Genomic DNA, 144,179 nt, shown 5'->3' on the forward strand with positions numbered 1-144,179 from the left:
AATTGGCAAAACAAGAGATGAGGTGGGTGTTCAAATTAAAATCGTTGTTCCCTAGGGGTTTGAATGGGGAATTTGAAGTTTGTCATTTTTTATAAAGCAATTATCCTTTATAATTTGATTTCTGCATTCCCCCCCCCCCCCCCCCTTTTTTTAATCTGCTTTGTAATCTTTCTCCTTTTTGAGCAGGTTTCTCAGATAAATATATATTGAATAAGAACTAAAAAATTCTATATTGTCTACTTTTTGGGTTTATCACAACAGTGAATGGAGTAAATGCTATCCCTTTAAATTTAGGAGCAACTCACTTTATTTAACCCTATACGACATTCATTTGGTATGTGAATTTGTAGTTTACCTTGCTCTGTGAGGTAACCATCTTTTATGAATTGATCTCTGTATCTCTCCCTTTAAATTATATTCTAAATTATTTTGCAATTTTTCTCCTGTCTTGAAGCAGGTTTCAAAGATAGATGTGTGCTTAATAAGAACTGAAAGATCTATATCAGTCGGTTTAAATACTATTGTAATAGCAAATGAAGAGGATGCTATTCTTTTTATGTTTTTGTTTATGTTTAAGAGTAACTGTTCCTGTGCAAATATTTATTTAAATCTGATTAAGTTCATAAGATACTCACTGTGTATAGGAGCATATTGATGAATAATAGTATGGTACTCTAATAATCAGATGTTGCTTTTTGACTGTGTGTTTAAATATAATCAACCCCCTTTTTTTCGGTTGATAAAAAGAGTTCAGCTAGTTAGAATAATTCAAGTCCACATATGTAAAATTGATTGCCCAGTGAACACGACCGAAATTCACGCCCCCTGGCCAATGGGAGGAGAAGAGGGAGGCTCTATGGACTTAAAAGACTGTCTGGAACTCTCTGACGTCGTCGGAGGAAGCCTGTGGAGGCGGGTGAAACGCGTCACACGAACGTCACTGGAGGGGCGGACCCGGAAGCGGTCACGTGATCGGACTGATCGGACTGCAATCAGGAAGCGTTTTTACAATATTTGTTCATGCTTTTATGTGGGTGACTCTGTGAGTCTATACCTACCACATCCCAAGTAAGGGTTTTAACTTTTTTATGTAATAAACTTACCTAAGATACTATTCAATTGGAGGTCCTCCCCTTCTGTTTTTACACACAGCACAACAAGGATCAGCAGTGAACATATCCTTTGGAGTATTCAGAAGTGTGGGGATATCCCCTCTCCAAAAGAGCCTTACAAACCCAGAGCCAGGGGTGATAGGGCTCTGGGACATGTGAGTTTTTTTCCTAAGATTTCTCTAAGTGTATAGGAGTGTATTCAGACAGTCTGCACTATTATTTGTGTTTTATATTTGCAGATTATTTTAGCGCGCTGTTTTGGTAATTAATGTTTAGGATATTTGTTCAGTTCCTGGTTTAGTAAATAAACCCTTCTTTCTTGGTTATGTGTTGGAAGCAGGAGATAAAAAGGGAAACTGGGTTTCCCCCTGTTATGCAATGATGTAATCAACAAAACAATAACCACAAAAGCAAAACAAGCAAAATATTTGTATCTGGCAATGGAAACAAAGCTATAGACCAATAGCTGATTGTTAATTCTACAGTTGCTGGCAAGATGACATTTTCAGCATTATTATCTCTATGCTTCATTTTCCTATATCTATATGCGAACACTGTTTTTGTTTTTTGTTTTTTATATAGCCGTATAACTCAATAAAACATGGGCCTTTTAAAATATATATATATATATATAATGTGCAGTGTAACAAATCCTAAGCTTCATGTGTACTTGATTAAAACCGACCTGTTCATTTGACTACAACAGTACTTTGACTGCAGCAAAGATGCATCTTTTTTGCAGAAGGGGCTAGTGATGTCAGAGGGCGAGGCTTGGCCCTTCTGTGGGTTCTCCTACACTGCCTAAAATGGACCAATCATCTGGGGGTGTGAAAGGGGAGTGCTTGCTGCTGCTCTAGTAGTCAGTACTATCTGCTGTGAGGAAGCGTCAAAGTAGGAGGAGGACCTATACATTTTTTTTCTACTTATCACTGGGATGGAAGCAGCTGGCTGGGTGTGTGTGCTGTGCCTGCACTGAATGGGAGAAAACCCAGCAATTTATCCTGTTGCATGAAAAGGGGCACTGCATTGAGCTGAGCCCCCTGGCACAGTCTCCATAGAAGGGCTGCCCCAGGGTGAGCTATGCTGCATGCCTTGCTGCATTGGCCCAGAACTCCCTGCACTCACCATGAAACAGATTGCAAGCTCCTCAACCCAGATGGCATGCTGCTCCCAGCCAGGACTCCAGGGGGAGTGACACTGACAGCCTGAGGAGATCCCCCATCCTTCTCTGAATCCCCCCCATCAGCTCCTTCTCAGGATCCCCCATCAGCTCCTTCATTGGATCCCCCCCATTACTCCTTCCCCCAGCATAGCTGGCAGTGTGTGTCAGTGGATGAAGATGCTGCAGGTTTCCTGGCTCTGACTGCTCCCATTATTATCATCCATTACTAGCTCTCATACATCGCTGATTGCGGCTGCTATTGATTAGCTCTGGGCTGGCTAGAAACCACAATGGCGAGCTCCCGGAGCATCGAGCTGGAGCACTTCGAGGAGAGGAGCAGGAAGCCCCGGCAGTCCAGGCGGACCGGTCCGGGGAGCAGCTCGGGCTCAATGCACCGGGGCGGCAATAATAACAATGGTCTGATCCCCAGCCCCGCACACAGCGCCCACTGCAGCTACTACCGCACCCGCACCCTGCAGGCGCTCAGCTCGGAGCGCAAAGCCAAGAAGGTCCGCTTCTACCGCAACGGCGACCGATATTTCAAGGGGCTGCCGTACGCCGTGTCCTCTGAGAGATTCCGATCGTTCGACGCTCTGCTCATGGAACTCACCCGATCCCTTTCCGACAATGTCAGCCTGCCCCAGGGGGTGCGCTGCATCTACACCCTGGATGGCGGCAGGAAGATCTGCAGCCTGGAGGAGCTACAGGAAGGTAATACTGGCACTCCGTGAGCCGCAGGTGTACCGGGGCTGTGCTGGCTTTACACCGGTGGGGGGGGGGGGGGGGGTAAAATTAACCTACTCACACAGCCACCCACCATCATGGTTATAATGGCCATTACATTGAACCTGGCACATGGGTGGTGGCAGTGCGGTGTGTGCCATGGGCAGGGATGGATGGCGTGGAATGGTACCCTACTTTATTCTGCACTGTGTTATTATGGCATTGCTTCCGCTGCATTAATAACCATTACGTGTAATGGATTAAATACAGTGGTTGTAGTGCAGATGGCCCGTTCAATCATTGTACATGTTTATACACAGTGTGACATATTCCAGTGTCACCTGTAAATGGTGATGGAGGCCCAGTTCATATTGTCATACCCTGAGTGAAAATACATATAATACACATTTTAATTCAACTGCTTGATGTGCAGGACTTATTTATAGCAATACAACATTTTTCTGTGAGTGGGGGCATTCTCATAATTTCGTGTGTGTGTGTGTGTGTGTGTGTGTGTATATATATATATATATATATATATATATATATATATATATATATATATATATATATAAATGATCAACATTGCCAGTTCATTGTAAAACAGCCACATTTTGTTAATGCTTCAATGAGGCTTTCCATTTCACTTTGTTAAAGCACCTCTTTTATAGAATTACTTCTAAAAATATTACATTTTTAATCGCTTTTTGAAATATTTTTGTTTCCCAGTATTCAAGGTTATTGTCGTGTAGATGTACAGGTTACTAAAGGTTTTCTGTATTATGGGTATATCTTCTGGCAGCTGTGTTAGAATGCTAAATGAGTACCTGCTTTGTGTGTAGTTTTACATTTGACAGCTGGGGTCAGCCAACAGTCAAGCTTCGCATAAAAGGGTTGCTAGGAAATGTAAAACATCTTAAATGGTTATTTCAAGCACCATAACTACTTAATTTATTTGAAGTGGTCATGGTACCTGGACTCTATACATGCAGCTTTTTGCTTTGAAACGCTGCAAATACAGAAATTAACATCTTGGCTTTTGGAGCTGTAAGAAATTCCGGGCTGGCTACTGCCAATTCTGTGCAAAATTGATGTTGGACACTAGCAAACACAGCATGCTGGCACCACACAGCCAATAGCGGTATTCCCTCCGTCAATGCCTCTGCTGCCCTCCCATCAGGCAAGGAGGATCAAGCTGCAGAGAGAACTTTGAACTTAAACCGTAAAAAGGGTTTTTAAAACGTACCTGAAATCCTGCACAGGTTGAACTTTCCAGTGCTTCTCCCCCATTCATCATCACGGAAGCCCGTTGGGTGGTCCAGTCAGCTATGATTGGAGCGTTTCACTTCACAAAGAGGGAGGGATGTTTCTTTAAAACATATTCAAAAAAGGCTGTTTGTTTAGTGCACAGAGGCTTTTTGGCCTTGTCATCGAGGTGTAACTGTCACACCTCTAGGCACAGTGAGCACGGGGTCCACTTCTGATTAACCCTTTTAATTCAGGGAGAGACTAAGTAAATGTATTTCACCAAAAAGAGATTAAGAGAAGAAGCCTTCGAGCTGTTGTCCGTTCTCAGTATTCTCTGTGTTTGTCTGTTTTTGTTTTTGTTTTTTTCTTTTAATGGGGGGTGGGAGAAGCAAATCATTGGCTTGAACAAAGTTTGTAACTTAGTCACTTGTTTGCTTGGGCTTTCAAAAAAGATGCATTTAGAAGAAAATAAAACAATACATAGTTACATTCTGATAGAAAACAAATATGTTAAACCAAAGCATGGCAATGCACTTTACACAATTCAGCACATAGATGAGAAATTCATTGGGTTTCTAAAGAATTGTATTGGATATTATTATTCTATTGAAAGGCCACTCAGTAATATAAAAATCAATACTGGGGAAGCCTGAGGAATACTCTTGTTTTATGCAGAGAGGATACACTAAACCTCACAGGCAATTAAAGAGACCTCCGGGAGTTAGCAGAGTTTAAACAAATCCATGCAAAGAACTTGCATATATTTTTTTTTTTTTTTTTTTATTATTTTTAGTTATAATTGAGCCATCTTGCCTTACTATTTTGCGTAGCACATACCAATCTTCAAATTAAATTAACGCTCTTAATTTTAAGTCACACAATCATTTCTCAGTTGCATCTTCATACAAACCTTTTCAAATCCTATACTTGGATATACACACATCAGAGGTCTACAAATACTGGTTAATTTCCACATAGTTTGCGACGCAATAAAACTGCCATTGGGAATAATAACCGATCTTAAAGGGGAACTATAGTGCCAGGAAAACAAAAATTGATCAAACGTTGCCGGACGGCCCAGAAGTCCCTCTAGTGGCTTTCACTAGAGGTATATTTTCTTAAAAACTGCAATAATGAGCTTTGCAGGGTTAAGGGACCTGGGGCAGTGCATCTAGACCACTTCAGTGAGCTGTAGTGGTCTGGGTGCCTATAGTGTCCCTTTAAGCCTTTTAGATGCCCTGTGCGAAAAATGTTCGGTGTCCCTCCCTGGCCACACTCTCTCATCCAATACCTCCCACCGTTAAAAAAAAAAAAAAAAAAAAAAAAAAAAAAAAATGAGAATTCCCAGGAATTAAAAGTAAATTTTCAATTGAAAGACGAAATAGTCAAAATGAACATTTCAGCGAAGTGACAGTTCCTCGTTGCCAGCAAACACTATTGCAGCATTTGCTGAGGTGTATAATGTGCAGGGGAGGAAAGTTTTAAAAAATAAAATAAAAATACTCCTAGTGTGCTTTTATGTTGGCAATTTTCCCATTCCATGATGAATCCGGCATCTAACGAGAATTTATATATACATACATACATACATACATACATACATACATACATACATACATACATACATACATACATACATACACAGGGGCGGGCTGGGCCGGGGGGCAGGGAGGCAATTGCCCCCCAGGCCGCCCGAAATTATTTTAGGACCGGCCGCGGCGGGCCGGCCCTTTAAATGCTGCAGCCGCCGAGCGCTCTGTAAAGAGCGCTCAGACGGCTGCAGCAGCTTCTCCCCTCCCTCCCCTCCCCTGTAGCGGGGCCGAGCCGGTCTCCGGTCCGCGGTCCCGGCCGGAGTGATGGGAAGGTGCACACTGAGTGTGCACTTCCTGTCAGTCCGGCCGGGTACAGGAAACAGAAACTCCTGTTCCGCGCGGAACAGGAGTTTCTGTTTCCTGTACCCGGCCGGACTGACAGGAAGGTGCACACTGAGCACCTTCCTTTCACTCCGGCCGGGACCGCGGACAGGAGTGCAGCTCGGCCACCTACAGGGGAGGGGGTAAGAAGAAGGGGGGGGGGGAGGAGAGTAAAAAGAGGGGAGGGGGGGAGAGTAAGAAGAGGGGAGGGGGGAGAGTAAAAAGAGGGGAGGGGGGGAGAGTAAGAAGAGGGGAGGGGGGAGAGTAAGAAGAGGGGAGGGGGGAGAGTAAGAAGAGGGGAGGGGGGAGAGTAAGAAGAGGGGAGGGGGGGAGAGTAAAAAGAGGGGAGGGGGGAGAGTAAAAAGAGGGGAGGGGGGGAGAGTAAGAAGAGGGGGGGAGAGTTAGAAGAGGGGAGGGGGGAGAGTGAGGGGAGGGGGGGAGAGTAAGAAGAGGGGAGGGGGGAGAGTGAGGGGAGGGGGGGAGAGTAAGAAGAGGGGAGGGGGGAGAGTAAGAAAAGGGGAGGGGGAGAGTAAGAAGAGGGGATGGGGAGAGTAAAAAGAGGGGAGGGGGGAGAGTAAGAAGAGGGGAGGGGGGGAGAGTAAGAAGAGGGGAGGGGGGGAGTAAGAAGAGGGAAGGGGGGAGTAAGAAGAGGGGAGGGGGGGAGAGTAAAAAGAGGGGAGGGGGGAGAGTAAAAAGAGGGGAGGGGGGGAGAGTAAGAAGAGGGGGGGAGAGTTAGAAGAGGGGAGGGGGGAGAGTGAGGGGAGGGGGGGAGAGTAAGAAGAGGGGAGGGGGGAGAGTAAGAAAAGGGGAGGGGGAGAGTAAGAAGAGGGGATGGGGAGAGTAAAAAGAGGGGAGGGGGGAGAGTAAGAAGAGGGGAGGGGGGGAGAGTAAGAAGAGGGGAGGGGGGGAGTAAGAAGAGGGAAGGGGGGAGTAAGAAGAGGGGAGGGGGGGAGAGTAAGAAGAGGGGAGGGGGGAGAGTAAAAAGAGGGGAGGGGGAGAGTAAAAAGAGGGGGGAGAGTATGAAGAGGGGAGGGGGGAGAGTAAGAAGAGGGGAGGGGGGAGAGTAAGAAGAGGGGAGGGGGGAGAGTAAGAAGAGGGGAGGGGGGGAGTAAGAAGAGGGAAGGGGGGAGTAAGAAGAGGGGAGGGGGGGAGAGTAAAAAGAGGGGAGGTGGAGAGTAAAAAGAGGGGGGAGAGTAAGAAGAGGGGAGGGGGGAGAGTAAGAAGAGGGGAGGGGGGAGAGTAAGAAGAGGGGAGGGGGGAGAGTAAGAAGAGGGGAGGGGGGGAGTAAGAAGAGGGAAGGGGGGAGTAAGAAGAGGGGAGGGGGGGAGAGTAAGAAGAGGGGAGGGGGGGAGAGTAAGAAGAGGGGAGGGGGGAGAGTAAAAAGAGGGGAGGTGGAGAGTAAAAAGAGGGGGGAGAGTATGAAGAGGGGAGGGGGGAGAGTAAGAAGAGGGGAGGGGGGAGAGTAAAAAGAGGGGAGGGGGAGAGTAAAAAGAGGGGAGGGGGAGAGTAAGAGAAGGGGGAAGTAAGAAGGAGGGGAGATAAGAAAAAGAGGGGGGTAAGAAGAAGAAGGGGGTAAGAAGAAGAGGGGGAGTAAGAAGAAGAAGGGGGTAAGAAGAAGAAGGGGGGGGGGTAAGAAGAAGGAAGGGGTAAGAAAAAGAAGGAGGGGGTAAGAAGAAGTAGGAGGGTTAAGAAGAAGAAGGGGGGTAAGAAGAAGGGGGGAGTAATAAGAAGAACAAGGGGGGGAGTAAGAAGAACACAGGGAGGAGGGGGGTAAGAAGAACACAGGGGGGGTGAGAACACACAGAGGGAGGAGTGAGAAGAACACAGGGAGGGTGGAGGGGGGATGAGAAGAGCACAGGGAGGGTGGGTGAGTGTGAGAAGAGGCCGCTAGGGGAGGTATGGGGGAGAGGAGAGACCACTAAGGGGCAGGGGAGAGCTCTAAGGGACAGAAGGGACAGCTCTATAGGACAGGGGGCAAGACAGGGAGCTCTTTAACACTACGCGCACACACACACACACACAATGCATCCCTATACATACACAGAAACACACAATGCACCCCTATACATACACAGAAACACACAATGCACCCCTATACATACACAGAAACACACAATGCATCCCTATACATACACAGAAACAGAACATGCTTCACTTACACACAGAGAAACACACAATGCATCCATTACACACACACACAATGCAACCCTTACACACAAAGACAATGCATCATTTGCACACATACACAGAAACATACAATGCAAACCCTTACACACACATGCAAACACACACACTGTTTTTCTTACATACACACAGAAACACAATGCATCTCTTACACTCAATGCACACACATACAGACACACACCTTGCATCCCTTATGCATACAAACACAGATTCACACAATGCATCCCTCACACACAACCAGAAACACATAATACATCCCTTATACACAAATACACACTGCTTCCACTACACACAAACACACTGCATCACCTGCACAAACTGGTATCCATATACACTACATACCATAAGCACACATATGAGATCACATAACACATCCCCTACACACTCCACTCCCTGTGAGCGAGCTCATGGGTGGGTGGAACATATAAGTGGACTTATGAGTGGGCCTTATGGGCATACTCACCGTCAGGCACTGGGGCCCAGACCTTGAGCTGTGTAAGAGGCCCCCAAAAAATGGAGCTGCTTCCAATTCTCCCAGAACGTTGAATGTTGTGACCATAGTTGCAAACAGCCTCCAGAGGTCCTGTTCTACACCAGACGAGTGGAGCCAAACTGCAGCCCATCATCATCCTCATCTAATTGTAAGTAGGCAATCTAGTATATTATTAGTGACACTAATCTATAATTTACCTCACATTAAAGGGACACTATAGCTTAATGAAGTGGTTCTGGTGTCTAAAGCTGGTCCCTGCAGGCTTTTTAATGTAAACACACACTGTGTGCAGCACTGGCGTTAGTTCATATGGCAGATCATATGGGTGGGGCATTGTGATGTCACATGGGGGGGCGGCAAATGTATATTTTGTCTAGGGCGGCAAAAATCCTTGCACCGGCTCTGATCCTGGGCAGGTGCACCAGTCTACTGGTGACCCACAGGAGGGGAGTGCACTGATTGCACTGCACTCTCCTCCTGCCCAGACCCGTCTTGACCGCAGTGCAAGTGCCCTCTGCCCCTAATTTACAGTGGCTCACACTCACAACAAGCAGTGCCTAGAGCCCTTTGCAGAGACGGAAACAAAGAGGTTCTGCGGCAGCTGGCCGTCCTGCAAGCATTACATTAAACAGCTGTTCCCCAGCAGCCACAGGTGGCGTTGTGCTGGGAGACTGTGATTACTCTTCACTTCCTCCCAGCCTACAGAGAGGAGGAGGCATGATTTAATCTTGAATAAATCCTCTAAGCAAACCTTTATAAATTTGGGGGGATCAGCTCTGTTTCCACAGTTTATTGGTGTTTACTCTGATGTCTGTATTAATATTGAGGGATGTCTAAGGAGTAACGTCAGTGTGTGTCAGCAGGGCCAGCCGTTAGGGTGGGCAAGCTGTGCGGTCACGCAGGGTGCCATGACAACAGAGGCGCCCGGCGGCCAACACAGCTCACAAGTTGGGTACACCAGCATATTTAATTTAAACGATTCGCTGGTGGTCCACTGGTGCGCACCAGCAGTAGGTGCAGTCAGATCAAATCCTCTCCCTCGTGGTTCCGGCGCTCAGTTAGTGAGTCAGAGCACAGGCTCAGAGATTCTCAGCCTGTGCTCTGACAACATTGAAAGTCAGAGCCGTGAAGGAGCGGGTATGGCAAAGAGCTACTGATTAGCATAACATCAATAACATCCGTTATAAAACCAGAAAAAGGTGGGCATGGATGGTGAACTGATTTGGTGGCGCAATGGGCCACTTGACTGGTTTTGCCCCCCAGGCCTAAGGCTGCCAGCCCTCCCCTGTACATACATACATACATACATACATACATACATACATACATACATACATACATACATACATACATACATACATACATACATACATACATACATACATACATACATACATACATACATACATACATGTATGTATATATGTATATGTATATATGTATGTATGTATGTATGTATGTATGTACGATCACATACTTGGACATACAAACTTGCACAGTTTACGGTATACCATGATAGGTGGGGAGGACGAGGAAAAGAGCAGCCAGAATTAAATTACCAGGTGTCTAATGGTGGGGAAGCAGGGACTCCTTCCTGCTTCCCCACTATGGACATTGCAGTTTCCAGGCACCTGCTGATGTAACATCCCAAATGCCATTGGATGTTGGCAGGCCCATTTGGTCCTGTGACACCCCAACAATCCTCTGAATCCCCTTTGCTACACTACTGTGTCTGCATGCTACACAGCACAATGTATGCCTTTACACCACTGTGACTGCATGCTAACCCTCTTCGTTTCCTTTGGTTAGCTGAGCACATGCCCAGGTGACCAAAGATGGCAAACTCCATTGGCAGCAGTGGCTAACTTCATGTTAGTGGGGGCAGGCTGTTCTGAGGGTCCCTGCACCCAGGGGCTCACTGGGCAAGGCATCAGTTATCTCCCCGCTTTGGGCCCTTGGTCTATGACTGAGTACCCAACTGCTCAGTCTGCCCTTGCTACAAGCGAAGGCAAAGCTGGACACAGGTGTGTGAACTCTGTGTCCTCCTGGCACTCCTGTTGCCATGGGACCCCATGTGGCTTTACAGCTTACACGTATGTCTTCTCCTTTTTAAACTATAACTGTGGGCTGCAAACATTCTCTACTAGCGATTCCTGGGGCAATATGCACACTTTGCAATACGTTCCATAACATTACTTCAAGTCGATAGCATTTAAGATGAATACTGGAGATCATGAATGCTTTACGCAGTTCTCTGATTTTCTAAAATTTTAGAAATCTACTTACATGTACACTGCATAAGAACTGGGTGTATACCTTTGTATGAAAGGTGGATGGCCTAGTGCCTACTCTCACAGTTTTTCTAAATTCTAAAATCTTATTTACTTTTTTGTATGCCCTGATATAAATTAATACATGCACTCATGCTGAATCAGGGTTTGTACAGTCCAACTCTGCATCAAATCCATATTTGTGGACCGAACCGAACCCTTGATTGCCCTGTTGGAGTGCTTGATTGGTTGATTGGAGCGTTCTCGATTTCCCCTATCTAAACTGTCATCTTTGAGTTATTAAATATACATTCTATGTGCAGGGCCGGCCTTAGGCCTTTGGGTGCCCTGTGCGAAAAATATTCACAGCGCCCCCCCCTTCCATCTCCTCCTTCCCACACACCCTGTCATACACGCACGCACGCACGCACACACACACACACACAGGCAGACATAGAAACATAGAATGTGACGCCAGATAAGAACCATTCGGCCCATCTAGTCTGCCGAGACAGTCACACACGCAGACAGTCATACATACACACACACACACGGGCAGACAGCCACTCAGGCAGACAATCACACATAGTTACCTCTGTTCATTGTGGAGGCAAACAGGCAGTGCAGCTCCTGGATTCTGGTTGTTGGGGGAAGCAGAGACTCCTTCCTGCTTCCCCTGCAGCAGTTACGGCACTTTTAGCTCCGCCCCACCCCCGCCGCAATTTTTTTTTTTTTTTTTTTTTATCTTGGCCGGTCATGTGGGAGCTGTGTTGGCCGCACGGCCCCCTCTGCTCCATTGTGCCCTGTGCGGCTGCAAACCTCGCACACCCCTAAGGCCGGCCCTGTCTATCTGGCTTGACAGGGTATTGAAATGTTCACTTCTACACTTTGTCTCCACAGGCAGCACCCCTTCTGTCTTTCCTTGGCTTGACTAGCCAGACCTGATAGGAAATGGCTGTTGGAAGTGTAACAATAAACCTAATTTAGCTGTTTCTGATTCATACTAATTTCCTAGTTCCCCTCACGTTGTCAGCTGTTTCTGTTCAACATGATGAATTTTCCTAGAATAGCATTATCACCTGTTGTCTGATTTTATTTACTTTCTGGAGTAAGATTCATATAGTAGACTTATATTTCTTATGTGGGTAGTAGAAAATGTGACCTTTCTCTTAAAAATGTTAAAGGGGAAACCATTACCAGGATTTTTTATAATGTATATCAAATATAGTAAACAAATATCTACTTTGGCAGGTTGGAAAGACCAAATGTAAATGTAGCAATCCAAACCTATTCCTCTTTTTCTCCTGAAACCGGGCAACTCCTTATTGGCTCCCTGTCAATCATTTGTTGTATACCTTCTTTTTTTTCTTTTTTTTTTTTTTTAAATGAAATATCCTATGGTGTAATTTCCGAGAAGTAACGGTTAACCTTTAAAGAGAATGTCACTCATAAACTGAATCTTCCAACCACCTACTCTCCCTTGGCTGCTCACAGTATTTGGTCAAAACACAGTGCTTCAAGCTAGCCGTAAATAGAGCCGGGAGAATGTGAGGAGTAGTACATCTACCCAGCCACCTGTAGTTACTGGCTAACTAACCTGGTTACAGATCTCTATTCTCTCTATAAGGGGAGCACGCAGTGGACAAAAAACGTTCTGCAAAGTAGTATATTGGATGTAGGCATGCATACCTTTTACTACTGATTTTTTTGGTCTGTACTGCATAGAAGAGAAAGGATTTAAAAAAAAAAAAAAAAAAAAAAAACAATTAAAATTGGATAACGGTTACTTAGCGAGGGAAAAATAGATCATTGTAAATACTATTTTTCACAGAAACAAAACATTTAAACTATGTGGGATACGTGCATTTTCTATGTGAAGTAAATTTGCCTGATTGTTGAAAACAACATTTTTATAAGTATGGTTTGCTTGCTGTTAATCAATTAGTTTCCACTTTTTTTTGGGGGGGAGGAGGTTGGTAATGTGTATCACGTGTAATTAATACCCTTTTAGTGACAAAATCAGTCAGCAAAGTCAATAATTGTTCCTCATTTTAGTGGAATAAACCACTACAAAATTTAACAAAAATGAAAACCTCAATTATTTGAATGCACTATATAACCATAACCACTCCTACCATAGAAAAAATATGTTTAAAAATGGATACATAATTCCAGCCTTAGCTGTACTAAGATTATTCCTTTTAAGTTGCATGTAAAAAAAAAAGAAAAATGCAAATGTCCAATGCTACAAATATTAATATTTTTATTGTATAGCCAAACTGCACTGACTTTAGAGGGCCATTATAACTATTTAGCTCAAATTCTAGTTTTATTTTATTGGATAACATGACTTTGTTTGTTTGTTTGTTTATAAATGGAGAAACTAGAAAATCTTAAAAATAAATAGTATAATGTATTAAAAACACAACCTAATTAACTTACTCACAACTTGAACCTTCCTGTTTTATTATTATTTATTTATTATTGCCATTTATATAGCGCCAACAGATTCCGTAGCGCTTTACAATATTATGAGAGGGGGATTTAACTATAAATAGGACAATTACAAATAAACTTACAGGAACAATAGGTTGAAGAGGACCCTGCTCAAACGAGCTTACATTCTATAGGAGGTGGGGTGTAAAACACATTAGGACAGGAATTTACAATGTCTTTAATGTCCAATATTGTAGTGACTTTGAAAGGACACTTTTAATTAAACTCACCTGTTCCCTGAAAAGACCTACTTGTTACTAGTGTGCTTATTTTAGCTTTAAATACTTGTTGATTTAAGTCTATAGTAAAATTGTCCTGTATTTGTTGTAAATGTGACATGTGTAACCACTGTCTTATTACTTCTTAAAGACAAATATGAAATAACAAATTGTAAACTCAAACACAGGTTTGTATTCACAAATGTTTTCTCATTGATTTCAGGTGAAAGCTATGTGTGTGCTTCGAATGAAGCTTTTCGCAAAGTGGACTACAACAGAAATTGTAGTCCAAGCTGGTCTGTGAATGTAAGGACTGGTTCTGCTCGGTCCCTTTCGTCTTTAACCACCTTGAAGAATGAGATGAAGGAAAGTAAAGATTTCATCAAGCCCAAACTAGTGACTGTTATACGGAGTGGAGTGAAGCCACGAAAGGCAGTGAGGATCCTTCTAAATAAAAAAACAGCCCATTCCTTTGAACAAGTCTTGACAGATATTACGGATGCTATTAAGTTGGATTCAGGCATTGTGAAGAGATTATGCACACTGGATGGAAAGCAGGTGAGACATGTGGCTTCACGCTGGTAGTTACGACAAATAAGATCTTGAATAAATAGTGGGTTAAAGAGCATCATTGCGACAATGCTTTTTGTTTTGGTTTTGTACATTTCACTCGTTTGGATTCAGAATTCTCCACTTACAGTTGTATCTACTTTTTATTGTTTGAAGATCTTTGTTCTTGTGTATGCTGCATTCACATTTGTAAACGTAAGGCAGGAGCTGCTTTTAATATAGGTGTAACTGAAAAACCTAAATCTGCTCCTTGCCAGTGCAAATTCAAAGCGGTCATAGAGTGATGTCAGCAGGGTTGACCAACATTATTAGCCTTGCAGTCTCCTGTCCCGCTTGTTGTCTCCCCTGTTTTATTAGCTGATGCTGTTCTTTATGTACCAACTGTTCCTCTAGTAATTGTCATTTTTAACTGCAGTATCCCCCTGCGTGTTTGAGTATAATGTAGTGCAAATTAAAAATAATGAAGAGCATGATCTTAGACTTAACTAAATCTGTAATTGCTCTGTTACCATTAACTATTTCAGTAGTACTCCATGGGTAGAGGGTTTGGTTCATGTGTGTATAAAAGCTATAAATGTGTAAACAAATACAGCAATAATGTGTTTGATGGAGGCAAATGTGTGTGTTGGGATCCTAATACTACCCTTTGCAATTGGTAATAACTTAAATACCTTATGTTTTGTTTTGTTTTTTTATAAAAGGGTTTTGTTTTGTTTTGGTTTTTATTTGGTTTTTAATGTAGGGAAGTCATTATGAGATCTCATTGCTGCTGTGAGCAGTGTTTCTGATTATTTACTTGGCAAGATGTGCTGTTATAACAATATTCTGGGCAATATCCTGTGTTCTCTTCCTTTTATCCAGCCAGTCTTGTTGCAGAAAAACTACCAAAGATACAATAAACCGTAAAAATTTCTACAGGGCTAATAATGTTCATTAGCCATTGACGAGTGAAAATGTAGCCCTGGAGAGTAGAAACTCACCCCTGGTTCATATGCTATGGCATGCTGTAGTGTGTAACCACTTTTTTTTTTTTTTTTTTAAGGCCTGGCTAGTAGCATCGGACTTCACATTTTAATCTCTTTATGATAATAAATAAGCTAAATCAATTGCACTTGATTTGTGTTTACATAGTTCTTTGTCGGTTTCTGAGATCTGAGCCCCCGGTCAGGAACCAGCTTATAGCTTATAACTCAATGTGCCTCAGGAATATAAAAAAAAAATAATGTATTGTTTAAACTACTTAAACACTTGAAGAGATAATTGGTCTGTGACTCATGGATTGCTTGACACATTTAAAGTGTAACCAGCATTAATTTGTTTGTCAAATTAAAACTAATAATAGGGTTTGCTTGTGGCCTCCTTTTATTCTCTCTGCTTACTTTGTAGCATATTGGTAGCATATCAAATTGATATTCATCAAGTAAATTTACCTTTTAATAACAAATATGTGCAAAAGTACCGAAAGGATGGATCTATCGTGTATTTTTTGAATGTATATATTGGAAACCTGCTTTTCTGCAATATATGTACAATATCTGTTTTGTTTTGGTTTGTTTGCATGTTCTGAGTCCATGTAATTCTTAATTAACTTGGAAGCTTTAGAGAGGACTTTACCAAAGACAATCTCAAATGAATCAAAATATATATATATTTTTGTATTTTTTTTTTTTTTTTAATCCAGCAAGCAAACAAAAAAATGGAACACAAGTGATGCTTGTCCCTTTTAAGAAAGCATTATGTCAGTTTTAAGTTCGTAGAGGATGTTTAGAATTGATCTAGACTTTTTTTTTTATTTTTAACCCCTTAAATCCGGACGGCGTACCATTACGCCCTGCAGGAGCTGGCTCTAAACGCCGGCGGGCGTAATAGTACGCCCTCGCTATAATGGCCGCCTACGTGGCCGGCGCTAATCGCCAGCTGCAGATCGCAGTCAGGGGGGGATGACTGGCCCCCCAGGCAACCCCCCCCTGTGGCCGGTGACCGCGATCTGCAGTCTCTGATCGCAGTGACAGGCTGTCACTGCGATCAGTATTTTCCGTGTGTCAGCCGATTTCAAATCGGCTGACACACGTGGCCGGCGGCTCTCCCTTTGTGCAGATCGCGGTCGGGGGACTTACCTGGCCCCCCAGGCAGTCCCCCTGGGGTCAGTGACCGCGATCTGCACTGTCTGAGATCGCAGTGACAAGCTGTCACTGCGCTCTGATCGCAGTGACAGCCTGTCACTGCGATCAGTGTTACATGTGTCAGCCTAATGGCAGATGCATGTAACAGGCGCAATGATCCCCCTGCAGATTGGTAGGGGGGAGTGCTTGTACCACCCAGGCACTCCCCCCTTGTGGTCAATTGCCCAATCTGCAGGAGGTGATCACAGAAACAAGCAGTCACTGTGATCACTGATCCTGTGTGTCAGCCAGTGATGTGAAATCACTGGCTGACACCGTCTCTGCCCCCTCTCCTGTAATAAAAATAAAATATTAGTTAAAAAAAAATAATAAAAAAATTAGTTACAAATAAAACACTTGGATTATATAGATTATATATACACACATTTACACATACACAAAGTGTATTTAAATATTAATATATATCAAAATATACGTAAAAAAAATTAAAATATATATGTAATTTCATTCTAACTGTATTTTGATATATATATATATATATATATTGATATCAAAATACACGTAGAACGAAATAATATATATATCTATATACATAAGTATATATGTATATATCACTATATATATGTGTGTGTGTTTATTAATTACAATTAGCGGGACCTGCATGACAACCCATGCTGAAAGTAAAGGGAATTAAATTTTCTAGCACTATATTTAACCCTATAACTTTCCATGACACCATAAAACCTGTACATGGGTGGTACTGTTTTACTCGGGAGACATCGCTGAACACAAATATTTGTGTTTTCAAAACCGTAAAATGTATTACAATGATGATATCGTCAGTAAAATGACGTTTTATGCATTTTTCACACATACACGGCACTTACACTGACAATCTTATTGCTCGAATACTTTTTACTGTTTTGAAACACAAATATTTGTGTTCAGCAAAGTCTCCCGAGTACAACAGTACCCCTCATGTACATGTTTTATGGTGTTTTCAAAAATTACAGCGTCAAATATAAGGATTGTGTTTCAGTTTTTTCACAATGAAATTCGCTAGATTGGTTATGTTACCTTTGAGACCATATGGTAGCCCAGGAATAAGCATTACCCCCATGATGGCATACCATTTGTAAAAGTAGACAACCCAAGGTATTGCAAATGGGGTATGTTCAGTCTTTTTTAGTAGCCACTTAGTCACAAACACTGGCCAAAATTGGCGTTCATTCAAATTAGTTCTTTGCATTTTTCACACACACACAAATATTAACGTTAACTTTGGCTAGTGTTTGTGACCAAGTGGCTACTAAAACAGACTGGACATACCCCATTTGCAATACCTTGGGTTGTCTACTATTGCAAATGGTATGCCATCATGGGGGTAATTCTCATTCCTGGGCTACCATACAGTCTCAAATGTAACGTAACCAATCTGGCAAATTTCAATGTGAAAAAACTGAAAAGTGTAACATGCTATATTTGACCCTGTAACTTTCCAAAACACTATAAAACCTATATATAGGGGTTACTGTTTTACGCGTGAGACATCGCTGAATACAAATATGTGTATTTTATTGCAGTATAAGCAAACAGTATTTTGACAGTCACAGTTAGAATTTCACGTAGAACTAAACATTTTTTAAAAATTCTTATTTTTTTCAATATTTTATTCCTATTAAATTGTGTTTTATACCTAAATATTTGATGTGAAATGAAAGCCCTGTTTCCCCTGAATAAAATTATATATAATAAGGGGGGGTGCATTTAGTATGAAAGAGGTGAATTACGGTTGGACAGACATATAGTGCAAATGCCAGGTTTTGTTTACGTTTTGTTCTGTTCACAACTTGTACATTTGGCTGCGGTCTTAAGGGGGTTAAACTTGGTTCCAGATAAAACAACGTTACCAGCTCTTTTAGAATGCTAAATGAGTACCTGCTTTGTGTAGTTTTAAATTGGACAGCTGGGATCAGCCAACAGTCAAGCTGCACATAGAGGGTTGTAAGGAAATGTTAAACGCCATAAAAGTTTACTCCAAGCACCATTACTACTTCATTATTTTGAAGTGGTCATGGTGCCTGGACTCTATGTCCAGTGTTTCTTTTTGATTTGGTTTGAACGGATGATGGGTATACTTAGACATTTTATGTATTGCCTTTTGCATAACAATAATATGACCACAGTAGAAGTAATGGAAGCATTTGAAACTCCCCATTTCTGAGTTTGTACCTAGCTCGCTACCAGTGATATTCAGTCTTATTTCATGTGTTAGACATGCTAATTGGGCTACTAAATTCTGATTGTGTAAAATCACAGAGTGGAGTGAGTGTTTTGGTATTTTTACCAGCTCTGCCATGCATGATTATAGTATTGTAGTGAGGGGTGTTGGCCATGTGTCATTACTGCATGTATGAATAATTCCCATGGTACAGTTTCATGTGAATGTTTTGGTGTTTTAATGTGAAGAACAAATATTTCAGTCTACATTCAATATATCTTGGTGTTCTCTTACAAATAGTTTGTAATATGTTGTTTGTAGGATAATTATCAACTTTGAGGATTGAACAACCTTACGTGACATGGTAAATGGCAGGCAATAATTTTAATATGATCTCCGCACAAACATAGGAATATCAGATGCGCCCGATACTCCCCTTTTTTCACTTGACACGGTTCACAAAGGACATTGTAAAGCCTTGACATGTTTTGAAACTAATTGTCCTTTTAACAAGACATGCCACTAACTCACGGTAAGGACATCTCCGGAACTTGTATAATCTCTTTTCATAAAAGGATTTTCTCAGGCATGATGAGAAACACCAATTTGAAACTTTATGCAGTTTAACCATTCTTAACACAACCCTTATGTATGGTAATGACATTATGTATGGCTGAAAAGTACAATATTTTTTTGTGAAGGGGGGACAAAAAAAAGTCTGTACTAAGCAACCTGTCCGGATTTTTTATTTATTATTTTTTTTTTTATATATATATATTTTGTTGATTTTGTGTTTTACAAGATAGGTGGGAAACATACATGATCTCCTATTTAATTGTTTGGCTTTTTGTTTTATTTTATTTGTTGGTACTTTTTTGTTTTAATCTAATTCAGAAAATCAGACTGTAGTAAGTGAAGTTCCTAATCAGTATCAATCTTTACAACTTTGAACTTTTTTTAGATACAAAAACTATTTAGATGGTAAAAAAAAAACCACCAGAGCACAGACCCACCAATATTCTATAACAATCTGTTAACCTGGTGGAAATGGGAGCTAAAACGCAAGTAGATTGCCCTTATTTTGTGTGTGTAAAAAATAAATAAATGTATTAATTTAAAAAATTATTATATATATATTTTTTAACTTCTAAAGTCATCTGAAGGATAGGATTAAATTTCCCCAACCATATGGGGGTATTACTGGAAAAGGAATATATTCAGTTTTAACCACAGGAGACCTGTGACAAGCTTGTAAAGGATGAAATTCGGCAGATGGTGACAGGCTATCTGGAAAGTGGCCAATTGTTTCCTACTTAATGTAACATTTTTAGTACTATGTAAAATTTGGAAGAAACAGACAGTAATTTTAGTGTGTGTATCTCATGGAAAATTGTTTTTTTAAATGTAAATTTTAGTTAGTGTTGGGTGCTTGACAATACATTTATGTTGGGTATTGGGCTTATGTCTTGACAAGATTAGTTTCATTTGTGATTTTAAAAGTAGTGACATTTTTTTTTAACACATCAGGTGTTCCACGTTTGTTTTAAACCTTTTTCTCTGACAATGTTGTAGTATACTTCATTCTAATTTGGTTCCAGATAGGAGGATAACAAGGATATATAATACCATTCATGCAACTAAGCTCATATTTAGGTTTATATATAAAAAAAAAAAAAAAATGTATGGAGACCTGAGTGGGAGAGGTAACTCTTGATTGCTTGTGAAGCTCATTCAGATTTCTCTTTTCTTCCTCATGCAGAAATCTCTGAATTCAACTGTGTGTGTGTGTGTGTGTGTGTGTGATATAGACATAGGCGTGCGCAGCCTATTGCATTAGGGTGTGCACCCTCAAGCACAAGCACACGCGGCGTGTGTGTATATATATATATATATATATATATATATATATATATATATATATATATATATATATATATATATATATATATATATACACACACACACACACAAAGCTGTGTGTGTGTGCTGTGTAAGGGTGCTGTTAGTGTGATGTGTGTGTGTGCTGGTAGTGTACTATGTGGGTGAGGGTGTTTGTGTGTGCGTGCTTGTGAGGGTGCTGTGAATGTACTGTGTGTCAGGGTGCTGTTTGTGTGTGTGTGTGTGCACTTGTGAGGGTGCTGTAAATGTACTGTTTGTGAGGGTGCTGTGTGGGTGTGCTGTGTATGTGTGTGTGGGTGTGCTGTGTATGTGTGTGTGGGTGTGCTGTGTATGTCTGTGGGTGTGCTGTGTATGTGTGTGTGGGTGTGCTGTGTATGTGTGTGTGGGTGTGCTGTGTGTGTGTGTGTGTGTGGTGGAGGTGGGGGTACATTACTTAATATCCCCCCCTCCCTTCTTACTTTATGTGGGGAGGGGGGATTCTTGTTCCTTGTCCCTGGTGGTCCAGTGGAGGTGGGGGCAGATCAGTTATCCCCCCTCCCTTCTTACCTTATGCCTGGGAGGGGGGGATCCTGCTGCTGCCATCCATCCCTGGTGGTCCAGTGGAGAGTGAACTCTAGCCCTGCAGGGCTAGAGTTCACTCACGTGAGATCTGAGCGTTGCCGCAGCAACGCTCAGATCTCGCGAGAGGAGCCCGGCGGAGCTGCTGGCAATAGCTCCGCCGGTCCTCTCCTGCCTCCCTCACTGCCTGTGAGCCGGTGAGGGGAGGCTGAGAGCAGAGCCGGCGCTCGGATAGCGCCGGCTCTGCATGAGCCGGCAGGGGAGATCCTGAGATCTCCCCTGCCGGTCTCAATGCATAGGCGTGCCGCGGGGATTAGGGTGTGCCCAGGCACACCCTGCACACCCCGTGCGCACGCCTATGGATATAGATATATATGGATATATATATATATATAATATATATATATACACACACACACACGTAACAATGTCAGCTTGGTGTTTGATTACTATGAGTAATCCAAACTCTTAAATACTCATTTATTTTGTAGGCCTATTCATAGCTTAATTACATGATTTTGCTATTACATGACGAAAAGTCATGATTTTATGAAAGACACGGAGGCGAGTATTGCTTAACCCTTTCTTTACTGTCCACCAATAGCAGCAAAGAATATAAACAGTAACCATAGTGATAGACCACTCCCACACCAAGTCCCAGTATAATAGGCAGTACCTCCCCACACAATTCCTCTTTCTTTGGAGATGCAACACCGAACCAGTCAACAGGAACTGGAGAACAGTCCAGAACAGCGAAGGGTAAAACGTCCTGAAGTCCAGCCGGATACTGTCAGGAACCATCTGCGAACTGGAACTAAACCAACGATAAGTGACGAATTGTCAACGATAGGGAGTCCATCACAGCACCAACCAAAGATCTCCAGCCAACATGGTGAAGTCTTGGGAAGAAGTGAGGATCTCTGAACAGCGTCAAAAGCGCAGAATCAACCTGTGAAAACATAAGAACAGGAGCCCAAACGTTATATCGGTACTTAAACCAATTGCGCATGCCAAGATACGAGACATTGGAAATCAAAGACAACATAGTGTTCGTAATGCCAGATTAAGAACCCCTGAGGCATACATAACAGAAGTAGTACATATGCACATAGCAGGTCATTAAATGCGGAGCACAATGCAATACTCACTGACCAGGTATATAACAACAGGGGGGGGGGGGGGAAACAAAGATAGAAAAAACAATGTAGAGGGTGGGACAATACTCGTGTCTTTCATAAAATCATGACTTTTCGTCATGTAATAGCAAAATCATGTAATTTTATGTCAAGACACGGAGGCTCATATTGCTAGTTTAAAGCTGAGCAATAACCGAAGAGAAAACATGAGGCGGAGACCTAAAGTACAATTCCCTGAAGGTGGATTCTCTGGACCAGTCCGCCATCCTCATCAGGTCTTCCAAGCGCGCTCCTGAAGATGCCATAGATGTGGCTGATGCCCCACGCGTGGAGTGAGCGCAAAAGATGGATGTATCCACACCAGCCAGGGACATTATTCATTTCACCCAACGAGCCAAGGTAGTGCTTGATACCAGGGCGAAGGGTCGACGAATCGAGAGAGTTGAGGGCACGATGCCGACCGATGGGCCTTCGTCCGAAGTTCGTATTCTTTCAGACAGGCCACCGGGCATAACAGCGGGGTAGTTGGAAAGCTCGGATACAAGACTGAGCGTATAGCTGTCTTAGTCCGTCTGGAGATGTTAAATGTCACACCGTCCGGGGTGAAAGACCTGGCATCGTAGTCCAGGGCCCGTACGTCCGAGACCCGTTTGCACGAAATGAGGCAGAACAGGGAAACCAATTTGGCCGACAGCTGTCGCAGGGTGAGTTCCGAATTAGGAGGCCAGGAAATAAACCTTGACAGGACGCAGGAGGCGTCCCATGTAGCCGTGTAACGGGGTCTGGGGGGACGTGACAGGCGTGAACCCTTAAGTAAGCGGCACACCAAATGGTGTTGGCCTGCCGGACAGCCGTCGAAACCATGGTGAGCCGAAGAGATGGCTGATCTATACAGATTAATCGTGCGATATGCCCGAACCGCTTCGAATAGTGATGTGAGGAACTGGAGAATCGCCGTCACAGGAGCTGATACGGGATCAAAGTCCCGAGCCAGGCACCAGCCAGTCCAAGCTCTCCAAGCGGTCCCATATGATCGTCTAGTGCCGGGAGCCCATGCATCTGCCAGGAGGCGTCGAGTTGCGTCCGAAACGCCTTGTATTTCCCAGGGGATCCCGAAATCCACCATGCGAGTAGTCGCAACGAACCGTCCAGTAGGAGGGGGTGTCGTTGGCCCGATGGGTCCAGCAGAAGGTCCCGGCAGGGAGGTAGAAGTCTGGGAACATCTATCGCCAATTCCAGGAGTTGTGGGAACCATAACTGGGTGTCCCAAAATCTGGCGACGTACTTGGAGTAGAACCCGAGGGATCATGGCAAATAGAGGGAAGGCGTACCGCGGTGAGCCGGACCAGTCTTGCAGGAAGGCATCCACTGCTTCCGCGGCCGGGTCCGGGCGCCAGCTGTAGAACCGGGGCAGCTAGACGTTGAGCCTGGAGGCGAAGAGGTCGATGGCAAAAGGACCCAAGAGGGATGAGAGAGTGAAGAACGCCCCTACATCCAATTTCCAGTCGCTGCTGTCTGACAGATAGCGAGAGCTCCAGTCCGCATTGGTATTGTGGAGACCGGGGAGGTATTCCGCCTGGACCATCAGATCCCTGGCCAAACAATAGGCCCAGAAGTCCTTCGCCAAACGGGCCAGCATAGCTGATCGCGTGCCGCCCATGTGGTTGACATAGCGAACTGCTTAGATGTTGTCCATGCGCAGATGCACGCACTGGCGGTCCCGTTCGCAAAGCTCCGGATCGCGAAGGAGCCGGCCAGGAGTTCCAGGGCATTGATGTGGAGCCGGGATTCGGCTTCTGACCAGCGTCCTCCGGTAGTCACACCGTTGTATTGGGCACCAAAGCCATGGAGACTTGCGTCCGAATCCACCGTGAATTCCGGTTGTGAACCGAAGATGGCCTTGCCATTCCAAGCGGACAGGTTGTGGATCCACCAGGTCAATTCGTCTCGGGTTTCCGAATCCAGGGAAACCAAGTCTGCATATGAAGCCCCGTTGCGAAGATGTGCTATCTTCAGGCGTTGGAGGACATGATAATGGAGAGGGGCTGGGAACACCGCCTGGATTGAGGAGGCCAGTAGGCCGATAAGTCGTGCCAGGTGCCGCAGCGACAGCTGGGGGCGCGCAAGGGCACGGCGTAGTTCCTTGCGGATGGAGCGTATTTTGGCCGGAGGGAGGCTGGGGGATTCCGCTTCAGAGTCCACCGTGAACCCGAGGAACTCCATGCGTCGGGAAGGGAGTAGATCCATTGTCCACTGTAGGTGTTTCAGGAGGACCACACGGTCCTGTGCCATGAGGAGGATGTCGTCCAAATAGACTGTCGTACTCCTCGGCTGGGCAGCCAAGCCATGGCAGGGCACATCAATTTGGTGAAGCACCAGGGAGCTGACGAGAGCCCGAAGGGGAGGCATGTGAATCGCCAAGTGTCGCCTTTCCAGAGGAAGCGTAGTAAGTCCCTGGATGCTTCGGTCACTGGGACCGTTAAGTAAGCATCTTTGAGGTCTAATTTCGCCATCCAGTCTCCCTGTAGGAGTAAGTCCCGCAGGAGATGAATGCCCTCCATCTTGAAGTGGCGGTAGCGTACTAGGGTGTTTAGGGCCCGAAGGTTGATAACTGGGCGCATCTGGACGCCTTTCTTCTCCACAAGGAAGATGTTGCTGAGAACACCTGTGGGGGACATCGGGGCCCGTTCTATCGCTCCCTTTGTGAGGAGGGCCGATAGCTCCTTGTCTATTAAGGCGCGGTCCGACCTTGACAGTATAATAGGGTGAGGGGGAGTAATATGACACTGGGTGTCTACCAGTTCTATGTGAAACCCCCTCACTGTGGATAGAACCCAGGCGTCTAAGGTGATGTCTGACCAGGCATGGAAAAAATGTCGGAGTCTGCCCCCTACACAGATATTGGAAAAAGGCTGAGGTAGATGTAAGCTTACCGTAAGGGCTTCTGGAACCGGGGTTCCCTCGGAAGCCTCTGGAGCGCCATGGTCTTCCGCGAGAGGGGAAGAAAGGGGACTGGTGTCTCATCTCCTGATAGGGTGGTCTCTGGTTGTAGGAGCCCCGTCCCGATCCACGGGCGTGGTAGTTTGACCGGCCAGACAGACGGCCCCTGAATCTGCCGGCCCTGGTAGAGACCCGTCCCTGAAATACCCTCTTCATAGAGGATTGGGCCTTGTCCAGGGCTGTGAAAGCACCCACAAAGCACCCCAGATCCTTAATGAAGGATTCTCTGAATAACTGGCCCTGGGCATCTTTGCCCGCCTCCGTGAGGGCGAAGTTAGCCAATTTGGGCTCAATTTTAAAGAGGATGGCTTTACGCCTCTGCTATGCAGATGGCCCTCTGTACCCAGCTGGGGAGTTTCTCCGGGTCAACCTGCCTGTTGTCAGCTCTGGCTAGTTCAGCCAGGTCAAATAATTTAGCCAAAGGACCAAAAATGTCAAGGTGTTTGTCCTGACAGGACTTGAATGCGGAATCCAATCCCTTGCGGCGATTCCAACCCATTTTGGAAAGAAACTGTGTAATTTTAATGTCAACAATGGGGGTCTCACAGACTTTACTGGGAATCAGGGGTCTAGGACATTCTGCCCTGAGTTTGTTGCATGCCGCCTTACTAAGGGGGCGCCGTACCCGGTTCTTGAGGTACTTTGCTATATGGGCTGCTGGGAGCCATCCTGCCGACCTCGGATGATGGAGAGCATCCAGGTCAAACATAGGTTCCCCAGACGGATCCATGAGGGTGGAACCCGTGGTAGCGGGGGAGTCGCTGCGAGAGCCACTCATTACTAACCCTGATAGGGCAGGGGCAAAGGGGGGTCAGTGTCCTGCCCACCAGTTTCATCATTGGAATCATCTACAGACTCAGCTTCAGCCTCCTCACAAGACCCGATTTCTGAGTCGGAGTCGCTCTCTGCATGTGCTCTGGCACATTTCCAGTGCCGCGCCTGTTCTGCCTGGCGCTGAAAGGCTCTCTTGCGTGACATAGGCACGCTGTCATGGGTGGGTATATTCACAACAGTCATAACGATTCTGGAGGCAAGGGGGCTTAAGTGTCTGAATTTGGCCGTAGCCTTTCTAGGAATGTCACCTGTAGGGCTTAGAGCAGAACGCGCTAAGCGCGTTGGCGTGGCCTATTCCTCTGCGGGCAAAGGGCGTGCCAGTAAGGCCTGAGAGTCTGGGAAAGGTCCGAGGACATGGATCCCACGGCGGCCATAATGGCGTCCGTAACGGAGCGTTGCAGTCAGTGGCGTACACACAACCCATGGGGCCCCGGTGCGAAAACTGATCTGTGGGCCCCCCCCCCACCCCCCGCTTACTCTGCGCGGGCTGGGGCCGCAACACATTGCGGGCGGGCACCTGGTCGCAGGGCTGCGACCCGTGCGACCGCGGTATGTACGCCAGTGCATGCATAAACACATACACTTAAAGGACCACTACAGACACCCAGATCAAATCAGCTCAATGAAGTGGTCTGGGTGCCAGGTCTCTCTAGTTTTAACCCTGCAGCTGAAAACAGCAGTTTCAGAGAAACTGCTATGTTTCACTGAGGGTTAATCCATCTCTAGTGGCTGTCTCATTGACAGCCGCTAGAGGATTTTCTGCGATTCTCACTGTGAAAATCACAGTGAGAAGACGCTGAACGTCCATAGGAAAGCATTGAGTAATGCTTTCCTATATGGGCGGTTTGAATGCGCGCGTGGCTCTTGCCACGCATGTGCATTCGGAGCTGAGAGGCGGATCGGGACGGAGAGATCCCCAGCGCCAAGGGAGCCCGGCGCTGGAGAAAGGTAAGTGCTTTAGACACACACACACACACTCTCATGAACAGACGCACACATTTACTGACAGACACACACTCAGTGACAGACGCACACAAACATACTCAGTAACAGACACACACACTAACACTAACACACTCTAAAACTAACACACTCACTAACACAATCACTCACACTAACACTCACTAACACACACTCACTAACACTCACTCACTAACACACACACAAACTAACACTAACACACTCACTAACACACTCACTAACACACTCACTAACACACTCACTAACACACTCACTAACACACTCACTAACACACTCACTAACACACTCACTAACACACTCACTAACACACTCACTAACACACTCACTAACACACTCACTAACACACTCACTAACACACTCACTAACACACTCACTAACACACTCACTAACACACTCACTAACACACTCACACTAACACACTCACTCACACTAACACACTCACACTAACACACTCACACTAACACACTCACACTAACACACTCACACTAACACACTCACACTAACACACTCACACTAACACACTCACACTAACACACTCACACTAACACACTCTCACTAACACACTCTCACTAACACACTCTCACTAACACACTCTCACTAACACACTCTCACTAACACACTCTCACTAACACACTCTCACTAACACACTCTCACTAACACACTCTCACTAACACACTCTCACTAACACACTCTCACTAACACACTCTCACTAACACACTCTCACTAACACACTCACTAACACACTCACTAACACTAACACACTCACTAACACTAACACACTCACTAACACTAACACACTCACTAACACTAACACACTCACTAACACTAACACACTCACTAACACTAACACACTCACTAACACTAACACACTCACATTAACACACTCACTAACACACTCACTACCACTCTCACTAACACACTCACTACCACTCTCACTAACACACTCACTAACACACACACACTCACTAACACTAACACACTCTCACACACACTCACTAACACACACACACACACACACACACGTTTTTTCAGTTTTTTTTTTTTTATTATTTAATCCCCCCAGCCTCCTTACCTGTGGGAGAGCTGAGGGGATTCCCTGGGGTCCAGTGGTGTTGCTGGTCACCCGGCTGGCGGGCGGGCGCGCGAGGGAGCACTGTCCCCTGGGTGCTCCCTCTTCAGCTCCCTCGCGCCGCGTACTGATACCGGAGCCGGAAGATGACGTCATCTTCCGGCTCCTGTTTCAGTGCGGTGCGCGAGGGAGCTGAAGAGGGAGCACCCAGGGGACAGTGCTCCCTCGCGCGCCCGCCAGCCGGGTGACAGCAGGGCCAGCCTCGGGGGGCCCGGAGGTGGCCGGCTCCTGGGCCCCCCAGCAGAAGAGGCTGGCCCTGTGGGTACATACCGGGTCGCAGGGGCGGCCGGGCCCCCTGGTGGGCCGGGCCCGGTCGCAGCCGCGACCCCTGCGACCCTGGTATGTACGCCACTGGTTGCAGTGCTAGAGCTTGGGCATCATTAGGTACCGACATAGGGTCACCTGCAGAGGAAGGGGGGACAGAACTGGCCGAGTTGGGGTTATCCAGCACATGGGGTACATCCATCTCCCCAGGGGAGAGTGGGGTGGCAGACCCTTTAGATTTGGGCATAATAAAAGCTGTGAGAATAATCCCAATGACACAAATGTAAACAAAAGGTATAATATATAAATATATATGCTGCTGAAATGAATGATTAAGTTAAAACTGACATAGCAACAACTAGCAGGAGTTAATCACCCCAGGCTAGCTATACTTATAGGAGGGTAAAGTTAGGGAGCTCACCAGGGTCCAGACCGGCAGACAAGAAGAGGACATGAGGAATAGCAAAAGACAGTGAAAACAGCATGTTAGAAAATGGCCGCCGTCAATCTCGCGAGATTCGCGGCAAAATTCTAACAATTTGACGAATAACGGGTCGAACGTTCGGCAGAAAGAAGCGAATTTGAGTGATAAATGGATGAAAAATCATAGAACGCTGGCCGTTCGCATGAAAAATCTAACGCGGCAATAGGCGTATTAGGTAGTGCATGAGGAAAACAAACAAATAGTATGTGATTCGTGAGAATAGCCGAACGGCAAGGCACATTCATGAAGAAAAGGGCGCCAAAGAGACAGGGAATGAGTAATGGAGGCAAACACAGCCTGAGAGAAGTAAGTGGAAACGGAGGAGTTTCAGTAATTGGTGAAAGTAGAAAAATAATGCCAAAAGGGGTCTGGAACCCTGGGCTCAAGGATAACATATACAATAAATTCCACAATAGGAAGAAACATAATATATGGAAAGATAAATAAGTAAACCATGAAGTAACAGCAATAAGACAATTGAATGGTATGAGAAAACAACTGAGATGATGTCAAAATGCAAATAAAACAGTATACATAACCATAAGGCAATAGTAAAATGGAAGAAAATTACGATTATACTCTAAAGGGACACTAAAGTCACCAGAACAACTACAGCTTATTATAGTTCTGGTGAGTATTGGAAAAGAAAAGGCAGTGCCTACATTACAGCCTAGGAACATCTATAGTGGCCACTCCTCAGATGTGCAGCACTGACGCTCTGCATGGGGATGCTGAACTTTCCACATAGAGATGCAGTGATCTTTTATTCAGGTATATGGAATTACAAGGGAGCCATAATGGATGCCTGCAGTAGAAAAGAAAAGTACAGAGCACATGTATACAGGAAGGGAAAAGTGGCAGTCTGGAGCGGTATATATGTGCCATAGTAATTAGAGGCAAAAAAAAAAAAAAGATAAGGTAGGAGAAAATGTGAAGAGAACGTTCTGGATGCTGAGTGCTTTGAAAAGGATACTGACTGGGAGACCAAGTATGAGATAACCGTTACACTTGGCTGCATATGATGATTTTAAATATTAATAGATGGGCTGGCAAATTTTACTATAGTACCTTACTTAGAACTCCTGTAATGTCAGGCTACCCATGTAACCAAACTCACTGTAATTTGAGTGCCAAGATCTTCTTTCATCTGAAACTTATTAAAATGGTAAATTAGTTCTTTGAGAACTTCTCCTACGTTTTTACAAAGGGGAGAAAGTGGCAAAAAAATGTATCTACAGGTTTATACTTCTAAGGTTGCGAGTATAATTTTGTTTTCTCTAAAACAATACCCTTCTTTTGCACGCTGATTTCCCACTGTTATGTCTCATGGTAACCACTCTAATGGTCACAATTGTCAAATAGTGGCTCAGTTTTCTATACACCTATATATTTAAAGGAGGGTGGGGTTGTGGTATACTCAAATTTTTTTTTCTTATCTTACCATTGTTTTAAAAAGCAAGCTTATTTACATTTAAAGAGATGTATCCGTTGTATACCCCATGTCTTATACCGTCTGTCACTTTAAAGCCACATCACAGAGTTTCTGTGTTTAATGCTGTGCATATACATTGTATCTCCCTGAGCTTTCTGTTATTAACAACTAATTAGTCTGGTAGAACCTCCGTTCTTCCTACAGCTGCCATATGTCACAAACGTTTTGTCTGCATGAACCCTAATCCCATCAAGTGATTATAAATTGACCTTTACTAGAACTTGTTCAGAGTAGTTTTTATTTTCCTGGTTTTATTGAGAACTCCCATTAGGCAATCATATGTAATTGTTCTGACAATGAAATAAATTATTAACTGGACATTGCAGACCAAAGACCATCTAAAAAAAACATATCTGATAACTGCATATGTGTGCATATTCCTACTTCTAATGTATTTTGTTTTGAACCTGTGATTGTATGCAGCTGTGTAAATGCATCTCTTAACAATAATGTTAGATTTGGTTAGGGTAAAGGACTGGGTTAAGGAGTTAGATTACACTGGGTGTGCTAGAGAGGGGTTAAAGTTGTAGTACAAGGGCTGTTTAGGATAAGTGGGGTTAAATTGATCATTTGCATTTGTTTTATGATTATTGCGTTTAGGGTAAGTGTTCTGTTAAATTTAGTTTGGGGGCACATGAGGTGTTAAACATAGGATTAAAGGAACACTATGGTGTTCAAGTATTAAGGTCCCCAACATGGGTAAGGAGATTTTACTCACATTTTCTCCCACGCCAATTTTGCCAATATATTCTATGCAGTAGTGTGGCCGCAGGTACTTTTCAAAAAAGTTTTGACTGAGAAGACTCCTTGTTACAAATTTTAATTGTAACTTTTAACACTAGGAAGTTGCTAATAAAGCACCAGTTAAGAAATAAATAAATAAACAAATGAATGTGTGTGTCTGCATTTTTTTGGAGCGCTTTTGGAAATTGATTACAAGTTTGCTCCTGGCAGGGGTCCTTGCATCTGCAACAGTAAAGAAAGCTGGCACACCATAATAGTCTCTCAATTGTTATGCTTTTTGAAGAGGGATTATCGAAAATGTACCAGCGATGTATAAAAGTGCCAGTCTATGCACCATAAATACTTCAGTCTGATTTTCTAAAGTTGACACTTGCCTGGGTTTCCATAGGCGTCTCAGGTCCAGATTCCATATATGGTAGATTTGTGATCTGTTGTGGAAGGGAAACTTCAAATATATCAATTTCGTCCATATATGTACAGAAAATAAATTCAATGCAAACTAACAGAATTCATATGACTGATGCAGAAATAGGAACATCCTTCGTGCTATTACAGAAGGAGGCTGGACAAGAAGAATATAAGTACCAAAATGTTATAACATTTTGACTACTTATTTTGAGATGGCACCAGGGGCTTCTTGGCATCATAAACCATTACAGTGGGCAGAAGTGGTTATTGTACCTACACTATCCATGACGTACAGGGGGGCCGGGGGGGTGTATATGTATGTGTGTAAGTGTACATACCTTTTATGAACAAAGTAAAACTTGTACACTTATTCGGGGTTTTTCACCAAGGTTCAAATTTGGTCCAAACTGACACATTTGAAAAAATGTACAAACTCTAATACTTAATAAAATCAAATACAGATGCAATCTTATAATATGCATTTAGGAAACTGAACGTTTATTTTCTAGTTCTTAGTGTATGATGTACCATTCTATGGAGTAAACCCTTCCTCCCAAGAAGTTGGTTATTAAAATCATACTAATGACAGATTGGAGTAAATGGAGTGCACATTTCTGGTAGGATATTTGTGATTGCAAACCTGATTCATCCAAATAATGTAATTTCAAATTGTGTTTCTTTGGATTATTTGATTCTGCTAAATTTTGGCACGTATTTTAGATTGCTTCACAGAAGGCAGAAATCGTGGATACATTTTAATCTAATTCAGAGGATGTATGTCAAAATCTGAACACGGATACGTTTTGAGACCAATGTCTAGATTTTGCGGTCCGAGTGTCCCAGGAATGTAACAAATAATTTGTTTGTGTTTTTTTTTTTTTTTTTTTTTTTTTTAATCATTGATTTTTATCCACCCTGGTTTGTAAATTTGTGTCAGTATCTATATTAGTATACAGTTCTAGATTGTATTAAAATATAAAAAAAAGTTGTGCCCTGTGCATATTATACTTGTGTTGCTATAACAACCTCTTATAGAATGTTTTATATTCAAGTCCTTGTTCTTCAAATCCAAGTAGCGTGGGTGAGTGAGTGAAACATATGTAATACCATTGTGTTTTCATTTTTATTTTTTTACCCAAACAGCTATAATTTTAGGTGGTATGGAACCAGATGTCCTGAAAAAATGCTGCACATTTTTTTTTATTTTTTTTTTTAACAGTAAAATGTCAGCATTTTATTAATATTGGACATGAATGTTTAAAGATTTAAGTTTAGGTACTGTAAACTCTACAGAATGTTGTAGTGCTTATGAGGCCAGGAGTAAGTAGTCAAACGATTTTCTTTAGGAACTGTGGCCCGGCTCTCTTCTTTGCTATATGTAAAGTGGAAATTTTTGTTCCACAGTGGTATTCATTTCAGTTTGTTTTAGTTAACCCCGAAGAAAGAGGCCTAACTGGATGCCCCTAGATCAGGGGTGGGGAACCTTCGGCTCTCCAGATGTTTTGGACTACACCTCCCATGATGCTTTGCCAGCATTATGTGTGTAAGAGCATTATGGGGGATGTAGTCCACAACATCTGGAGAGCCGAAGGTTGCCTATCCCTGCCCTAGATGAACAGTAATTGTAAAACCATCAACTGACTACTTACTTTGGGACATTGCAAGAGGACTCTTGGAATAACCACTAAAGCTTATTGATGTAGTTATGGTGCCGAGATTGACTCTTTTTAATGTAAAGGTCGAAATGTCTGGGTTTGACCAGCAGTGGTAGAATTGGCTGCAGTTTCCACAAAGACAAATTCAAACCACACTTACTAAAAATTTACGTTTATGATGGAATGCGACACTTCATAGTCTGATACCAACTGAGACTTTACAAACGTGTATTCTTAACACTAAAGTGTTAAAATAACTGTTTAGGTGTCCACACCTACCTCTCTGGAGTTAAAAGATGAGTTAACTTACCTTTTTCTCCCTTGCTGCAGCTGGTTCCGCCTCCGTGGCTGAGATTTTGATGATCTCAGCCAATCCAATGCTTTCCCATAAAGCATTTGGAGGCTATTGAGCATGTGTGGCAAAACGCTGTGCTGAGCCAATCCGTATCTCCTCATAGATACATCCATTCAGAATGTGTAATGTGATATGTAGTTAGGTAGCACCTCTAGTGGCCACCTGAGTCATTGCCACTAGAGGTGTCAGCGGGCAGCAATGTAAACACTGCCCTCTGTCTCTGAAAAGGCAGCATTTACATTGAAACGTCTGCAGAGAGAGGTTACAGATACCAGAACCACTACATTAAGCTGTAGTGGTTCTGGTGACTATAGTGTCCCTTTAAAATGATAGTTACTCTATTGAATTAACAAATGACAAAAAAATACAAAACAAGTTTACATAAATAATAAAATCTACACATACCCTAGTCTAGTGACTACCTATTATTTATATTGGATCTAGTCTTGGAACTTTCCTGGAGTATATTCCAGAGCTTTGATAAAAAAAATAAGATTTTAAGCTAAACTCTAAAGAACCTAGGATATTCTTTGTGTTTTGGTTGGAGATGAATTTGCAGATGCACACCTTTTTATTGTGTGAATACCTTGATCTTGATGTTTAACCCTTTTAAGACCGGAGGGCGTACTATTACGCCCTATTTTAAGCGGCTCTAAACGGCGCCGGGCGTAATAGTACGCCCTCCTTTTTTTTTTACTTACCACGCTGGCGATCGCGGTTGGGGGGACTACCAGGGAGCCCCCCGCAGCACGTCCGTCCTCCTGGGGGCCCCCTTGGCCATGTGAGAGTGAGGTCCTTGCGAGGACCTCACAATCACATGGCCGGGTTAGCTGGCTGAGGCATTGCCAGCAGGGGGACTAACTGTAATGACAGTCCCCCTGCTGGCTGGAAATTAAAAAAAAAAAAAGTAATAAGTGTAAAAAAATTAAATATACTTAGTGTGTATATATATATATATATATACATACACACACACACTGTCTAGGTGTATTTTACTATTAATAAAAATATATATCTCAAATTACACGTAGACTGATACTGATTTTATATATATATATAATCTGCACTCATACACACACACACTGCACTCATACACACACACACTGCACTCATACACACACACACTGCACTCATACACACACACACTGCACTCATACACACACACACTGCACTCATACACACACACACTGCACTCATACACACACACACACACACACTGCATTCTCATACATACACACACACACACACTGCATTCTCATACATACACACACACACACACACACACACTGCATTCTCATACATACACACACACACACACACACACACACTGCATTCTCATACATACACACACACACACACACACACACACTGCATTCTCATACATACACACACACACACACACACACACTGCATTCTCATACATACACACACACACACTGCATTCTCATACACGCACACACACACTGCATTCTCATACACGCACACACACACTGCATTCTCATACACGCACACACACACTGCATTCTCATACACACACTGTAAATAAATATTCAATTAATATAATTTTTTTAGGATCGAATTTTATTTATTTACTAGTTGCTGCTGCATTTATAATAATTATAATAATAATAATAAAATTTAAAAAAATGATAAAATAAAAAATAATACAATAAAAAATAATAATAATAAAAAAATATTAACCCCTTCAGGACGGAGTCAATAGTACACGTTCTGATCAAAACAAAACGTAAACAAAAACTGGAATTTGCGCTATATGTCTGTTCACCCGTAGTTCCCCTCTTTCATATTAAATGCACCCACACTTATTATATATCATTTTGTTCAGGAGAAACAGGGCTTTCATTTCATATAAAATATTTGTATTTGAAACAATTTATTATGAATAAAATTAAAAAAAACTGAGAAATTTTAATTTTTTTTTAAAATTTGTAGTTCCGCCTCACATTTTAGCTGTAAATGTCATAATACTGTTAGGTTTTACGGCAACAAAATGCACATATTTGTAATCAGCGATGTCTCACGAGTACAACAGTACCCCCCATTAACAGGTTTTATGGTGTTTTGGAAAGTTACAGGGTCAAATATAGAAAGTTCCATTTTCAAATTGAAATTTGCCAGATTAGTAATGTTACCTTTGAGACGGTGTGGTAGCCCAGGAATGAGAATTACCCCCATAATGGCATACCATTTGAAAAAGTAGACAACCCAAGGTATTGAACGTGGGGTATGTTTAGTTTTTTTTAGTAGCCACTTAGTCACAAACACTGGCCAAAGTTAGCGTTCATATTTGTTTTTGTGTGAAAAAAGCAAAAAACTAATATTTGGCCAGTGTTTGTGACTAAGTGGCTACTAAAAATGACTGGACATACCCCATTTGCAATACCTTGGGTTGTCTACTTTTGCAAATAGTATGCCATCATGGGGGTAATTCTTATTCCTGGGCTACCATACGGTCTCAAAGGCAACATAACTAATCTGGCAAATTTCAATGTCAAAAAAATGAAATGCAAGCCTTATATGTGACTCTCTAACTTTCCAAAACACCATAAAACCTGTACATGTGGGGTACTGTTATTCTCGGGAGATTTCACTAAACACAAATATTAGTGTTTTAAAACAGTAAAACATATTACAACAATAATATAGTCCATAAAAGTGCAGTTTGTTTGTAAAAAATGCAAAAAACGTAACTTTTACTTAAAATATCATCGTTGTAATACAATTTACCAGTTTTAAACACTAATATTTGAGTTCAGCGAAGTCTCCCGAGTAAAACAGTACCCCCTATGTACAGGTTTTATGGTGTCTTGGAGAGTTACAGGGTCTAATATAGTGCTTGGGAATTAAATTCTCTGCACTTTCTCCCTGTGTTGCCAGGCATGTCAATCAAATTTTAATTAATCAAATGACATAATTATGTAAAAAAATTACTTAAATATACACGTAGAATTTTAATATATATGCATTTATAGGTATATAAATTCTACGTGTATACTAATGTAATCTTTTATGTAATTATATGTATTTATCTATATATATATATTTGCGGTTATTTGTATTTTATATATATATAGCTATATATAGAATGTCATTCTAAGTGTATTCTGTTTCCAATATATATATATTAATAACAAAATACAGTTAGAATGAAATTACATATGAATATATAATTTATTTTATATTTTGTTTCAATATTTTATTTATTTATTTAATTATTTTATTTATTTATTGTAATTATGCGTATATATATATATATATATAATATATATATGTAGATCTATTATATATATAATATATATACATATTATATATATGTATGTAACGTCATTCTAAGTGTATTTTAATATTAATATATATACTAATATTAATATTAAAATACATTACGTATGACGTTACATATATATAATATGTATATATATTATATATATAATATATATACATATTATATATATATATAAAAAGGCATTTAATTTATTTTATTACATTTTAATATTTTTTTTTTTACACTACCTACCAGCAGGGGGACTGTCTAATATTTTAGACAGTCCCCCTGCTGGCAGATCCATAGCCAGCTATAGGGGGCCATGTGATCGCTCTTTGAGAGCGATCACATGGCCCCCGGGGGCCTCATTTGCCGGAGGGGGGCTGCCTGGGCTCTCAGACAGCCCCCCAGAAGAGGATCGCGGCGGAGGTGAGTACACCTCTGCTCCTGGGGCTGCAAGCCGTTACGGCGTTCTATGCCGCCGCAACGGCTTTAAAGCCCTTTAAAGCCGCGACGGCATAGAACGCCGTAACGGCGTTAAGGGGTTAATGACACAAAAAACAATATTAAAATAATAATTAAAAAACACACTGCATTCATAGACACACACTGCATTCATAGACACACACACACACACTGCACTCACACACACACACTGCACTCACACACACACACTGCACTCACACACACACACTGCACTCACTCACACACACACACACTGCACACACACACACACTGCACTCACACACACACACTGCACTCACACACACACACTGCACTCACACACACACTGCACTCACACACACACTGCACACACACACACACTGCACTCACACACACACTGCACTCACACACACACTGCACTCACACACACACTGCACTCACACACACACTGCACTCATACACACACACACTGCACTCATACACACACTGCACTCATACACACACACACTGCACTCATACACACACACACACACACACTGCACTCATACACACACACACACACACACACTGCACTCATACATACACACACACACACACACTGCATTCTCATACATACACACACACACACTGCACTCATACATACACACACACACACTGCATTCTCATACATACACACACACACACTGCATTCTCATACATACACACACACACACTGCATTCTCATACATACACACACACTGCATTCTCATACATACACACACACACACTGCATTCTCATACACACACACACACACACTGCATTCTCATACACGCGCACACACACACTGCATTCTCATACGCGCGCGCGCACACACTGCATTCTCATACGCGCGCGCGCACACACTGCATTCTCATACGCGCGCGCACACACTGCATTCTCATACGCGCGCGCACACACTGCATTCTCATACGCGCGCGCACACACTGCATTCTCATACGCGCGCGCGCGCACACACTGCATTCTCATACGCGCGCGCGCGCACACACTGCATTCTCATACGCGCGTGCGCGCACACACTGCATTCTCATGCGCGCGCACACACTGCATTCTCATACGCGCGCGCACACACTGCATTCTCATACGCGCGCGCGCGCACACACTGCATTCTCATACGCGCGCGCGCGCACACACTGCATTCTCATACGCGCGCGCGCGCACACACTGCATTCTCATACGCGCGCGCGCGCACACACTGCATTCTCATACGCGCGCGCGCGCACACACTGCATTCTCATACGCGCGCGCGCGCACACACTGCATTCTCATACGCGCGCGCGCGCACACACTGCATTCTCATACGCGCGCGCGCGCACACACTGCATTCTCATACGCGCGCGCGCGCACACACTGCATTCTCATACGCGCGCGCGCGCACACACTGCATTCTCATACGCGCGCGCGCGCACACACTGCATTCTCATACGCGCGCGCGCGCACACACTGCATTCTCATACGCGCGCGCGCGCACACACTGCATTCTCATACGCGCGCGCGCGCACACTGCATTCTCATACGCGCGCGCGCGCACACACTGCATTCTCATACGCGCGCGCGCGCACACTGCATTCTCATACGCGCGCGCGCGCACACACTGCATTCTCATACGCGCGCGCGCGCACACACTGCATTCTCATACGCGCGCGCGCGCACACACTGCATTCTCATACGCGCGCGCGCGCACACACTGCATTCTCATACGCGCGCGCGCGCACACACTGCATTCTCATACGCGCGCGCGCGCACACACTGCATTCTCATACGCGCGCGCGCGCACACACTGCATTCTCATACGCGCGCGCGCGCACACACTGCATTCTCATACACACACTGTAAATAAATATTCAATTAATATAATTTTTTTAGGATCGAATTTTATTTAGAAATTTACTAGTTGCTGCTGCATTTTCCACCCTAGTCTTATACTCGAGTCATTTCCCAGTTTTCTGGGGTAAAATTAGGGGCCTCTGCTTATATTTGGGTCGGCTTATACTCAAGTATATACGGTATGTGTATTTTATTACAGTAAAAGCAAACAGTATTATGACATTGACAGTTAAAATGTCATGTAGAACTAAAAAAATAAAAAAAATCTTATTTTCTCCCATTTTTTTCATATTAAATTATGTTTCATAGCTAAATATTTGATACTAAATGAAAGCCCTGTTTCCCCTGAATAAAATGATATATAATAAGGGGGGGGGGGGTGCATTTAATATGAAAGAGGTGAATTACGGTTGGACAGACATATAGCGCAAATGCCAGGTTTTGTTTACGTTTTGTTTTGTTCACAACGTGTACGTTTGGCTCAGTGTTTAAGGGGTTGAATAAAAAATGTCTACTATATACAGTATGCCCAGAAAACCTTATTTACTGCTGTCTTTCCAATCTTTGATCCATTTCATTTTATTTATTGTATAGACACCATTACAGCATCGACCATTTGAATGTCCTCTCTGGCTTGTTACCAGGAGGCGTATATATGGTGCTTATTAATGATCTCTGATTTAATTGCACTTGTTACCATCACTTAACAAAGGCGTATAAGTGCTTGTTTTACAAATCTTGAATTTTGGTATGTATGTATGTGTATATATAAAATATATATATATATATATTTTTTTTTTTTTAAATAAAATTGCTTCTACACATGGAACCACTAACTGCCTAATTATCAACGTGCATTGGATACATTTTTTTCCTTTCTTTCTTTTGCTCATTTGTTGTATTTATTTTGTTATGCCCTTTTGTACAATTAATTTACCTTCTATCTTAAGAGAATTTGCAAAATGCTCTTCTCTTCTCGAACATTGTTTAAAATGAACACATCTTTAAAAAAAAATGTGAATCCTTTAGTGATATCTTTAACAGCTACTTAATTATCAGTAAAATGCACAGCACCCTGAATTTGTCAGTGTTTCTCAAAAACCTTCTTAAGTCATGAGAGCAGTGTAAAAAAACAATATCACTAAGCATAATCAACACATCCTGTTTAGTTCCAACACTGTTAACAGAGCTCCCAGAAAATACATTTTAAAAAGCTTGCATTATAGATTCCATTAAACAGAGATTGTGTATATATCGTTCAGTTCACCCTTCAAATATTTTTTTTTTTTACTTTGTTCATTTTAATCTAATATATAGTTTAAATAATATAACCTCAATTCTACTTACTCAAATATAAACTAAACTAAAAGTGGCTTCTGCGTGAACCTTAAAGTTAAAGGAGAGAGTGTAATGGGTTATAACTATGCATAGTGCTGATAACAAGCTGACCTATTTGGCAGTTTGGTGGACAATTCATATTTTATGCAATGTTAGATTATGCAATAACTATAGCAGAATTTTTTGGTGTTTAATTCATAATAATCTGGATTTCTATTATTCAAGAGATGTGAATATACGATGGGTTTGTCTCGTCTGTTTTATTAATAGTTTACAAACCCGTTCCTAGTTTTATTTAAATGTGATCCTAAGACTGGATATAGCCTGTTTTGTTTCATTTATAATTCAGTTGTAATCTGTAGAGAATACTAATAGCGTTTGCTTTAAAATGCAAATTGACCCTTGGAAAGGAAAACAATAGATCTTGTACCATTTCCTCCTCTGCCTCCTCAGATTTGGCTCTCTGCTTTGAGCTATTGCGAGTAGTGTTGGTATATCATGCTGCATAGGTGTTGTTTGGGTTCCCCTCCCTTTTTCTTTTCTATAACATACGTGTGTATCAAAAACATTGCCACAATATAATCTAAATCCTAAAATTATGCATCAAATTATTTTTTTTATTTTTTTTTTATCTAAAGAATTTCCTGAGTAAATTTGCTGAAGTTGAAGCAGTGATTATCTCATGTGTTTGAGAAAAATGTGACAAGAAATAATACAAATGTTATTTTAAATTATAGTTCAGTAGTTATTAAAACCAGTTGCTCAAAAGGTGAGATTGGTGTTTTTTTTGGTTCTTTTTTGTCAATCACAAGTTAACTAGGCAAGAAAGTAAAAGCAGAGACTAATGCAGATCGCTTTTGGTGGATGGCTTTTGTTTCATTGACGTTAAGGAATAAGTTGCAATATAAAGTGCAATACATGACAGAGAGTCAATAACTATTACAGTGTGTTAAACAACACTTGCTAAGACTGTCAAAAGGCAGAGATTAGAATACAACAATAATTAAATGGTTACAAAAGCCACCCGTGACATCCGCATCAGTTAGAATCTTCTCGAGTGAGGGATTGAAAGGAGAGAATAGTCAGAGGCAGAGGGGGAAAAAAAGAGAAGGGGAAAAAAAAAAAAAAACAGCGAAAGATGAGCGTAAAGGAGGTAGGAGGCAGGCCAAACGGCATCCCCAGAGGAATCTGGGTGAACCTACAGAGCAGCAGGTATTTAGCAGGGTAGTATGCAGTATGGCAGGGGACTTGGGGGTCAGCAAGGGGGGTCCTTTAGAAGTGGAGATTAACTTCGGCATGCCCACCTCGCCATCTACAGGGAGTGCAGAATTATTAGGCAAGTTGTATTTTTGAGGATTAATTTTATTATTGAACAACAACCATGTTCTCAATGAACCCAAAAAACTCATTAATATCAAAGCTGAATATTTTTGGAAGTAGTTTTTAGTTTGTTTTTAGTTTTAGCTATTTTAGGGGGATATCTGTGTGTGCAGGTGACTATTACTGTGCATAATTATTAGGCAACTTAACAAAAAACAAATATATACCCATTTCAATTATTTATTTTTACCAGTGAAACCAATATAACATCTCAACATTCACAAATATACATTTCTGACATTCAAAAACAAAACAAAAACAAATCAGTGACCAATATAGCCACCTTTCTTTGCAAGGACACTCAAAAGCCTGCCATCCATGGATTCTGTCAGTGTTTTGATCTGTTCACCATCAACATTGCGTGCAGAAGCAACCACAGTCTCCCAGACACTGTTCAGAGAGGTGTACTGTTTTCCCTCCTTGTAAATCTCATTTTTGATGATGGACCACAGGTTCTCAATGGGGTTCAGATCAGGTGAACAAGGAGGCCATGTCATTAGATTTTCTTCTTTTATACCCTTTCTTGCCAGCCACGCTGTGGAGTACTTGGACGCGTGTGATGGAGCATTGTCCTGCATGAAAATCATGTTTTTCTTGAATGATGCAGACTTCTTCCTGTACCACTGCTTGAAGGTATCTTCCAGAAACTGGCAGTAGGACTGGGAGTTGAGCTTGACTCCATCCTCAACCCGAAAAGGCCCCACAAGCTCATCTTTGATGATACCAGCCCAAACCAGTACTCCACCTCCACCTTGCTGGCGTCTGAGTCGGACTGGCACTCTCTGCCCTTTACCAAACCAGCCACGGGCCCATCCATCTGGCCCATCAAGACTCACTCTCATTTCATCAGTCCATAAAACCTTAGAAAAATCAGTCTTGAGATATTTCTTGGCCCAGTCTTGACTTTTCAGCTTGTGTGTCTTGTTCAGTGGTGGTCGTCTTTCAGCCTTTCTTACCTTGGCCATGTCTCTGAGTATTGCACACCTTGTGCTTTTGGGCACTCCAGTGATGTTGCAGCTCTGAAATATGGCCAAACTGGTGGCAAGTGGCATCTTCGCAGCTGCACGCTTGACGTTTCTCAGTTCATGGGCAGTTATTTTGCGCCATGGTTTTTCCACACGCTTCTTGCGACCCTGTTGACTATTTTGAATGAAACGCTTGATTGTTCGATGATCACACTTCAGAAGCTTTGCAATTTTAAGAGTGCTGCATCCCTCTGCAAGATATCTCACTATTTTTGACTTTTCTGAGCCTGTCCAGTCCTTCTTTTGACCCATTTTGCCAAAGGAAAGGAAGTTGCCTAATAATTATGCACACCTGATATAGGGTGTTGATGTCATTAGACCACACCCCTTCTCATTACAGAGATGCACATCACCTAATATGCTTAATTGGTAGTAGGCTTTCGAGCCTATACAGCTTGGAGTAAGACAACATGCATAAAGAGGATGATGTGGTCAAAATACTCATTTGCCTAATAATTCTGCACTCCCTGTATTTCATTCGCTTAAGTTGCTACCCAGCCAAGGCTCCCACACCTTTTCAAATTTCTTAATGGTTCCACTAGTTATAGCTGTCAATTTGTCCATGAGGCAGGCCTCTCTAATTTTATGGATGACTAGGGACAGAGTGGGTGCATCTGGTTTAAGCCACATTTGTGCGAGTGCCAGTCTAGCTGCTAATTTACATATAGTTACATAGTTAGATAGCTGAAAAGAGACTTGCGTCCATCAAGTTCAGCCTTCCTCACACCTGTTTTTTGCTGTTGATCCAAAAGAGAAAAAAAAACAAAAAAAAAACAAACCCCAGTTTGAAGCACAATTTTGCAACAAGCTAGGGCAAAAAAATCCTTATTGACCCCAGAATGGCAGTCAGATTTATCCTTGAATCAAGCAGTTATTACCCTACATTGAAAGATTATATCCTTGAATATTCTGTCTTTGCAAGTATGCATCTAGTAGCTGTTTGAACATCTGTATGGACTCTGATAAAACCACTTCTTCAGGCAGAGAATTCCACATCCTGATTGTTCTTACAGTAAAAAAACCTTTCCTTTGCCTTAGACGAAATCTTCTTTCTTCCAGTCTAAACGCATGGCCTCGTGTCCTATGTAAAGTCCGGTTTGTGAATAGATTTCCACAATGTTTGTTTTATTCTAATGTTGTTTTATTCTAAATCTTTTTGTCTTGAAAGTAAGAAGACCCAGGGGTCTAAATCAATTCTGCAGTGAAAGATCTGCACCGCTAGGTCCCCCACTCTCTGCCAGAAGGCCTGCACCATTATAATTCCCACCGCATGTGGAGGTATGATCCCCTGCCGCCACAACTCCTCCAACAGAAGTCGTTGGGTGTTTTTTGCATTCGACATAGCTGGCCCGGCGTCGTGTACCACCTAAAAATAGTTTTGTATGCCTGTTTCTGGGCGGTGTTACAAATCTAGGTTGTGTTGATGGCTTCCCAGATTTCCTGCCATTCCACCCCCTCTAATATTTCCCAATGTTCTATATAGGTAAGTTTTTACCCAATTCTGTCGTGTTGGAAGCAATGTATATATGGATGATATCATGCCTCTGTGGATTGATTCCTTAAGGCACATGGCCTCTAGAGAGGTAATGCTAGCATTGGCAATTTCTCTAATTGGCATACAAAGGGAGGGAGTTTCGCTAAACCGTATTTCACCGCATATCTGTCCCAGAGCCAGATTGAGTTCAGTATGGCTGGCCAGTTGTTTTTTGTAAAGCCCTATGTTCCTTAGCCAAATATAATTTTGGGGGGAGGTCCAAGCATGTCATAAGTGCTTCCAGGTCTACCCATCGTCTCTCATCCGTCTTGAAGTAGCTGCCGTCAAACCCGTCCGGCCCTGGGGCTTTGTTGCCTTTCAGGGACGATATTGCTGTCTATTTCATCTTCTGTGATTTAACTCTGTGTTTGAGCAGCCTCCTCGTTCAGCTTTGGGAGGTTCATCTGGGTGAGGTAGTTGCAAGTGGCATCCACTACCTCATTCTCCTCTTCTGTTGTTGTGGGAGTATTATAGGGTATATGTTGTGGGAGTCTGATTATATAGGGTTTCAAAGAATTCGGTAAAGACTCTAGCAATGTCAGCAGGGGTGGTCTGCATGTTCCCTTGTTTGTCCTTGATTCTGGTAATGTGCGGGTGTCTCGGTCTAGGTCTCGGATTTCTAACAGCGAATCCATCTTATTTGTCATAGTAATTTCTCCTGGTCCACGTAATGGGCCATAGCTGTATCGTCTGCCAATGTGTCCCGGACTTCTAAGCATCTGCTTTATAGTACATGCAGGATGGCCAGGGTGGGATTATGTTTGTGTTTCAGTTGTTCTGCCCTGCGCAGGGCATTAAATTGGTCCTTTTAATTTTCTAGTTTTCTCTTTCTTTTTCATTGTAGCTAATTTGACCAGGGTCCCTTGTATGACCCTCTTATGAGCTGCCTACACTGTGGCTGGTGGGACGTCTTCAGTTGCGTTTCAGGCTAAATAGTCCTTCAGGTCCTTCTGAACAGTTTCAACCACCGTCTGATCCCGAAGTAGGGACGTATTGAGTTACCAGTTCCATGGGGTGGCGGCGGTGAGGTTATCCAGCGTTAACGTTATGTCAGCATGGTCAGACCAGGTAATGGTACCTACATGTGATCGGGTCGCCCTTGGACCCGCCGTGTTGTTAATTAGGAACAGAGCTATGCATGAGTAAGTATTATGGGGGGCGGAGTGGAATGTGTAGTCTTTAGTTTCTGGATGGTGTGCCCTCTAGATGTCAAGGAGTCCAGTGTTCTAAATGAAACGATGAAGTCGTTTCTTGTGTTCCTCTACTCTGGGACTGGGACTGCCCGCTAGTGGAGCTTCTGTCTATAGCTGGACTCAGGGCTGCATTAAAATCTCCTCCAGAGATTATCGTCCCATGGGGGAGGCCCTGGATTAGAGCTGCCAGTTTATCCCAGAAGGTCGTGACTGGATCATGTATGGCATAAACATTTACCAGGTGGATAGTGTGAGAGAATAGGGTGCCGGTTACTACAAGATATCTCCTTTCCGGATCATAGACAGCCTTCGTTACTTGAAGTGGGCACCTGGTGTGGATAGCAATAGCCACTCTGTGTTAATTTTTCTATGTGTTCTAGCCTCAAAGACAGTGCGGTACACATGATCTCTCAAAGCCACATGAGAAGTAAGGGGCAGTTGCATCTTCTGTAGGAAGGAGATATCAGAATTTAATCTTTTGATTTCCCGAAACAAGAGACGTCGTTTTTTGGGGGGCATTGAGTCCCTTCACGTTAAGTGATGTTATCTGTATGGACATAGTAGATGTCTGTAAGTTCCGCCATGAGAGGGATCCCCGGCTGAGCAGGGAGTGGCAACCCCTCCCCCCACTCCCAGGATCAGGGAGTCCATCAGTGAGAGTGTATCTGTTCTTGTCAATGAAAGTGTATGTGTGTCTGTCTGTCATAGAGTGTGTGTATGTCACTGTGTGTATGAGTGTGTATTTGTGAGTCAAGATGTGTCTGTGTGCCAGTGTGTGTGTGTATTTGTGTGTCAGATACATATACAAACTGACACAGAGATACACACACTGGTGCATACAAACACAGATACACACACTTTGAATAATAGATACTCATACACACTGTGTGTATCTGTGTGCCACTCTCTGCCAGTGTGTTGTGTATCAGATTCATACACACTGGCACATACAAACACAGATACACACACCTTGATAATCAAACACAGATGCACACATTTTGATACATGCATGCATGCATACATACATACATACATACATACAAGCACAGATATAGACACACACCGACACGTACAAAACACGGTGCAAATTTTTAAAAAAATTCCCGGGGGGAAGGTGGGGTTCCATGATGTTGATACACTATGTCAAAAGGTTCCACGGGAAAAATTAATTGGGAACCCCTGCAGTTAATTGGGAACCCCCATCGCAGTTGTTTCCAGCCTTTGTTCCAGGGCGGCGGTTCGCACACCCAGGTTGAATCTGCTTTTATAATGAGCAAATTACATCAATACTCACTTTATGTGGCAGTTTATTTCTGGTTTTATGCTTTAATTTGTTATTAATGTACACAATTTACTAGGTTCCGAAGTATTCAATGCAGGGCACTGCTAATGTTGATGTATGCATTCCACAAAACCTGATGATCCCCATACATGCCCTTCAGCATGAGCAGGTCAGTGCTTTTCTAGTCAATGTAAAACAAATTAATCACATCCTATTTCATCCACTTGAATGATCAATATCCAACAGTTTGAAGCAAAGGTCATCTGTAAATAGATCTAGCTGTATGATTTGTATGTTTGTTTCTCTTTGTATTTGGCAAGCTACACAAAAAAAAAGATCTTCTCTATGGATGTAGTGCTCGTTCAGCAAATTATTAGTCTGAAACATTCAACTTCAAAATATTTTATTGTCTTTGCTTTAGAATATCCAACCGGGAGATGACTAATTACAAAGTATTACTCCACACAATACTGCTAGTAGACTTACCACGACAGAATGTATTTGTGTATACCTTTTTAACAAAATAATATATGAACCCCCATGTCTGTTTGCATGTTTTTATTTTATGTTTTTGTGCATTTTAAAGCAGTGTGACTCATTTAGGTTTGCTTTTTTTTGTTTTTGTGTTTAATTTATTTTATTTTATAATACTTATGAGTAGAAGAGCTTGGTATTCTCACGACTACATATTTGTTTAGGTGCTCGCACCCTTCTAATTGCATTAGCACATTTATTACAAAGATGGCTGTAAGTGTCTAAACCTTATCTTAAAGGTTTTTGGAACTCCTATGTCTCTTGAATAGGAATAGGAATATGCTGGATGGGGGCAGAAAACAAACATTCATCTTCAATATTTAATCGAAAGGGACATGATATATGCAGGTTCCATTATGAAAGAATAAAGTTAAAATTCATGGTCCCTGTCAATGCCCAGCTGCAGATCACGGGTTGTTAATTTTTGCTAATCAAGCTCCATTCTGCCTCATAATTATATGAATGTGAGAACTGATTTCTGATTTTCAGCACAAGGAATAAAAGAGGGAATAAATTATGTTCAAGGAGCAGTTAAATCTTTATTACAGCAATGCCTGTAAAGAAGAGCTTGCATGCCCATGTGGAAACTGTTGGACTACCAGCTCCCTCTTTAGAGAGACAAAGTGTGTGTGTGTGTGTGTGTTTGTTTGTTTTGTAATGACATGTGGATTGTGCTTATACCTTCCTCTAAAAGTTTAATTAATGGAAACCTCCAAACCGGAGTTGTCCCATAATTTGAAAGGAGTCTGAAGTCCTCTGGTGCTGTCCTATTCAGTGTTAACATTTTTTTTTTTTTTTAATTCTTTATTTTTGTAGTGCATGAAGGTATAACAGTGAGTGTGTGGTACCCCGACGGCATTCCACACACGTTTTAATGACATTAATAACATTGGGGTATTTAGGTACTTTGCACATTTTTAATATATTAACATGAGTGGTCAACTGCATGTGCTGTAGCTTATAGGAATGTTCAACGCTTGAAACAAGGTAAAAATAGGTTACGTTATGCATCAGGATTGTCAGACATTGCTAAACAGTGGGTCCCGGAGACCTTTTAAGATTCACAAGCATTTACTAGCTGTTCATCTGGCGTGGTTATAGCAGAGTAAATGCTACTAGTAAGGTAATGAATAGGACACTCGTAGTGAGTATTAAGTATGCTAAGCTTTGTAGTTAAGAAGTCGTTAGGCTTCAGTGAGATTGTTATAAGTAGTTAAATAGGCCAGTATGCAGGCTATTTAAACAGGCCTAGCTCCCATCGATTGGTACTTATGCTGGTATAGATTTTTAACTAGCAAGATACATTTTGCAGTGTTGTTGCTTGCCTGATCAGTTATACATGGACAAACATAGATAAACATTCTGCAGAGGGACAGAAAAATCAAATAAAAAATTTCTAGCAAGGGCTTCTGAGCATGTTATGAATCAGGGTAGACCATAGGTAAAAGTACATATCTGTTTGCAAAACTCTGGCACGAACGGGTAAGTTCGGTTAAAGTTCAGCCGACCCCTGACACTGGGAAGCGCTGGCGCTCTGTCGGGCAGTTCTTCTGGGTCCCGAGCACACACGGGGGTCCACGCTTTTCCCCAGTGGGTCGTGAAGGGGCTCTCCGCCGGTTTCGTCTCCCTGGGTGTTGTCTCGCTGCTTTTTGGTTTGCGTTGTCGTGGGCTTTGTGGATGGTAGCGTGCAGGCTTGTGCTGTGCCAGTCCTCTGTTTCTGGGACCGCTGTGCGAGGTGTAGATCCGAGCTTGTCTCGGGGCCCGGGACGATGAATTGTGGCAATCGAGGGATCCGGCTTTGTTTCCCGCCTCTTACGTAAGCTTTGGTGCCGCTTTATTTTGGATGTCGCTCTGTGCTTGCGAGGGGGATGCCATTGCAGGGTGCGTCGCGTGGCCGGGCGGATCCACGCCACCATCTCTCTCATTGCCATCCGATGAGGTTGCCTTCTGGCTTTGAACTTTGCCCATAGGTAGGAGCATATCAAGTTTAGAAAGTCCCCTGTGTGCTTTGGTGCGATGCATGGGTGCTTGGCCTTAGGTCGCGTCCGTGCCGCCATTTTAGCTGGATCCTGCAGTCTTCGTCCGTTTGACGACTGAGTCGCTTGTGCAGGTGTGATTGTGGGGGTAGTCGTCCCCAGCGAGGACCGGGATGTCCCCCGCCGGTCCATAGGGGGGGGTGGCAGGGCTGGTTCCCGTTTAGGAGTGAGCCCCTGGCCGGTATATCGGCCGCCATCTTCAGGCTGCAGGCTTTGCTCCGGTTTAGGCCGCATGGTCGTGTGAGGCTTGTCCGCGTTGTGTCGGTGCCGGGGTGGTATCATTGTGTTCCCACTGCTGTTCTGTGACTGTTCCCGGTCACCGGGCGCCGTTTATATTATTGTGTCAGTCGGTATTTTCACGTTTTCGTCCGAGGTTGCTGGAGCTCTCAAATTGTGCGGCTGGCCATCTTGGCTGTCAGGCCCCGCCCCCCAGTGTTAACATTTTTTTAATGCTAAATGTGAGTCCGCTGTGCTGCTTGGGCTAATTGCCTTACCCATATTGCCAGCTGGGCTGTGGGTGACCAGGCAATTTTTGGAAAATAGTTTGAAGCTGAACAGAGGGATAGATCCAGGGGACTCCAGGCACAATAACCAATTTAATAAGATGAAATGGTTAGAGTGCATAAAGACACCCAGACCGCTTAATTTCACTGGAATGCTCTGGGTGCAGTGGCCCTCTAGTTTTAACCAGTGTAAAATATTGAATGTTTTGATTGCAAAGTTAACACCCCTCCAGTGGCTCTTCTATGTTAAGAACAGAGTTAAACTCTGTTCTCAATCAAATGCTGCTCCTAGAGCCGGAGTTTGATTGGTTCAGTGCTTTGGTTCCCATGCGCACTAGTGCCCCTCCCCCAGTGCTTCCCCATTGTATTGGCTGAGATCATCAAAATAGAGGATCACAGTAAGAGGCAGGACAGACGCAGAGCAACAGAACAACGCAAAGTTAAACTTATTTTTTATTTTTTTTAGCTTGGAGGTGGCATAAAGAAACATAAATTTGGTGACTATAGCATTAGGAACACTTGTTTGTATTTGTTATTGTGTCCCTTTAAATAAACACTCCAAGCACCATTGCCACTACAGCTTGCCTTTATGATGTCAGGAGTGTGCTGGCACACGCCACGCCAATGTAAGCTCAGGATTGCTAACAGAGGTTCCAGCTTATGAACTTCTCTGTTGTCAGTAGTGGAGGTGGAGAGCAGCACTTTTCAGAGGCCCTGTAAAACGTCAAACCAAATTAAAGAACACTATAATCACCAGAACCAATGCAACTTAATGTAGAGGTTCTGGGGTTTATAGCCGGTCTGTGCATGCTGAACAGTGTAAATGCTGCCTAGGGAGTCCTGAATCTTACTAGGTACGCTAACACTACTAACAGTGGAGCTTTAGGAAATATATGCTTGTATTCCTAACGCTATAGTGTTCTTTTAAAGAATATACAAATTCCTATTAGAATAAAGAGTAAGGGGTAGTATATTAAATTAAATAAAACTCCTGTGTAGCTTCTGTAAAACATATGCAACATAGTTGAGCATGTGAAAACATTTTTTTTTTCAAAAAATATAGGTTTATTTTTAAATGATACTTTATGTTGAGTAAGCTCAAACTTAAAACTTCAAATAAGAGGAAAGACAAGAATGTAAAAAGGCAGCTAGATGTTCTATGCATAGTGAATATAGGTTAAATCTGTTTTCAAATGTTTTTGAAATACAATCTATCTTGTCTTAAATGTGATTTATAATAATATTTGATAAGGGGAAGAGCTTCAACCAGCTTATGCTGCAATATATCGCCATTTCCCATCTACCTTTCTAGGTAACAGCTGATTGGAGCAAGCATCTTCTTGAGCAATGTGCAATAGATACCTATGGCTGGTCATTGCATGTATTTTAGAACATCTACGGATCCCCATTTGTACTCTGCTAGAGCAGAGGTGCCCAAGAGGTAGATCACCAGATGTTGTAGAATAGTGATGTACCGAACGGTTCGCTGGCGAATAGTTCCTGGCGAACATAGCATGTTCGCGTTCGCCACGGCGGGCGAACATATGCGCGGTTCGATCCGCCCTCTATTCGTCATCATTGAGTAAACTTTGACCCTGTGCCTCACAGTCAGCAGACACATTCCAGCCAATCAGCAGCAGACCCTCCCTTCCAGACCCTCCCACCTCCTGTACAGCATCCATTTTAGATTCATTCTGAAGCTGCATTCTTAGTGAGAGGAGGGAAAGTGTAGCTGCTGCTGATTTGATAGGGAAATGGATAGCTAGGCTAGTATATTCAGTGTCCACTACAGTCCTGAAGGACTCATCTGATCTCTGCTGTAAGGACAGCACCCCAAAAAGCCCTTTTTAGGGCTAGAACATCAGTCTGATTTTTTTTTTCCTGTGTAATCTAATTGCAGTTGCCTGCCTGCCAGCTTCTGTGTCAGGCTCACAGTGGATACTGTGACCACTTGCCCAGTGCCACAACTCATCTGGTGTCACAATAGCTTGCATTTCAAAACAAAAAATGTTTTTTCACTGTAATAGATTGAATAGCAGTTAGTTGTCTTCAAGCGTGTGTGTCAGGCCTACAGCGTCTACTCTGCCAACCACTGCCAGTGCACAGTGCCACTCATATCTAGTGTCACAATAGCGTGCATTTAAAAACAAAAAGTTTTTGACTGTAAAATAATAGCAGTCAGTGTCCTTCATAAGTGTGTGTCAGGCCTACAGCGTGTACTCTGCCAACCTCTGCCAGTGCACAGTGACACTCATATCTGGTGTCACAATAGCGTGCATTTAAAAACAAAACAACTTTTCACTGTTATAGATTGAATAGCAGTAGTTGTCTTCAAGCGGGTGTGTCAGGCCTACAGTGTGTACTCTGCCAACCTCTGCACAGTGCCACTCATATCTGGTCTCACAGTAGCTTGCACGCATAGTACCACTAATCCCCAAAAAAATGACAGGCAGAGGCAGGCCACCCCGCAGGGGCCATCGTGGTTGTGGTGCTGTGATTCCCTTTGGCCCTAGAATAATGCCCAGTTTTCAGAGGCCACGTACCCTGAACTTGAAAAGTTCTGAGGACATAGTTGACTGGCTAACACAGGACACCCAATCTTATACAGCTTCCGCTCGGAACCTTGACGTACAATCCTCCTCCAGCTTAGCTTCGGGCACCTCTCAAGATACCACTCACCCGCCTGCCGCCACCACCAACACTAGCACCACAGCCGCTTCACTTTATCTGTCAGAGGAGTTATTTACACATCCGTTTGAAGAAATGAGTGATGCGCAACCATTATTGCCAGAGGATGTAGATAACAGGGATATGTCTCAGTCAGGCAGCATTACACACATGGACGTACGGTGTGGTGATGATGATGTTGTACCCGCTGCTGCTTCCTTTGCTGAGTTGTCAGATACACAAGTGAAGCGGTTGATGATGATGCATCCATGGATGTCACGTGGGTGCCCGCTCGGCAAGAAGAAGAACAGGGCGAAAGTTCAGATGGGGAGACAGAGAGGAGGAGGAGACGAGTTGGAAGCAGGGGGAGGTAGTCGCAAGGAGCTAGTAGCACAGTCAGACAGCATGCATCGGCACCCAGGTTCAGCCCGACAGCACGCCAATCAACGCATGCTGTGTCCACCACCAGAATGCTGTCATTGCAGAGCTCAGCAGTGTGGAATTTTTTTTGTGTGTCTGCCTCTGACAACAGCGATGCCATTTGCAACCTGTGCCAAAAGAAACTGAGTCGTGGGAAGTCCAACAGCCACCTAGGTACAACTGCTTTGCATAGGCACATGATCGCACATCACAAACGCCTATGGGATCAACACATGAGTATAAGCAGCACACAAACTCAAAGCCGCCATCCTCCTCCTGGTCCAGCATCTTCAGCCACATCAACCACTGCTGTCCTCCTTGCCCCCTCTCAACCATCCGCCACTCCGTCTCTCGCCTTGAGCAGTTCCCGCTCATCTGCCCACAGTCAGGTGTCTGTCAAGGACATGTTTGAGCGTTGGGCGCCAGCTCGTTATTCTCTTGGGCGCCAGCTCGTTATTCTCTTGGGCGCCAGCTCGTTATTCTCTTGGGCGCCAGCTCGTTATTCTCTTGGGCGCCAGCTCGTTATTCTCTTGGGCGCCAGCTCGTTATTCTCTTGGGCGCCAGCTCGTTATTCTCTTGGGCGCCAGCTCGTTATTCTCTTGGGCGCCAGCTCGTTATTCTCTTGGGCGCCAGCTCGTTATTCTCTTGGGCGCCAGCTCGTTATTCTCTTGGGCGCCAGCTCGTTATTCTCTTGGGCGCCAGCTCGTTATTCTCTTGGGCGCCAGCTCGTTATTCTCTTGGGCGCCAGCTCGTTATTCTCTTGGGCGCCAGCTCGTTATTCTCTTGGGCGCCAGCTCGTTATTCTCTTGGGCGCCAGCTCGTTATTCTCTTGGGCGCCAGCTCGTTATTCTCTTGGGCGCCAGCTCGTTATTCTCTTGGGCGCCAGCTCGTTATTCTCTTGGGCGCCAGCTCGTTATTCTCTTGGGCGCCAGCTCGTTATTCTCTTTTTCACTTCACTAGGGACACTTTACTGCACTATGGGCACTTAGACCCACTCTTTGTCTTGCACAGTGTTATTCCTAGCCAGCATCTGTGATGGGAAATCAGGCAGTCATCTAAACGTTTAGATTGAGCTTTAGCTTAGAACACCCTTGAAGGTGTTTAAGGAGATTAGGGCTAGTTTAGAGGATTCTTCTTAGACCTCTCTGGGTCTTTATAGCCCTTCTACCTATCCAGCATTTCTGGAAACTAGCTAAGAGAAAGGGTGGCTGTGTGTCTGTGATACATTTAACTTTTATATCACCTTATTGACACTTTTTATGACAGCATCACTCCGGTCTCCATACTCTCTGCCTATACCCATCTATTTAGAGGGACTTTCCTTGCCCCTGGCAATATTATATAATAGGTAATAGTATTACCATTATTACACAATTAGCCACTATAGGGGAATGAGTATAGTATCCCTTTGTTATTTATAAATGATACAATAAAGACTTTTGTCCATTACTCAATTTACTTTAACAAAGGGTACTAACCATGGTATTAGGAAGCATTACTCTGCTTTCCCTTTCCCCCTCTATTATACACCTATGCTTACTAGGATTTGTAGGTATCACTTTATTATAGTTGTCTAACCTTTTCCTATGCCAGTTTTAGATCTCCTTCTTGGGAGATTTTTTCTTTTTTCAGTTTATTAGCATACCTGGGTACAAGCCCTCGGTGGGGCTGGCACCACCACCTGACCACATTTCCTCGTTTCTTCCACTGATACTGCTTTTTCCATCTTTGAAGGGGTTTGGCGAAGGAAATAGTCCTCTACTCGTAACAGGGATTAAACTGATAAGAATAGTACTACTTAACACACCTTATAATAACGCAGAGAGAGGCAACGCAGAGAGAGGAGTCTGAAGAAGAGGAGTCAGAGGAGGAAGGTGGCTTTGAGGAGGTGGAAGACCAAACACAGCAGGCGTCCCAGGGGCTTGTTGTCACCTTTCAGGACCCTTGGTGTTGTACGTGGCTGGGTGGAGGAAGAGACCTTCAATGACATCAGTGAAGACAAGGAACGGGACATGGCTAGCTTGGTATCCAACCTTGTGCAAATGGGGAGTTTGCGGTTGTGCAAATGGACTGTTTGCGGTGCGTTAAATGGGGAGTTTGGTCTGTCACTGTGAAGTGGGCGTAACCCTTACACTACCTGATCGATACAACATCATACAGTAGGTCCCCCCCTCATTATTTTTATGGCCCCCACCCACCGCTCACGGGTGGGGCCGGGGGGGAGGACAGTAGGTCCCCCCTTATCCTTATTTACTTAATATTCCCCTGTATAACAATGTTTGGCATTTAGTGAATATTCCCTATTCTGCTCTGTGTCAGTGTGTATCAGGGTCTCTGAGGACAGGTTTCAATCCATATCTGCCAAGTGACCCTATGTAGGGGGAACAGTCCCTATTCTGCTCTGTGTCAGTGTGTATCAGGATCCCTGAGGACAGGTGTCAATCCATATCTGCCAAGTGACCCTATGTAGGGGGAACAGTCCCTATTCTGCTCTGTGTCAGTGTGTATCAGGGTCTCTGAGGACAGGTGTCAATCCATATGTCAAGGTGTCAATATGTCATATGTCAGGTGTCAATCCATATCCATTGTGATTTAGGAATGTTAGATGATTTATGCCCTTTATGGATTAAAACCGGACTCTGCATCAACTGTGTAATTTTCCATGGGAGTTTTGCCATAGATCCCCCCCCGGCATGCCACAGTCCAGGTGTTAGTCCCCTTGAAACAACTTTTAAAACCCACATGGACTCTTTCTGGCCACAATAGTGATGGACTATTGTGGCCAGAAAGAGTCCATGTGGGTTTTAAAATTTGCCTGCCCATTGAAGTCTATGGCGGTTAGCCCGGTTCGCGAACATTTGAGGAAGTTCGCGTTCGCCGTTTGCGAACCGAAAATGTTATGTTCGCGACATCGCTATTGTAGAACTAAAACTCCCATGATGCTTTGCGTGCCTTTAAAATGACAACATCATGGAAGCTGTAGTTTTGGGGATCTACCTTTTTGGCCACCTCTGCTCTTGCATATCTAACTTCCAGATTTTTGGAAGTGTCCTTTTCTGCTGTGAGGAAAGAATAGGGGTAGCTGTATATCAGCATTCATTTCATTCAGTGAGGTTATAAGTAAGTTTGTAAAAATAAAGGACTAATTTCCACATGTAATTGGGATCATCGCTAACTAATGTTTTGTTTACCTGTGGGATAGATGATACTTTATAATGGAGACTATCCAATGTATAGATTTACTTATTTGTTAGAATTATGTGTATGTTTAATTATTTTCCACTGCCTTCTGAATTTGTTTTGTCTGTAGCCCATATAATAAAAACCCACACAAGGGATATTTCTGCAGAGTGTTAATTTCTCTATTCTATTACAATATAACAATAAGCGAGATTATACTTTTTCCTGAGTCTCTGGCTGAAATATCTAAAGCCTCAGTGTTACACATTGCAATTTGTAAGAAGTATAAATACAGTAATGATTGAATGCAGCAGTGAAACAAACTAATGGCTCTAAATGAATCTCCCTGTTGTTTGTGCAAGGTGATTCTCAAAATACAATTTCATAGTCTGAAGTTATGTGTTCTTGAGTCTTTCACATGTGCTTTACAGAAAACCATAAGTATTCATTGCTTTATCGTCTATTTTTTTATTTTTTTTTTATTTTATTGGAGTCTCAATGGTGATCTGTTCTAAGCTTTGTGCTATGTTAATGGAATGTCCATAAGTGTTCAGAGCATATTTCATTAGGGTGTGCTCCCAAGGAAATCTTTTCTTTATATTGCCTGGTAATGTACCAAAATAGGTTTTGAAGTTTCAAACCTGATGTTTTTCATCTGAAACTTAGCCAGCACTGCCCTATATTATCATTTATAAACACTTCTTACTTCCACCTAAAACTATCTATCCTTTTCAAAAGGACTTTGCATGATGAAAAGTGTTACCGTATTATTTACCCTTTAACCCCTTAAGGACACATGACATGTGTGACATGTCATGATTTCCTTTTATTCCAGACAGCTGAAGAACAGAATATACAGTCTGAGATATTTGGCAGAGAAATATGGAATGGTCAAATTAGAGCTCTCTAGCAAGGAGAGAGAAAAATCCAATGAATCTCTAAATAGCAAGTAATAGTAAGGAGAAGTAAAGTGCATGGGAAATAGTACACAAAATAAAATATTCTAAGCTGAAAATGTGAGTTATTTAAAATATTGCATAATCTAGAAAGAATAACTTGTGTAACCTAAAGCCTGACTTCCATCTTAAGTGAGGAAGGGAATTGTCCTGGCTGTATGGGACAGTTGGATGTTTCTTTTTCTTTTGAAATTAGCCATTTGATCAAAAAACAAAAGACAAGCGATGCACTAATTTTACACTCTAAAGCACTTGATAAAGCTGGAATGCTTGCTTTAGGGGTTTGACGTGTTCAATTAAGGAGTCTATATGGGATACATTGTAAAGTTGGCAATGCTACTATCCTTGGGAAAAAAATAACCATTAGGCTATTCTAATGGGGCTTTAAAAACAAACAAAATAATGTTGCCTTCAAAGTACACCTGTACAAGTGTTGTTTTTTTTTTTTTGTAGCATTTATAGTTTACATATCTATAGCTGTGAAAGAAAAGAGTTTTTGTGTGTGTGATGTATTTTCTTTTTTCCGTTTTTTTTTTTTTTTTTTTTTGGGTGGGGTGGGAGGGGGGGTGAAATGGTGGAATTGAGCAATAAAGAGGGTTTGCTCTGAGAAACAAATGCATACCATCCTAGAATACAAGATCACTGCATGTCTGGCTTTTGCCTTGCGTTCCTTATGGATGACTTTATATCTTGAGTTGTCTAGGATAAGGTTACATGAAATCTTGGATTATGTCTGTACAGTATAATAGCATCTTTAGACTGGTATGGTATCAATTACACTGAGCAGCACATGTCCTCTTCAGAAACTTGTCTCTTCTAGTTTTTAGGTTACTTTTGGGGGGTGGTGGGGTTTGATTTTTATTTTATTTTTTGTTTTGCTTTTGAATTTTCTTTCATTGTGTGTATTGTTTTGGACAAGGTATGTTTGCTTACATAATGCAAAATATATAAAACCTAGCATTCCTTACTTGTTTGATTTTTTGTTTTTAGACTCTCTGCTTATTATAGCTAAAGGGAGCTAAAGGCATAAATCTATTTTGATCTATAAACTCGGTCACATCTACTGTTACTGTTGAACCATCCCAACCTCTTTCATTTTAATAAATGCCTCCACTAAATGTTTTCTCAAACTATTTCAGAATTGTGACCGTTGCCAAAATGTATTGAGCTGGAAACCCTTTTGTTCTCATTTGTTGAAACATCGTCAGAATCTTGTATAAAATTGAAAGACTGTGTAAAAAAGCCTGAACAAATCTACTAAGCTCCCTGGAGTGGGAAGCTTACACAATCCTACATGCTGCTGGTTAATGTATTCACTGAAACAGAGTGGCTGGGTTGAGTCAGCTGTTTTCAGAAATTCACTGGCAATCTGCCTCTGCGTTTTATTTGTTCGCTTTTGTCCAAGCGGAATGCAGGGGAATATATTATTAGAACTCTGCGACAGGGTCTGTACACTTCCTTTTTCAATTGGCACAGAAGAAGCAAATGTTTTTTGTTTAAGGTTATGCTTTTAAGTTGCACAATGGGAAGTAGAAATTTGTCAAGCTTTTGGTTACAAAGTGCAAATCTAAAAATAAAAAAATATTCTCTAATAAGGCAGAGGAGGATGTGCAAAATCCTACTTGATTTAACCAATAAATAACTTGTAATGATTTTTTAGGACTTTTTGAAGAAACAATTTCAGAGTCTGTTGTATGGAATTCCTTTGTCACATTTGGCAAGTTGTCGTGTGTGTGTGTTGGCGTGTCTTGGAATTTTAAGCACAACATTGGGGATGTTTTGAAAGCTGAAATTCATTTATGATAAAGCACAGCAACATTTTGAGATCCGTACTAAAATACTGAATAAATTGCATCTGCATTCCATGAACTTATGACATGTGAGAACACTCCTCTCGCTTCATTACACACCAGGTGCACTGTAAATAATTCCAGCCTTTAGCGATTCTGTCCTAATAAAATGCAATGGAGTTAAATGGCTTTATTAAATTAGCTATCTATATCCCTTGAGGTGCTTGGAGTATGCATCGAATGCTGCTTTAATGGTATCTGCTTAAAACGGGTAGATGTATTTTGTATGTTGGTTGGTTTATATTTGTCCACTTGTGAGTCTGAATAATATACTGCCCCCTTTACTTTAACAGTTTAGTACTGTATTTATTGAATCAGACAGCTTGTAGAAAACAAAAGTTTAAAATTGAAACACTGGCCATTGTGAAAATGAGTACCGATTCATACCTCCCAATATTTCAAATGGACAAAGAGGGATACTTTCATTTTAGGAGTGTGAGTGGGTTGTTGCCAGGAGCTTGCTTTCTTGAGACATTTGTGGGTCTTACGAATAACTAACAATTTTTGCTACTGAAATGTGATTTAGAACAATGTATTTTTTTTTTTTTTACATGACCAATTTATTGTTTGAAGACTCATTCTGTTAGTATTATTACTGTACTGTACAGCCCTGCTACACACTAACATACCAGCATAGGCGTGCACAGCACATTTCATTATAGTGTGCACTTGGAAATTCTCTAAAAGGCTGTGTGAGTGTAAGGTAACTGTGTAGGGTGGCTGTAAGTGTTGTAGCTGCATGTGAGGTGTGTGTGTGTGTGATGTAATGGCTAGCTGTGAGAGATATGTTTGGGTAGTTAAGAGCAATCTGCGTTGCAGTGCATGATGTGTGGGTGTATGTGGAAGTGATGTGTAGTTAGCTGTGAGTGAGGTGTTCGGCTATGTGTGGGTGGTGTGTGTGTAGCTATGAGTTATTTGTGTTGGTAGCTGCGAGTGAGGTGTCTGACTATGTGGGTAGCTGTCATGTGATTGGGAGATGTTTCATGGAATAACAGCCCAGTTTTACATTTTTTTTTTTCAAATTCAGCATCATCTTATGAACTCCACAAAATTAAATAAGAGTCCACTAACACACAAGTACACTCATATCGAGACTGCAATCCATCACCGTGCATAATACGCCCACACATGCACAAGCAGGTGCTTTAACATATGCACACACAAATAACCATTTACACACACACACACACACACACACAGATAAACACAAACACATTCATGTATATCTACACCAAGAAACCCACATACATACATACATACATACACACTCACAGAAACTTTTGTATATTTGCATGCAGCCATACTCTTATATATACACACATACAATCACAAATACACATTCAGCCATTTGTGCAGACCCATTCATAAACACTTGCAATTCCCCTGTGCTTTATGATTTGAGATTAAAATTAGATTCCAAACTTTATTCTCTTATTATTATTATATTTATATAGCGCCAACAAATTCCATAGCGCTTTACAATGGGTGGACTAACAAACATGTAGTTGTAACCAGACAAGTTTGCTGCACAGAAACAGAGGGGTTGAGGGCCCTGCTCAATTAGCTTATATGCTAGAGGGAGTGGGTTAAAGTGACACAAAAGGGAAGTAGATTGTTAGAATAGTACTCATTGAAAACTTCGTGGTTTTTGGGGGTGTTTTTTTTTTTTTTTTTTTTTTTGAGCCATTAACAGTTTAATTGATATGCCTTTGTGAAAAAGTGAGTTTTTAATGATATTTTTTTTTTTCAAATTTGACTTTTATTTTTTCAAATGAAAAGGGGAGGGGAGTTGGGTTACAGAAGGAAAGAAGGATGGGGGGGGGGGAGAGGGAGGGGAGACCACAAATCATAGGACTACATGTCCTTTGTATTCATGTTCCGACATAACAAGGTAATATCATAACAAAATGGTAACATAGCAAGGTTATACAGGAAAATTCATTGGCCTAAGAATACAGGATGCTTCCACCATATATGTTTGTAGTAAAGAACTCAGGGAGTTCGACAAGGTCTAACAGTTAGCCCTGGGTTTACAACCTCCCGGTCAGTCAGGAAGTCCTTGTGTGGCTCATTGTTTATTAACAATGATATTTTTGAAGAAGTGGAGATTGAGTAAGAGTCTACGAGAGAGGGGAAGGGAGTTCTAAAGGAATGGTGCAGCCTTAGAGAAGTCCTAAATGCGAGCATCAGAGTTGTGAGTATGAACAAAGGATAGACGCAGAGAGTAGGGGCCTAGACGGGACATACTTGTGTGATAGGGAGAATAGATAGGTGGTAGCAGCATTATGTAGGGACTTGAAAGCAAGAAGCAGAATTTTATATTGAGCCCTATATCTTACGGGAAGCCAATGCAGGGACTGACAGAGGGGTGAGGCATGGGAGGTGCGGGCGGACAGGAAAATTAGCCTCATCGCCGCATTCATTATGGACTGCAGTGGGGCAAGTTGGAAACATGTAAGACCTCTGAGAAGTGGATTGCAGTAGTCAAGGCAAGAGAGGACAGTGGCATGGACCAGCACCTTAGCTGCATCTGGCGTTAAGTAGGGGCGGATGCACGCAATGTTTTTGAGATGGAAGCAACAGGATTTGGCGATAGACTGGACATGAGGGGTGAAGGAGAGGTCGGAGTCAAAGAGAACACCTAGGCAACGAGCCTGATGGCAGCACCATTAACATGGAGCGAGACAGAAACAGGAGTAGCAACACTTGAGGGAGGAAATACCAGAAGTTCAGTTTTGGATAAGTTGAGTTTAAGGAAGTGAGCAGCCATCTAGTTGGAAAACATAACTCCCTGCTGCACGTTATTCCCTCCTCCCCCCGTACCAACCACCCTAGATGTCCATATAAAGTAAAGTGTAACTGTTCCCTACATAAGGATGTACTTTGCCTCTTCGAAATCTCACTCCTGCACAAGCCTGTTTGAGGTGGCATCGCATCACTAGTTGCAGGATTAGGAGTGCCACCTTCCTGAAATGGGGAGGGGGGGGGGTGGGAATCAGAAACAGTCCTTTCTAGTAGCAATGTTATAAACCACTAGAGGGAGAGGAGATAAAGCAGCCAGTCACTGGCCATGTAACACAAGGTGTGAGTGCTCTCATGCCCCCCTGCAACAGAGGCAGGTACAAATGAGACTGTGTCCTGCAGTGCAGCACATTGCTAGAATGAGGGTCCTGGTTGTAAATCACATCCAATTAAAGGCCATCATCCCACTGTGTATTTTCCAGGTGCCTGGACTCACCCCGTGCCTATGCATACCAGCAATATGGAGCATCTGGAAGAAAGGATAATTAGAATGTATGTTGGGTACTTTTTAATTTAAGACACAATCCATAAATAAAATTTACTTGCAGGTTTTTTTTTTTTTTTGTTTTTTTTTTAATCCAATACTGGTTTTGTATGCTTTTAATTCTTTTCGTATTTAAAAAGAATATTCCAGACCCCTAAAACACTTCAGCAAGCTGATGTGGGTTAGCTATCAAGAGTCTGTCCTCTTATCAATTGACCTTATTACACCTCCTGGTTATCTATAAAACAGGTCATGTTACTCTCTGGTTGTTTAGCTCAGTGGTGCTATATTCAAGAGGCAGCGACTGACCAAAGCAACTGCCGTGCAAAGACTTCGCATTAAGCTGCATTGGGAAGTCTGGCATTGGACATAGAAAGTCTGAGCGGGGTTAGAAGTGCAGTGCTTGCAAAGGCTGCAGATGAGATCTGCAATGTTTGCAGTCTGTTTTAATTGAAGTCATGCATGGTTTATTGTGGGTATATCTACTAGATAGGGACTTTAAATAAAATTTTCTATTTTTTCTTTGGACATTGGAGCGTCCCTTTACATTTCTGTAAGAAGATTATTTTTAAATGCAAGTTTGGAATCTGCTCTTGATCATGGATCTCCTAATTATTATTGATTTATTTTATAATTCAAAATGGGCTCTAATTTCATAAGTTTCACTTGCATCTTATTTTTGCTGTGCCTTGTCGCAAGTTGGAAACCATCATCTTATATGCTTTTTATAAGATTTGCTATTTAATTTGTATTTTTTTTGTATGTGTTTTGCAGTATTCTCGTGTTAGAATAGCTGAATTCTTTGTTCACACCAGTGTTCACACCCTTTTGTTTAGTTAAAGGTTTGGTGAGCATAAATAGCTTGTTTGATAACTCATCGATAGCTAAATACCTTTTTTTGTAATATTACAGATAACATGTCTTCAAGACTTTTTTGGAGAAGATGATGTTTTCATTGCCTGTGGACCTGAGAAATACCGATATGCCCAAGATGACTTTGTTCTGGATCACAGTGGTAACTAAAAAATTTTTTTTTTAAAAATATATAAATATATATTATGTAAGCTTGTTTGAGCTGGGTCCTCGTCGACTTTTTTTTTTTACTTTTTAGATGTACATACAAATACAAAAACATAGACAATGACAAGTAGCTAGGATGTAGGGTATATTTAGTGTATCTCTATAATTGATTATCTGCTAATCCCTTTTCTCTTCTAGATTAATATAGAGGGCTCAAGGCAGGGGGAGCATATATGCTCTAGAGGTTGGTTGTGGTAGATACGATTTCATACATTTATAGAAGATTTTAGCAGGAGAAAATAGGGAAGCGTTATCTCATAGTTAGTTTTTTTGATCCATTTATCCCAAAGAGTGTATCGAGAGCCAACTGGGCAAGAATATCTTGCAGTGGTACATTCCATTTCACAATGAGAGACCATTTGTGAATGTATCTCAGGCTCGCTGCTTACTACAGAAGATCTTCAATTCTTAGCTATTGAAGTTTCTCATCGACTTATGGCTCCTGCAACATTTTGTAATTGTTTCATCTACTGTTAAATTTTTCCCTTTATGATATTGTAAAGAGCTGCTCTATATAAATGCGAATAATAAACAAATGTAGTTAAATTAAAATTGTTTTATCTTTAATTTACATTGGATTTTTATTGATTATTGATAGTTTTCTATATAAGATATGTTATAGAACATAAATAAACAAGTAACAGGTAACCGAATATAAACAAATGGTAATATCACAGATTCTTGTTGCTAAAGTTATTGTATAACAGGGCTGCTTCACGACAAAAGAGCGACTAAACTATTTATTAAATAAAATAAACGTATATGTGTGTGAGCGCTCCAAAGAAAAAAACTCAAAGATTATCACATCTCTTTGTGCTGGAATTATCTCAACTGTAAAGAAACATAACTTCTAAATAATAAACAAAGGATAATAAAATAAGTGTTTGTGTATATATGAGAGAGCAACCGTGTCTGTTGTCGTCCCACTATATATATAATTTGTTACAAAGTAGTTTCAAATTTGGTAACCGTTGAGTGTTGTGTTTTACTATTTCTCCTGTAACCAAATTTGAAACTACTTTGTAACAAATTAGGAGACACACAGCGTATCATTTATATACAATTTGATTGATTAGTTGCGATTTGTATTCTAGCCATATAGTGGGACGACAACAGACATGGTTGCTCTCTCATATATACACACACACTCATTTTATTATCCTTTGTTTATTATTTAGAAGTTATGTTTCTTTACAGTTGAGATTATCACATCTCTTTGTGCTGGAATTATCTTTACATTTTTTCTTTGGAGCCCTCACACACGTATATGTTTCTTTTAAGATTCGTTATAGACCAAATTATATTTGGCATACAAAATTTAATTCTGTAGCATGTGGCTGTTTGTTTATTTAAATATTTGGTAAACTAATTCTATTAATCCAAGTTATTTAACTTGTGTCTGCAGATATTTTTAAACTGCAAGCATGTTTTAAAATAAACATTCAAAGTTCAGAATTTACCTTTATTCCATTGTTTTTCTGCAAATCTATGTCCACACAATGAACACCTTTACTTTAAAGGGTTGCTTTAAACCTCATAACCCCCACAGCCCGCTCTAGAGATTATGACCGTAGCAGTGCCCGGGCTCCATTCCCCGGTATTGCTGGAAACCGTTACATTGGTTTCCATCGGGTGCCAAAAGTCCAGTTCAGCAGAATTGACATCCAGCTTTAGTAGAGCTTCAGAAGCTGAATGCCAGTCCTGTCACTCATTGATTTGCAGAGAGCATCAATTTACTCCTCTCAGCCAATGAATGAGCACCTGTTATTATTTCTGTGTATAGATATATGCACAAAAGTGACAGTAGCCAGTCTGGGCCTTTGTTCTGGGCTGGCAAATGATGCTCCAGTGATGCTGCCAGATGTGGAGTTACACTGCAGTAAAATGCTGTGTATGCAGACACCATGACCAGTTCACATTACTGAAGTGGGCATGGTGCCTGGAATAATAACCCATTAGGTTGTTCTCCAATCTATTAAACTGGAGATGGTTCATCTATGTATTTCTAATGGTATATAACAAAACCAGTTATGATATATTATTCTAATTTTGAAATCTTCATCTGGTTTCAAATGGTAAATATTAGAACAACCAGCAAGAATGAGTCTTAACGTTTCAAAATCATGATTTAAATCTAGTCTTGCGTACTAGTGGTTTAAATCGTCCTGGTATAAATCATATTAGCTCGGTTTAGAATACTTTTTAAAGTTTTGTATTATGCAAAGTGCACTGTGCGTCTTCTCTGTTCTAATTGGACATGATGCTTCACTTTATGCTTTTCTTTGCAGAGTGCCGTGTTCTAAAACCTGCATATTCCCGTTCCGTAAGACATTCCGGCTCAAAAAGCCCTGGGTTATCACGTCGTAGCAAGTCTCCAGCAACAGGTATGGGAATGAAAGGGATGTTTTCATTGTACAAATCATATTTTATAGATCATGTTGTTCATACCAGAGATTTCATCTTATTGTGGGTAGTCAAAGAACTTGCAAACAGAGATTATTTTTAACACAAATACATGCTGCTTAGTGGGTGAATTAAATTTTTTTTTTAATCTGGCCATTCCCTTTGGGGAGAACTTGTAGCATCAAGGATAGTCGCAGGATATATATATGATAATTAAAGGGACACATTAACCACCAGAACCACTAATGTAGTGATTCTGGTGTCTATACATGTCACTTCAAAAGGCAATGTTTACATTGCTGCTTAGTATCACCTCAGATGGCCACTATAGGTGCTTCCTAGTTCAGTGGTGTACATTGTGCTGCACTGGCGCTCAGCATCTCCACACTCTGCATGGAGGCGCTGAACGTTCCTCAGAGATGCATGAATTCCTGCCTATAGTGTATATAGAAATATATTGAAGAATGTATTCCTGACACAATAGTGTTTCTTCAATATTTCTAAAAAAAATAAATATATATATGTGTGTGTATATGTGTGTGTGCGTATATATATATATATATATATATATATATATATATATATACACACACATTTAATTTTAATTCTTTACTTTGGGAGTGGGGTTTGGAAGAGGAAATTATACTGGTTACATAAACCATATTTCCTCCCAGATGTAATCTCGAGAAACTCAGAGTAAGGCCAGGATACGCAATATCATCTTGTTCCCTGTAAAAATTTGGAATAGTTTTATTATAGTATGTCATTAACTTTGTATGAGAGACAGCTGAAATCACATCACCAGACTGTAGGATTAAATAAAAAAAAAAAAATAACTATCAAACGTCTACATATCTACTCACTAGAAAGCTTAAGGGGAAACTATAGTGCCCCCCTCCCTCATAAAAACCCATTCTGTCACTTACCCGAATCCAATGCCGATGTTCCCCGGCACTGGTTCAGGCTCTGCCTCCGCTTCTCGCCGCAATTACATTCCCCCACAGGAAAGCATTGTATAATGATTTTCTATGATTATTTTGGATGATACTGGATGTCCTCATGCTTAGCGCGAGGATGTCCGGAGTCATATGGGTGGTTAGGCGACTTTTAATCACCTGCAAGTCCCTCTAGTGGCTGAAAACTGTAATAATTACCACTCCAGGTTTAAAGGACTTGTACTATGCACCCAGACCACTTCAATGAACTGAGATGTCTGGGTGCCTATAGATTGTCTATTTAAAAAAAAAAAAGCCAGCTTATGGTTATGTCCCATCGGGTTTAACACACATTAGGTGTGGACACTTCTTCGTTCTTTTAGCTTTTGTAATAAATAACTAGGTTTTCTATAAAACTCTATTTTGTTGATGAATAATGTGCACTAACATTATAATCATCTTCCCATGATCATAGTACATTAATTTATTCTATGAAATTGTTTATCTTGTGTGTAAATCATACTTTGATAATACTATTTAAATGTTACTCCTGTTGACGTTTTATTTAGTTTTCCCTCTGCAATAAGGCCATCCTAGAACGGTCCGTGTGGCCAATAAAACCACTTTTATTTTACCTTTTAGCACATTTTTTCCCTTAAAAATGGGGTTGCTACCCCCCCCCTTTAGACTGGAGTGGCGTTAAGCTCTGCCCATAAAGTGGGACTCTCCTTCCAACATTATGTGGGGGTTGTACAACCTTTTATTTTATATTTAGCAAAATACCCATGTTTTCACAATGTGCACTTATTCACAGTTTTTTTTGTGATGCTCTGTGAGATGCATTTGTGCTGTTTTTGGTCCCTCAACATTATCTTATTCAGTTAGGTTTGAAACCACTGGCTGTTCAAAGGCACAAACACTGAGCCATGTATTCTAGCAAATGTAGAGTGTATTAAAAATATATTTTTACAGCTCTTGTTTTTATTTTTTTAGTAAATAAATTACCTGCTGATGTGCCTGTGAATTAACTAAGTTTTTAAGTTTGTTTGATTTCTGAATGTGTATTCCTTATTATATCCCTTATCCTATATAGCGCAAAAAAATAAATAAAAAAAAAAACACCTCACAGGCTTATCTGCTTAAAAAAAAGGGGGAAAGTTCTATATTATATTACAGAAATTAAATTTACATATCTGGAATATTTTGCAATGATTAAAAAGTTATGTTTTTGCCATATGTCTACATATAATGCAAGTTTGGTTGTTTTGATAATCAATCAAACTCTAGGCCACGATTTAAACCCATATTTTATGTAATATTTTCATCTATCATGCTTTATTTAGCTACTAGGATCACTCTATCATTTGACTGTGTTTCACTGTGGCGATCTCCTTGTAAAATTGTATCACAATTTTTAAACCCTCCATGATCACTACCAAAAATAAAAACTGCCAAGATGTCCATATCTGGGTAAGGGAAGTTGAATTGACTTTATAGGTTTCCTTGTTTGTGTGAACTTTAGTTCTTATTAATTTTTTATTTATTTTTTTGGTATTTGTACCCTTGTTAATAATGAATGCAGGAAAGAGGGGTGGTTACTACACCAGTTCATATTCTACAAAATCCCCAGGTGAGCACTTGTGGTTGTGGCTTTCTATCTTGGTTTGATCAGCTCACCTGCTAGCTCTCTGCTCAAGTCCAGTTTCATGACGCTGTTCTTGTTCTTTTCTACATCTGCGCTTAATCATTAAGGCATCATGTTCTACTCCGTCTTACAGCATTTGGACTAGTGGGTCCTCAAACGATATGTATAGATGCATTGCCCTATCAATTCATAGAAATTCAGGGACTTGCAACTAAAGCTATTAAAACCAACCAGTAGGCCCCTATAAATGGATAACTGCACTATATAGCAATGGAGGACCCTTTAGCCGAAATGCTGTGTTTTGTTTTTTGGGGGTCAGGAGGTGTTTTGTGTTGGAGTTTATTTTTGCTTCTAAAAGTTAATCCTGTCAATTTCTCATGTGATGACAAACTGAATATATGTCACCTAATTAAATGTTAAAAAGTGTTTTTGTTCACTCTTTAGTGATATTTTTATTTTTTTAAAGTGATGTTTAGCTAAAACCAACCGCCTTTAGCACTGGAGCTGCTGTGGCCAACCACACTTAAAACACTTAAGCTGTGTAAATTGCAGAATGAATATCTCAAAGGATCCAGCCACAAAGTATTCTTCTGGTTCATCGTATTGGTTGGCGGGTGGGAAATTAAGGAAGGAGAGAGTTACTTGCAATATCCTTACCATTTCTTTTAGCTGAAAGACCAGCACTTCTCTGTGGCTCCCATCACCAATAAAGGAACCTTACAAATAATTCATAGACTTTATAGCTCTGCATATCTTTCTCAATATAACATGTGCTTAATTGCATGTACTTATCACCACTGCATACAAAATGCTAACCATCAATTACTCCGCAATCCCCATTTTCTTTTTCACCAATATGTTTTTAAATGTAGGTTTGTTTGTTTTTTTTGGTTTTTTTATTTTACGCTTTCTTCTATTGTCCAGAATTAGGCAACCTAGCTAGGTTGTTTTTTTTTGTTTGTTTGTTTTTTTCGTTTGTCTTCAAACTTCTGCTTTGACATTGATTAAATTGTGCTTTCTCCGTGCTGATCCGATCTCCCAATCCTTATAAAGGTTTTTTTGTTTTGTTTTTATATATAATAGCAGTAATATTAATCATGCCATGTATACGTATTTAATTGTGTATATACTTTTTGTGAACTGAAGATGCGTTGGTATTCCTTGCATAAGGCATGAAGAATATTTACAAACAAGATTTTTTTCTGAACACTTTTTCTAAAATTGTAATATTATCGTGATAATAAACAATGTGTATGTGAGTGTGTGTATGGTAAAGAAACCGTATTACACCGTTACTGTTGAATTTGTGTATTTCTTAATGTTTGGATTATTTATTTCAGTAAACGGAACTCCTAGCAGCCAGTTATCCACTCCCAAATCAACAAAATCTTCATGTTCCTCTCCAACCAGCCCAGGAAGCTTCCGTGGTCTAAAGGTACAAAATGCTTGTTTTCAAGTTTGAATGTGCAAATGTTTTTATTTTTTTTGCTTGGAATATAAACTTTGCAAGATTGCAAAGTTGACCCCACCAAGGATTCAAACCTGCTTTTTTTGGAAAAGTCTGTTTTATGTATGTTTGCTTTTTGCAGATTATTCTGCATATGTAATGCACAACCTGTATTTTCTGCATTAGGTAGGTTGCTAAATTGTTCAGAAAGTCCTTCTTGCATTCTTTTCCTGTAAGGAAGCACAATAAAAACCCCTGCTGCTTGTGGAAGGAAATTGAAGCTCCGAGCGGGGACAACAGTGACAATACAATGTGTCCAGTCGCTAAAGGAAATCATATGCATTCCAAATTAACACTTCTCCAGTGAATTCAATCATGTCGATAAAACACTGTGCTGATATGTTCTGTGACATAGTAATCAATACTAGAAGTAACCCGAATTTCTCACTTCAGGACATTTGGAAAAGTTGGCTAACAATTCTCATGATTCTCAGCTAAGCTAAACCTTGTAATACCAGGAAGAGAACACTGACATGCTACAAGAACACATCATGTATACATAGACAACCATGGTTAGAATCCATTAGCAACAGAGCATCATGGGTACAGGTTAGGAAACTGGAAGATGGCTGGGTCTATTTACTGGACACTGTGATGTTTCCACTGATTGCATCTGCTACAGAGAAATGTTGTGGGAGATACAGTTCTCAAATCCATTCTGCTGTACTGATAGTAATGACTGTTTGGTAGTAAATGTACATCCTCTTTCATGAATCACTCATAAGCTACATTTTAATTTTTTAAGTACATTTGTTTTGTGATTGTATCAGTGGATGGACCACTTTACTATTAGAAGCACTTATATCTCCCCTCTGAGTTGTAAACTCTAGCCACTAACACTTACCCACACCATATGCTTCCATTTATTTCCATTATGGCATACAGTACATTACTGTAAAATGTGTTGGTTGTTCTGCAGGTACTTGCAGATAAGTGTGTGTTGTTGTTTTTTTTTATGCTCAGATTTTATTGTTATTAAACAATTTGTTTTATGCTCAGATAGCAGCTTAGATTTTCTCTTGATACAGAGAGGAACAATACCCAAAATTCATTGCTCAGTATCCCTGTTTAGTTTCCAAATTAAATGTCAGAGCAAATACTGGACAGAGAGGCATATGTTTACTCTTTTGGCTATGGAATTTATTCACTAAACAAAGAATGGTGGGTAATTTAAGATAGAACTGTAGAATAGTGTTTTGCAGTATTTAGTAATTTGTTATACCTTGTATCTTGCATATAATATTGGTTGTTTTTTTTTTTCTACGTTTTGTGACGCAATCCATATTGAGAGTTTGGATGGTATCTATGTTGTTACTTGGCAGCAAGTTTGTCATTTTTGTATTATCATTGCTTGTTTTGTGTTTGCTTTATACCAAATGAGCAGATAAAAAACAGAAGAAAAAAATCTAAATAGCGATTTATATGTATAATATAAGCCATCCTGTAGAGACGGAGCATGCTACGGGACAAGTAAAATTATCAATGCAAGGGTTCTGCCCCCCACTTTGACATTATAAGAGATGAAGCAAGCTGGCAAGCGCAGTCTAACATTTTTACCAACTCCATAGGTCCTTGTAGATGATTAGTTTACTTGGCTGCGGCCCAGAACAGATGTAAGTCTGGTATAATGATGGCAGGCTCACCTCTGCGATGGACAACCATGAATGGCCCTTGCGGCACAGTTAATCAGTACTGACGTGCAATGTGTCTCAACTCCTCCCCCACTTTTACTCCCCTTTCAGTCTAGATTGGTGACGCAGAGTGTCTGCTGGGTCTAATGAGTGAACACTCAGGAACGGCAGGTGCCTCAGTCCTATCTCCCTGAACTGCAATGAAATCCTTCTATACATCAAAACCAAAAATAAGTCGTTTATTAGTGATTTAGGTATTCTCCCTTTCCAAATGCACGTTATTTTTTCTCATTTCACTCCCTGTGATGGAGCTTTGACTGTTGCATTACCATTATCAGAATGCTAAATAGAATATACAAATGAGTGCACGCAGCATTCAGAATCTAGTTTTCATGTGTACATCTAGAAATACCATGTAGTCCTTTGCAATAGTTCTTTAATTTGGAACAAGTTAGTGTCTTGAACTAAATGAGCATTAAGCAGGTGGTTTTTGAGCTCCTAGCTTTCCATGGTGCGGTTACTGGTTTTGTTCAGAACTGCATAGCTTTTACCTGTCAGACTGAAAGGAACATATATACAGGGAATCATTCAAAGGTGTGCCCTAATATATGGCCACATTGTCCTCCATTGTCTCTTGTTTATGTATCTGTGGTCACTATTACATGAGTTTGCTTGTGTTTTTAGGAAACCAAATCTTAACTATTTCTGTATACAGCTAGTTACCACTAGATGAATTGTTTTACCTTTTATTCTTTATTTCTACCTCCAGTATTTTTTTTATGAAGAGTTTGGATATGTAAAAAGCTCTTGGTGCAGTCAGACTCATATAAAGGCCTTAATGTAATAAGCTCTCTAAACTATTCAATGCTGCTAGAAAACATTTGTAATGATTTTGTCTTCAAACATGCTCATATACTTTTTAATGGTGACTTCTGTAGATAAATCATTTGGAAATTTGAAAAGCTTATTAAAGGCCTACTCAAGGAATAATAAACAAGTGTCAATGGCCATATGTAATCAACAGAGCAAAAAATCAATCAATAAATAAAATACACTTAAAAATAAAGATGTACAGACTCCTAAAAGAGTACTGTAAATGCATCCACCGTGACAGAGGGTCCAGATTTTAAATTCCAGATCCCATGTAATCTAATTCTTCTGGTAATTGTGATTACATGCTGCAATTTAATGCTAATGATTATCATAAGCAGACTGCAAGGAACACTATGAATGGAATCTCTCCAGACAGGGCATCTTAAAGCACACTGCCAAAACAATTGTCATCTGAATAACTGGTTTGTTTAGGATAATATTTCTACAGCTGTACAAATCCTGCTTTGTACACTCAAGACATTTCTGTTTCAGAAGAGGAACATTTCCATGAAATATTAATTATGCTGAGTAAATGATAGGGACGTGTTAAAATGCAAAGTTTCGGATTAAATATTAATGTAAATAGATTAGTGTTACATTCCAAATGCAACAAAAATGTTTTGTTTTTCTATTTTTAACAGAGGATTTTTTTTGTTTTTGTTTTCATATCCTCATGTTTTATTTGTATTCAGAATTCCATCACATTTATCATGTTCACAAATGTAGCTTTGTATTGCGTGTTCTTTATTTAAAGTTTTTATACATCCTCATGTATTCTCTACTATGCACTCTAAAACTCTCACCCCCACTCACCTCTTTATCGTTTCTACTAATATTTATTAAAGTAAATGTTATCCAAAGTAGTATCCCATGGTCTAGTGGCAGTTTAAGGACCATCACTCACCTTTCTACAGTGTCCTTTTTTGGGAGACCCAGTATAAACCCCATTGGATGAGTGGCCCAGCATGATATAAAATCTAGCACATAGAAATATACCGACTTCTCAGCAATTCTACTAATATTTCTGTTTGTATTTATGCTAATCCAATCAATGAAAATAATTTTCTTTGGCTCCAAGATGAGCACAGCCATAATATGGGTACTGCCTAAACTGCCAGACCCCTCCTTCAGAAGATGTGAGCCTTATGGGTTTATAGACAGGAGATCAGTTTAAATTGTATACCACATTTAGTTTAATTTCACCTAAATTAGTCAGAAACCAAAGCATCCTTTCTGGTGATTAATGCATATCTTAAAGGTCTTTATTACTCATTATTTACTGTATTATTTACTGTAGCACACTTTCCTCATGCATTTCCCACTGATTAATAGTATGGGCCAACAATTTTAGAATGAGTGCAATAAGCTTTGCATTGCTAAATATATAATGAGCTTCCAGCTACAGTGCCCACAAAGACATTATTTGCAACAATAGCAGCCAAACATTCGCCACTTATCTTCTCATCTTTCTGTTTGGTTGCCTTGAGCTATTGATCTTCAGTTTTATATTCTGAATTTTCAGATCCCACCACATTGTGGATCCACTTCTAATGTCAATGGCCTACCAGAATTCTTGAATAGTCCTGAAGGTGAGTGTATATAGCTTATTTATACATGGGAAATTACCTTTTTATTTTGTTTGATCAACTTTTACAAATATTTTATTTTTTTTATTTTTAGAGTAGGGGGGTTGTTATGTTTTTTGTCAGCTTTTTTTGTTTATTTTTGTAATGGTTTTTGTAAATGTACTGGGGATGAAGTGGGTGAGCAAAGTGCCAGGTAAGGCATGAAGCTTCCCTTTAAATTATATATTCTTGCAGGCTGTATTTGCTTGTTCAATTGCTTGTCACAGATTGCACACTGATCTGACATTTGTTCCTTTATTAGGGTTTAATGGAAATAGGTACACAGATGCCTCTGTAATCCTTGAGAAATATAAAGTAGGAAAAGTTATTGGTGATGGGAATTTTGCTGTCGTGAAAGAGTGTGTAGAAAGGCAAGTATTTTATTGTGCATCCTTCCCATGACTGTAAACGATATTTCACTGTGCTCCAATCAACATAAATGTGCAATAGTGGGGGAGAAAATGCATTTGAGTAATTTTAAAGTCTGGTTTGTTTCATGGTTTCCAGCCAACAGAGAAAACAAGCTAATCTATACATGCTTGTGTGACATGCATGTCTATGCAGAAAATTACATTATACTAAAAGCCTAAGGCATATTCGAGAGACTGGATATGTGGGTGAGAAGCTGAGTGAGCATATGTGGATGCTTTAGTATAAGGGAACATGCTCAAGACATGCATAAAGCAGGCTATACGTAAATCTACAGGCGTCCGGAAGAAGACTACGATAAAAGGCTCATGCATTTAGGTGCAAACAGAGGTAAGAGTACTGCCTCCCAAAAGGTATAGAAGACTATGACTATTAGATCTTATACAATGAGGTTAAAAACTGGTGAAACAGAAGCAATCTATAGACTGTGCCAGCAGGCAGTGAAATTACACCACAATTATATGTATTATAGAACAGAGTTAGTCCCCTGAATTCGATGTACCTCTTAGAGACTCTGTGTGCAGGCCTGGGATAGAAGTTGGGGAGCATCCTCCGCTGCACACTGTCACTCTGCACTGCACTCATGTGGCACACACAGCTATAACTCTGCCAACCACTGGTGAAGCCATGTTCAAAACTGCCCCAACCATGCTTTTGCACTGTGACCTCTGTTTTCATGTGGATCCTGGTTGCATGGATAGTCGCCTAGAAGCCCTCCGCTTAGTATGCCCAGCCACCTGGGGAGTTTAGTCGCAAAACCAGGAGCATACAGTATACCGCAGGATGTATCAGGCTTCGCAGAGCAGCTATGAAAATCAGGGAAAGAGATTCAAAGGTTACACAGCTCACTCCACTTAAAATGGAGCAACTGCTGCATCAGAATGGCTTATATTAGCAGTATCAAAGTATAAAATTTCAGCAAAGTTGAGGAGCTCCCTCAACCCACACCTTGCACGCTTGGCATTTCTATCACAACTCTAAAGATTTTACACAAACGCAAAATCAGCCCAGTGCTCTAAAAAGCCAAAAACTTCCTTCCTACACATAATCTCCCTTTGTCTTTCTACTGTAGCATGCGGCACAGGTAATATTTTACAAAATACTATGTTAAAGGTCCTTTTCAGTTTACTTACTAATTCCTTGAACTCCTTTTTTAGGACCCTTCATTTTCCTCTGAATTTGTCATTGGTACCAATATGAACCTTGATTGCAGACTTCAGTGAAATTCACTGAACAGATACATTCTCTTCTATTGCTATGTTTATTTTTTCCATATTAAATACCAGTTTATACCTACTACAGAGTATTTGCAGGAGATTGGTGTATGGTTTGGCAGTTTTATTTATTTTGTGTTACACTTTGAGATATATATGTTACACAAAGTAATGGTATCCATTCCTATTAATATAGCTTGGTAGATACAGCCTGGAATTAAGCTATATAAACAAATATCAAACTATTGTAACTATACAAGTTTTAATTATATATCTTCAATGAGTGAGAAAGATATAACATTAGAGGAGCATGTATTCTTGTAACCACTAACTGAACAAAGTAATAAGTAGCGCATACATTTTCTTAAAACTATTTAATTCATACATGTATGTGCATATTAACAAAATATGGGCTAATTGGCCACTTGTTTATTTAAATATATATATATATATATATATATATATATATATATATATATATATATATATATATATATATATATATATACTAAGTACATACTAGTCAACATCCTAAATGAATTGGCTTTTTAAATACAGTTATAAAACCGTTTGTAACTTAACATCTTAAATATGCTGATGTTTAATGTTAAATTTAGTTTTATTTTGTTTTTCAGATCAACTGGAAAAGAGTATGCATTGAAAATCATAGACAAAGCAAAATGCTGTGGGAAGGTATTGACTTAATTTTTCTCATTGTCCTCTAATGCTGTCTGTCAATTATTTCACTGTTTGGGACTGTTTTGGCTATAACTTACCCTAGTGATTACGATAATTTGAAATTTACATTGGATGCCAGGCTGTGCCTGAAAGCTGTATCATAATGCAAAATGAAAAAAAAAAAAAAAAAAAAGAGCATAGTTTTAGCATTTAAACAGTGCCCTTCCCTGGAGTCAGCAGATTTAACCCCTTAACCCCTTAAGGACACATGACATGTGTGACATGTCATGATTCCCTTTTATTCCAGAAGTTTGGTCCTTAAGGGGTTAAGGACACATGACATGTGTGACATGTCATGATTCCCTTTTATTCCAGAAGTTTGGCCCTTAAGGGGTTAAAGGGACACTATAGGCACCAAGACCACTTTATCTCAGTGAAGTCGTCTGTGTGCCTTGTTTTGTCTTTTTAACCCTGCAACTGAAAACATTGCTGTTCTACAGAACTACATTGTTTACATTGCATAGTTAAAATGTCTCTTAAATTAGTTAAACTTCAATCAGATGATCTTATTGGCATGTGCAGTAGCTTCCCAATGTTTTCTTATGAGAAAGTATTGGATTGGCTAAGATCATTAAGATGATCTATAGAAACATAGAATGTGACGGCAGATAAGAACCATTCGGCCCATCTAGTCTGCCCAATTTTCTAAATACTTTCATTAGTCCCTGGCCTTATCTTATAGTTAGGATAGCCTTATGCCTATCCCACGCATGCTTAAACTCCTTTACTGTGTTAACCTCTACCACTTCAGCTGGAAGGCTATTCCATGCATCCACTACCCTCTCAGTAAAGTAATACTTCCTGATATTATTTTTAAACCTTTGCCCCTCTAATTTAAGACTATGTCCTCTTGTTGTGGTAGCTTTTCTTCTTTTAACCCCTTCAGGACCGCTGACGGTTCAGGACCGTCAGCGGTAAAACGTGCGTTTGGACCGCTGACGGTCCTGAACCGTCATAACGGTTTTGGGCTACTTACCTGATCGCCGTCGGTCCCACGGCGGCGATCAGCTCTCCTCCCGGTCCAGGGGGACTGCCTGTCTGCCCGGGCAGTCCCCCCTCGGCAGATCAGGACCCCACGGCCATGTGATCACTCGATCACATGACCGCAATAGGGGTCTTTGTATCTGCCTGCAGGGGGACTGTCTGTGCTGACAGGCAGTCTCCCTGCAAGTGAAAAATCAGAAATAAAGTTAAAAAAAAAAACAATCAGTGTAAAAAAAATTATAATATGTGTATATATATATGATATATATACATGTATTATATCTATATATATAATATATGTATATGTATCATATATATAATGTCACACTAAGTGTATTTTTATATTTATATATACGTATATTAATATAAAAATACACTTATATTTAAATTACACACGAATATATACAATATATATAATAACTATATATATATGGTATATATATATTATTATAAAATACAAATAATATGTTAATAAAAATAAATAACAAAAAATAAAAATAATTTTTAATAATTAAAAAAAAATTATATATATATATTCAATTTTATTCTAACAGTATTTTGATATTGATATATATATATTTATATCAAAATACACTTAGAATGTAATGATATATATATCTATGTATAAATAAATAAATAAAAATAATACGAAATATACATATGTCCACATACAAAATTACATTAATAATTTCATAAATATACACGTAGACGTCAAATATATAAATATGTATATATATTAAAATTCTACGTGCATATTTATGTAATATTTTTACCTAATTAAGTAATTTTAATGATTGCAATTTGAGGGACCTGCCTGCCAACCCAGGCCAAAAGTCCAGATAATTTAATTTGCTAGCACTGTGCTTAACCCTGTAACTTTCTATGACACCCTAAATCCTGTACATGGGGGTACTGTTTTACTCGGGAGACTTCGCTGAACACAAATATTAGTGTTTCAAAACAGTAAAACATATCACAGCGATGATATTGTCAGTGAAAGTGAAGTTTTTTGCATTTTTCACACACAAACAGCTCTTTCACTGAGGATATTATTGCTGTGATATATTTTACTGTTCTGATACACTAATATTTGTGTTCAGCGAAGTCTCCTGAGTATAACAGTACCCCACATGTAGAGGTTTTATAGTGTTTGTGAAAGTTACAGGGTCAAATATAAGGCTTGATTTTTTTTATTGAAATTTGTCAGATTGGTTAGGTTGCCTTTGACAGCGTATGGTAGCCAAGGAATGAGAATTAGCCCCATGATGGCATACCATTTACAAAAGAAGACAACCCAAGGTATTGCAAATGGGGTATGTTCAGCCTTTTTTAGTAGCCACTTAGTCACAAACACCGGCCAAAGTTAGCGGTTTTTGCATTTTTAACACACAAACAAATATAAATGCTAACTTTGGCCAGTGTTTGTGACTAGGTGGCTACTAAAAAAGACTGGACATACCCCATTTTAAATACCCTGGGTTGTCTACTTTAAAAAATATGTACATGTTAGGTGTGTTTCGGGGATTTATGACAGATAACGGTGTAACAATGTCACTATTGATACATTTAAAATATATATATATTGAAACAGCAATTTCCTACTTGTATTTATAGGCCTATAACTTGCAAAAAAAAGCAATAAAGCATGTAAACACTGGGTGTTTTTAAACTCGGGACAACATTTTGAATCTATTTAGCAGTTTTTTTCATTAGCTTTTGTAGATAAGTAAAAGATTTTTCAAGTAAAAGTCCAAAAACATGTTTTTTTTTTTATTTTTCACCATATTTCATTATTTTTTTTAAATACAATATATGACATAATATAAATACTGGTATGTAAAGAAAGCCCTTCTTGTCTTGAAAAAAACAATATATAACTTGTATGGGAACCGTAAATGAGAGAGCGGAAAATTACAGCTAAACACAAACACCACAAAAGTGTTAAAACTGCTCTGGTCCTTAACGTACAAACATCGCAAAAACAGGCCGGTCCTGAAGGGGTTAAATATGGTCTCCTCCTTTTTTGTGTTGATTCCCTTAAATTAAATGTTTCTAAATACATAAAGGAAACTCAGTGAATGAGGCACGATCAGGCTCAGTGAGAACACTGTGGAGATGGAGAAATTATAAGTAAGCATCGGTGGATGACTGGAAGGAAGCAGGACACTATAGCGTTAGGAATACAAGCATGTATTCCTAACGCTATAGTGTTCCTTTAACAACCGCTAATAGCTTGTAATCGCTACAAATTACCACGAGCTGTCCAACCTTAAGCTTGCTTACAACCTGGTTGATAAATAGCTGCCTTAATCTGCTATTTTTGCTAGCCGGTAGCTTGTAGTGGCTAGGTTTCCTACTTTGATGATAAATTTCTGCAGTTGCCACTGCAGATACCAACCACTAAGATTTTTAGCAGCTTGCTGGTAAACCACATACATACACACCTAAGCATTACCCTAAAATGGGCCGTAGTAACAGGTAAATATTGGATGGCTGCTGGAAAATGTTAGATTCCGGACTTTTTGATAGGATGTATAGAGTTATAGCTGTCATAAACCTCTTAAAACCTCTTTACACTGCAAATGTACAAACTTCTACATATAGGAAAAGTACAGATGTGAACTAATTGGTCATGGCTACCAGCCACAATTCCTTCCATCTCATTAAAGGTATTGCGGTTTAGCAATTTGTTAGACTGCATCGAAACTGTATGTGATGAGATGGAAAGATTGACTAGGCAATTTTATTATGTGAAAAAACAAGTAAAAAGATAAGCCAACTATATTCTGCTATACTTCTTTACCTCTTACAGTAGACCGTTTAATCAGATAAAGTGCATTATTAAAAACAATTTACTATATCTATATGGGGATAAATAGTTAGTCCCTGTAATACAGGAAAATGAACTTTTGTGGACACCATCTGGGCAAAAAGCTTATTTTAGAAGGGAAGTGAAAAGCAATTTAGAAAACCATGCATGGTATTAGGTATAATGGGTTGTTTACAAGTGGTTCCAGTCTGCGTAAAGCCTGTAAATACGCATGTAAGAGCCAGTGGTTTAATCTTGTTAACGTGTTACCATGGGATTTTAGATATATATTAAGATATAGATAAAATGGGGAGTATGGTAAGGATTTTAATTTTTGATTGCAGAGGGGTATAATAATAGTAACTATGATTAATTGAGTTAAGATCTTCAGGGAACTTTGACTAGTGATATGTACGTGACAATAATAATATAATTAAATTTGAGTTTTGTGATTTAAGGGAGTCTGAAGCTTTAAGAGCCCTCTTTTGGAATTGTCTCCCCTTGACAGCTAAATAATAATATACTATAAATGTGATAATTCAATGTGTATAGTTTAAATGAGAGGATTACATTTTGGATTTCTGTGGTTCTTTGCAATCACTTGAATGTATTTTACATTATAAGCATGCTACGTGAGCTGCATACTTCAGTGTTTTAAAGAAATAATTGTATGTGCCACTTTCACAACTCACTATGGAGGTGGTGTATACCTTCCTTGCTATGTGGTCACTATAGAAATAGTTAAATGTATATTGGTAAAGGGGCTTCTATTATATGTTAGCCTTACTGTTTATTTTTATATGAAGCAATGTGATAGAACATGGATACAATTGCAGTTGTTCAGCTCTTTAATCTTTTCCAAGTCCCAGGTTCTATTAACTGCTTAATAGTAAAACAATAAGTGAAGGGGAAGGTGGGCTCAATGTTTTGAGCAGTACAGACATTTTGCATATAACAAACATTCTCTGAGGTTAATAAGCACTGGGTGTTGCTATTGTGAACCAAATACAAAGACAAAAGAAATGTCAGGTGCAACATTGTCAGAAATCTGTTGGGTAGAGACATAGAAATCTCTGTTAGGTAGAGACATAGAAATCTCTGTTAGGTAGAGACATAGAAATCTCTGTTAGGTAGAGACATAGAAATCTCTGTTAGGTAGAGACATAGAAATCTCTGTTAGGTAGAGACATAGAAATCTCTGTTAGGTAGAGACATAGAAATCTCTGTTAGGTAGAGACATAGACCTCTCTGTTAGGTAGAGACATAGACATCTCTGTTAGGTAGAGACATAGACCTCTCTGTTAGGTAGAGACATTAGACCTCTCTGTTGGGTAGAGACATTAGACCTCTCTGTTGGGTAGAGACATTAGACCTCTCTGCTGGGTAGAGATATTAGACCTCTCTGCTAGGTAGAGACATTAGACCTCTCGGCTAGGTAGAGACATTAGACCTCTCGGCTAGGTAGAAAGTATATTTTTCTCTGTCTAGTTTGAACTAGAATCTTATCCTACTTGGCATTTCATTTAGCAAACAATAATGCTGATGTTAAGTGAAACTAGACAAAGACCTAATGCCATTTTCTTTTTATCACCGAGTTAGCATTTAACAATGGATGCTGATGACTTTTTATTGTACTACATCACAAGTTGTTTAAGAAGTATTAAAGTATCTTATCTGGATTAAAATGCATCTTGAAAGTCTGCTTGTAGATATAATCTTTGTTTTTAGAATGGATTCATTCTAATCCCATACTCTTTAAACAGGAACATCTAATTGAAAATGAGGTTTCGATACTGCGCCAAGTTAAACATCCCAATATAATTATGCTTATAGAAGAGATGGACACCACAACAGAGCTTTTTCTGGTGATGGAATTAGTAAAGGTAAGAGGATTGTTCCAATTGTCTTTAATCATGTATGTACATTCTGTAGACACTATAATAAGATTATAGGATTCTAAACTGTATACAATAATTGCTTTTGAGAACCGTTATCAGAACCACGACCTTCTGACTGAACATCTCCTCTGAAGGGTGAAAAGGGCACTCAAATGATTCATGCCATTGTGGGCCTTTCCCTCATTTTAATAGTGTTTTAATGATTTCAGTATGTTAGAACTAGCAATCCTTTTCTGCACATAAAATAAAACTGCTGTATTGAAAGTTACGTTTTTTTTTAATTTCTCACAATTTTTTTTAGCTTTTCTTACATTTTATGGTGTCTGGCAATACACAGTCATTTCCTTATCCTTGTAAATTTGAGCGGAGTCTGTTATTAAATATTGGATAGCAGGGTCTAAAATTACCAGGGCCTCTACCTTTTAACCATTTGTGGTTTGTTTAACTTTTATATGCTTTGCATGACTGGAGTGCTCTAGTCCTAACCCTTGATTTACTGTTAAACTGTTTACTTTTAGTTTAACGGTGAGCTAGGTTCCCTGGCCTCCCTTACACTTCTGTCTTGGCTAACACTTCCTTATTAACTCAAGCGGTGAGGGGATGCAATGATAAGTTGAGCCTATTACAGGTGTGCATTGTTCACACAGCCATAGCAAACCTTATAAGCAATAGGTGTCAATGATGGGTTGAAAGATCTTTCGGCTCCTATCACTGTTCAGGCAACAAGGAAGTGTTAGCCAGAGCAGAAAAAGTGGTGCACTGGACTTCAGTTTACAGCAGTTTTCATTTTGGCAACTTACAATTTTGGAGATTTAGTCGACTAAAGCTAAAACAATTTACGGTAGATGGCTAAAATACAACTGAAACTAAAATGACTAAAACTAAATTGAATTTTGAAGCCAAAATGAACACTGATTCACAGTAAACACAAAGTAAATAGTTTACCAAGATAAAGTGGTTATGATGCAGAGAGTTCCTGTAATGTATCCAAATGGGCTGGAAATGGCAAACACCCTTCTCAAACAGCAAATGAATCTTGAAGGATCATACTATTTCTACATTTATGGGGGGGAGGGGGGGGAGTGAGTGAATGGATGCATTTTCCCTTATGCCTCTTTCTACTACATTAGAGATTGTTATAAAACATATTTAATAATGTTGAATATTGAAAAAGTTATTTTAGAAATATGGATACAAACGAAACATATGTAGTCAATCAAGTTTGGCATAAAAACATTTTGATTAATGGCCAATCATGTCACAAAAAAGGAGTCAAATGTTTCTTGACTCCATAATGGCAATCAGATTAATTCATGGATCAACAACCTGTTCACCTACATATTAATTATATCCTTAAATATTCTGTTTTTGTTTTTCTTTAAAAATCTATGCCATTTTTTAATATAAAAATAATTGTATAAAACATCATCTTTGGGTAGAGAGTTCTATATCTGTATGTTTAAACTATAAAGAACAATTTTTCCTCTGCTCCAACTTTGTTTTCCTAGTCTAAATGAAAACCTCATTCCTGCTGAACAGTATAGCACATACTAACCCTGATTTGTACTGACCCTGTATATATTTGTATCATATCCATTCTGACGCACTTTTTTTTTTCTGTATAAAGTATCACAGAATAGGACATTGTATACTGTCTAAATAAAATAAAAATGGTGTAAATGTATTTAATAATTTTTACGGTTGACAAGCATACTATAAACAACATTGCTTTGTGTTTGTATGTTTTCATACATATTTTTTTTATCTTCGAACAAAAATTGGTTGGTAGTGAAGAGTTTATGTTCCCCCTAACAGCCTGAAAATGTACATGGTTCCAGTGATAATGCTCAAGTACATATTGTTAATTGGATAGGAGCTATGAGTAATATATTAAAATGATCACAGGGATGTTTTCTTTGCTATTACAAAACATCTAAAGTACGACATCATAGCTTTGTTGCATGTGGTCAGTTATGCATTTACAGCTGTGAGATCTGTCCAATCAACTGAATTTGTGTATTCCAATCAAAGTGTAGAAAATGATCCAGAGAAATGAGATCCACCTAGCTAAATTTCGAGTGTCATAGCAAGGGGTCTGAATTCTTCTGCCAATGTGATATTTTAGTTTATTATGTTAAATAATATATATTCCTATATATTAAATAAATTTGCAAAGTTTTCAGATATCTAGATTTTGCTTTGTAATTATGGGGTATTGATGTGGGAAAAAATAAACATTTGTGGCAAAAGATACAGCAAATACGAAAGATAGGATAAGCGGTAGGAAATCCATTAATATAAACCGTGAAATAAGCTGCAAACTCTGATTGTAAGGAATACCCCCAACATCTTACAGAGTAAAACCAAAAACAGGTAAAAATTTAAAATGGTAATTTACTCACATTTACTAGAGCAGTAACACTACTCAAGAAATAGCACTTGGGTGGTATGATCACCACCAAGGATATAATGTTGAGTAGATTCAGCTGAAGGCAATCATTGCCAGGGATTTGATGTAGAGTAAATACTTCAGGAGTTTTAAATGTGCTAAAAAAAAAATGAAAATAATAAATGGTCTTGCACTAAAAATTGGTGTAAGCCAAATAAACTTTTTGGGGAAGAGCACGACAACAAGCTCCCATCCCAAAAAACACGGCCATGGGTGATAAGTCAACCCGTCTAAAGTTCTAATTTTCTACATCCCGTCAGGTCTGTTAGTCTGCCAGGGGGCATTCTCTCCATAATCCCAAAGTCCTCTCAAATTTTTTGTGGGTGCCTAGTATCCTAGCTGTGAGGTCATCCATAAGGTAGCTATCCTTTATTTCCCCAATCACCGCCGATCTGGGGGGGACTGTATATTTAGCCAATGTTGTGCTATAGCCAATGTAATTTTTTGGACCAGTTTTTGGCTATGTCTAAGCCAGTCCTCGATTGATCTGTTTAAGAGCTATATCCAGGGGTCGAGGGCAGGTGCTGTTTGGAAGACCTGTCCCAGTATTTCTCTGATCCCCCCCCAGGAGATTTCGATTTTGGGGCACTCCCACCACATATGTATATATGTGCCTCTAATGCCACAATTCCTCTAGCAGAGGTCCGATGGTGTCTTTTGCATACGATAAAGCTGTACTGGGGTGGTGTACCATCGGAATAGGGTTTTAAAAGACTGTTAAAATCTATTTTAACATCGAACATCTTTGCATATCTCTGATATATATCATGTCAACTGCCTTATGTAACAAGGGGCTTCAAGTATGCATGTATTATATAATTTAATTGTAGCAAACAAAAAAATCTAAAAATTTAAGGGGTCTGAATTCTTAGTGTGCACTTTATATACAATCTATGCAAAACTGTTTAAAATGTGACAACTACGTATATTAAAAATAATTAATGTGAACACTACATGATTGTTATTGTAATGATATCCTGAAGAAAGCATTCTAATTTGAACATCCACACTCATACAAAACTAGTCATTAATTCTGATAATTTGACTAACACTGTTACTATAGTATTGATGAAATTCTAAAAAAGATTGTGGCGCAAACACTGGGAACATTGGTTTCCTAGGTGACTGCTTAACATTTAGTTCTTTGTTTCAGAATTGATTTTATATTTATCTTTTTGCATAACTTCTGCCAGTTTATGAATACACTATGGAATGAATTCCATAGTGTATTCAAAATCTAATTGAAACCTATAGATTAAAATAGTCAAGCTTTGACTATATCGGACATGTAGAATTTTCCCAGATTTGCTATTTTTAGCCTATATTTTGCAATTTGAATTTTTAAATCACTACAGTTGTGATGTTTGATAAATGACATTGAAATATTCTTGTGGGTGGATCTGTAAATCATCGTATATTAACTCTTCCAAAACTACCTATTTATCTTTAGGGTGGAGACTTGTTTGATGCAATCACATCTTCAACCAAGTATACAGAACGAGATGCTAGCGCAATGGTGTACAATTTGGCAAGTGCTATGAAATATCTTCATAGCCTCTACATTGTCCACCGGGACATAAAGCCTGAGAACCTTCTGGTAAGTGACAATGAAGTGTGATACTAATGCATATTGTGTTGCAAAAACTAAAAGTGGCACGGATCTGTGACTGATGTGTTTAAACTATAAATCTGTTTGTATTGTTTTATTGCTTTATCATGTTACATGTTTTTAACTTTATAAAAGATGGCTTTCTAAAAGATTAAGAGACCTGCTCATAATGTTCCAAAAGCTGAAAGGAACACATTGTACATTTGTCAAACATATTTCCTCAATTAAAAAAAAAATAAAGTTTTGATTATTTACTATATTAGAAATCCACTCTAACCATAATCTTTATATATGGGGGGTTGGAACAGTGGTTTTAAATTTTTATTTATTTATTTTAAATAGTTTACATTATCTTGGTGATTCTTCAATTATTAAATTAACTCCGTGACCCACTCTTTGAGAGTGATCTTATTTGGATGAAAATCGTTTTTCAAAGCACATTTATCAGACTCTTCCCAGTATCAGACGGTTGCCACTAGAGAACTTTATCGGACTGTGGCTGGTGCTCTCAACTATGAATAATGTCCAAAGTTGGCATGCTAATGTAGGAGTATGAACTTCTGCTTTAGCATATCTATGGTGGTTATGGTGCTTGTAGTGTTTGTTTAACTGAAAACAAAACTGATTTGTTACACAATTGTCATATTTCTAACTTAATGTATGGAGATGTTACATGCTGTTGACTGTATAATGGCCATTAACGCTTCTACCCTATACTTTTTATAATTATTTCTCCCAATATTTAAAATTAACAAAGAGAGACACTTTTAGGAGGGTGGGGTTCTTTTATTATGTCTATTGACAATTGATGTAACTAAAATGTAATTTATAACAAGAACAATATATTTACCAGTGGAGACTCCTCAATAGGGGCACTTGGGACAACATCCTACCAGTTTTTATGTGGGGGGAAAAAAAGTTTATTTGCAGTAGTTTAGAAACATAAAGATTTTTTTTTTTTTTCTGGAGGGCAGGGTGGCAAGCAAAAAAAAATATGGGGAAAAAAAAGCATGCCTCTTTAATTCTGTAATAGGTTTCAGTACTGAATGGCCCGATGGAAATTTTGGATGTGGCCTCCCAGGTGTCTTCCATTCCTCTCTATCCAGGACATGTAATATTTTTTCAACAGGTAAAGATATGGTAAATATATTTACCTAGGACCTGAAAAGATGATGGTACATAGTTGTGTAATAAACACCTTTTCATAATTTCCCTGAAGGCATAAGGTGTCAAACTATGTTCTGTTAGTACATACTGCCCATGCCATATCTGCTTTCCCAGCTGGAGGTACCTGAAATTGTCTCCTCCGGTGATGTGTCCCCTTGCACCTCATCCTTCTTGTAAAAGTCCTGAAACCTCTGGATAACAACTTCATCTACGTCAACATCTCCAGTGAATTTATGTTTAAGGTGCATTGTTTTTCTTTTTTGGTCCCTCCCACCAGATTCTGGACAGTATATGTAATGGCCTCTCCAGTTAGATTTAATTTGTGTGTGTTTTATTTTAATAAAAACGTTCTTGTCAACTCACCACGACTCAGTTGTAGAGATAGGCAAATAAATAATTGACATCACTAGTAATTTAATTGTAATGAATTAAATGTACATGTCTTTGGTCCAAGTAATTTTTGCCCAGTACTGGCACTTGGCCTCCTCCTATGCTTATGTCAATGAAAAAGCCTCCATAATGTCTCTATCTATTAATTTCAATACATAGCAGATGCAAAGCAATATAGTCCAATAGACGTTTTGCAGTCTTCTACTCTGTGCCCAACATGCACAGAAGCTTGCGTGACTAGCATCTGACAGGAACGTTTGATGGGCATTTGGCTAAATGGAAAACGCCTGAACTAAATTGACAGTTTGTAAGAAGATAACTAGTGTTGGTTTTAAATAGGCACAAATCCTGTTTTAGAAAAAGCCTAAATGGATAATTTAAAACATAAGCTTGGTATTATACCCACTGATTAGCATTTTGGGGGATATAATAAGGATTTTGTGAGCATCATTTTAATGATGCTAAGCTGAATGTAGAGGCGATCTCCAGAGTTAGCCTTCTTAGGAGAATCTTCTAATCCTGTCTCGTGAGCAAATTAAAATGCTACATTGAACTGGTTAATCCATTGTGGGCTATCTACCCGCATTCCCATACGCATGCAACTATTTTGTTTTTAATCTACTGAAAATGCTTTTATATAATGTGCTGACCTGATTAATTTGAAAGGCATTTGTTTCAACAATAAGAAAACCTCTTCTTAGCAACACATTTCAATCACTGTAACAAAATGATTTACACCTTATATTAAATGTTTGTTCATTGCACATTATTTTTATTATTGTTTTTAGGTTTGTGAATATCCTGACAAAACTAAATCTCTAAAGCTTGGTGATTTTGGATTGGCTACTATAGTTGATGGTCCATTGTACACGGTCTGTGGTACACCAACCTATGTTGCTCCGGAGATCATTGCTGAAACTGGGTAAGAGCTGTCTTTCACTTCTGGGCTATTCTAAAGTGGTGTAATAAGTCTCTTTTCAAACCAAACAAAATATGTTAATTAAATATGCTTTTAAATTACTGATGGAAAAAAAAAATGTTTAAATACAACTCCAGATCTGTAATACTGGGACTTCGCCCCTTGTTTATTCCTGGCTATTTTTCCCATACAAAATTGAGAGAAAACTGAATAATTTGAATCAATTATACATTGAATTATAGTAATGGTATATAATTGAGCATTCTTAAAAATTATGAGGTGCTTTCATTTAGAGCACAGCTCCACTTTTTAAATGATGCCTGAGAAAAGCTTATTATTTACCAAAATCTTCACAGATGCAATAGTGTACACATAAATAGGGCAGAGAATTTACAATTGTTGATGGTGATTTTTTTTTTTTTTTGTCATGGGCTAGCTACGCGAAGTGCACATGTAATTAAGGCTGTTTCAGACTGCCTAATGTTCTAACTTTATAAAGGGGGGACCAAATTAATAATGACTAGTAGGGCATTTAAAATTTAGGATATGATTAAAAAAACAAAAGTGTTGTAGTAACAAATAAAAGATAATTTCTGCTTTCCAGGGCAGTGGTTCTTACATACAGATCTTTACAGATGTGATTGAATTCTAATTTTCTAATATCTATTTTAAATAGAAAAAGTGAAAGACCTGTTTTGCTTTGATTTTTTTTTTTTTTTTTAAGGTATGGTCTAAAGGTTGACATATGGGCAGCTGGAGTGATCACGTATATTCTGCTTTGTGGTTTCCCACCTTTTCGCAGGTAAAATCTCAAGATTAGGTGTAAATTTCCTAAACACTTCATGCACGGTGTCATAGATCATAAATAAATTGTTTGTAGAAACATGTTAGAGAAAAATACACTTCTCTATGAGCATGGCAAGACCTATTCTCCTGGAACATTACCACATTGTGTTATGTTATAATCTGAAATGGATTATTTGGTGGGGGGTTACCATTTGATTTATACAATGCACCAAACAAACTATTCCCAACGCTGTAGTGTCCTGCTACCTATCTAGGTGTCTCTCCCCCGCCATGTGAGGGTATGAAAAGTATTACTTGCCTTTTAGCCCATGCTGTGCTGCTCTTCTCTCTCGCTGTTATGAGATGAAGTGGTGTTTTTAGTGTCACTTTAATCAGTATTGTGAAACAGATATTTTTTGTTTGTTCTCAAAGCATGAAGCAGTGATGTGTTTTATGTAAAGAAGTGTTAGATTTTAGATGGATACACCATTAAATAAAAATGAAGGTCTTTGCAATCATCAAACAGTCAGTTGCTGTAATCACTAGATTGTGAGGGCTTGTACTTTAAAGTAGTTTTGCTGTATAGGTCATGTCCCTGCAGCCTCACTGCTCAATTCTCTGCCAATTAGGAGTTAAATCACTTTATGAACCCTAGTCACACCTCCCAGCATGTGACTTACACCGCCTTCCTACACATCCTGTAAAGAGTCATCTAAAGTTTATCCTTCCTTTATTGCAAGTTCTGTTTATTTAGATCGTCTTATCCCCTGCTATGTTAATAGCTTGCTAGACCCTGCAAGAGCCTCCTGTATGTGATTAAAAATCAATTTACAGAGAAAGAGATACAATTGTTCACTTTCTGATTGAAAGTGAAACCAGTTTTTTTTTTCATGCAGGCTGTGTCAATTCCCAGATTTTACTATTAATATGACGTAAAGTCATGATTTTATTAAAGACACAGAGGCGAGTATTATGCATATCTCTTTCTATATTACTCTCAGCAGCAAAGATAGAGAAATATAAATATATCAAAATGAAAGAAAAAAACTGTATAGGCACACAGGCAACCAATCACATAACAGAGGAAGTGACTATAAAAGGCCTGTGTCTCCCACAATCCCCCTCTTTCTTGCGAACCGAAGACCAGGAAACATGAACCGACATCACACACCGGTAAGAACAGGAAACAGCAACAAACTGAACTTCAAGCTACAAAAGAGAGAAATATGGTAAAATCCAAACTCCAAACTGAAACTCACCAAATCAAATTCGTCAGGAGCAGTCTAGGAACTCAAACCTAGAATATAGAAAATTACCATTAGTACCAAAGCATAGAAACTTGAAACCTCATCCGTAAATATACACAATAGATATATACAATAAACAGACTGGATTGCAACATACCTGAAAGTCCAACAGCATCTCATCCCAAAACCCAACACCGGGAGGGTGGGTGGGAATAATACTCGCCTCCGTGTCTTTAATAAAATCATGACTTTACGTCATGTTAATAGTAAAATCTGGGAATTTTATTAAAGACACGGAGGCTCCTATTATGCAAGTTCAAAGCTGAGCCACCATATGAGATGCAATGTGATCAATCGGCCTGAAATAGAAAATTACGAAACTGGATTCTTGCCACCGGACAACAGTCCGTAAGGTATCCTCCAAACGACAACCGCCCTCCGAGGCCTTGGACATCATACCTCCATGTATCAAGTGGGATGTAACAAATGACATGTCGATACCAGCCAACAAGGCAGTCATTAAACCCATCACGCCAATGAAGGAGTGGACACCGGTAGGTGGGGAGCGTGGAAGGAAAAGAACAAAGTGCACGATCCGGAGAACGTAGTGGCTGCGTAACCTCCAGGTAAGTCTTCATACACTCCATCGGCCATAGTGTCAAAAATTTCCTGAACGTAGGGTAAAAATTCCAGCTCCAGGTGGCCTAGCAAGGTGAATCCTCTACATAGATGACCTACGAAGGATGTCGACCGACTAGGAAATTCCCAAAATCCAATGTCGAGAGTTAGACACGGAAACCTGTTAGTCTCACGCATCAACCGGACCACACTTGTCATGATGACCTGAGGCCGATCGATTACCCGGCGTCCATGTGATACAGAGGAGATGGGGAGTTGATCACGGAACATCCAAGATAATCCAAGCACCCCGAAAGGAGTTGCGTCATCCGGTGTAGATGGCCTTGGTCCACTAAGCATGTTCCCATTCGCTCTAGAAGGGCTCTGAATGCTTGGAATCAAACCTGGGCAAACTATCGCCATTCTCAGTAATCGAGGAAACCATGGGCGCGACCTCCGCAGAGTAGCAACCAACACCAACGCAACCTAGTGCTGGGCCAATTGCAAGAGCCTGCGAGCAACCAAGTCGAATGGAGGGAAGGCATACATCCAAGTATCTGGTCAATCCTGAATGAACGAGTCAATCGCTACAGTCGATAGGTACCATCCTCCAGCCGTAAAACTTCGGCAACTAGGTGTTAAGGCAAGATGCCAACAGATCCACCTCGAACAGCTTCCACAACCGTTCCAAACCTGGAAAAATGCCAAAGCGTGTAAGCGCCAGTCTCCAGAATCTCTTGAATAATCGTGAATTCCAATCGGCCCTAGAAGTGTCCAGGCCTGGAATGTGTTCTGCTGTCACCGGGACGTTGTGAAGACAAAATTGCCAGAGGTCCTATGCCACGATTAGCCAGGTGCGCGGCTTCGTGCCCCCTAGATGGTCGATGGAACTGATCGCTGACATATAGTCCACCCAGCTGTTCGCGCGACCGGGGCAACACTGCGAAAAGCAAAAGGCTCCCGCCAAGAGTTACATGCAGTCGATGTGCAACAACTTCTCAAACTCGGACCACTTGACTCTAGAAGAAAAGGTTCATGGCTCACAGAGGTTCCTGCTGAGCCAGGCCCCCTACGTCGGATCAATCTCTTTCTGGAGCCGTAGTCCAACTTCGCCTTTCCACATAAGAGTGACCCGGACAGAGAAAGGAATCCTTCTGACTTGAAGGGGTCGAAAGGAAGGCGGTCCTAGAGATGTAGCCTGGATAGAAGCCGCAGGCAGGTCGAGTACCCTCACTAAACGCCTGATCTTCAGGTCCACTGCTCCAAGAGTCCATATCACTACGTTCGTCATGGCTTTCATCCTGGAGCCAGGGAGGAACATGAACTGTCTGATAAAATTCCACTGTGAAACCCAAGAAACTTCACCGCCTGTGAGGGATACAGAAACTGACTTTCCCAAGTGCTTAAAAAAAACAAAAACCCAAAATCTGAAGCACCGTAATCGGCTAGTTGACAAGCAACCGTTAGTGGTACCCTGACAGGGACATGACCAAGATATAGTCTAGGTAGATATTCAGACGGATACCCCTAGAAACCGATGAGAGACCGAACAGTAGCCATTGAAAACTTTGAACGGTTGCTTCTCCAGGCAAAGAAACTGAGAAAAAAATCCTTTGATTCCTTGTTTATAGGAACCGTGACGTGATGGGCCTTCAGTTCTAGATTGGCCAACCAATCTGATGTCTGGAGATGATCCCGGAGGCAGTGGATGCCCATCATATGGCAGTGTAGGTACCAAGGGAAAAACAGAGGTCAGGGAAGTAGCGCGGGGTGAAACCCTCCTCCCTGCTAAGGTACCAAGATTAGGCTGACCTGAAGCTCGGTAATCCCACGGCAACTCTCGGATCGCCCCTAAGGGGAACCATCCTACCATAACCTCAAATTCCTTCTCCTCACTCCGGTCGGTGACTGACCTCTTATCACGGGAATTAGCCCGTATTCATAGTCTGGTCTTTTATGCCCGACCAGAGGCTCATTTGCACGGTGGGAGCGCGCCATCTTTGACCGCCTCAGCGAGTCTGTCATAACAGGCAGGGCCTGCATCAAGGAGTGGGAGATGAGGAGATAAGCCTCTGCAGTAGCCTTAAGGGCCCCGGGCGAGGCAGGGCAGAAGGGGGGGGGAGCCCATACCCAGTAGAGCAGGGCTAGCTGCAGGAGGCACTAAGGGAGCTTGCCTCAAAAAAAACTGGGAAAGCGAAGACGACTCCGTTCCCAGGGCTGAGGTAAAAAAGCTCTTTGGCATGGAATATGCTATATTGGAGACTAGTAAGGCCTGACAAACTTCCCTGAGGTCACAGTCTCCCCAGTTGCATCTGAGGAAAATCATCAGAACGGCCCTCAGGCCCATCACCCTCAGCCTGCAGAGCAAGATGGGTTAACATAGAAAAGATAAAAAAGTAATGCCTGTTTGACAAAGCAGACTTGCAAGCCTGTAATAACCCATATAGGTCTAAAGGAGAATATGTAATAAATTTTAAACAAATAAAATAAACAGTCAGAAATACATTGTAAAATCAGATCTCACTTGCAAGTAAAGTTAACTTTGCAAATTAAAACCCCATGTGATCTGGACACACATATGCCTTTTACTATATCACTTATAGATGGCAAAGCACAAACTCTAGGAGCTTGAGAAAAATATAAAATGCATTCTATGCACAACAAGAAAAAATAAATAAGAAAACATAAGTATGTGTACCTAGCAAGACAGGGTTGAGTAACCCACAGGAGAGAAAAAGGTTAATAGGCATAAAAATAATAGCAACACAGAAGACCTGAACGGTGGTGTGCCCAGGAAAAGACTCAGAGGCTGGCAGGAGGAGGAGGGACGGGCAAGGGGAGAGGGAACCCTGCAAGCTCGCGGCAAAAACTCTGGTCCAAGATGGCCACCGCACGAGGTATGGAGGAGCACCTCATGGAGAGCAAACAGCAGGGGAAGGTCGCGTGCACACTACCCACGCGGCCGACCCATCTGCATCAGGAAGCCACCGCTGAAATGACATGGCCACCCACAGGAGGCCACCCACGACCCGAGGAGAGGGGCAGGGGAGGGGAAAATCGGCAGGGAAAAGGCTCGACCGGTTGGGAGGGGAGAATCCCAACGGGGCACACCACACAGGCACAGGATAGGGCAACAAGTCAAGTAATAGCCCCAAACAGCACAGTAAAATATATGCAATAAAATATATAATATATATACAATAGCCAGCACAGCAGAGCAAGTGAGTACTTATCTGGTCTGAGAGCAGCAAAGAAAGAGGGGGATTGTGGGAGACACAGGCCTTTTATAGTCACTTCCTCTGTTATGTGATTGGTTGCCTGTGTGCCTATACAGTTTTTTCTTTAATTTTGATATATTTATATTTCTCTATCTTTGCTGCTGAGAGTAATAAAGAAAGAGATATGCATAATAGGAGCCTCCGTGTTTTTAATAAAATCTGAATCAGGGGAGGTGTGATAAGGGCTGCATAAACAGAAAGTGATTTAACTCCTAAATGGCAGTGAATTGAGCAGTGACACCTGAGAAGCACAATCTATACACTAAAACTGCTTCATTAAGCTAAAGTTGTTTAGGTGACTATAGTGTTTCTTTAACCCCAAAATAACAATCATCATCAAATCCTGGTCCCCAGAGTCCTTATGCCAGCATGGAGCATCATGCTTTAAGATTTTTGTGCCAAAGTATATATCCTACTCGGTGAATGATAGAACATTGTATAGAGATGGTAATGATTAAATAGTAATGACAGCACAGCGTAAACTGGCATTGGCCCCTTAGACGGTTAAGCTGGGACACAAACTTATTTTCAAGCACACAAATTATTTTCTCTAAAGACATATTCTGTGCCAAACTGTTATCTCCATGCAAACCACAAATGTACACTATTAAGAAAGAGAGTAAATATACTGACCATTTATAAATGGGCAACAGTAATCTACAATGTCAGCCAGAGCAAACACTTTATAGAGATTGCTGTCCTGATTTGAAACAAACTCCAGTAACTTTTATAATTTCCTGCAACACATGATTGCGGTTTAGATATAATGCTTGTGATTATTACTAATGATTACTATTCTGTTACCAAGTAGAACCCGCGTGACTATTCTATTACCATGTGCTTCTTTCAAAGTGAGAATAATCTGCAGGAAGACTTGTTTGATCAAATTTTGATTGGAAAGCTGGAATTTCCCACCCCATACTGGGACAACATCACCGACTCTGCCAAGGTTTGACTTTGGAAAGCTATATATGTGTTCATGTAGTTACAGCGAGAGTGTGTGTGTGTGTGTGTGAGACACTGTAATATGTAACTTAAAGAAGCAGAGCTCTGTGATTTGTTTTGTCAGTTCCTTTTGACATAAAACCACTTCCCAGTTCTATATCTTCAGTGGTAGAGTGAAAGATATGTCCAGAGGGGTAGTCCCTGATCTAACCCACGTGGAAAGTTATTTATGTCTCCTCTTTACATAGGTTAATTCCCTAATGTCTGGTGAGGACTGAGGAAACTTGCATAACATCAGATGCTTGGAGTCTGTACCAGCATGTTCCTCTGTTTGTATATGTACCTTGTTCGTGTCTTCACCCAGTTACTACTGCACGTGCAAACCTTACATGTTAGCCAACTGATGCACAAGCATCACTGTGTTAAATATGTTTATTAATGCAATATAGAACAGTGGTTGTTGAGTAATGTCAGGGGAAGGGAATGGAGTGTTGCTGATTTGATACAATTGCCTCTGACATTTTTAATTGGAGAAGCAGAGTTTGTGTATTGAGACATTTCCTGATGACCTTAAACAAATAGTTTTATCTTACTGTTCCTTGAGGTCACAAATGTTAAAGGTGAAACAAAAAGGAGCAGATTGAACCTGATGTGGTGAAGCATGTTGGACTTTTTTTTTTTTCTAAAGATATGTATTATTTGTGTTTACTTTTCCATAAAACTAAAATACCTGATCTGTAGACTCAATGGCCTGCATTATCTGAAGTTCGCCTATTAATATGATCTGACGTCTCTGACCTAAAGCAAACTGAGGCTTTGTGTGCGTGCAAGGCCCGAGGACACAAATATGGAAAAGGGCCAGCGGCTTGTCATTAACAATTACTTAACTAGCCTTTGGATTACAGCTTTATATCATAATATTGTGGGGGGGTTTTGTGTGTATGCAAATAACAAATATGAGGTACATGGAAATCCCATGAGATAAATAAGAAGAGGCATTAAGTGATTCTTTATCTAACGCAGTGTTGTAATAACTGCATTTGTAATGGTTTATTGCAGATTTTATTAAAGACATGGAGGCTCCTATTATGCATATCTCTTTCTTTATTACTCTCAGCAGCAAAGATAGAGAAATATAAATATATCAAAATGAAAGAAAAAAACTGTATAGGCACACAGGCAACCAATCACATAACAGAGGAAGTGACTATAAAAGGCCTGTGTCTCCCACAATCCCCCTCTTTCTTTGCTGCTCTCAGACCAGATAAGTACTCACTTGCTTTGCTGTGCTGGCTATTGTATATTTATTATATATTTTATTGCATATATTTTACTGTGCTGTTTGGGGCTTTTACTTGACTTGTTGCCCTATCCTGTGCCTGTGTGGTGTGCCCCGCTGGGATTCTCCTCTCCCAACCGGTCGAGCCTTTTCCCTGCCGATTTTCCCCTCCCCTGCCCCTCAGCGGTGGCTCCCTGATGCAGATGGGTCGGCCGCGTCGGTAGTGTGCACGCGACCTTCCCCTGCTGTTTGCTCTCCATGAGGTGCTCCTCCATACCTCGTGCGGCGGCCATCTTGGACCGGAGTTTTTGCCGCGATTTTACCGCGAGCTTGCAGGGTTCCCTTACCCGGCCCTCCTCCTCCTCCTCACCCTGCCAGCCTCGGAGTCTTTTCCTGGGCACACCACCGTTCAGATCTTCTGTTGCTATTATTTTTATGCCTATTAACCTTTGCCTATTAACCTTTTTTTCTCCTGTGGGTTACTCAACCCTGTCTTGCTAGGTACATACTTATTTATTTTTTCTTATTTATTTTTTCTTGTTGTGCATAGAATGCATTTTATATTTTTTCTCATGCTCCTAGAGTTTGTGCTTTGCCATCTATAAGTGATATAGTAAAATGCATATGTGTGTCCAGATCACATGGGATTTTAATTTGCAAAGTTAACTTTACTTGCAAGTGAGATCTGATTTTACAATGTATTTCTGACTGTTTATTTTATTTGTTTAAAATGTATTAAATATTCCCCTTTAGACCTATATGGGTTATTACAGGCTTGCATGTCTGCTTTGTCAAACAGGCATTACTTTTTTATCTTTTCTATGTTAACCCATCTTGCTCTGCAGGCGGAGGGCCATTCTGATGATTTTCCTCAGGTGCAACTGGGGAGACTGTGACCTCTGGGAAGTTTGTCAGTCCTTACTAGTCTTCAATATAGCATATTCCATGCCAAGGAGCTTTTTTACCTCAGCCCTGGGAACGGAGTCGTCTTCGCTTTCCCAGTTTTTTTGAGGCAAGCTCCCTTAGTGCCTCCTGTGGCTAGCCCTGCTCTACTGGGTATGGGCTCCCCCCCCCCCCCTCCCCCTTCTGCAATGCCTCACCCAGGGCCCGTAAGGCTACAGCGGAGGCTTATCTCCTCATCTCCCACTCCTTGATGCAGTTTTACTTATGGACACGCAGGGGCCCCCACCCCCTTTCTTGTACAAGGTGTATGTACTACTTGATTCCGCTACGGCGGGGACTCTGAACGGCCGGGTGCATCAACTATTGGCACTAGTGCCATTATTTCTATGGCCGTAATGGCCGAACGCCAGACGGCGATTCTTTTGAAGGTTGGCTCCAATTGGTGGATATGGCTATCTCCGAACCGGCCCCTCAGTTGAAGGGCTGCTGTTCGGGAGCAGAATTTTGTTAGGGAACTGGGGTCCTATGTGGAGACATTCACAGCGATTGATGAACCCCAGGAAAATAGGAATGGATTTTTTCTCCAAGGTTTGGTGGGACCGGGCGTGTCAGGAGCCAAACATCTGGCTGTGATTTGCGGGACTCGTTCCGAACATGTCAATGCTACTTCCTCCCTTTACAGGATTACCACGTACCCTAGCCTCCACACTCCTCCACATCAAGGGGGACAACATTAAATCCCTACCACCCTCATGGTAACACGTCGGACGGACGCCCTTCTGGTGGATACCCATTGTTCCCCTCATCCTCGAGGATGGGTGGTGGGGCAGGTTTGGCCCAGATTTTTATTACGGATGGGCTGCCTTGACTATAGGCTCATGGTCTCTCCGAGCGGTGCGGGGCTACCGTCTAGAGTTTTTCTATCCTAACCTGTTCAGCATTTTTGTCCCCATAGCACTTGCCTGTCAGGGGGACAGGAATTGTTATCCACGGAGACCTGCGATCTGCTCGCCTTAGGGGCGATCCAAGAGTTGCCGTGCGATTTACAGAGCTTCTGGTCAGCCTCCGGGATCATCTCCAGACATCAGATTGGTTGGCCAATCTGGAACTGAAGGACCATCACGTCACGGTTCCTATAAACAAGGAATCAAATGATTTTTTCTTTGTTTCTTTGCCTGGAGAAGGAACCGTTCAAAGTTTTCAATGGCTACTGTTCGGTCTCTCATCGGTTTCTAGGGGTATCCGTCTGAATATCTACCTAGACTACATCTTGGTCATGTCCCTGTCAGGGTACCACTAACTGTTGCTTGTCAACTAGCCGATTACGGTGCTTCAGATTTTTGTTTTTTCTAAGCACTTGGGAAAGTCAGTTTCTGTATCACAGATCACAGGCGGTGTATCACAGGCGGTGGAGTTTCTTGGGTTTCACAGTGGAATTATATAAGGCAGTTACTGTTCCTCCCTGGCTCCAGGATGAAAGCCATGACGAACGTAGTGATATGGACTCTTAGAGCAGTGGACCTGCCGATCAGGCGTTTAGTGAGGGTACTCGACCTGCCTGCAGCTTCTGTCTAGGCTACAGCTCTAGGACCGCCTTCTTTTCAACCCCTTCAAGTCAGAAGGATTCCTTTCTCTGTCCGGTCACTCTTATGTGGCAAGGCGGAAATTGGACTACGGCTCCAGAAAGAGATTGATCCGATGTCTTGGCTCATAGGGGGCCTGGCTCAGCAGGACCCTCTGCGAGCCATGAACCTTTTCTTCAAGTGGTCCGAGTTTGAGAAGATGTTGCACATCGACTGCATGTAACTCTTGGCGGGAGCCTTTTGCTTTTCGCAGTGTTGACCCGGTCGCGCGAACAGCTGGGTGGACTATATGTCAGCGATCAGTTCCATTGACCATCTAGGGGGTACGAAGTCACGCACATGGCTAATCATGGCATAGGACTTCTGTCAATTTTGTCTTCACAACGTCCTGGTGACAGCAGAACACATTCCAGGCCTGGACACTTCTAGGGCCGATTGGAATTCAAGATTATTCAAGAGATTCTGGAGAACGGTTGTGGAAGCTGTTCGAGGTGGATCTGTTGGCATCTTGCCTTAACACCTAGTTGCCGAAGTTTTACGGCTGGAGGATGGTACCTATCGACTGTAGCGATTGACTCGTTCATTCAGGATTGACCAGATACTTGGATGTATGCCTTCCCTCCGTTCGACTTGGTTGCTCGCAGGCTCTTGCAATTGGCCCAGCACTAGGTTGCGTTTGTGTTGATTGCTACTCTGCGGAGGTCACGCCCATGGTTCCCTCGATTACTGAGAATGGCGATAGTTTGCCCAGGTTTGATTCCAAGCATTCAGAGCCCTTCTAGACCGAATGGGAACATGCTTAGTGAACCAAGGCCTTCTACATCAGATGACGTGACTCCTTTCGGGGTGCTTGGATTATCTTGGATGTTCCGTGATCAACTCCCCATCTCCTCTGTATCACATGGACGCCGGGTAATCGATCGGCCTCAGGTCATCATGACAAGTGTGGTCCGGTTGATGCGTGAGACTAACACAGGTTTCCGTGTCTAACTCTCGACATTGGATTTTGGGAATTTCCTAGTCGGTCGACATCCTTCGTAGGTCATCTATGTAGAGGATTCACCTTGCTAGGCCACCTGGAGCTGGAATTTTTACCCTACGTTCAGGATGTTTTTGACACTGTGGCCGGTGGAGTGTCTGAAGACTTACCTGGAGGTTACGCAGCCACTACGTTCTCCGGATCATGCACTTTGTTCTTTTCCTTCCACGCTCCCCACCTACCGGTGTCCACTCCTACATTGGCGCGATGGGTTTAATGACTGCCTTGTTGGCTGGTATCGACATGTCGTTTGTTACATCCCACTTGGTACATGGAGGTATGATGTCCAAGGCCTCTGAGGGCGGTTGTCGTTTGGAGGATACCTTACGGACTGTTGTCCGGTGGCCAGAATCCAGTTTCGTAATTTTCTATTTCAGGCCGATTGATCACATTGCATCTCATATGGTGACTCAGCTTTGAACTTGCATAATAGGAGCCTCCGTGTCTTTAATAAAATTCCCAGATTTTACTATTAACATGACGTAAAGTCATGATTTTATTAAAGACACGGAGGCGAGTATTATTCCCACCCACCCTCCCGGAGTTGGGTTTTGGGATGAGATGCTGTTGGACTTTCAGGTATGTTGCAATCCAGTCTGTTTATTGTATATATCTATTGTGTATATTTACTGATGAGGTTTCAAGTTTCTATGCTTTGGTACTAATGGTAATTTTCTATATTCTAGGTTTGAGTTCCTAGACTGCTCCTGACAAATTTTATTTGGGGAGTTTCAGTTTGGAGTTTGGATTTTACCATATTTCTCTCTCTTTTGTAGCTTGAAGTTCAGTTTGTTGCTGTTTCCTGTTCTTACCGGTGTGTGATGTTGGTTCATGTTTCCTGGTCTTCGGTTCGCAAGAAAGAGGGGGATTGTGGGAGACACAGGCCTTTTATAGTCACTTCCTCTGTTATGTGATTGGTTGCCTGTGTGCCTATACAGTTTTTTCTTTCATTTTGATATATTTCTCTATCTTTGCTGCTGAGAGTAAAAAGAAAGAGATATGCATAATACTCGCCTCCGTGTCTTTAATAAAATCATGACTTTACGTCATGTTAAAAGTAAAATCTGGGAATTAATGTTCTTTTCTTTATACTTCTGCTGTAATAGCCACAAAACACCAGGGAGAGAGTTAAAGTATTTGTTTTTGTATTGGTCACTTTAAGTTGTTGAAAGGATGCTAAACTGGTAGGGACAATTGATCTTGCCTATTAGTCAAAATAATTGAGTGTTTTCTAAAGCTGTGCAAAATGTATAGCCTAAAAACTGTAATAATGGTCTCTTGAGTTTACACTGTATTTTAAATAATTGTCAACACCTTGGTTTGCTCTGTGAATAATTTGTCAATAATAAACGGCATGATACTTGGGTTACCAATATAGTATGCCAGAATGTTACGTTTCAAAAAGGAGGCTAGGCAAACCGTTAGTTCTATATGAACACTGTTGATGTTTATGATTTAGCCTGCACCTCCAGTTCCCATTGGCTATATGGTGAGCAAAAATAAGTATGCTCTTGCATTTTGCTATTCACTTTGTCTATCGGATAACAGAACAGGATCCATGTTGGAAGTTAGGTACCCAATGTGTGAGTCAATGTAATATAGGTTGTAGAAATACTGGCATTTTATAACTCTATGGGTTAGATTGGAAAGTCTCTTGAAATTTTCTAATTTTATTTTTCCTTTTATAGGAGCTGATTGGATGCATGCTGCAGGTAAATGTCGAGGATCGATTCACGGCAGAACAAATTTTATGTCATCCTTGGGTGTCTGTAAGTATTACACTGTTACTATGTGTGTATTTGTAAATTCAAATACCATAATGCACCATGGGTGACAATTTAGGCATTAATCTATATTATTATTGGACAAGCCTTGGTTTAGTGAGTATCACACTCTCAGGCCACAGTTACTATGTGAATCTACTGCCATTTTGACCCCATCCCTCCTCTGGTAATATTGCGAGAGGGATGGTTTGTAGGGAAAATTAGCAGAATTCTTTCTTCTGAGCTCTTCTGCGGGCAAATCTATCCGGAGAGAAGATAAATAATGCAACAGCTCTCACACCCATGCAAACCAAGGCCCTAAAGCTACAAATGTTGACATTTTGATATGCAATGTAAAACTTGTATTGTTTTATGCACTAGTTATAATATGGGTTATAATATTTCACAATATTTTAACACAGGATGATGTATCTATGGGAAATAATATGCAAGTAGAAGTCACTGGTAAATTAAAACAGCATTTTAACTCTCAGCCTAAAGAGACCAACACTACAGCCGCGGTGTCTGTAATCATGGTAAGTTTTGCTATAACTTTTATGTTTTCATTGCACAGTATGTTTGGTTTTATGGGGCTGCTAATCTTAAATGCCCCCCTAAGAAAAAGTAATGCAACATAACCACTACAAAACATTACAGTGGCTATGGTTCATTATGTCTCTTGCTGCCACCCCCCCAACCTGTTTTGTCCAACCTTGGATATCAGTGGTAGGCTAACCTGGCCTCCGCACTCTCTGCCAATTGTTGCTGTCCAGGTTGGATGAAATTGACATTGTTATTGAAGAAGTGTAAATTCCATGTGACCAAAGAGGAAGTGGTTTCTGGGTGCAGGCCTTTTGTTCAGCATCCCAGTAAAGCCACCCATTTGGGTTGGTGATTATAGAGACCCATTACAGCAGACAAACATGTCTGACAAGATGTTTGAACAAAGTGATTTCTTAAGAGGAAAGTGCTGCTGAATATCAGCTAAAATGCGGAGGTGTGCGGAATCTCCTCTTGAGAACGTTTTGTTTTGTTTTTTTCGTGTAATGATGTTCAGAAAGGAACTCACAGATATCAAACAGAATCATCCACACATTGGGAGAATCAGACGAGCCCAAACCTACCTCTTTCTCACACTTCCATTTAAGGAGATTTGTCTAGGAATTATTTACGTAAATTGCCTGGTACAGGACAGAGATTGTGCCCAAGTGATCTAATGTCACTAAGACATGGGTTGTTTTTTTCTGTTTGCACTATAGTTTTAACCATAATGAATCCATAATAGAATTGCCAAATATAAACAAGTAGAACATTCAATAGTAGTGGCATAATGTCTATATCGACCACATTGTGAGGTTTCCCAAAATTCCATTGGTCTTCAAGGAGTTAAGCTAATGTTCTCAAGTTCTTTGTAGGCTACAATTCCTATCATAACTCTGTCCTTGCCTTCCAAAAATGATAACAATTACGAGATTTACAGTTATACTATTAAATATCTGCCTGCTGGCTACCCTGGACAAATAGTACATAGGGTGTGATCAACCAACAAGATTAAACATACTTGACTAAATCATAAAATGTCAGTTTAAAGACATTTATTTCATTAGAGATGTAAACGGACACAGATGATTTCATGAAGTCACCTTAGTGCTCATAAGTTTTCAGATGATAATGTTTACATTTTATTTCACAGTTTGAGTTTGACTTGTAAGAAGGGGGAATGCTGAGCTTCAGGTCTTGCATTTGTGGCCCAGAGGAGATGCGTTTTGAAGCAGAGGCCTGGTATTAAACATGAGCTGAATATCACTTTATAAGTAGATTTCTGCATGTCCCTCTTATCTTGGCTAAATTCTTTCATACTGCTCTCTACATCTTATGGTTGAGGGTCTTTCTATTGCCTTGGAAGATTTTTCTTTCCTTATGACAAATCACTTCTAACATGGATGTATATGATTAAGCATTTTTATTGCAGAGAGTATAAGGAAAATCCTGCTTATATTGTATGGCACCATAAATGAACTGTAATAATGTATTGATGTCTTCATAGTCTTTGTTTTGTTTGCTTGTTTTTTGAACAATTATCCATGAAGACTGTGAGAAACTGTAAATTCAATCACACGCAAAGTAACAATATTCTATGTAAATATGCATATATACATATTCATGTAAACTACATGCATGTCCATGAAGGCCATTTTAGCTACAGGCACAATATAGTGTATATGGGCATTGGGGTGATTGGAGAGGAGTTATTTGGAGGGATCGGCTCTATCAGTTATAGGAAATATTTAAGGTGACCTTTTCTCCCTTGGAGTTGGCAATGATAATGCCTATAGGGAAGCATTGGATTGGCTGAGATCGTCAATTCTGATTATCTCAGCCATGGGGTAAGAGTGTGGGAGGAGCCATCACGGCCCTTGCCAAATCAGCATCTCCTCATAGCGGCGCTGGAATAAAGGTAAGTTTTTGCTATATTTAAGTGAGGGAAAGGGGATTTAGCCTCCTAAATAGTGTTTGTATTCCTGACCCTATAGAGTTCCTTTAGATTGGACTGCTGTGTGCATGATTGTTGGCCATACTTTTTACTCCCAGTATGGCCCTTTTTAAAATATAGTCAAATATTACTGAATAAAGCCTAATCTAATCAATATAAGTGTTCATTCACATCTGAATTTTTTTGTGGCATTATTGGAGTGTTATGAAAAACCTTTTTCTTTTTTCTTTTTTTCTGGAGATAGATGTTTGAAATATACAAAAAAAAAAACACACTTTCTTAGTGCAGTTTGACACTGAATTAAAACTTGTCATTAGTTGTGTTGGGACATTTTGTCATGGTACAAGACCATGCATATAATAGCGTGTTAGGAGAGTTTTGCAGGGAAAGCAAATATACTAACAGATTTCTACAATATATTTAAACCTAGAGAGCAAAACTGGCACAATAAATAAAGTATGAATATCAATTTTTTTTGGACAAGAACATTACTCACCATTCAAAAATTTGGGGAATAAACCACTATAGTGCCACACAATCCCTCATAAATTGTAGAAAAAAAAGAAAGAGATCCGGGCACACACAGACTCTATTCCATATTGCAGACTTTGGTCAGGCAACATTTCGGCTCAAACACAAGCCTTTCTCAAGCCACGTAACGCAAAATGTTGCCTGTCCAACTTTAATAAAGTCTGCAATTTGGGATAGAGCCTGTGTGTGCTCGGATATCTTTAGAAACATTATATGATATTAATGCTAGCAAAGACACCTGGCAATGTATCAGCGAAACCTGAAATTGGGGAGAATTAATGAGGGAATTGCATGTTTTAAGCCTAAGCAGCCAAACAGGAGTTTGGGGTTTTTGTTTTTACCCTTTTCGGCAATACTACCTCGGCCTAAATTTGCAGTTCCCCTGTTCTCTACAATTTTCATTTTAGTGAATAGACTAATCCCAAAGGATGTGTATTCTAAGTGTATGTGTACATTGTTTTGTTTACTGTGTTTAGGCATTGAGCGATGTGCTGTTCATCCTGTAACCTTCTCGCAGTCAATTGGCTAAACTCCACTATCACCTGTGGAGCTTCTTAGTGCAGTATATTAACTGCAGGGACCTCACAGTGCTGATAGTTATTTGTACATGTGTGATATGCAATGTTGTTTCTTGCACTGTTTTTCCAAGTTGTTGCTTTTTTAGTAAGTTTAGTCTCTATCCCTTGCTTCTTTCCTCTATTCCTCCTGTTTCCAAACGCCTGCATTGCTTCCCTCTGCCTAGGTCCAAGCCAATGGTATGTACTAACGTCATCTGCAATGCTTTATCTGCTGCACATACAAACTAATAATGTGATGTTTACCTGGAGAAAAGGAGAAGTAACATACGTCCAAGACTATTTTATTCCGCTTTCTAAGATTAATACAGTGAGTGGCTTAAAGTAAATGTAACCCCTTGCCTACACACCAAAATGACATAGTGCTACATCAGTATGGCATTGTCCATGCTGCAGGTCAAATAAAGTGACTCCAATGCTTATTAATGTGTTTATCACAACTAGTCTACTTTACCGCCATCTAGTGGACAGTGTTTCTCACATCTAGATGAAAAGCTGGTGGACATCCAGATTATTATCCAAGGGTAAACATTATGTACATATTACAATGTGCGTTCCCTGGTGACCCCATTAATAAACCGTATGGTGCTTAATAGGCATAGTGACTGCTGGGAAATTTAAAGTCCCTACTGTGAAAGAATGTCTAGTGTTCGTGATATCTTGCTTCTACATGGGTGTTAAGTCTTGTATACTTTTGCTAAACATGCTATCCATTAGCAAATTGTGTTGCCTTCCATTTCAGTGGCATGCAGATTAATGTGCGTTTGTGTTTGATGTGGTTTGTGTGTGATTTGCTGCATAATACAGCATGCAATTTATCCACTTGTAGCTTTTTCTTTTTCAGTATGAAATGTTGCCTATAGAAGTTTACAATTTATAATAATATAAAGCCAAACCGAGTTTATTCATGAAACCGTGAATTTTGATTAATTGCAATATTCTGACTTAAGTAGCTGATCTGTGACTTTATCAGAGTTGGGGATTTTTTCCAGATGGGCTAGTGTTATCTTCAATTTTGCAATTCAGTTTTCGATTAACTATTTTGTGAATAAACCCCAAATGTGTGTGTCTTTAACCCCTTAAGGACACACGACATGTGTGACATGTCATGATTCCCTTTTATTCCAAAAGTTTGGTCCTTAAGGGGTTAAATGGTAACTAAAGACTATCCTGAGTGCTTGATGTTATCTGTCTACATATATAATCAGTTATTCACAAGTTGGAATGCAATCCAGATTAGCACAATTTTAGTTCAAATGTACGAATTGCCCCTAAATTTGGAATTATTCTATTTACTAAAGCCTAATCTGGCTGACATTTGATTGTGTCTACATAAAGCGTAAATCCCATTCAATTTGCATATTTATCAAAAATATAATTTTAATCAAATTAGCTCAGAACAAATCCAGGGATAGACATTTACAAAAAAAAATTATTCAGTTTTCTATAGGTTCTCCTTTAGAAAGCAAATACTTGCCGATTTGCTTCACAAGTGGACAGCAGTCAAAGGGTTTGAATAATTAAATATAACTAATTTATATTATTTATTATATTATTGATATCATGTAAATATAATAACCAAATTAAATATTCAAGTTGGCCTTTTTTCATTGGAGTTGGCTAAGGAAATAAGGCTGACATCTTTTTGTAATGATACTAGATTCTATTAGAATTGGCAAATATTTGCCAAATAACAGTTGGGCTGAACTGGCAGGCAGACAGCTGCTAATTCTGTATGATTATCACTGTATTTGATTGGTTCTGTATTTCCATAATTCAGTTCTGAATTTCAGCCTCTGTCGGATCTGGACAGACTGAAAGTCAGTCTAACTTGGAGGCTCTATTGCAGAATCCACGCATAAATCTTAAGAATAGTGTCCAAATTGTTGCCGTCCATATACCCCTAGATAATACCAGATTGTTTTTGATAATGCAGACAAGGTGTGTTCTGACTTTGGTGAATAACCCTCGATATGTAAGTGGACCACTTAACATTACAGAGCTTTACAAGCTGATCCATCCTCTCAGTGAAAACCATTGCTATGACATGTTCACATATGAGCTTTGCATTGGACACATTTTAGACTCTCTTAAAATGCATTATATACACAGTGTTATTCATACTATCCTTCTGGTCAATTATTTTAAATACAATTCTCTAATCAATTCTTGTATAACTATCATTCCAAATTAGTATCATTTTATATTGGCCACTACTTTAGTTGACCAATGTTTCCCTAATCGATCATCCCCTCCATGTGTTCCATTGCTTTGTCCTGCTTCACATGTTTTGTAATATACCCTTGTTCATGTATCATACTTGCATTATTTTAGAGCTCCCTTAGTGTATTTTATCATATCTTATTAACTTGCATGAGCCTCTTCCTAAAACCTCACATGTTGCTTTCAATTTAATGTTTTAATGACTCCAATAATGTTGGCCCGTTACCTTTTAAGGTCTCTAGGGAATAGTTTGTTACTAGACTAAGAAGCAATGGCTGGTAGTGTGGTGTTCTCCATAATTGGACCGTAATGAAAGTAATGTAATAGTCTTTTCCAGTATGGCCGATGTTTGCTTATGCAAAGGTTTGTTTACACAACAGTGTTACTTCTCCATTTCTCCGATTAGTGCATGAACAATCATTTGGTGTATGGCAAGAACATTCAATCCTCTTGTAATACCTTGCTATTAATTGTTATGCTTTTCCTTTGTAGAACACAGCTCTTGATAAGACTGGACAGATCTTCAGTGGTAAACGCTGTGATGACAATGGTACTACTGGCCGGAACAAAATCAATGCGGTGACAAGTGCTGAAGACACTGAGAATGTTTCTGGGTCTACAGAACTGCTGTGAAAAATTGGAGGCTTCCTAGCCTAGATGTATACTGGACAGCTTCACTGGCAAAGTGGAGGACTGATGACAAAACACTGGAATACACTTCTAAATGTTCTTTTTATGCCCTTCATTTAGTATTTTTGTTCTTGGGTTCCCTTTTTAACTGGTTTTCACTGTACAAGAGACTCTTAGTATGTTCAACTTCTGAATATGTCAGTCTTACGACAACTTGAACAAATCATAGTTATTTATGGGATTTTTTTTAATTAGCTTATTCCAGTACAGTACATTCAGCATTAGAATAGAGGATGACCATAGAAAATATTTGTAAGCCTACTAATTTTGCTGTTGCTATAATTACTTCCAGGAGACTATTTCTAAATTGTTCAATGGCAAAAACGTTTTTTGTTCGATACTGGTACTCCTGAAAGTGATCTTTTATCTTTACGATTAAAGACATTGGGTTATTTGGTTTGGTCACTTTGATGTGGCTTATCCGTTGTGCACCTTCTAAGAGCAAGGTATTTATTGATAGATCTGGTAATTTATTTAGGTGTGTGGGTATTTATTTTGGGGCTTTCCCCTTTCCTTAGTTTTAACTCTGTACAGTCTCTACATCTATTTTTTGTAAAAGACTCTGCTAGTATTAAATCTCATGTGAAACCTGAAGATGACGCATGTTGCCACAGCCAGGTGCAAAACTGCTTTTGCAAAATGCAACGGTCAGGACCAATTAGCCAGTTTATCCACACTAGTAGTAGTGGACTGATGGCTACATACAGTACTGAAGTGTTGTTACACATTTTTATAATCCATTGAAAACTGGAGAGGAAACAACTTAATAGGAGCTGATTTGTTTTTGTAATTCTGCTTCTAAAATGTCTTTTTAAAGCTTGTTTCATTCTATTTACAGTATTGCACATTTGAAAGCAACCCTCAGCTTGGAATTGCAGCCTGCCTTGATACTTAAACCTATTAAAATCTAGGCATCAATGCATGTTTTGTCCTTTCTGTTATGCTGTCTGTCTAGTGTACATTGACTGGGAAGGTAGATTCAAATGAATGTACTCTACTATACAAGATCTCATCAGACTGAATATATTCTGCTTAACTAACTTAAACATTTGAGTCAAAAAACGTATCATTATCTTATGTTTTGTATGGGTATAAGCAATTTAACACTATCCTCTGAACAATTAATGCAATGCAGTGGTATGGTATGTGCAAAATATACCATTGAATGTTCCGCTTGCCAAGGCAATCTGCTCATTTGCTTTAGAAGTCACTCATTAGACTGCTATTTCTGCTACCAGTCAATGAAATCCCACAGATTTGTATGGTTTTATCCTAGGATAATTCTACAGCTATGTATAAGCAATGACTAGATAGTGTTCACCTTTTAGAGGCAATATCTAATCCCTCATTCATATTCTGTCTAAACTGTTAGAACACTACTATCCCCAGACATTTAGAATGTTCTGTTTTAAGCACCTATTCAGATAACTCTGCTACGGCTGGTAACCTGGCATCCTTGTTCATCTTAATAATGTGTGCAGCTATCTTCTTTCAACAGTAAATATCTAGACCTATTGAACTAGTTTCGTTGGTTTGCAGTAAAACTTGAACAAAAGCCACATATGCATAGAAGCAAATTCTGCATTGCATAGTGTTGTTTAATTCATCATTTTAAATGCAAGCATCCAGTGCTTTTACCTCATACTTTAAAACTTGCTGTCTGAGTAACGATACATGGAATGCAAAATAAAAATATATATTTTAGCAGTGGGTGCAAAATGAGCAATAGGTGCTGAGCCCAAGCAGAAGATTGAACCCTATTGACAGGACCACGTCCTGCAGAGTCCTTAGTTGCTGCAATGCAGCTCTGAAGAAAATGCAGCGTTCTCATTAATGGCTGGTAAATACAGGAAGCTGAAACCCTTTTAAATGTATGTATTGTCTCCTATATGTATGGTGACCATATGTCACAATGGGAATCTGTATAAGTTGTGATATAGAGTTACACTCTTGTTCTGGAGAGTGCTTGTTTTATGAATGGTACCAAAAGCAGGTATTGCCACTATGAGACATTGTTGGTAACATGGCCAGCACTTGCCAACAAGAAGGATTATCAAACTAGGGTGACTGAAAGACCTCAATAGTAATTCAACATAACAAAGATGTCTGAGCACACACAGATCCAATTGCAGACTTTAATGGAAACAAACAATGTTTCAGCTCAAACAGGAACCTTTTCCAAGTCCCATATGAGCCGAAGCATTGCCTGTTCATTTATGGAATCTGTGTGCCCAGATATTTATTTTAATTTACCATGAGACATTGTGTCACTGACATATAAACACCTGCTAAAGCCAGAGAGATCATTCACATTGTTAGTGCATCAACTCCATCTTTAATCAAAGACTGGTAAAATGAGGACCATTACATATGGGTGATATCTCTTTGTTTCAAACGTTAAGCATATGATACCACATCTGCTGCACGTTGGGGGGGGGGGGGGGGGGGGGGGACCGTGAAAACATGATCTAGAATGTATTTGTACTTCAATACGAACTCGAAACAGTCAGTAGACCAGAGAAAGTTATGGCAGTTACAGGGATAGTATGTCTAACTGCTCATTAGTTTTTATTTAAGCACAATTTAATATTAGCATTTTATTTTAATTAATTTGCTGTTTCTTCATACTGTCTCTTCAATCTGCTTTCATTTTGTACTAGAAATGTAAATGATTTACAACAAACATCCTCTCCATGGAAAATGTTAAAGTAGTGATTGGAATTGACATTTATGTATATATATTATTGCACATGTGTACTGTTTAAGTTTAAGTTACAGTATGGCTGCTGGGTTAGACCTGCTTAATCAAATCAAGTGTGTATTTATTTGCAACTCCCCTTTGTTTTATTAATCTTCTTGTCAGTTTATGCACATTTAATCTATTGGTCCTGCACTGTCTACATCTGCTTGACTTCAACTGTCAAGCAAACCGGTCCTGTTACTTCCTGGTTTGGTTACCCAAATAGAGCTAAACTCACTAGGCAAACAATTGCCAAGAGCACATGCTTTGCAAAGACTTCTCATTGAGCTGCATTGGGAAGTCTGTGATTGGATAGTCACAAAAAGTCTAGCCTGGGGAAGAAGGGGAGGGCGTCAAAAGGAATCAGGCAAGAGAAATGCAGAGTTAGCGAGTTGTTTTTAGATCTAAATCAAGTGAAAATGCACAATTATACCACATTTGAAACATGTGCATTTATCTTCCTACTCTTATTTTTGGGCAGTAGAGTGTCCTTTTAAGATGGTGGGGTGCCAGGCTTCACCTATGAAATTTAAAGGGACATGCATTGACAGTTTTTTTCCATTTTATAATTTTATTTTAAGCCATCAAACAATTTAACAAATATACAAACCAAAATAAAGCAAGATAAACTTTTATAAACGTGGTCATATTGCACCGAAGGGCAGGCTAATTGAGCTGTTGTCCGTTCTCACTTCTCTTGCTTCTTGGTTTTCCTCTCCTTAAGTTTAAAGGGCAATCCAAACACGGACCCCTTGCTCATGGTGTCTAGAAGGATATTGGCTATACCTCACCGACAATACTTTACGAGGTTTAAACGATCGTCTGGGGTTGCTGTATCTCTCATGCAGAGGGAACTTGCTGGCATTTCGGTTCTGAACTGCCCGTATTGGTGGGACCAGTCTGATATGCTTCAAATAGGTTCTCTCTTAGATGAGCTAAAACCAGCCTGAGATTTGAGCGGGACCCACCGAAGGGCAGGCTAATTGAGCTGTTGTCCTTTCTCACCTCTCTAACTTCTTTTTTTTCTTTCCTCAGATTGCAATATCGGCACACCTCTAAGCTTGGGGAATTTTTTTAGCCCCTCTCACCCATACTTCTCAGTTTCAGACAGAAATTGAGTACAATAATAAAATATATAAAATGTTAGTATTATGCGCAATAAAGTGATTGTTACATAAAACAAGTGTAAATACACAACAGTGCAGTTGATGTGTAAAGTAAACCACACTTTACTTACAACTTTTCAACCTCAATGAATCATACCATACAAAGGAATAATACGTAAAAAAGAAAAATGACAATACATATTATTATAGTAATACTTTACTATATAATAAGTAAAAGTGCAAACACACTCACAAATAAAGAGCAGGTTAGTATGCTCAAACTTAACATGCTCCTCTCCTATGTACCAAATAATAGGTGGACCAACAAGATGTAGCAGACCAGGCAACCAAGTAGTCCAAAGAATCGTCCTAATCTTTATTACATAAAATGGCTCCAAAGAGTAAAATATAAAACAAAAACCTCCACTCTGAAGAGACCTGATAAAGTCCCCATAGCAGTAGTGTGCTATTTCTATGTAGTAAGTTAGCATAATATTGGAAGAGTAAGTGATGAGAACCGCACTCAGTCCTAACGGCCAAGGGTGCTCCAGAGCAGGACCAGCAATCCCAGTACAATAATCCAAGAAGAAAAAACTCACAGGCACTCCAACTTCAAGCCGTAGGCAGATTTATTATGACAGAATGCAACACAACGTTTCGACCGGAAAGGTCTTTTTCAAGCTGACACCACATGGTGCAAAATGTGCTTATATAACAAACACTAACAACTAAGAAATCAATCAATTACTGCTAATTAGTAGAAATTCCTAATTGATGAAAAGGTAATTTAAAAAGGCATTGTAAAAGAAACAAATATCAAATGTGAAATATTACCATATATACATAAATCAGATCAATAATGCACACTATATCATTAACTTCATACACACAAGACATGAATCATTCTATGATCATATTAATGCTAGGAATTCTAGAATGTATATATATAGGATAACCTATTATGCCATGAGTATTCCCTGGTTACAAATACTGTGCCCATAGAGGAGAGAAAACAAGAAAACAGCAAATAAAGAGTAAATACATGCAGTGTATCCTCCATGGTATCCAAACGTAACCCACTTCCGGGTCTGTGAACCGCACGTGACGTCATTGGAACGCACGTGCGAAATCCTCCTCCGAACGGATTGGCTGGAGGACCAAACATAACATCGTTCTGTGTTCAATTCACCATTGCACAGCCCACATAGTGGAGTATGTTCACTCTGCCACATCACTATCCCAAAGTAAATCTTCACAGAACATCCTAATCATTCAGGCATGTTGTATGGCACAGATCAGGAAAATAAATCTATTAGATGTAATATACAATATAAATAAATGTAAATAAACAGGGGTAATAGTTATTCATATAGGAATACCCGAGATGGACACTTAGAATAATCATCATACCAAATAAAAGCCAATTCCATTTTAAAGGTACAGACCTCAAAAGTCAAACACCTATACCTAGCAAAAAATAAAAAAGGAGACAGCGAAGAAAATACAGGGACAGTGAATTCCCATATGGAACATAAGAGTCTGTATATATAAGGACAGAGACTATATAGTCTAATTATATTCGCTCTATTAAACAATACTTGACTTGTGATTCTGACTTTGTCATCTATGCATTGAAATGCCCATGCGGCCTTCTATATGTAGGGCAAACATGGCAACACTGGGAGACTAGGGGACTTTGGTAGACTAGGAAACACAGACACTAGGGACACTGGCACACTACGGACATTGAGGGACACTGGGAGACATTGGGATACTGAGATACTAGGGACACTGGGAGTGCCCCATGTCTCCCTGTGTCCCTGTGTCCCCTAGTGTCTCAGTGTCCCCATGTCTCCTAGTGTCCCTTAGAGTATGTGTCCCCATGTCTCAAAGTGGTCCGATGTCCCTAGGAAAATAGGTGACACTTAGAGACATTGGGACACTGAGAGATACTAGGGGACTCTGGGAGACCAGGGACACAGACACTAAGGACATTGAGAGACACAGGGAGAGTGAGACACTAGCAACACTGGCTGGGAGACATGGGGACACTGAGAGACTAGGGGCAACTGGGAGACATGGGGCCACTGTGTTCCTAGTGTCTCAGGGTCCCCATGTTCCCCAGTGTCCCAATGTCCCAATGTCTCAGCGTCCCCTAGTCTCTCATCGTCCCCATGTTTCGCAGGCTCTGAGCTGCTGTCTGGACTCTCTGTGCAGAGCTGCTCCCTCGCGGATCAGTGTGTAGAGAGCGGCAGGGAGGGAGATGCTGTAACTTTTTATCCCTGCCTCTCGCCACACAAACAGCGACCCCTACTGGCCGGCCATGGTATTGCAGAATAATAATGTTTATACTGAGACATTTGTATTGCTGGTATTACTGCAATACCTGCACCGGCTAGGCAGCCTCAAACACCTGAGAAATACCTGGCAACCATAAGACATACATGAGAAATACCAGGCAACCCTAAGAGTAGTATATAGGGGGGGGGGGGGGGGGTTTGAACATTTCTTAACGTTATTTCTATGTTAGAATATATAATTCTATTATTCCACAATAAATTGTAAGCTTATGTTTTCAAAATTCATAACCATGCATCTGCCCTTGCCAAGTCCCCCAGTACTTTATCTATATTGATGGATATCCTATATCCTAGCTCAAGGTTCCAATGGAAACAATGACTGGTAACTCCACCCCCCAATGCTTCATTTCTGCCATGCTGTTCTAAGTGTAAGAAAGCATTTTCAGGCAATAGGAGAAAATCCACATCTCATTAAGTGCAAGGCGGATCATTTGCTCTGTTACCGCAAGCTTACCTTTGTCCTACGGTTTCTATTTCAGATACAATAGGACGTGTCCCTTAATAATGCGTCCCAACTCTTTATTTGCATTTAACCTATAAATAATACAACAGTAACAATGATCATTTCAACCTGGTGTTAAAAGAAATTCTATAAACATAATTTAAATGTCACAAAAAGCATAGTGATGGACTTGGTTGATTTAAAATATTTAGAAAAGCTTAAAAGATAGCATTTTAAAATGACAGTATTTTGAAAAGTATTTTAATATTTTGAAAACAATTTGAAAAGCTTGTCTGAATTCATTAAATCAAGTCCATAAATTTTGAACACACAAAAATGTCTCTTTGGCCTTTATGACCCCTTCTTGGAAACGGTGGAGGCCTTACAACCCTATCTTCTTTAATTATCTCATGCTGAGCGCAACACATTGCCCCCTTCCTCCTACTCAAATCAAAGCAGTTTCAAGATCCTAACAAACTGCTTGCACTTTCTGATTTTACTCAGTTTATCTAGGAACGTATTAGGTCAGACCAGATGGGGGCCACTGACCATGATAAGTGAAGGTGGGATTCCCTGCAGCATGCCGACTACAAGTGCTGGACAAGATCTGTGAAGATTTTCTCTAAAAAAAAAAAACTATAAAATTCTCCCCCAGCAGAAGAGCCAAGCAAATGTGTACAATCAATATAACAACACATAGAAAATATAAAAAGCACATCCTCCTAGTAACAAGAACAGTCCATCAGCATCGCTTCCATAGTATAACAAGTGGTACCAAACCCAGCACTTACGCTTTCATGTGATCCCGAAACGAGGGGGGGGAATCAAGCATGAGCCAATGAAGGAATAAAATCAGATAAAAGAAGAAAAAAAGTGAGTTTGACAATGAAGTCAATGTATTCCTGACACTATAGTTCTAAAAAGCTCTTTAGCCCCCACTCACCTCCAGTAAAAAAAAAAAGGAGATTTAGTCGCCTTTATCCAGTGCAGCCACCTTGGCTGAGGTCATCAAACTTGATGATTTCAGCCAATCCAATGCGCTCCCATAGAAAAATATGGAAAATATTGTGCATGCGCGACAAAACACTGCCTTTTCCGATTTTCTGAACAGGCAGTGTTTACATTAAAAGCCTGCAGGAGCATGCTATACTAACTACAACCAACTTAATGTAGTTGTTCTGGTGGTTTTGGTGACTAGAGTGTTCCTGTAAGCATGATTGATGGGACATGCATATCATAACCGTTAATAAAGAGTTACTATCAAGAGAAATCAAGCAACTTACCTAGAAGCATAGGAAAGTCCTCCAGGGGTGTGATGGTGCGATAATTCTCACCTCTGTGTCATTAATAAAATCATGACTTTACTACATGTTAAAAGTAAAATATTTTATTGAAGACATGGAGGCTCCTATTATGCTAGTTTAAAGATGGAAAATCAAGTTTTTGTTGAAAAGGTCTTAAGCAAAAACCTTGAAATGTGGACTCTGGAAACCAATCAGAAGCTCTCAAGATATCCTTCAAATGACAGCAAACCGAAGAAGCCTGAGAGGGCAAAGCACCACGGACCAGATGAGGCCAAAAAATCGATACATCAATACCTGCAAGGGTCGGAGTAGATACCAGAAGGTGAGGCTTCAAAGGATTATGCAAAAGAGCGGTACAAACTTCATATTCACGTAAGCATGCAACTGGGCAAAGTTGAGGCCTCCTATGAAAAGCCCGGTATGCAACAGACTTAGTTATCCGAGAGATGTCAAAGAGGATGCCTTCAGGTGTAAATAAAGGAGCATCGCCAAGAGCTCGAATGTCAGATACTGGAGATTAAGCAAAATAGCATGAGCAGTTTTGAGGCAACAAATCATTATCTGACCAAGCTTCGAAAAAATTTAGGACAAGAGAAATGTCTCACCGGACTGAGTAGTGTGGTAAAGGAGGACAAGCAAAACAAATTCCGCATAGGATTCGACATACAAAAAGGATGACATCCGACAGGGGCTCCATCTATACTGTGATGTACGGCAGAAATGGTCTATCGGTAAAGGTTCACAGTGCAATATGCTTTTTCCTCATCCTAGAGGAAAGTTAGAAAATGGAAAATAGATGTCAATGGAGCCAATATAGGATCCAAATGTAATTCCAAGAACCAACCAATCCATGTGCACCAAACAGCTCTATAAGCTTCTGTCGTGGAGGGGGTCTATGCCTTTTCGAGAGTTGACTGCAAAAGTTCAGGTTTGCCTAAAATCAGCAACAAGATGAGATGTAAGAGGGCTTGAAGGACAAGAGGATGAAACTGTCCATCTGGATCTCAGACAAGGCAATCGAGGGGCAGAAAAAGACAGGAAAAATAGACAGCCATCTACATTAGAGAGAACCACAGTTGGGATGGTCACAAAGGAGTCACAATCCCCAAGGTGCCGAACTGTCATCATAGATGAAGGCAATGAGGAATGAGCGCAAAAGGAGGCCAATTTTGGGAAAAAGCATTCATTGCCATTGCTGTTGGATCTGGTCTCCAACTGAAAAAGCGGAGAAGCTGCGTATATCCCAAGATCTCAGATCTCTTGTAAAGCCATGGAATCCAGGTAAAAGTCGATCGAACAGTAACCCCTCTCTTATCATACATGGTTGTGTATAATAGACAAAAACATTGGAGAGGAGAGGACAATTTTAAGCAATTGGCAAAGGTAGAAAGTGAGTGGGTTTTTAATGTAGATACCCTATTCCCAAAGGGTTTAAATTTAGATTTCGAGTTCTCATTTTTTATAAAAAAAAATGTAATTTTCATAAATTTTTCATGTGTATTTTGATATATATATATATATATTTTTTTTTTAATAGGACAATTCCTCTGTCTTATTCCATTAAGGAGGATTTATAGTTTATATAGCTTTTAACATCCTTTATTCACATGATTATCTTTTTCCGATTGCTAGTTGTCCTCAGAAAATATATGGAGGCGTATCATTTTATGAAAAGTATTTCTGTAATCTTATATTTTTAGTTTGTAACAATGTTTTAATATAAATACAGGGCCGGATTAAGAGCACATTGGGCCTGGTGCTGACAATTATGATAGGCCTAATTACAGAATCTTATTGACCAAAAACACTAAAACAGTCATACCTCCCAAGCGTCATGTATCTAATGGAGATGGTGTTGGAGGGAAACTCATAGGATGCAGCTATAAGAAAACACATACTCTATGCTAATCTCCCTCTAATTTATGCTTTCATCTTTCAAGTAAATCCATAACCCCTAACAGCAGTGTCTAGTGAAGCAGGAAGTCAATGGGTGGGGTAAAAGGGTTAGGCCCCTGGTGCGAATCACGTGACCAGACCTGCCAAAAGGGGAGAACATGCCCAAAAAGGGGGCATGTCTGTCCAAAGAATTGGAAGGCCAGCCTGGCATGAATGCATGTCAGGCTGCCCGCCAATCTTGCAGGCTGTCCAATTAAGGGCATACTAAGCAGGCAGCACCCTGAGTTTGACATAAATGCGTCTAATGATGCTCTCACTCCATGCTTTCTAAGGACTGTCCCCTAGCACTCGCTGGTCCACTTGTCTCCTTACCTTCTTATTAGCAGGCAGAAGTTCCTGGTATATAGTCTGAGACAGAGAAAAGGTGTATGTAGTGAGTGTAGAAGAAAGGGGATATGCCACAGTGTTAGAGAGACCAACGTCTGCATTACCTAAACTAATTTTATTGTCAGCCAGTCCACACAAGTTTTGTTCACATACATGCCTCTTAAGATTCCAAACTTAAAGTGACACTATAGTCACCAGAACAACTACAGCTTATTGTATTTGTTCTGGTAAGTAGAATCATTCCATTCAGGCATTTGCAGTAAACACTGTCTTTTCAGAGAAAATAACTCAACTGACCACTCCTTAGATGGCTGCTAGAGGTGCTTCCTGTGGCAGTACTGCTTAGTGTGCAGCACTGCCATTCAGTGTCTCCACCCTCTGCATGCAGACAATGAACTTTCCTCATAGAGATGCATTGATTAAATTTATCTTTATGAGGAGATGCTGATTGGCCAGGGCTATGTTGGACTTGTGCTGGCTCTGCCCCTGATCTGCCTAATTGACAGTCTCAGCCAATCCAATGGGGAAGTATTGTAATTTGCTCAGACCACCACTTCTGATGATGTCAGCAGACAGTCAGTTCAGAGGCAGAGCCAGCAGCTGCAGACTTGAATACAAGTTATATTTTACTATACTTAGGGAGGCAAGAAGGGGCCAGGTGGTTTTAACATAATAGGGTCAGAAATACATGATTGTGTTCCTGACCCTATAGTGCTCCTTTAAGCAAGAGTATGTGAAGAGTAGTTAGGGTTGCCACCTTTCTTGGAATAAAATACCAGCCTTAATCATTTGTGTAATCACAAGGAGTGACATCAGAGAAAATTCTGAAAAATCACCAACAAACTACTCACAGTTTGATTCTGCTGTATAGATGGATTGCTCCCAGTGTCTCAGTCACGCAAGTCACCCAGTGTCTCAGTGTCCCTATGTATCACAGTGTCAGTGTCCCCATGCCGCCCAGTCCCCTAGTCTCCTAGTGTCTCAGTGTCTCCATTTCTCCCAGTGTCCCAATGCCTCAGTGTGAGACCCGGGGACACTGAGAGACATGGGGACACAGAGACACAGAGACATGTCTATGTCCACAACTGTCCCCATGTCTCACTGTGACCCGGGGACACAGAGACATGGGGACAATGAGACATTTAGGGAAACTGAGAGAAATGGGGACACTAGGGACACAGACACTGGGAGACATGGGGACACTGAAACATTTCGGACACTAGGGACACAGAGACATGGGAACACAGACACTGGGAGACTAGGGTACACTGGCTGGGAAACAGACTTGGGGACACTGGGAGACATAGGGACAGTTGTGGACATAGACATGAGGACACTGGGACACATGGGGACACTAGGCACACTGAGAGACATGGGACACAGACACTGGGAGACATGGGGACACTGAAACATTTGGGGACACTAAGACACTAGGGACACAGACATGGGGACACTGGCTGGGAGACATGGGACAGTTGTGGACATAGACATGGGGACACTGGGACATATAGGGACACTGAGACACATGGGGACACTAGGCACACTGAGATACATGGGACTCGGACACTGGGAGACTTGGGGACACTGAGACACTAGCGAGACTGGATGGGGGACACTGGGAGAAATGGGGACATAGTGTCTCCGTGTCCCGAAGTCTCAGTGTCTCCCAATGTCTCACAGCGTCCCCATGTGTCTCATCATCCCCATGTTTTCCAGTGTCCCCAAGTGTCTCAGTGTTTCCAGGTCTCCCAGTGTCTGTGTCCCCATGTGTCCTAGTGTCCCCATGTGTCCCCTAGTGTCTGTGTCTCCTAGTGTCTCAGTGTCCCCATGTGTACCTGCTGCCTTTCCCCCCATCCCTCACTTACCTGAGCTGTAGAGCTGCTGTCTGTACTCTGTGCTGGGTTGCTGCTCCCCCATGGATCAGTAAGTAGTAGAGAGAGGCAGGAAAATGCTGTAACTTCCTATCCCTGCCTCTCTCCACACACAGTGACCCCTACTGGCTGGTTCTGGTAATTGCAGAGTAATCTAATTATTTTGAGAAAATTACCTGCATTTGTATTGCTGGTATTACTGCAATACCATCACGGCATGGCAGCCTCAAATATTGGCTGTGCCAGTAAAATACCAGTCAGGTGGCAAACCTAAGCTGCAGCTCCATCAGCCCCTATGTTAATCCGGCCCTGTATAAATATATCCTCTTTCTTTTCTCCGTAAGTAGATTGTGTGTATGAAAGTTTTTCGCTAAATGAATATAGTGATATGGACATTAAATACAGTAACAGGAAGTTTGAAAAATGAAACGAAGGATTCTTACGTCATTAAAAAACATTTTCCTGGCTAGTATTTACACTTTACTCTTGAGTTGACAAGTTGTACATCTTTAGCAGGAGAGTGCACTTGGACTTAGTTGGAGACAAACTGTAGACTGCGAAAGATCCGTCCAGAAGTCGGTATCTGGACCGGCAAAAGGGCCTCAGTGAAGGTCTGTGACAACAAGCTGGACATGACTCCCATTGCCAATACTAAGGCTTTGGTCATAGATCTGGATGAATCAAATAAAACCTGCATTTCAGCAGAGGCAGAAATGTCAGTTGAAAAATCAGCTTCATCCCCAGAGGTCTCAGGTGAAGCCCCTAGAGTGACCTAAAGGGTTGTTTCAGAAACAAATGGTCCAAACAGGTCCCTCTCTGCATGTTAAATTTAATTAACTTACTGCAGAATAAGAAAAATTGGCAAAGCCAAACAGAAACCTAAAACCTCAAGGAAAGGGTTAATAACCTACAAAACAATTTTGGGAAACAGGAAGCCATGGCATTTTGCGGGGAAAGGAAAATAGTGGCAAGCATGAATTAATTTTCCTGTTTTTTCCCCTTTACTACCTCTTAACGTTTAATGTGAATTGTACCTATACCTGCCGTTCCTGCTCTGTATTGCAGTCTGTACTACCACCTAGTGGTGGAATGAAGGAATATTGTATGCTCGCGCTGATAATTGTAGATTATGCTAGCTTTAGTGTACCTATAATCTTAATTTTATTAATGACAGGAGGCGAGTATTTGCTTAAGTCTCTCTTTACTAGAACTCCACAGCAGCACAGAAAAAACAACCAATCAGAAAAAAGTTAGGTACTATAAAACTCCCCTCCCCATGCATCATTTCCTCTTTCAAGCTGCGACAAAACAGAATAAAAGGCAGAGAACATCATGGGGAAGAAACGAAGTCCTAGATACGATGAATATAACGATGTCCACCATCCGAGAGTAACCATCAAACTAGATAGTGTTGATGGACTGTAAACTGAAACGAGAGAAAAACAGAATCGAACAGGTTGATTATCCAATTAAATGTACTCAGAATAAACATGTAGGTACCCAATGTAGCAACCAAAATTAACCTTAATATGTAGATATCCCAACCCTACTTATGAAAAGAAACACAGACATAATGAACAAGCGACAGGTATTAGAGACAACAAACAGAGTTGCATACGTACCTGATAATCTAAACTATAACATTAAACAAGGGAGGGACAAGAATGGGTGGGAAATACTCGCCTCCTGTCATTAATAAAATTAAGATTATAGGTACACTAAAGCTAGCATAATCTACAATTTTATAACATGACAGGAGGCTTCGTATTTGCTGTTTCAACGCTCAATTCACCAATCCAACGCTGTTTGTGTCGCTGGTATCTATTGCAGGAAATATCAGAGTAATCCTAATTGGACATTCCAAGTTCGATAATTGACAGTAGACGGATAAAAGAAAATGCCAGCCGACGAAGAATCTCAATTACGGAAAAAAGTACCATCCGCTGGTAAATCCATTGTATGTGGTTGCGACTTGTTTCCTAGCAGCCGGTCCATGAGCTGGCAAGCTGACCTATCAGCCACCTTCCTGTAGTTTAATATCAAAGGTCAAGTTCGGACTTGGGGACGCGAGAAGAAACTGTCACCGTCTCAACTCATGATCCGTAAGGCGGTTCCTCCGATCATGCCAGGGATATTCGGCGATGCGGTCTTGCCGGTAGATCTCCAATTTCAAGGAATGTGCCCAAGTCCACTACCAAAATCGTATTAGAAACCGAGGAGGAACTTTCGTTCCTTCCTGTCCTACCCGGTGATATGTCTCATCCGAGAATAATTTCATAATGCAGGCAAGAGCGTGGCCAAACTAGCCGTATTCTAAGTGATTCTAAGATTCCAAATGGACTGAGTAAAACCTTGGGCGCAGTAGAGAAAGACTCCAAAGGACGTCCATTCAGGGTTCCGAACTGAACTTGTGTGGAAGGACGGTGGTCGACTATACTGGGAATAGCGAATCCTGGAAACCTTCAAAGGAAGGGAAAAGCCAACCGGAACGCAGATTTCCATCCAGCAATGCCCTCGTCAAAGAGTGAAAGATGTCTGTAGGAGTCGGGGTACACCAGGTACCTCCGTAAAGTCTCATAGATCCCCTCGACAGTAGTTGAAAAAAAGGGGGTAGCGCGAATCCAAAAACAGACGGCTCCCGTGAGGGATGAATAGAGTATAGACGAAGGGTCCTCCATCTCCGAACCATGTTCACCAGGTATGCGCTCCGATTTTATCCCAAGATCGTAAAGACCGGAGAAGTCAAGACAAACGAGGATTCCTGATTTACCATATGACCCATACGTACGGTTTTACCTTCAGACCGGGCAATAGTCCTTCCTTAATGTTGTTACCCGAGCAAGGCGGTGCCTGTTTGCTCCATGAAGGTCTCCGTATCTCCCGACATCTTGACATGGGGGAAACTTTCTGCTCAGTTTGCTAGTAATGGTCTGGATATCTAAAACAGAAAGCAAACTCTGTATTATATGGTGCCGAATATGCCAAAAACCTGCACTCTCAAAATACCGGAGGACCATCCGTTAGTGTACCATCTCCAGGAGTGTGTGTAAATAAATGGGAGACTCCCCCCATTATACCTCTGAGTATTTCTCGCGTGTTTTACAGCAGCCCGGATCCAGTAGATCCATCACGGGAGATAGAATAGAGGGATCTAGTCCAAACATGTAATACTTGCATGACCAGGCAGTCCTCTAGGACGAAGCCAGTAGCGTGGATGGCAGCTCTAATTGAATTCCGGAGGGACGCCCCTCTATGTAGTCATCAATGTCTTGCACAGGCACAAGCCTGTGTGATGAACAAATGGCCGGTACTGTAGAGCGTCGAGTGCATGAAAGAGCCGCGCTCTCTACTACTGTGATCGCATACCGTGAGAGCGTCCGGGTGCTAGCCTGAGCAGGCCGCACCCATTAGTAACCAACAGCAGAGTCTACATCCGAGACCGGTTCTCTCTATGAGAATGGGTCCACCCAACTTGTACTTTGTATCCAGCCCAGTATCTGGTTGATGACGAGTGAGGGACTGCGCCCTCTAATAACAAATCAGTATCCGGTTCCGTATGAGAGGATTCGCCCACTGCTCCTGAAAATAAATATACTCGAATCGAGGTGATGGAGGGCCGCACCCTCCTGTGGTGCAAACTAGAGTCCCTAGAGATTCAGGGTGACCAAAACCGTAGGGCGCACCAATTACAAATGTCAGCATAAGGCTGAGGGCAATCTGGGAAACAAGGAATGGAAAACTATCAACCGACTATCCGGATCCCGTGCGCGCGGGGTCCTGGTAGGCTGTTGGTAGTCCGAGGAAAGCTGGAGACGTTCTCCGCAATCCACGAGTGCCCGGGAGGTCGGAGGAGACCAAGTCAGGCCTCACGACGACCCGAGCGAATAGGAAAAGGAAGTCATGAAAAAAACAAAACAAAACAAAAAAGCAACAATAAACGAAGATAAGAGAAAATACACCCATTCTATCTCGGATAGAATGTAAACAGCAGGCCGGAAGGTAAGAAAAGTAAATCCCACTGGACAGGGCCAGGAGCTAACCTAACGCAGGAAAAAACTACCGAACCTATAGGGACTCCGGGAGGCATATACAGAGTAGATGGTAAAGACAAGGGAAAAACACAGCTTTCTCCTGAAGGAGTCTGAATACCGGTCCCTGCCGGTGCGAAGTTCTCCTTGGAGACGTGCAGTCGCCGGTTTGGAGTAAACCGTGGATGTGTCCGGGGTCTTCATAAGAAACTTTGCCCTTCAGGCATGAGGTTTAGGGCCTTCACCCTTCCCGCCATATTCAGATGGCCGTATACTGGTGTCCTCTCGAACACTATGGCAATGGTGTTTGCCCCTGACACCTGCCTATCTCCATGTCACTGGCGTGCACTGGGTTTTCCTCAGTGATATTACCCCAGGCCTGCGGCCAAAAGGGGTTCGGTACCAATAGCGTAGGCCCGTCCTTAGGGCATAGTCTCAGCAGGTCAAACGAATGGACACAGAAAGGTTAGCCAAGCAAATAGTCACAGGCATAGCCGGCCATCCAAGTAGGCACCGACATAGCAGGCTATCCAATGGGGCACACACATAGCAGGCCATTTTATTGGGCACAGGTATTGCAGGCCAATCTTATGGGCCAGGCCTAGCAGGCCAATCTTATGGGCACAGACATAGCAGGCCAAACTTATGGGCACAGACATAGCAGGCCAATCTTATGGGCACAGACATAGCAGGCCAATCTTATGGGCACAGACACAGCAGGCCAATCTTATGGGCACAGACACAGCAGGCCAATCTTATGGGCACAGACATAGCAGGCCAATCTTATGGGCACAGACACAGCAGGCCAATCTTATGGGCACAGACACAGCAGGCCAATCTTATGGGCACAGACACAGCAGGCCAATCTTATGGGCACAGACACAGCAGGCCAATCTTATGGGCACAGACATAGCAGGCCAATCTTATGGGCACAGACATAGCAGGCCAATCTTATGGGCACAGACATAGCAGGCCAAACTTATGGGCACAGACATAGCAGGCCAAACTTATGGGCACAGACATAGCAGGCCAATCTTATGGGCACAGACATAGCAGGCCAATCTTATGGGCACAGACATAGCAGGCCAATCTTATGGGCACAGACACAGCAGGCCAATCTTATGGGCACAGACACAGCAGGCCAATCTTATGGGCACAGACACAGCAGGCCAATCTTATGGGCACAGACATAGCAGGCCAATCTTATGGGCACAGACATAGCAGGCCAAACTTATGGGCACAGACATAGCAGGCCAATCTTATGGGCACAGACATAGCAGGCCAATCTTATGGGCACAGACATAGCAGGCCAATCTTATGGGCACAGACACAGCAGGCCAATCTTATGGGCACAGACACAGCAGGCCAATCTTATGGGCACAGACACAGCAGGCCAATCTTATGGGCACAGACATAGCAGGCCAATCTTATGGGCACAGACACAGCAGGCCAATCTTATGGGCACAGACACAGCAGGCCAATCTTATGGGCACAGACACAGCAGGCCAATCTTATGGGCACAGACACAGCAGGCCAATCTTATGGGCACAGACACAGCAGGCCAATCTTATGGGCACAGACACAGCAGGCCAATCTTATGGGCACAGACATAGCAGGCCAATCTTATGGGCACAGACATAGCAGGCCAATCAATGGGGCACAGACATAGCAGGGCATACCCCGGTGTTGTATTCCGACAATAGCAGGGGGTCAATCTGTGTAGAGCCCCCTATATGTGTAATGAAAACCAGGGAACCTAGGGTGAAATAACTCCAATATGCAAACCCCCCTAGGCAGAGGTAATGTGTCTACAGATATACAGGAAACTGTTAGACCTTAATGCTTGTGGCCAAAAATAAGGATATCCTGTTGCAGGAAAACTCAGAAGTACAGGGTGTATTGCCTACAGGCTGATCTCCAGCCCTTGAAGAAATATAGAAGTAAAAATATATAATATATATGTTTGATCACATAATTGCTATATGTCTCTATATGGATATGCACCCTGAGCAGGGTGGGAGGTGGTCCTCCCAGACTGCCAGCGAATTAGGTTGGGGTCTGAATACACCCTGCCTATAGATGGGGGAGGAGAAAACCCCTCCACAGACCTCCGCTAAGAACGGTACTGGCGGGGAAGGAGCTGCGCGTGGGCACACCCTGCACGCGGGCGGAGGCGGCCGCAGTGAAGCCTCTACGTGGAGGAAACGATCCGACACACAGGACCCACGTGGTCCGCGGCGGAGACGGCTGTCGCGAAGCAGCCATGTGGGAAAGAAGATCCGGTCGCCGGGTACTCGTGCTCACTCGCGAGTACCCCTGCGACCGGGTAAAACACACGGGACCCACGGGGGGGGGGGGGGGGGCGGCTGCAGCGAAGCAGCCACGTGGGAAAGAAGATCCGGCCGCCGGGTGGTCGTGCTCACTCGCGAGCATACCGGCAGCTGGAAAAAACACACTGGGCTGGCGGAGATTAACTCCGCGGTCCCAGATCTCGGGGGACAGAGGAGGCAAATGCTTTGGAGGTAGAAGCAGCGATGATCCGAAGTACAGACACCGAAGAAAAATCGCACAAGGCCTATAACCTACTGCATTTACAGGAAAAAAATCCCATAAGCACAAAACACACTGCATTATAAAAAATAAAATGCCACAAGGCCTATAACCTACTGCATTTACAGGAAAAAAAAAACATAAGCACAAAACACACTGCATTATAAAAATAAAATGCCACAAGGCCTATAACCTACTGCATTTACAGGAAAAAATCCCATAAGCACAAAACACACTGCATTATAAAAAATAAAATGCCACAAGGCCTATAACCTACTGCATTTACAGGAAAAAAATCCCATAAGCACAAAACACACTGCATTATAAAAAATAAAATGCCACAAAGCTTATAACCTACTGCATTTACAGGAAAAAATCCCATAAGCACAAAACACACTGCATTATAAAAAATAAAATGCCACAAGGCCTATAACCTACTGCATTTACAGGAAAAAATCCCATAAGCACAAAACACACTGCATTATAAAAAATAAAATGCCACAAGGCCTATAACCTACTGCATTTACAGGAAAAAATCCCATAAGCACAAAACACACTGCATTATAAAAAATAAAATGCCACAAGGCCTATAACCTACTGCATTTACAGGAAAAAATCCCATAAGCACAAAACACACTGCATTATAAAAAATAAAATGCCACAAGGCCTATAACCTACTGCATTTACAGGAAAAAATCCCATAAGCACAAAACACACTGCATTATAAAAAATAAAATGCCACAAGGATAAAACACTGTATATAAAAATAAAATGCCATAAGGATAAAACATACTGCATTATAAAATAAAATGCCATAAGGATAAAACATACTGCATTATAAACATAGAATGCCATAAGGATAAAAATATTGCATTTACATGAATACAATCCCACATGGATAGAACATACTGCATAATAAGAATAGAATCCCACAAGGATATAACATACTGCATATAAGAATAAAATCCCCTAAGGATTACAACAATACTGCATTTATAAGGCTAAAAGACTGAATATAAGCAATAAAAACACAAAGCCACCCACTATAAGCAGGAGGCAGTGGTACTCTGACCTGTACTGACTGCAGAGCAGCAAAGAAAGAGGAAATGATGCATGGGGAGGGGAGTTTTATAGTACCTAACTTTTTTCTGATTGGTTGTTTTCTGTGCTGCTGTGGAGTTCTAGTAAAGAGAGACTTAAGCAAATACGAAGCCTCCTGTCATGTTATAAAATTTATACAAAGTGTAGAAGTCTTATATCCACGTCTTGCTACATTCTACATGTTAGTCTGCAATACAACCGACAGGATCTCCCTCCTGTTCTTCAGGCACTGTTCTTTCTTTTCCTACGATTGTGTTATTACAGGAATTGAGTTACTTGTGTGAATTCAGTGGTTTTAATATAGATTATCAATAAAGTGATTTTTGGTTTAATGCACGGACATTCTTTCAGAATCAGCATTTATTGATAAATCTGTCTGTACATTAGAAATCCAAAGTGCAATGTAAAGCAAAATGCCACTAGAGGTGGAGTTATCCCTGAGGTAATTATTGCAGTTTCCCAGTGTCCCTTTAATCTAATTTGTGCAATCTGGTTTTTAGTTCCCATTTTAGTAAATTCATCCTCTAGCCCTCAGCAACGCCTTGTTAACTCTCCTTTTACCTATATGTGTTTCCTGCTCCCTCAGCTACCAATCCACACTTGTTTGTTTTCCCTATACATCACAGTGGGACTCATTCACTAAACTCTGAAATAAATTCCAAATCGGTGAATAAACAAATGGAAAAGAAACGCCAGATGGGCCTAAAGCTATTGAAAATCCAAATAGCGGTGCATTTTACAGACGGTGATTGTAAGTAAAGACACGGGGAAGGAGAGGGAAAGATTGAGAGAACACGACTGGCATTCTGGAGAGAATGAGGTTAGAAATATGTGACCTTGTGATATTGCCACAGTCACTACAGACCGCAGGGCAGAGCTTAATGTAAGAATACTGTGAAATCAGAGTAAAAATATTCTGCATGCATGTGCAAATAATGACATTTCGAGTCATTATTATTATTATCGCCATTTATATAGCGCCAACAGATTCCGTAGCGCTTTACAATATTATAAGAGGGGGGATTTAACTATAAATAGGACAATTATAGGAAACTTACAGGAACAATAGGTTGAAGAGGACCCTGCTCAAACGAGCTTATATACACACAGTCATGTATATTGTATATATTATTATTACACATACACTCACACATGTCACACTCAGCTAACCTCTGCACAATAACATACAGTCACCACATTGCTTAGGGTTGAGAGGCAAGTAATCTTTGATTACTGCTGCACGGGGGGCACAGCCCAGATGCTCTTGGTTAAGCTCCTGTCTGTTTTGATGCACACAACTATGCATTCAAGTTGTACATTGATCTAAGATTATAAATTTCTCCCATTCCCTTTTTTTTTTATTTTTTTATTTACAGAGGTTGGCTTAGTTTGTCTGTCTATTAAAACATATTTGAAAATGTAGTTTACAGTTTTGGACATGTTGTATTTACCGGGTTATGTTACTATATGGCATCTCTATAGGATAGGATGTCTTACGCTCAATTACCCACTTGGACAGTGAAGACTGGCTTTGGTACCAGTTATATTAAAAAACGAAACGCCAGGGACTATGGGAAAAAACAGTTACAATGAAGTGGGAGAGTTGAAGTTCCAAGAATCAATTAGAGAATAGACATTTTACAGGAATTAAAATAATAATGTTTATTATGTTTACATGAGTATATGGAACTTTCTTTGCGGTTTTCCTGAGGCTGGTGAGCGGACTAACTACCTCCACAACAAGTTTTGCTGTTTTTAAATTGCAATTAATAAAGTATACTTACCTGAGATCCAGATTGCAAGCTTCCTTTCCACGGATCCCACGCACTCTAGGGGCTGATCCTCCCTGAGTGCTATAGCAACGAGTGGTGCTTTTACCACTCCAATCTTGTGAGTGTAACACCTAAAGGGCACCTCTGTTTGCTTTATTCTATATATTTATAAGTAAATTACTATGCTGCACTAGGAGCTCTCTTTCTGTTTTTGTCTCCTTAATAGGTGTCAGAGTGATTTCCATGTTTGCAAGTATACCTACAGATTGTGCTTTGTTTCACCACAACCACTGTTTGTTTTTAAATTATTTATAATATTTCCACTCTGTAAACACCTCATTTCATGTACACATGGTTATTTTCACTCTCTATAAGAGGTCAATAGTGAATACGATTTTTGTTGTTGCGCACCATCACTACTGTAATGTGGTAGTTCAGTTTTTCTTTTAAAAAGATTTGCAGTTTTCAAATATCTGTTTTGTTTTTTTTGTTTTGTCATTAGGCGATATTGAATATAGAATGAAGTGGGAAAAAAATGTAAACAAATGTAGCATAAGGTTGCAATATAAAAAGTATTAACAAAAGAAAAATTAAAGGACCTGAATACTTTCAGAATGCCCTGTATACCACTGCCTTTAAAATGTGTGAATCATGAAACAATATTACATTATTAGTTTATTTAATTTTGTCTGTTCATCATATATATCATATAATCTAAAAATAGCAATAACTTAGTGAAGACTATACATTAAGTTTTTCCCTTTTCAGTTTTTACACATTGAAATTTGCCAGATTGATTTGCTGGACCTATGTTGCCTTTGAGACCATATGACAGTCCAGAAATGGAAATTACCCCCATCATGGCATACCATTTGCAAAAGTTCAAAACTCAGTAGACAACCTGGTTAAAGTTAATGTTTATATTTGTTTTTTGCATTTATCACATATAAACTGCCCTTTTACCAATGATGATACATTTTACTGCTTTAAAACATTCATATTTGTGTTCAACAATGACTCACAAGTACAACAGTACCCACAATTAACACGTTTAAGGGGTTTTGGAAAGCTCCAAGGACAAATATAGGGCTTACAAATTAAATTCTCTGAACTTTCTGCCAGGGTTGTCAGCAGGGACGGATTTTCCTATAGGCTAACTAGGTTTCAGCCTAGGGCCTCAAGATCAAGAGGGGCCTACATTCAAATTGTTAGCAAAATTAAAATTACACTATTCTAAAAACAGTGAACACTAAAACACTGAACCGAAAATAAGGAGAAATTCTACGTATATGATATGACCAGTGGCATACTAAGGAGGGGGGGGGGGGAGGTCCGCCCCGGGTGCCACTTACTAGTGGGGTGCCCGGCGCGACTGCAATGCCCCTCCTGCCGCGATCGGCGAGACCGACTGGCTGCAGCTCCGCAATGTGCAGAGCTGCAGACCATGGATCTCGCGTGCACTGCCCAATCAGAGCGTTGCCGCGGGTTACCACGGCAACGCTCTGATTGGGTCTCGCGAGATCCATGGTCTGCAGCTCTGCGGAGCTGCAGACCGGAAATGAGGGCCACCGGACCACCAGGCAGCCCCCACTGGACCACCAGGGATTTAAGGTAATTTTTTTTAGTCACGCCACCCTCTCCTCATCACCCCCTCCCTCTCACAATCAATCACCCCCTCTCCTCATCTCGACTTTTTTCTAATTTATTATCCGTGCCACATTTTTTATAAAGGTTAGTACCAATCACAACATGTTTAATTTAACATATTGATATATATCACAGTAATAATGTATTTTATTGTCTCTCATGTAATTTACAAACTTAAAAATGGGAGGTGAAAGGGCCTCATAAGTGGAATAGCCTAGGGCCTCTTTTCATCTAAATCCGGCCCTGGTTGTCAGGCATGTTTCCAAATATATGATTAATAAAATAATGTAATTATTTATCAATTATACATTGATATACATATGCATGTCCTACTGGGAGGGCTCAATTGTTAGTCTGTGCTATGCCACCCTAATGGAGTTACAGCCCTCCTTTTTTCAAATAGCATAGCACACATAACTTCAGGAAAGTTAACGGAGAGCCACATAACAATTTTTAATTTTCTTTAACATCAGAAGTGGTCTTTGTTATTGCATATTTTTTTTAGACTTCTGTATCAAAAAAAGTTCAATACCAAATCATTTGTTATTTCTTGCTTTTCAAATAATTTAATTTTATTTGACAATTACATACAAAAGACGGACAAACTTGGACACACCATAACAATATTTATGCCTCTCCCTCTCCACAGAGGCAGTGTTTCCTATCTTACACTAGTAATACAGCTATATGTGACGTACCTTTTGGTGCAGACTACAATCGAAAGCTGACTATGGAACTACAACTATCCATCACATACCCCAGATAGAGACTCTGACACTTATGTTTGCTTTGTTTAATTTTACATTTATATTTAAAAAATGTAATAAATGGCATAATAATCTAGTTTTATACCAGGCGCATCCAGGGTAAAAGAAAAACAGAATGGTAAACCGTGCCAAAAAATGCTTAAAGTTAATAAGATAAGGTAATGGTATATACATACATACAGGCAATACAATATTGTAGCGGTGTAAATAACCCTTAAAAGAGAGAGAAACAGGTAAAAATAATAGTGCAATATGTCACATAAATAATTGAATACATATGGGTATATATAACTAGATAAAAGGCTAACTCACACTTTGCAGAGCTACTGAGAGCTCTGCCGTATAACGCCTGGACGGTATAATCCCCGTCTTAGGATATATGGATAATGGCTGTATTTGGTGTCCAATTCTCAGCAGCCGTATATATGGAGAGAAAAACTAAATAAAATCCAATGGTACAGTATGTAGAGCGTAATATACAGTAAGATAAAAGCAGGTATCCTACTTAAGATTTCCAGAGCAATAACTTGCTCTGGTGATGAAAGATTGTGGTGGTATAATCCCCACCAAGGGATATGTAGTATGAGAAGGAATCCAGTAGCACCAGGAAAAAGTAGAAAACCAAAAAGGGGGTTGGAAAAAAAAGCAGTACCTTTTATTGGTACTAAGTATAAAATATATATAATAAAAGCAAGCTTCCAGTCCCTTACTTTACGCGTTTTGCCCGGGTTTGGGCTTCTTCAGAAGTATTCCAGGGTAAACATTGTAAATGAAGAGAAATAATAGAGGCATTGCTTCATTTCTCTCTGCAGACTGCCAAAGGCAAAGGACAGAGCTTATAACTTTTATTGAAAGAGGGCTAAGAGGGAAACAGCCAGTTGAATAATAAATAGGTGTGGATTTAATTGTATTTTTCACACCTTACACTTACAAATCTTCCCTTTAAAAGAACGAGTAGAAATCTTTAAAGGGACAATCCAGATCACTAAACAGAGAAGGATTAAGATCCCACAGGGCCCTGGGCATGCTACCATTTTGGGCTCTGCTTCATTGTTTACATGGGATGGTTAATGGGTCCAAACATATTCATGGTTCCAGAGCCCCTAGCTACCCGTGGATCCAAGGCAGCACTTCAGCTTGATAAAATACATTATGTGTCAAGCAGGCCCGGACTGGCCATCGGGCACACCGGGCAAATGCCCGGTGGGCCGCGGTGGCCATGGGCCGAGGCCGGCAGGGGAAGGTCACAGGATCTCCCCTGCCGGTCTATGCAGGGCCGGCACTATTCTAGCGCCGGCCCCGCTGTATTCCATGAAGGGCCGGTGAGGAGATCAAAGATCTCCCTCACCGGCCCACTTGGAGAGACCTGCGGCTGGGGAGGGAGGGAGAGGACCCGGCGGAGCTCTATCTTGCAGCTCCGCCGGGTTCCTCTCGCGAGATCCGGCACGTTGCCATTGCAACGACCGGATCTCGCGAGAGTGAACTCTAACCCGCAGGTTAGAGTTCCCTCACCCACTGGACCACCAGGGATAGTGCCGGTCCCCCCCTCCCAGGCTAAAAGGTAAGAAGGGAGGGACATAATGCCTGTTTAGTTATTTTTATTTTTTACCCCCCAAACACACACACACACACACAATCCATTCTAACATTCACACCCATCACACACAGCACTCTCACACAAAGCACTCACACACATCACACACAGCACTCTCACACACAAATCACACACCCAGCACCCTTAAACACATCACACCCAGCACCCTTAAACACATCACACCCAGCACCCTTAAACACATCACACACAGCACCCTTAAACACATCACACACAGCACCCTTAAACACATCACACACAGCACTCTCACACACAGCACTCTCACACACAGCACACAAAGCACTCACACACAGCACACAAAGCACTCACACACAGCACTCTCACACACACACTACACCCTTAAACACAGCAGCCTCACACACCCAGCACCCTTAAACACATCACACACAGCACCCTCACACACATACACAGCACTCTCACACACATACACAGCACTCTCACACACATCACACACAGCACTCTCACACACATCACACACAGCACTCTCACACACATCACTCTCACACACAGCACACACAGCACTCGCACACACAGCACTCGCACACACAAAGCACTCACACACATCACACAAATCACACACAGCACCCACACACACAAATCACACACAGCACCCACACACACAAATCACACACAGCACCCACACACACAAATCACACACGCTGCACCCTTAAACACAGCAGCCTCACACACAAATCACACACCCAGCACCCTTAAACACATCACACACAGCACCCTCACACACATACACAGCATCCTCACACACATACACAGCATCCTCACACACATCACACACAGCACCACTCAAACACAGCATCCATCACACACACATACTGCACCCTTCACATACACACTACACCCCTCACACATACACACAGAATCCCAACACACACACAATACTTCCAAACATATTTATATTATATATATATATATATATATATATATATATATATATATATATATATATATACACACTACAGCACCCCTCACACACATTACATTCCAGACACACACTAGATCCCTTACCCAACTCTGGATCATATACACACATTAGATCCCTATATACACTCTGATTCCGTTATATACACACACTCACTAGATCTCCTACACATTCTGGGTCCTTCAAACACACACTAGACTGCTGTATACACCCACACACACTACATTCCTAACATACACACTCTGGATCCATACACTAGATTAATTGTAAACAAACACATGCTACACCCCTAAACACACACTCTCTACAACCCCTACAAACACTACATCACCTATATATACACACACACACACACACACACTATAGCCTGTAAGCACACACTTACTACATCCCCTATACACACATTCTCTACAGCCCCTAGCCACATATGCATTACATTACACCACAAGCACAACACGACTAAAACCGACCTTATAACACAATACCACACCACAATCAGCTCACTCTACACACACACAATCCCACAAGCAGGGTCCAAACACACGCACAATACTCTTTCCTGGCCCTTTTGTCTCCTGGTATCCATTTATAGAGGCACCAGAGACAAGTTGCAAGGAAACACAGTGCAAGCATGTTATTAAATTTGCTTGCACTGTACAGAACAAATACAGGGCATTTTTTTCTCATGCTAGAGCTCTTTAGCAGAGCTCTGCCCTGGAAGAGCATTGACCCAACGCTCACTTTGAGAGGGGGCGTGTTTGTCATTGGTGATGATGAAACACTTCCTCTCTGCCCCGCCCCCTTAGTGGGCCGCTGTGCTAAAAAAATGCCCGGGCCGAATTTTTCTCCCAGTCCGGCCCTGGTGTCAAGAGGGTGTCCTCTATTTTCCTTATACAAGCTGTACATATTTTAATAGAAAATGACACATAAATTAAAATGGTTACAAGCCCCCACTTGTCAGTCAGACAACATGTCCTGTTACTTCCTGTTTTTTAGCTCAGTGGAGCTCAACTCAAGAGGCAGCAATTGCCCAGAGAACCTGCCTTGCAAATACTTTTTATTGAACTGTGGCGTGTCCCTTAAATTTCTCTCTGACTCCTACCTATATTATTTCAATATACATATTTATTTTAAAATATTTGCAAGTAAATGTATAGCCTTAATCATAAAGAGAATGTATCTGATATATCATACCATAAATATATCATATCATAATCATAAAGAGTGTGTGTTATACTATAACAAATTAGCATTATAGTTTTGCATATGTTTACATATAGCTCGGTTACAGACTGTGATGAGATATACAAACACATCTATCATACCATTTCCTATAATAACTGTTGGTTATTATATATCAAAACAATGACAATATTTTAAAAGGGCATAAATCCCAAAAAGCACCACTAGATGTCCTCAGAGATTACATAATACAGAATTCTCATATTTCAAAACAAAACAGAAGAAGGAATAATGACAAACAACCACTAGGTGTCAGCAAAAAGACACTAGAGCAGTCTTAAAGAGGAACCGGCGTTACATTTGAGCACAACTTAAAGGGAAACTATAAGGCCAGGAAAACAATGTTGGTTGTGTTATTGATTTACACATATATTTTAAAATTATTTATGGTTTCTTTTAATTTACGTTGCCAGACAAAGTATGTAAAAGAACTAGCCGTGCACGTGACACTCTTAGAGAAACTGATGAGTCTGTATGTTCATGTAAGTAATTTCTCCATTATATACTCAAACCCCAAGGTTTCATGGGGCAGCAATGTCACCCAGAACACAGAAGTACAGTGGAGGTAAGTTTAATTAAGCCTAGTAATTGTTGAGATAGCACTTACTGGGTTAAAGGAAAAGGAATTGTCACTACTCGGAAAGTGACTGTTCCTCTATAAGTCTCTGAAAGGTATATATTATCAATTGTAAAGACACATAACAGGGCTGGGGTCAGGAGTTCATTCAATTTAAACATGGATATAAAATGGTCAATTTCCAATTAAACTGTACAGATATGTTAAAGCAGAACATATTGTCAGGATTACTAGGTGATCCAGCACGCAGTACTGTGTCACACCTAGGACTAAGGATAACGAATAACCGTCTCCAAGCATAGTCAAAATACTAGCCGAGGTCAGGGACACAGAATCAGACACAAAGATGAGGGAAAGCCAAAAGTCAAGGATACCAGATATCAGGGAAGTCAAAACAAAGCCAAAGTCAAATACCAGAAAATCAAGATCAGGAACACACTCTCGTATAACCATAGACATGAAACCAAGGGTTTAAATACCCCTCCTGTGGATTTGATTGGCCATGACCGGCCTTTGACCCCAAAAGTAATTACCAGGTTTCCATGAGCATGATTGCTGCTCGGCACAACTTTTCCTGTCAGGACAGTAATGTCGCTCGGCACAACTTTTCCTGTCAGGACAGTAATGTTGCTCGGCACAACTTTTCCTGTCAGGACATTAATGTTGCTCGGCACAACTTTTCCTGTCAGGACAGTAATGTTGCTCGGCACAACTTTTCCTGTCAGGTCAGTAAATGCCATTAACCACATTTATGAAATTCCTTTTTGTGTTTCCTTACGTAGCAAGTATCAAGCCATGATGACCTGTCCAAGTCTAATATCTTCAGTTTTATTTCCTTTACAGTTTTCCTTTGTTGTTTTACAATTTTATAGAGATACAGAAAAATGACAAGAGATAAAGTATGAGTAACTAGCAGTGTATGGATAAGCCTGATAGACTAAAGGAACATAATACAATCGGGCATTAGGTAGTTCCAAATTGCTCAAGGATATCAGAGTCACAAGGGTCAAATGAGACCAAAGTGATGGATAAAGAAAAAAGGTAGCTCTAAAAATAAAGGAGAGAGGATGGGTAAGGAAGGTTGGGGAAGAAATGTATGCGCTTGTCATACGAGCCTAGCCATCCATCATTCTATCTTGTTAACCAAGTAATATGGTAACCAGGTAGAGGCTCTAAACTAGTCCACAGATTGTACTTGTTTCACTTTAGCTGCCCACTGCAGAAAAGAGGGGGAGTATCACAATCTTCTAGAAAACTGGCACTAAAGTCTTTGCAGTATTTTATACAAGGATAAGAAATAGCTAGTAGTATGCAGTAGTATTTTGCTGGGCAGGAATATTGTGGGTAAGTGAGGGTAGACAAGGCTAAATTGACATGTTTCCAAGATGGGATCCACCAGATGTGCAGTAGGGTTTCCACATCATGCCAGAATATGCCAGATTAATCACAGCATATAGCATACAGAGTTGTATGTGTGCTGGGCCATACTGGGAAAGGCAAAGTAGAGAAATAGAAAAAAAAAACTCACTATAAAGGTGTTTTCTCAATAAACCATCTGGCAAAACCCTCATATAGTAATATACCAAAATGAACTAAAAGTAGAGTACCAAAAATAAAAAGGCACACCACACAAAGGTAGTGATTGGCAGCAGCTAATATAATAAACCAAATATAAATGCTTTATTAGGAAAACTTGAACAAAAGAAAAGTGTATTAACATCACAGTGATATGTGCGTAGTATTAGTGTGTAACCACAGAGGCTGAATACATATAATCAAAACATTCTGCACAATTGAATTAAAGCGCAGTTTTAAGGTATTACCAATGTCTGATTAACAAGATAAAAAATATAACAGCAACTGTTAAATGGAGTCATCTTAGCTCATTAATTATATAGGAATATCTAATCCCAGGAAGGCAAAACAGTTAAAATGTAGACAATACTTTTGCTATACAGTCTCAGAATGCACAACATACACTGAATTAAAGGGACACTCCAGGCACCCAGACCACTTCTGCCCATTGAAGTGGTCCAAGTGCCAACTCTCATCACCCTTAACCCTGCAACTGTAATTATTGGAGTTTTTATAAAATAATTACCTTGCAGGGTTAAGTCCTCTTCTAGTGGCTAAATAGAAAATGGGGATTGAAGGGGGTAAATCAGAGAAGAGGAACCCCACTACAAAACACCCTTTTCAGTGGTGCGATAAAAAGTACTTACCCCTAATCAAGGAGTCTCAGGTAATCCCCGTATCAATAAATATGTAAAAAAGAATATATATCCAATGGTGAAGTATGTTTGGTATAATACGTAAAACGTAAAAGTGGTTGCAATTTAAACTCACAAGTAAAGAGCCAAATGTGGGACTGGCTCAGATCTCATAGGTGATTGTGTATATGGGGAAACAGCTTCCCTCTCTGTTTTTCTTTCTTTTCCAGAGCCTAATGAACCTGGCTATGGGTAAAATCAGTTGTATAACTTCCACCTATTCACCCGTGGAAAATATCGGTATAAACTTAGCTTTTCGAATACTTGCTTTCCCAACTTGGTGACCATATACAACTATTGCAAACTACAAATCGACCAGGGATTCAGCTTGTATCACTAAAATATAAACATAAAATGCATAGTGCATAGTGTAATAAATTTACAATTTAAATGTTAATTTCATGTTTCAAGGTTGCACTCACAAATTGATGGTTATTTTCAAGCCCTCAGGTTGCCTCCCCTGTGGTTAGGGGGGTTCCTCCTGTTGTTTAGTTACCACACCAATTCCAAAATTAGGAAGTCCACACACTCCCAATGGTTGATAAAAAAAAAAAGGGAATTTATTGGCTTTAAAGTATAAAAATAAAACAATAAAATGCTATTACTGGTCCTACGCGTTTCGTCTCCCTTAGGAAACTTCCTCAGGGACCAAATATCAAATTACAGTTAAAACATAATCACATACACTGCCAAAACATCAACAAGTGTACAAATAAGCCTATTTCCCCCTCCCCCCTCAAACCCTTAAATATGCTCAAGCTGGGAGTCCATTGGTGGTGTGGTAGGCGTTGGTACTTGATCCTCTTCTGATTGGGCTTCCTATCTGCAGTTGAAGGGTGTCCCAGCTGTTTCCATTTCATTGAATCCATTTTTCGCAGTAAGATTTTCTTTCCCGACTTTACTTCCGGTTCGGAGCACTTCCGTGCGTTCCACTGCGGCTTGATAAAAAATGGCCTTGCGTTCCATTGGATTTGATGATCAATGTTTGAATTATTGCCCTCTGGTGGTCGCCAGAGGTAATGTCATGGATTTACATGACAATACAGTCCATATCAAAGCATATAAAAGAAAGGATAAATGAAAGGAGACAATATATTGATTTATATTCTCTTTTTTTTTTCAAATCATAAATGCTTCCAACAATCCTTTTCATTTAATGCATCAGCTTACAATTGTCCTTTTATTAATATCCTCTCATTCCATTCTTAATATTAAATCTTGATGTATATTATTAGTAATGACCCCTTTAGTAGTGGGGAAAGTGATGGAAACCATGTTAAAGGATAGGATTGTTGAACATCTAAAAACACATGGATTTCAAGATCAGAGACAACATGGGTTTACTTCAGGGAGATCATGCCAAACTAATCTTATAGATTTTTTTGATTGGGTAACTAAAATTATAGATCAGGATGGTGCAGTAGACATTGCTTACCTAGATTTCAGTAAGGCTTTTGACACTGTTGCACATAAAAGGCTTATCAATAAACTGCAATCTTTGAGTTTGGATTCCAATATTGTTGAATGGGTGAGGCAGTGGCTGAGTGACAGGCAACAGAGGGTTGTAGTCAATGGAGTATATTCGAAGAATAGGCTTGCCACCAGTGGGGTACCTCAGGGATCTGTACTTGGACCCATTCTCTTTAATATTTTTTATTCGTAAAATAGCAGAAGGTCTTGATGGTCAGGTATCTTTTTGGTGATGATACTAAGATATGTAACAGGATTGATGTTCCAGGAGGGATAAGCCAAATGGCTAATGATTTAGGTAAACTAGAAAATGCTCAGAGTTGTGGCAACTGACATTTAATGTGGATAAGTGCAAGATAATGCATCTTGGACGAAAAAACCCAAGGGCAGAGTACAGAATATTTGATAGAGTCCTAACCTCAACATCTGAGGAAAGGGATTTAGGGGTGATTATTTCTGATGACTTATAGGTAGGCAGGCAATGTAATAGAGAAGCAGGAAATGCTAGCAGAATGCTTGGTTGTATAGGGAGAGGTATTAGCAGTAGAAAGAGGGAAGTGCTCATGCCATTGTACAGAACACTGGTGAGACCTCACTCTGAGTATTGTACGCAGTACTGGAGACCGTATCTTCAGAAGGATATTGATACCTTAGAGAGAGTTCAGAGAAGGGCTACTAAACTGGTTCATGGATTGCAGGATAAAACTTACCAGGAAAGGTTAATGGATCTTAACATGTATAGCTTGGAGGAAAGTCAAAAAGAAGAAAATAGAACTAAAATGGAGAAAACAATCCCACTCAGTGTGTGTAGTCCAATCTCGTTCTCAGTTATATACCTCCAATTGTAAATGTCACATATAGAGAGGGGGGGGGGGTTGTTTAAACCTTTATTTAGAGCAAAAAGTTAGATATAGTAAAAATTGGCAAACAGTTTACCAATGAGTGATAAGACCTAAAAGGTGGGTAGGTAAAGCATAATCAGCATATTTCTGTTCGTGAAGTAACAAGTGTGTCCAGGATACAAATGCCTGGATGGCTGGTAGATGGGAGGAAAGATAATAAGAGGGGAGAGGGAAAGGGATATCTATATACTAAAGTATAGGAAGATGCCTGATAGAGGTAAAAGTAGCACAGGGAGTAAACAGAACTCTAGTCACTATAAATGGCAAAACTAAATGGTGCACTCGTCCTGAAGTGATATGGAGCATATACATATGTGGGAAAACCCCTTAGTGTTCTCTAGTATTCCTGCATAGAGATTGTGCAGTTTAGCGGGTATTACTCCAATATCGAGGGGTATTCCTGCTTAATGCTGCAAACCAGTAAACGTTCCTCACGTAAGTGCCACACCAAAATCCTAAGTATGCCCTGGACTAGCTGTCTAGCTCACATCTGTGAGAGTGGAATAATCTGCTACTTCAAGGCAGCCTCAACCTGTCCCTATTTCCCCATAGAGTTATCAAACCAAGGTGCTAAATAACAGCATTCCCCATCCGCTCAGCAGACAATGCACGAACAGAAAGTAAAAATAAATAACAACCCAACCAAAAAAGAAATATGGATTAAATAAAAAAAAGAAGAGTGAAAATAAATTGCATCGGCTCAAAATTCGCTCGACGCGCGTTTCGGCGTTTCAATACGCCTTTATCAAGAGCTGGGCAGTGACTGGAGTGATTGACGGTTATAAAGGGTAGAGAGACCTCCCATTACGGGACAGCCGCCAATCTGCATGCAGGGGCTGTTCCCGGAGACCACGTGGGGCTCGTGGGCTCCTCCCATACAGTGCCGTCCAATCAGAGGGGGAAGGGGAGTGGTCATCCTTTGTATGCCGCACTGTAAGATCGTAACCCATTGCGGGTAAAAATACAAGTGGCAACATCATCGGTTTTCATATTGTATAGAGGAGCTATACAGTATACGAAACATCAATGTGGTTGTACTGATTTCCCCCCAACAGTAAATACACACAGAAGCATGATAGGCTAAAATATTGGGAATAAAGTATATTATTTGTTTAACTCCTTTTCCGTCAGTCAAGGGTTTTAATACAAGCAAAAACACATTGTAAGTTAGCTAAATCGCTCAAAGTGTAACCTATAAGGGTCTGTTAATGCAAGCTGACTACATGTAGTGTGTGCAGTACGTATATTGTTTGATAGACCGAGGAGGGAGAGATATATAGGTTTTAATAGAATGCAGATTGATAGCCCTATGTACTGACTGTGAGATATTGAACGGACATTGTATCACCAAATAATAAATAAACTATTTGTTCTTTTTATATTTTTATATTTTATTTATTACTTATTATTTTTTACCTTTATTTATTGTCTTTTGTTTTATATACAATATATATTATAGGTGCTCTTAAAGGTGAAATGTATTCTCAGATTATGGGAGTAAGGGGCCAAGTGGGCAGGGTCAGTAATCAGTTCACTGAAAAGGAAGGGGGGAGTGTGAAAGGAGCCCCCCAAGAATAATGTGTACATAAATTCACATAAGTACTCAATATACGTTAGTTTGACGGGTATTCTGTATTAAATAAAATTTAGAATAAACAAGGGTAGGGAGAGAAATATAGGTAGAGAGTAGAGTGTCTATGTCGGATAGGCATAGACTCATCACTCAACAGAGTTGGGTATTATATCCTCAATACAACCATTCAATTAAAGATGGAGGGGGGGATATTAATTACCGAGTGATAAAGTAAATTAATATTGTGTATATTCAATGCGCAGGACTAGTTTAGGTACCAAGGGCATATACAGTGGGGGACGTATCATTCAGATAAAAGGGGAAAATGAGAAGCCCTCATTGAGACCCTTAGGATTGAGGGTCTTCAATTTGTGAATCCACCTGCATTCTTTTTGACACAGGATTTTATTCCACCTGCATTCTTTTTGACGCAGGATTTTATCAAAGTCCCCCCCGTCTCTGTTCTCGTTTAACCAGTTCTAACCCGCAGAACCGTATATCCCTGGATACACCCCCATGTTTTTCTTTGAGATGTCTAGAAATGGGTGTCTCCATACGTTTTTTTGTGCACCTCGCATGTTCTTTTATGCGCTCCTTGAAAGCTCGGAAGGTCTTACCCACATACATTAGTTTGCAACTACAGGTGAGAAGGTAAATCACACCCGTGGAGTTGCAATTAAAAAAGTGCTTTATTGTAAAGGACTGCTTTCCCTCACTGTCCTGGACTGTTTTAGAGTTCCTCAAGATAAGCTTACAGGCTACACACCTACCACATTTGTATGTGCCGACTGGGATCGTGCCACTCAGCCATGTGGACTGAGGATTTTGTTTGGCTACAAAGTGGCTAGGGACCAGAATGTCACGTAGGTTTTTCCCCCTCCGGGCCGTAATTGTGACCTGTGGAGACAGTACTGTTTTT

The 144,179-nt window shown here is 40.8% G+C and overlaps 1 protein-coding gene across 5 annotated transcripts; it reads left to right on the forward strand.

Annotated features, from left to right (window-relative positions):
• The first annotated feature begins 2,201 nt into the window (after window positions 1-2,201).
• DCLK2 (doublecortin like kinase 2) lies at window positions 2,202-109,624 on the forward strand. Of its 5 annotated transcripts, none has more exons than XR_010091257.1 (18): window positions 2,202-2,985; window positions 14,043-14,377; window positions 63,360-63,462; window positions 65,816-65,911; window positions 68,448-68,495; window positions 69,851-69,945; window positions 74,044-74,110; window positions 74,409-74,517; window positions 76,425-76,482; window positions 82,084-82,203; window positions 86,118-86,264; window positions 88,622-88,755; window positions 89,477-89,554; window positions 95,534-95,630; window positions 102,119-102,199; window positions 102,616-102,729; window positions 103,887-103,975; window positions 108,509-108,590. XR_010091257.1 is itself a non-coding variant. In XM_063458498.1 (18 exons), exons 1-18 carry the CDS (start codon window positions 2,565-2,567, stop codon window positions 108,520-108,522), a joined length of 2,130 nt encoding a protein of 709 aa, XP_063314568.1. In that variant the 5' UTR covers window positions 2,202-2,564; the 3' UTR covers window positions 108,523-108,605. The 5 variants fall into 5 exon arrangements, 4 of the variants coding, with proteins under 4 accessions (XP_063314568.1, XP_063314566.1, XP_063314569.1 ...); XM_063458498.1 differs by lacking the exon at window positions 103,887-103,975 and adding an exon at window positions 105,961-105,973 and having other exon boundaries at window positions 108,509-108,605; XM_063458496.1 differs by lacking the exon at window positions 103,887-103,975 and having other exon boundaries at window positions 108,509-109,624.
• Window positions 109,625-144,179: the final 34,555 nt, after the last annotated feature.

This window comes from Pelobates fuscus, chromosome 6 (assembly GCF_036172605.1).
Source record: "Pelobates fuscus isolate aPelFus1 chromosome 6, aPelFus1.pri, whole genome shotgun sequence".
NCBI classification, from domain to species: domain Eukaryota; kingdom Metazoa; phylum Chordata; class Amphibia; order Anura; family Pelobatidae; genus Pelobates; species Pelobates fuscus.

Excerpts from the sequence above, each read along its gene's own strand:
- DCLK2 (XM_063458496.1), top strand. The coding sequence starts at position 2,565 with ATGGCGAGCTCCCGGAGCATCGAGCTGGAGCACTTCGAGGAGAGGAGC. Across the intron at positions 74,518-76,424 it reads GTGAAAGAGTGTGTAGAAAG|ATCAACTGGAAAAGAGTATG; the intron begins GCAAGTATTTTA and ends TTTGTTTTTCAG. Across the intron at positions 76,483-82,083 it reads AAGCAAAATGCTGTGGGAAG|GAACATCTAATTGAAAATGA; the intron begins GTATTGACTTAA and ends CTCTTTAAACAG.